The 144179-nt window shown below is 33.9% G+C and overlaps 3 protein-coding genes across 10 annotated transcripts; all 3 read left to right on the top strand.

Moving 5' to 3' along the window:
* Nucleotides 1–40643: 40643 nt before the first annotated feature.
* On the top strand, nucleotides 40644–47682 carry LOC129004096 (uncharacterized). The gene is made up of 2 exons (XM_054432490.1): nucleotides 40644–40843; nucleotides 47337–47682. The coding sequence occupies exons 1-2, from the start codon at nucleotides 40797–40799 to the stop codon at nucleotides 47617–47619; spliced, it is 330 nt and encodes a 109-aa protein (XP_054288465.1). The 5' UTR covers nucleotides 40644–40796; the 3' UTR covers nucleotides 47620–47682.
* A 5498-nt stretch (nucleotides 47683–53180) lies between these two features.
* On the top strand, nucleotides 53181–121525 carry LOC129002018 (neurabin-1). 8 transcript variants are annotated; one of them, XM_054429507.1, is made up of 31 exons: nucleotides 53181–53510; nucleotides 65714–65762; nucleotides 75166–75394; nucleotides 78699–78844; nucleotides 79160–79515; nucleotides 81687–81842; nucleotides 83364–83536; nucleotides 88113–88288; nucleotides 88675–88778; nucleotides 89658–89850; nucleotides 91100–91252; nucleotides 92021–92088; nucleotides 95041–95061; nucleotides 97135–97260; nucleotides 97712–97913; nucleotides 98599–98739; nucleotides 99317–99577; nucleotides 99803–99970; nucleotides 100842–101003; nucleotides 102167–102220; nucleotides 104477–104626; nucleotides 105693–105857; nucleotides 108231–108452; nucleotides 108890–109048; nucleotides 109998–110091; nucleotides 111385–111558; nucleotides 112298–112423; nucleotides 113513–113634; nucleotides 119378–119551; nucleotides 120216–120318; nucleotides 121014–121525. In XM_054429507.1, the coding sequence occupies exons 3-30, from the start codon at nucleotides 75169–75171 to the stop codon at nucleotides 120315–120317; spliced, it is 4374 nt and encodes a 1457-aa protein (XP_054285482.1). In that variant the 5' UTR covers nucleotides 53181–53510; nucleotides 65714–65762; nucleotides 75166–75168; the 3' UTR covers nucleotide 120318; nucleotides 121014–121525. The 8 variants fall into 8 exon arrangements, with proteins under 8 accessions (XP_054285482.1, XP_054285481.1, XP_054285480.1 ...); XM_054429506.1 differs by having other exon boundaries at nucleotides 92018–92088; nucleotides 97138–97260; XM_054429505.1 differs by having other exon boundaries at nucleotides 92018–92088.
* A 7299-nt stretch (nucleotides 121526–128824) lies between these two features.
* On the top strand, nucleotides 128825–142949 carry LOC129004153 (G patch domain-containing protein 1). Its single transcript, XM_054432595.1, has 10 exons — nucleotides 128825–128973; nucleotides 132611–132831; nucleotides 133920–134074; nucleotides 134430–134817; nucleotides 135520–135691; nucleotides 136056–136264; nucleotides 137435–137552; nucleotides 139040–139343; nucleotides 139760–140033; nucleotides 142198–142949. The coding sequence occupies exons 1-10, from the start codon at nucleotides 128907–128909 to the stop codon at nucleotides 142909–142911; spliced, it is 2622 nt and encodes an 873-aa protein (XP_054288570.1). The 5' UTR covers nucleotides 128825–128906; the 3' UTR covers nucleotides 142912–142949.
* Nucleotides 142950–144179: the final 1230 nt, after the last annotated feature.

Raw genomic sequence — 144179 nt, 5'->3', positions numbered from 1 at the left:
CTGATATTATTTTATGTGCTCTTTGAGGAATTTAATAATCAAAATATGAGTAGAGGCCTATGCCTACTTTAGTTTACAAATTTTATTTTGGAAACTCAAATCCAACCGATGGCTTGTCTGGTCTAACAATAAATGGTGTTGAAGCATTAATGAAATTCCAAAGTTTGTCGATAAATCTTTGCCACAAAAATGAAAAAGTTTCTCATTAGCTTTGACACTTCTATTATAGTTTGCTCGGAAGCCAGATATATTTGGCTCAAGAGATTTATTGAATTATGATCAAAGTATTTTCTGATAATAAAACATTGTTGATTAACTCATTATTACCTAGCATTAAAAATGTTTATTCTAGGAAAACATTTAGTAAAATACGTCTTTAATAGATACCTTTAAAGATGAGATGTTCTAAGTGATATTGTTGTGTCACTTACTTGTTTATATGAGACATGGTGTCACATAAATAATGTTGTGAAAATTTGCAGAAATAACGTGAATATGTTGCTTGTAATTCCTTTTTTTAATGTACTGTCTAAAATTAAAATAAACTGTTTACAATACAAACTACTATGATAAAATAATTACTGAAATAATGACATTTTATGGTAATACATCAAGAGACAATAATTGTATATTGAATTTATTACCTTTAGTTCAAATATTAAATTAAATGCAATTTAATTCATACGTAGTGTAGCATTAAATGGTAAAAAAACATGTTTTTGGGAGCTCTTGCAACGTTTAAATATCATTATTACCCAATAGATGTTTTTGACTTTGATTCATAGAACTAAATAAAACTAATACTTCTTTGGCCTGGTCAAGAATATATATATTAATTGTTACCTAAACAAGTAGACTGCCTAAACACACCTGTTTCATGATTATTCAGTGAAATCTTGGTTAAATCCAAAATATGGAAATCAAACCAAGTTAGCAAAGCTAGAGTCGGAAATGGTAAATATTCAGCTGCAACTGTCAGACGTGATACTCCTCAGTTGTCACTGCTCAGTTTCTTAACATGTTTTTTTTTTTTTTTTTTTTTTTTTTAGAATTTCTCATATGGACATACGCACATTCTTTCTTCACCTTCGGCAATCTAGCATTTAATAAGACACTTAAATTATAATTTAAATGACATTTAAAATAATTTAATTTTTTAATTATTATTTATCAAGTTTATTCACAAAAAAGGTGTCAAAAACTAAAAAAATATTTTAATTTGAAAGATCATTAAGAATCTTTATATTTTTATTTTGAAAGGGTTTTCATAAAAATATTTTTCAAGACACAATATTGTATGTATTTCTGTAGTAGAAGTTTGTTAATACTCTGTGACCTAACATCTCATCTATAACTTAAGAGCTCACTAGAGCCACAGTATTTTTGTTTTTAATTACATCTCTTGTCTTAATAAATTTCGTTGGATCGTACTAATGCCCTTAACATCCGCTGGTAGGAAAATAATTCTCTTAAGTTAAATTTATGACGCTTACACTATAAAATCTTAACACCCTCGGATATAACGGATAATTTGTAGCTTTATACTCTAATTATATTTCCATTATTATTTCACAAATATTTTATTTAACAGGGGTTTACATGTTCTGAATGTATTTACCTGTCATATTTAAATACACGAATAGAATACATTAACAGATTATACCAATAGAAAATATTACGCAATATCATACCCTACATAGTAAATTAAAAATGTCTAAAAAACATATATTTCTGGAACCTCATGGATATTACTTGTGCTGTGGTTTTAAAAGTGGTCAAAGTATAGAAAAATCACTGTATAAAAAATTTAGTACGAATATTTTCCATTTTATGTAGCACCAATACTTCATACAATTTCTGAATTTTTCGAAACCCAACGAATTTCTTTGGAAGTCTGTGAACCAAAGTATTTAATTCTTTTTATTATTGATCACAGTCAAACCTCATTCGAGATGTTCTCTTTTAAGGCAATAATTCCGGAAGACACAAACCTGTAACATTAGCAAACAACCCAGTCTGTGATGAGAAGCAAAAGTAACATGATATTTAACTCTGCATTTCCTTACCTTCCTTCAGAGATGGTGAAAATATCATTCTGCTGGCTCTGTATGTATTACGGAAAACAAAAAAAACTTACCAATAACTCTCTATATTTAAATGTGTATTTCCCTAGCTTCCTTCAAAGATGGTGAATATGTCCATGGACAAATATATTTAAATACTTAATTCTATTTGTCTGTGACATATCATCCTGATGGCTTTGCACATATTCTGGTAAAAACCATATAACTATATTATTACAACGTTCTGGAAACCAAAAAAATACCGATAACTCTCTTCAACTTCATATTTTTTTTTATTCCATAACAAGATTAGTTTTATTTATTTTTTCAACCATACTAAAATATACCTTTATAACATTTTTGATCCGTTATAAGGTTAGGTTTTGAGGAGCATATTGAGGGGGTTTTAAAGTTTTTAAACAACAGTCTTATAAGTCGATATTATAAGCCATATTAAACCATATTATAGGACGATATTATTGGTGAAAGATTCTTTAGAGTTATTCGTATATTATTATCCACACAATTAGTGGTATAATTCCTTCTTCTTTTTGTACTGTTATACTTTACTGTAATTTCTCCGTTCCATTTCTTCAAACCCAACGTTACATCCGACCACATCATGGTGCAATTTCCGTTACTCTGAGGGCCCCTGACAATATATGGTAGATGTCAATGATGTACAATGTTACATGGATTAAATGGGAAAACTGTAAAAAAATGTGTGTGGGTTAAAATGTTGAAAAACATTGCTAACATTCAAATGACTTAATGAAATCAATGAATTAACGTTGCCTAAAATAAATATATTATTTTGAATATCAAACGCCCAACGGTTCAAAACTGTAAATGTAGTTCTCGCATAACTCGGTTATACGTAGTTAAAAATAAACATCCCTCTCCCAAGTAAAATTATTGGAGAAAATAACACTATAAGGTACATATCGGACGCAGGTGCTTCTTCTAATCACAGATGATATTTTAATTTTCAGGCGAATCCCTCTAATCTGTTTGCATTTACTTCAACAAAGATTTTTCCATTCCTACTATTTAAAACTAAAATTGCATGTCTCAGTTATCTGCCACTTTGAGTTGAAAATTTAAACGTTTGGATGAAAAAATATCCTCCATCGGGATTAATGTGTTCCAGCGATATTTTCCAGTTAAATAAATAAATTCCTAATTTTTATAGTGAAAGTTAAAATGTGAAATCCATTACCTATCCTAGACAGTAGCCACAATAAAACTTTTGGAAATACATGATTCAGCCCCCTACTTACATGATTATTCTTATTTTTTACACTATGCTTGTTCTCTATTGTTAATTTATGGCAAATCATAATCGAAATCTTTTTTTTACAATAAACTCAAAAATATATAACTGCTTTCATAACCTGTGACCTGTCATCAATAAATACACAACTCAACTTGACTAAATGTTCGTTGAACCCAACGAGTAACGTATGCTGACAAGAGACTCATTAATGTTAATTCCGAGAAATGTTTTCAGTAAACAAATCTCCGTTTCAACTAGTTGACGGTCAATGTTTACAACAACTTCAAAGGACTGATTCGAGTCACTCTTAGATTAGTATTTTAATTACAAATACTGGAATAAAAAACTTTGCTTATATAAAGATACAGTTTGTAATTCCCTGACTCATTATGAGTTGCCAGGTCATCAGATTTGCTTACTGCTTAATAATTGCAAAATCATTTTGAATTATACTCGAATTATACAAAGTGTAGTACGTTTGGGAACAAACATAAAAATTCTCCATAATTTGTTTTATTTTCATTAAGTTTTTTATTAATTAAAGAACAATTAATTATACAATAAGTTCAAATCTTACACGAATAATTCAAACTATTTCTCCATGTTAGTTGTTATAGGTATAACTTATAAGTAGGCTAAATTGATTTAGATTCGTAGACGTATTTAAATGTGTCATAATTATTGATTAATTAATTTCTTTGACACTTTTTTGTTTAATGTGGACTTAAAATTATACATATTATTTATTTGTACAGTATTTTAAATTGTACAGTAATTTTAGTTTCTTTTTATTTGCTACTTAAATTTTTCCCAAAGCCCTTAAAACACTGTATGAAGATATAAAACAACAATAACAAAAATAACACCATAGAGGGTTTTATTTATATACAGTAGCTGACATTCTGTACATCACAAATTTGTGCGAGAGATTTCACCAAACAGTCGAAGTTGTATTGTTTTGACAAAGTAAAAACCTATAAATTGTTGTGCTTAAGCTATTAAGATTTCGAATTAAATAAATAACTGTAATGTCTACGCCCTTTAGCTCTGTTGTATGTAATTAAGAGTCGAAGTTTAATTATAGTTATGAAAACATCATTTAGAGCAAACATCTTGTTGCAAACAGTATTGCAGAAATTACTTGTTTACAACCCGTGGGATTCCTTCTTTTCTTACTTTAATTACAACTAAGATCCTACCTGCTCTTGTTCAAAGGTTATTTCCAAATTACTTATGCTATACTGTGTCTACCATGTTTTAATTTCAATATGAACTTTCATTTATTTATAATGGATTCATATCAAGATCGAGATGGTCAAAATATATGTTTATCTTTTCTGATAGCAGTTCAAAATATTATTTATGATATTTTAAATACTAATTATTATTATTAAGTATTATTATTTAAAAAAATACTTAACTTACTATTTTATCTAGCTGCAGCTGCAGGTATCGAATATTTCAATTTCAAGTAAAATGAGTTAATCTGAATTAATAGCCCCCTTATTTGCACTTAAAATGAACATCTAATATATATTTTTTTGTGGTCTGCGAGAATACATACTGATCAAATCATCTAAACAATATTATAAAGGTAATGAGAAACACGTACTTTTGAGTAAACCGTAAATCGCACACATATCAACGACCTACTTGAATGAAACGTCTTGATGAGAAACTCTTCTGGAAAAATATATTTTATACCTGGAAAATATTTTTTTTATAAATATTATTATAAGAATGCCATAGTTTAATGATGGTATTTAATCGATTTTAAAATATTAAATATGTGTCATATTTAAAGTCTTATTTTTATTTTTGTCAATTTTTTATTTACTTGGTTTTAGTTTAGCCCTTTTGTTGAATTTTATGGAAGATTTTCTATATTTCCATTTTAATTAAGTTTTATGTACTAATTATTCCCAAGAGCTGATTTTAAAGACATAACGCAAAGTGGTCATCATTGAAATAAGAAATAAGTACAAATAAGCTTTGCCTCCATAATCAATGGTGGGCATTTTACAGTAGATTTGAAGAACCACATTATTCTCTTATTATAGTCCCGTCGTGAAGCATCTAGTTCAAAGCAAATTCTAAAAGCGTATGTCTCGTTACTAGACAACAAAAATATTGAAATGGATGCGTGTAAAAATATCATTTATACTTTTAGAGTATGTAGTCGTGATATTTTGCTGATAGACTTCCAAAAATTGTATTTAATTTAATAGATATATTACATGAAATTTGAATAAAGTAGCATACAGGTCTGTTAGCTATTTAAAGACAAAGATGTATATACTATGAGCAACATTGAAAAATAATCCACTTAGAAAACCCCCATGGGTAACGTAAAGCGAATTCATGGCAGTTTAAAAGAGCCATAACGTTATGCATTTACACTACATACAGTATGACTCTTCCATTATTGTAATCTTTCGCATAAATATTTTTACTACAAATACAGACTTCAAACAGAGAAAGTATATTACTGTATTTAGTTTGAATAATTTTTTTTATTTTACCAGTGTGTTTTAGAGCTCAACAACAATTATATTACTTCAACAACATGACATAAGACTTTAGGTGCAAAATTGAAGGTGTTTGTTTCAAAACAGTCAATAAGTAATTTTTCAAGGAGTTATGTATCTTAACATTCAACAAAATTATATTTGTTCTGCACAATATACAATAAGCATTATATAATTTGAAATAAATATGTGAAAGTATACTATCACAGAACTAATTTGTGTTTAAGTATTGCATCTTTAAATTGTTACAAACAATCTTGCATATACCTCTGATGGGTAATCTAGACGAAAATACGATATAAAAGGATCCAATTGAATTAACATGCTCAATTTACACTGTTACTAGTTTAAATCTAATTTTGTTGTAGGTATTTAAATTTGCATTACAGAAGATTAGTAAAAAGTTGGCTTTTGTAGCTGAACAAGCCTTGCTAATTAAAAAATATGTTACTTAAGTAAATTGTAAAATCCACTAAATCTTCTACTCTTTATAGAGTACGATTATCTGATTTATTTATAATTCATTATCTAATTTAACTATTCACATAACATTTACCATACAATATTAGAATACACACTACCAACCTCACAATGATAATGTCACGTAGCAGTCACTGCATAGGGATGACAATTACTGGTTTTCTCTCCAATTTACTTATTTGTGCGTAGCCTAGACCTACTACTGCGTTTAAAACATTTTATGAACACTAAAACATTTAGTCTGGCTGGGTACCTGAGTGAATATAATGCTTGTCTAGTAATCAAAAGGTGACCAGGGTCCGATCCTGAGAAAAGTCAGAAGCTTTTTGATGGTTCAACATTGGACCTAGCTGTTCTAGATCAAGGTTGATGAAACAGCTGATCTTAGTCAGTAAAAAAGCAATGCAGATAATCTCACAACATTCTGTGATTCTACACTCAGCCTTGACTCATATTTGGTTTAAAATACGCACATAGATGGTATCCTTATTTCAGTGGTAATTGAGAGTTGATATGTAAACTGAAATCACAAACTCTTCACAGTTTCGTAATCTGATTTACGTATCAATATTGTCAGTGGTATTTTGTATTGTATGTAATGTATTGTTTCGTATTGATCTGTATCGTATACTACATATATTGGATTGTAGGAACGTAGCATGTGTACGATTAACATTAGGACCGACATGTACATGACTAGAATACATTGTTTCCTGTTGTAATGGAGTAGAGTTGCCCGTCTTATTAAATTGGATTTACAAAATATAAGCAACACCATGTAATTGGATATTTTGTCAGGCGTAATCATCAAAAAGACATTTTTAGGACAGAAAAAAGTGAAAACTGATTAGTATTGGTTGAATGAGAATAATAATTATTTTTTTGCAGAAAATATTTTTTTCTTCGGACATATCAAATCCAACAACACAGCTGGTCTTGTAAGCAGCGTAAGACTTATAACTCCCTAGGGACTGTTTGATCTAGTTCAGCCCAAGGACAACATCCTCAAGCAATCTAAGTTAATGTCAATGCAATATCTGTTTATACACTTTTACGTAACTTATATACAAGTATAAATACAAGTATAAACTGTATTCTTAGAAAAGTTTTGAATTTTTATAGCATTGAGTAAGCTAGAATTGTATCTATTGCTGGATATATTAGATGGTAAACGGGGTTTATCTGGTGTACTATTTGCTGATAAATAACATTACAGTGGATATTTGTTTTAGTTGCTGCAGCAGTTTGGAATCCACCCAACTTTTTTAGACATTTTCACATATCACATTATTGTTGTCATTTGACTTACATTTTGAACGTTATACTATTCGTATTAGAGCACACTTATAAGCAAGATAATAATTAAATTAGTGCCTAAAAATGTTTTCTTACTTAGAGTTTAAAATAATTAAAATAATTTACTAGACGATTTTGAGGGAATAACAAACTCTCCAAGGAATTTTCATCTTATTTGGTAAATGCAAACAAAACAAAAAAGCTACTATGTAACGTCTCCTCTATATACCAATGTGTCTTAATTATTTCAAAACCAAAAGGTTTCTAGAGGTTAAGTACGGTATATTATTTACACTAGCGATAACTAGTCAGCAATAAAATTTCTAATCATAAATTATGAATTTGATTTTGGCTTGACTTGGATTAAGTTTTTTTTTCAATTATCAAATAAAATCCTTTTGCTAATCACGAAAGATGTAAACGAAATTTAAGTATTGATAATGAAAATACTAATAACTTGTATCCGTTATTTAATAACTATATAACGATAGGTATAAATGTGAAATACTTTCAGGAGAGTCAATGTTCACTGTATAATCACTATAAACACAGCTCCACCAATCGACAAACCATGAATATTGCAGCAACTTTTGCATACAGATGAAGATTACAGTTGTGCGTTTCCAGTATTTTCTAGCTCTGTTTTCACTAAATTCAACTCTTTTACCCTTGTGTCGTCAATATTGAACGAATTTTTGTCGCATTAAAAAAACTAGTTATTGTACCCGTGCTTCGCAACGGGAAGATGTACTATACCTCCTAATCTAAACACTTAATAAGTAGTTCGAATTTAAAAACAAAAAGCCACCAAATTTATACAAAAATGTATAACCTACATTAGTTTAAAGCTAAACATTTCTGAATAGTGAGGTAAACCCTAAAATTATGTAAATTAATTATATATTTTTCAGGTGAATTCTTGATTAAGATGTTTTTAAATTCAAACGATACATAACTATTTGAGTTGGTTATAATCATAGTTTTTTTAATGATATTTTTACTTTCTTCCCTGATACAGTTGAGTTTTTAATCTTATACGTATATTGTTTTGAAGGTAAAACTCTTATATCAACCAAAAAACAACTGAAAAATCTTATTAAAATATTGTATGTTAAGGTATTTTTAACAAAAAATCACACCCACAATGCTGTAAAAACTACTGCTTGATTTTATGTTGTGACTTTTGTTCAAAATTTAATTGTTAAGAGAGATTCAACTATAGACTTATAGCAATTTAACATGCAGATGGAAACATAATAGTTTCTTGCTACTTTAGATTATAAACTTATAAATTAGTATAATTTATTTTATTTAATATCTCTACGCTAATATCGTTAATATTAAGAGTTCCATCATTTAAAATCTATTTTTCACAAACCCTAAATAACTATTCCTCTTATAGCTTTTGTATTTACGATTTAAATCCCAAAAGGTAACTGGATTGTAATTAATCCTACAGCAGCAACATGAATCTCAAACTCACAAAAGGATATTTCGTTTGTCCCACAACAAGAATTTCATAAGCTGAAACTAATTAAAGTTCTCCCATTGTGATCTTGTTACATTAATTTAATATTACACTTACACGTTGTGTTGAAAGCTCTCGCGGATGTTTACTCTTGTTTACACAATATCGAAATTAATTAATAAATGTATATTCTAAGATATTCTGAAGTACTCTGAAAATATTAAATTATTAATCTTTCGAAGCTTTACGTGAAATTATAGATTACAATAATCCCAGATTCTGTGAAACCATCAAAACGCATCTTTGCATTAAATAAGTATAAAGTCTAAATCTTAAAGCGGATATACAGAGAATATCTTAGTTATATCCGGATTTAGAGCTTCTGAAACGCTCATTTCCAGTTTGCATTACAATGACAAACAATATCTGCTAGCTTTATACAAAAATTACCGAACAGAAAATGTTGTTTACACAACAGTTAGTTAGTAATTAAATTAAAAAGTCTCTATTTTTGTATCATAAATGTATTAACATTTTTATTGTCATCCAAGCAATCTTTTGAAACCATTTGCCATGATTTGCAACCCCAAATATTTTACAACACATAAGCTCAATTTCCTGTTTAAATGTGATAAAGTATAAATCTAAATGTGTAAACACAAAAAAATTTGTTTTATTGATAATCCTTGTCCATTTTCCTATTTTAAAACACTTTTTTATCCCCTATTAGTGACTATTCCTAATATTCTCTTCTATATTAATGACCTTTGCATAAACCGCAGTTTTAACTGTGGTTAAAGCATTGTACTTACAGTTGAATAGCCTTTGAACCAAACCCTTAAACACTTTCAATTAGAACCCTGGTATCAAAGCCTTTGTATCGATAGCAGAATATTGAATTCACCTTTGTCAATTATCTTTGGCCAGAACGGATACGAGGGAAGAGCTCACACTAACCACGTACAAGTATGCATTCCACGTGTGGATACATATTACACTTGCCTTTGTACCTTACCTACTAATACAACCTGTATCTTTGTGTGTGTATGTAAAGTGTGTATTAGTTCCGTTGTGCAATGTTAAAATTTACAATTATTGGCACATATTTAACAGTCGAAAATGTTATTATTTGGAAAGAAAACACAAACAATTGTGAAATGTAAATACTATTACCAATGACCCTGTTACATTACGCTGTTGGGTATAATCATACAAAGGTCCCAAACCAGTTGTGCACAGCAGCACAGCCCAAACAAAGCTCCAGACGTGCTCCACGTGTGATGAGTTAAACTTTCTAACATTGTTGGAGCCTGCAGCTAAAATACAACAAAGCAAAATAAATAGATTAGGTAAAGAGGGGGTTTATGATACTTATAACGTTACAAGTTAGTTAAATTCTTGATAATTTATTACTAAACCTTATATTTTACGTCACTTTTTACACTTAATTCGTATACACATTTATTAAACTATCGACCCATTTTGTACTTCAATTGAGAATATAATCGTTCATTACAGTATTTAAATCTGTTTATGTTTTTGTAATTGTGGTGTTTTTACTTATGTTTACAGTACTTCGTAGTTAAAATATTCATTACACCAGTAATAACAAATAATATTCTATAGATAAAAATAAAAATACAATGTAAATAGAGAATTGTTGTACAATCCTATATATTAATAGGCAAGCATGTTTCTTGAAAACCTTTTTTTAGCTTATGTGCATCGCAGGGAAAATCTACGCATACTGTTAAGAAGATATTTTTCTGAAGAAGTGCGAAATCCCTTTATAAACTACAATATACTAAAAAATAACCGCAAAAAATTAATTTAAAATAAAAAATTACCTTAGCCTTAGCGGTTGCCGTGCTGGTGACGAGATAACAACAAAATAAAAACAGAAAATCAAAACAAATAGAATAAACTCCAATCGTGCGTTTCATTTACAGAATAGGGTGATAGTAAAAAATTCTGAACATTACATATTTGTCGGTCAAGTTTTTGACCACTGGACCACCTCTAGTGATTATAATTAGGTAAGAAGGATTGTAGTGAATACAAAAAGATAAGTTTTTATGTTGTTGGAAAATTAACTAAGAAACAGTTATTTATGTTTTTATAGTTAATAAATATTGATTGGTTTAGTTGGACCACTGGACACTCCAGGTTCAGTCCGTGGAACATGGGATCTTCTTGAAAGCCCAGTCAAATCCCAAATATTATCAACGGCTATTAGCTATTTGGTAATACCATGATTAATTATTTACAACCCATCTATAAACCGTGGGATTACCCATCTGATAAACAAAGAGGGGTAGTTTGATCAGAACTGTCTCTACTTTTAAAATCCCCCTTCTAACAGTCACCAAATGCTAAAAGATTATAATTTTGGATGGAAATACATTGGTGTGTGATCTAAGTATGACATTAAAATGGTAGTAATAAATATTTTAAAGTTAAAAAAAATCAGTGTTTAATTTTTTTCCAAGTGTTCTTCGTGGATTTATTGAGCGTTGCGAAATATCCTCCAATCAAAACAAATCGACGCTTTTTGATCGTCAATCAGTTTATCAACTTGAGTTTTTGCTGTTTATTTGTTAGTCGACTAATCAAAGCTCCTCTCCCTAATTATACTCGTGCAAACAACTTTAATCCACAGTACCAGGGGACCGAGCATTGCTCGTGGTGTTTTATTTGTAGGAGAGATTGTTAAGACTGTTCAGTTATTCTATGTTGGAATAAATGATAATTTGTAATGTTATAGTAAAAAAATCGAATGCGATAAATATATAATCGTAAAACTTATTGACATCTTTTTCATCATGCAATCTTCAATATCATACGTTTCAAATGTTTGAACAATAATCACATACAGTTTGACCATCTCAATGATATTTTTATGTGTCATGAATTAATGACTATGTAACTAAATACATTTTTTGATTCTTTAGAGTTTGGTGGCCTCTTTTAACAATACCTTTGCCCCCTTGCGTTTTCCCGTCCACATAGACCTAGAGCCTGTGCGTGGAACGTATCCAGCAAAGCAAAAGCGGGTCGAGGTGAAACAATCGGAGATTAACAGTCCTGATAATATAGTGGTGTGTACCTGGATCAGAACTCACGACATTACTACCATTGATATGAAGTCTGTCGTGCTTCCGGCTGAGCCCTCGACTCAATAAATACATAACATCGTTTTAAAAATTAGACATACGTCCTACTCACCCTACATTAGCCTACTCTATCCATACTCAGGCATAATGCTCAACTATAAGAGCTAAAAAAAAGGGATTTGGATTATAACCTCATAGCCGTATAAACGAAGATACATCACCATTACTTATAAAGCATTCTAGTATGTACACAATGTCTGTGTAGGCCTACTCAATATTATAACATACTTGAACAAAACAATACATTCCTCAGACCGCAAGGCCTTTGAGAGGAGCTACAAATTAAATCATCCTTTGTCTGAGCTACCCAGCTTCATACGTGTGAGTTGTGCCTACAGCATATTGTTGGTAAATTAAAGGAAATACTAACTATGCAAAAACCTCTCTAAGTACAGTGGCCCTTTATATGATATTTATAAACCAGTATGATAGCTTATTGACAGTACATAGAAGTTGTATTATGATTAGAAAGTTTATATTATAAACACACCACATGTCCTTTGGAATTTTTATTTTAAACAGAGCAGACATCAAAATGCATTATGTAGATAGGTATGTAATAACTATTATACATATTATAATATACAAAAACGTCAAGCAATAATTGAAGGTAGGGTAAACCACGAAGCTAATAATTTGTACAAAATAATTACTAGAGGGGTACAAAATAATATATATAGGGGCTATAGCCTCTTAAAGCCACTAGTAGAATAAGTAAACAGCTAAAATCCGAGTAATAGTTATATGGGACAAAATGGAGACAAATATGGATTATTGTTTCATAAAATCAGCTGTTGTTTAATAATTTAAGTTATACAAATTAAAATGACCACCATGTTTTAAATATTATATTGGACCAACTTATTTTCATAGCAAGCTCCATAAAAACTGGTTGGAAAAACGCAATGATATAAATTACTGTGATAATAATAGGTCTGAAATCTGGCTAACGAAACATTTCTTTATACTTTGGTTTTATTTTTTTTTCACTCATAGAATTATTTTCTGTAGTTAAGCTGTTTGCTTACTTACACCCTGTTAGATCATAGAGAACTAAGAAGCTGCAATACAATTTGAGTCTTACAATATTACAAACCCTCTTATACTACTAATTTGTAATGTATTTTTCGCTACATTGCTGTGAAATAACCTGTTATCGTTACATTTTTATCCCCTTCGAAAATTCATCATTACATTGCTTACTACGGCAAAAGAATGTTTACTATATTTTTTTAGATTTTGCCGACGCAAACAGTTAAGATTTGTAATTCTTTTGTCAACTGTTTCAATTTTCAACAACTAAAACTGTACAACCAATGTAAATATTAACTTAAAATATAAGACTTAATCTAAAAATTCTAAGTAATTAACTGTAATGAAGAAATATCCAATGTCTGCTTTTTTCTACTCTTGTTATGAAATATACTATTCATAAAAGAAACTCCTTTACTAAATGCGTTAATTTTGTATTGGAAATCTATAGAAATATACATTTTTAAATTACAGCCTTTAAATTTGTCTTCTTCAATTTCTTTATATCCTGCCATACAAATCAATCGTATTTTACTATCTTTAGTATAATCATACATTAATATTTAAAGATACAAAATAAAAGTATGTGTAAAGTATTATGTAATTTATAATCATCATACCATTTAACGGATTATTGAAAATTTATAATATATTAAAGTAATCAGATTTGTAGGAGAAGTACAAAGAATGAGGTTAAAGATTCAATTAATTACTTTCAGTGTTTTCTTTTTAGGAGGAGAGGCATAAAGCCTTTAGTACTATTGATAAAATCAATAGAGATTGTTATCAGATAACAGTTTTGTTCACAATGGTTTGTAACAATAAAATCCTTAATAGGTACTTAAACGTCTTTTCAATCTGTTCATTATTCCATTGAAGTAATAGGCCTTGTTATTGTTTAAAGTAAACTTATAGAAAATTAACAGATATTTTGAATGTAATTATTATTTTTTTATCATACCACAAGTACCATTTATATATTTTACTAATGAAACTCTTTTATCAAATTGTTGTGGACAAAGGAGTACACATATTTTAGATAAAATTAAACAATTTGTTTAACGGAAGCTTCAATAATAGTTTATGTTTAAATTTATCGTATTTGATACTAAAACTAAATATTAGCTATGTTTTCGTACTATTCATCTGTTTAGGTTCTCATTAAAACGTTTGAGCCAACTTTTACGTCTTAGACCTACAGATATCTTGAAATCGCACAACTCTTTCAAATTTCGATTGCACACTGTTTTTAGAGGGAAAAGTGAAGTACAAACAGACGCGTTGAATAGCCCTCTCCTCATAAATATTTGGAAGTTCACTCCTAGATCTTAAACCCTAAGTAACCCCCAACAATAGTACAACAGTGTTCGTTAAAGAACCTCTCCAATGAATCCGATGATTTTAAATGTAATATAAATTCTATTAAAAAAACACCAGAGGAGGGACTTTATAATCATGGTACATGGCTCGTATGTAATGTGCCCAAATGCGTGCCAGTTATGTAAATATAAATTGATAGAATTCTGTTTATTAATTCAATCCAACTAACTTCTAAGCTCCCTCTGTTTCCAACAGCATAACTGTGTACAAGCGTAAATACTGCGGCGGTTTGGACTATTTCCAAAACAGTTTTACTGTTTCCACGGACTGTGAACGACAATATAAACTATCTAAACAAATGTCATTGCAAATCCAGTGTTTTGATTATCAGGCGATCGTCTTTGACAATATAATTATTACTATTAATTGGGAGCTCGCTACTTTGCAAGTTATAATGTTTCTTCGTGTATAGCATGGCTTTGTAATGGTTAGTTAATATTGTCAACTATTTAAAACTCAACTCAAATAGAAATAGCAGTTGATCAATACCAGGCCTGTTTAAACACATTACATTGACCCGCCAGTTGTATTTTACTTTAAATGTGTTTTCCTTTTTATCATACGATGATGTTATGTAAGTTTATGTGTACAATTTTCAATTTTTTTCCAATTTCACAAGTTTTTTCCTACAGTTACCTAACAATGTACATGTTCTCTCACTGATTTGAGAAAGCAAAGTGGCCAATTCGCTCATCAGTGAGACAATGTTAACATTGTCTCACTCTTAATTACTTTGTCTCACTCCAGATTTGCAACGTGAAGGCACGAAATAGTGAGCGCGTAACAAGCAAGCAACGTCGTATGCGCGCGAAATACGTTGGCAGCACTGGCTGTAAATCAGCTGGTCAGCTGTTGTACTGTTGTATTTGTCACTTCACGTTAAATGTTTTATTAAAAGTTCACTTCTGTGTAAAAAAAGGTTATGTTTCTTCACCAATTTATTTGTTTTGTGGTAACTGTAGGAAAAGTATAATGTGCAACTCGAGTTTAAAGTACAATTGCCTCACTCGAGAAACCATTCCTCACTCGCCTACGGCTCGTGAATAAGAATTTCTCTCGAGTGAGTCAATTGCTCACTTTTCTCACTAGTTGCACAAATAACTATTTCTGGCTTTTTTCACGATTTTTGTAGCTTTGGATTTTTTTTTATTTTTTCGCCCATTTAGCTGTTCGTAAAGTGTCAGTATTAACCTAATCAAGTAAACTTTCAAACAATGGAAAAATTGTGTAGGAATATTACAATGGTGCATGGTAGGCCCAACGTTTTAATCAACCAATCCAACTGAAGCACATGATAACATCAGCTCTGACTTAGGACTTATCACTGATGAGCTAAATTATTGAATTATGGAAGCATTATGTCAGATTTTGATATTAAGTGATCACAAGTGAAAGATACTCAAAATTGTATTTTGAATACTCCATTTTTTTACTCTATTTTCTCATATGTTTCAGAACTAATGGTTAACTGGAAGGCGGGATATGACTACATTTCGCTGAACCAGTAGCAGCTGCAATATGGCAGATAACTGCCTTGCTGCATTGCTGATTGTATTGAACTGGCATTGTCAGCGTTTTGCCTCCACATATTGTCTTTTGTATCTAAACTAGCTCTAAATGCGATAAGTGTTAAGTATGCAAGCAAAACAAATAGTGAGAAGAAAGTTTAATTATACTGTACACATGTTATGTAGAAACTAAGAAAGTCCACCATTTTACTTGTATAGTAGGAAACAAACATTGACTTTGGATGAACCTTGACATTCTACTGTATCGTCAAACAAGCAGTTTTACGCACTTCCGGTTACTTTTATGTGTTATAATCCCAACCAAATATTTTAGTACTCTTATTCTATTTTACTACTTCATTTCTAAGATTATATACAGGAAGATAAGCAATACTTTCCAAATAGACGTTTTATTTTATTAAAAAGGGTTACTAGTCAACAAGTTAATCCAGCAAAAAGTAGTGAAAATCATATGAACCTGATGGAAACAAACCATCTAATCGTTGCCAGCTTATTCACCAGGCTATGAAACCTATAATGGAGTATGTTTAGTTTGTGTTACTAATTGGAGATTACCTAACCTTCGCTCAATTAAGATCTCAGCTTTCGCTCATCCAAGAGAGCTTAGCAGAACTTAAATGGACAGTAATATTTCTCCGCTATGCTTTTCATTTGTATCATTTCCCTGTTATACTTCGTCACACAATATATAAATAAGCTTAGTCGTACATTTGTCAGATTAAATAGTGGTTTTGATATTCGATAATGGTGATTAGCAAAATGTAACACCTTTAAATGAAATTTGGAGGATTTAGAAAAGTTCGTTTCTCTATTAGTTATTAAGAAGAAAATTTATGATTCCCACTTTTAAAAACAATTTGCAAAGATTTGTATTAATTGCTGAGCATGTTTTTTACCACTAAAGTAGCATTGGCTCTAACAATAAAATGTAACTCGTTTCAAAAGCAAATATACCGCAATATTCTCTTTACTAAAAGTTCTTCCTTAAAAATATGTTCATAAACCTATAAAACATTCAACTATATCATTGTAAAACAAAGTAGATCAATAATTGAGGGGCAGCAAAGATTCTACAAAAATCCAAATAAAATGTATGTGGAAACAATAATTAATCAATAAGTATGAGTTTAAAGAGAGTTAAACTAGTTGTTAAATAATAAATAGTTGTTAAATGAATCAGTTGAATTGTTGTAATAATCATAACCTAGGTAGTAATATAACGTAATGTGGCATAAAGATCCTACAAATTTTCAAAAAGCATGCCTAGAAGAGTTGTTAAATTATGCAGTAATTAGATTATGGAAACACACAACATAAGCATATTAATACTTAAGCAACACTTTTCATGTTGTCAAACCCGCATGGATTAAATCATTGTTTTGCTTAGGAGTTTAGGCTGAGCTTGGATTGAAAGCAAACATTCGCTATTTTCGTTGATTAAAAAGTAATTTCTCAATTATCAATCACGAACACCAGAAGATGAAATCTCTTATTTGTATAGCGAACGTTTCAATACACTTTACATTTGCTTATCTTGCTTATAATAATTGGCTTGGTTGGCAGCATGCCTCACAACTATCAACTGATATAATACTGCAACAATGTTTATGCAACTAAACAACTAAAGATTATTTGGCAAGCAGCATTTGTAAAAGTTTACGGGAAATTATATAGTAAATATTGTACGGGTCAATTTAGTTACGGAAAAATTTTCTTAAATGATACAGTCAAGCAAATAGGGTAAAACCTATTTAAACAAACAAGTGATAAGATTTTAGTCATAACCACAAAACGTAAAAGATGCCGGATTGGAGATGCAAAAATTTAATAGTTAAAATACTTTTGAGAGAAACTCTCTTTTTACGATTTGAATACTGATGGATAACAACATGATTTAAACCAGAGAAAACCTCAGCTTATGAAACAGTTAGAACCAATAATTAAACACCCGCAGAAATTTGGTTAATACGTCAGTTGCTATTAAATTCAGGCTTAAATTAATTTGTTCCGGTTTTCCTGCATCAATCGTTACCACAAACTTGAAAATCTGACTCTTGAAAAAGACAAAATATGCAATACTACTTCGGTTGTGTTAAATCTTGACTTAATCAGTAGCTTAGAAAAATGCTGCTATATTTTTAACAATTGAAGTTATAATAATGATTGGAATCACCTACTTTGGAATAATAGGAATGGTTAGAAATACTCCATAAGTTCATTTTCAGCCCTAAGGACTAAGAGCACACTAGTTTTTTTGTAGTTTGTTGATATTCTATGAGAAAGGCAATGCCACTTATCTAATTTCTCATTTAAATACTTAAAAATAAACAACAGCGATAAAAAGTTGGTTAACACAGTAATAATTACATCAAACAATCTAAAACATTTGAAAATGTTGCTAATCCTCCAAGGAGGAAAATGTGTCTTGCCTGTCTTACCTGACAGTAAAGGCAAGGACTAAGGATTCGAAACATATAGAAGAACTTGAAATATTTTCCTATTCTATGGTAACATATTTTTTAATGATTTAGATCATGATATTTTATGGATCATTGCCATTTTGATCCACGACAATCTGAAAGTCCATAATGTACTGATACTGACTTTTTCAAAACCTTTTAATGCAGCAATATATATAAGCGACTTATTTTTGTTAACAAGTTGAAATAAATAGATTTGTGTCGGTTCACTTAACACTTTAATTTTCAACTTGAGACAAATACCGAAATAATTGTTTCAATTAACATTTTCTGGCTTGAGTTAACTTAATTTTTATTAGTCTTTTTTGATTGCTTATTTGATAGTATTTTTTTGTTCTCGTATTTCCTTTTTAAGTTTACATAATGCCCATCCCATATCCTAATCGGGTACAGAAATGAATTTATGAATCAATAAAAGTTAAAAGTAAGTTTCCTAACAGTTATACTACTAATGAGGCAAAATCCAAGTAATACAACTAATTAGAACAATCTCAGCTACGTATGTAAACCTCTGTGATTTATGCAGATTTGATTTACACCGTTCCTCCCCAACTAATGACATACAAGCTAATTTTGCATGGATATGAAACAAAATCCGGGTATTAATTTGCTTGATTAGTTTCAGTTTCATTTTCAATTCTGTAGCTATTGAATTTTTAGTATTTATATATGGCGTTTATGTTGAGCACCCCTGCATTAGCAGGTAAATATATTTATAGCTGTGATAGAAATGTGATGTATAAATATGCTACTTTTCAGTAAAAAAATACAAATTTTTTAAGAGCATTAAAGGAGTTTAAATATTGGTTTTTATGAATATATAAAGTTGTTCTTAACACTGCCACCACATGTGTTGAAGAAGGCTATACAATACAATAATTTATAAAAGAAAGTAATTATTTTCAAACAAATATTCAAAAACGTAAGCAAAACGTAAACACTCAAGTGTGGAGAGAAAAATGTGTATTAAAAAATGTATTCAATTATTTAAAGTGAAATTAACAAACATACCAAATTTTTGTAAGAATTGTATGGTAAAGAGTAATGTACACAATAAATGCCTGGTCAATTACTTTGTTTGTCCCTTTATTTGTATGGATTTCTAATCAAAACACAATTATTTCACTCATCTTATATATTTTGATAATTACCCACATTCTCAAATACCTTTGTTTTTGTAATTGCTTGAAACACTCTCAACAATAAATGAATAACATTATTATATAGGTTTCCTCAAAACGCATAATTAAATATAAGTTGTGCTTATGTTTTAGACATTCCATCCCCATGTTAAATTTGTCACCAGATTTCTTATCAAAATCGTCGTAGTTAATGTGAACCTCCAACAGATTGCGCTGGTCTAAATTCCGTTGAATACACAAATTGTTTACAAAGCAAAACTTATGGAATGACCGATGGTGAGCTATAGCAACTGTTATGACTCATCAGCTTGATCAGCAACAAAAGATAAGGTATCAAATAGAAGTTTAAACACAAGCTCATTTTGTGACTGATTCACAAACTACGTTCTTTTTTAATAAACAAAATTGACAACAGATGGTCTGTTTGTTTAGATGAAATATTTACTTCAGTATCCAAAAAATACTCGAAGCTTTAGCTATCCCATCAATAGGCAAATTTGTCTGTTTCATTAAAAAAATGCTACTTACTTCACCTCACAAAAAAACATCTTAATTCAAGAAGACCAACAAGTAGTTTAGGCTATAATAATAATAATAACAAATAAAAATAAGTTTTGGGGATTTACGTTTAGTCTCCATTATTTAAGTATTTTTGAATTACGAACTAAGTTGACAACGAAAGAATCTCATAAAATTCTCAACAACAGTTTTCAGGGAGAACACAGTTGTAACTAAATATTCAACGAATCTTTGCCTCTGTTTCCATTTGTCCTTCAAGTCCGTCTTTATTTTTACACATTCTTTCCTCGCCTCTCATCTAACAAAAATTTGATTTTTCTATTCGTGAATCACAACAAAATTGGTTTTATATAATATTATATAAAAAGTCATATACACTTATGAGTTATCTAAGTATAACCGTTTTATAAAATACTTGACTACTACTGACACTTCTGAGATTTGTATAATAGATTTGCCAATAAAAAAATTCTTATTTACTTGAGAAATCAACGTCCAAATTACAATTTGCCTTTCATTGAGATTGCATTTACATTTTTAAATTAATAAAATCAAGCAGATGTGAACTTTCTATTGATTTTGCCAAAACGTTTTTAAAAACCCCCTTCTATACGATGATCAATTAATTCTTTTAAAGTTATCGAATCAGACAACTTCAACCTTTATATTCTTACAAAATTATATGCAGTCAAAATGTGAAATCGTAAATGAAAATGCTTAGAGCTCGTGAATATGAAATGATAGCTAAAACTTTCATCCAATAAAAGACAAAACATAAGTTTCTGTTCGTCTGATTGTTCTGTTCAACTTCAACCTGATAAGACTTCTCTTGGCAAGTTAAAATCATTTTCCGTTAAATACATCTGTGCCAGAACAAATTAAGCTTGTTTCAAACTTGTATTAAATTAACTATTACGTTATATCGATAACTTATTTTTTATTGTAAAACGCTTAAGTAATTCTTCCTAATGTAATAAGCTTTGTAAACTTAATGTATAACTATTGGATTGTTTTGCCTAGAACGCTTGTTCCTAGCCTGGAATCGTTTTTCCAAATCACTTCGGAATAGGCCTAGGGGTTACGACAATATCACTTAGGTAAAATCCATTGGCGATTCACGGGATTTGATCCCTCGGCCTCAGGGCCGAAGTCCCAAGCTCCACCACTAGACCAGGTAACTACCCCGTTGTACTAACAGATTAAATTAAGTACAATAGTTTACCAAGACGAAATATAATAGTACAAAAGCCTTATCAAACTACCGTAGTTTTAAACTAGGATTTTTCAAATATTTTTGCAATGAGGTTCCAATTGCGTTTCGATCCGTTTAAAACCTGCAAATAGGTAATTATTTAACAGATAAAATACTTAATGTCGTAAATTGGTTTGTGATTAATTTTTAATACATCTTCTAGACTAAAATTTGTTTGTAACTTTGCAGTCTATGTATGCCATCATTTTGAGTCGAGCACTTTGAGCATTTTGGACGAGTCATTCATATCATATAAACCGATTGACACCGCAATAAATAATAGTTTGGCGAAACGATTGATCTATTCGAACCCATAATTTGACACTTGATATATGGGCACGCTCATAGCAAATCCAGAGCATCTTTGTGCCAGATCAGTTTAGCAGAATCTATTCTCAACCTAATTTTACGATCAAGAGTATTTTGAGTTCTAATCAAATTTATCAAACGTTTTCTTTGAGATCGATCCAACGATGTGTGGGTAAGTGATATGGCTTTGTTTGATAATAAGGTCATGTGTTAAATAATTTGCCAAATTGTGTCAAATAAAAACAGAGGCTATTTTCCGATCGGCCCTTTAATGAATTACTTTCTAAAATATTATCACTATAATTTTCAGTAGCATTTTATTAAGTATGTTTGTGACAACATTTAGTTACCGGTACCGGTGTCTGAAAATTTGTGTTATAACCTTGTATTAAAAAGGACCTTTAGGGATTGGCCTCCCAAATGTAAAATTATTTCTAGAGTTAATTTGTACGGATTTCAACTTTCTTTGTATTGTAATTCATCAGCTGTTATTCATTTGAGTGTTTCAGATTGTAAATGAGGGACTAAACAGTTTATGAAAATTAATTTTAAATAGGCTACTTTTTGACAACTGAGACATCATTGAGGTGATATAGGTAAATAACTTTATACTGTAAATCTATAATCAACAAATTTATTTTTAATTAATCGTGATATTACCTTGGATATTATTTTTATCATCCCTGTTTTTACTAGCATATAAACTTTTTTCCCGTTAGTAAACAAATTTTTTTATTATGGTTTAAAATAAAAATAAAATAATTTACTTAATCGTATATTAAACCACTTATATCTAATTGCTCAAAAGATCGAAGTATGTACGATCGAACATCAAACAAGTCGGATATAAGAGGAACTTAATGTTAATTCAAACATTTCTACGAAGATTAAAGTTTCTTTTAATTACTTTACGTTCCCAAGTGTGAAATTCACCTGAAATAAGGTATATCTAAGCGATTTGTTGGTCTCTTACAGATGCAATTATAGCTTATTTTGTTACATTTATTAGTTTAAACACGTAAAATTCTAATAAAAAATGTAGTGATTATTAACAGTAGGTAAATTAAAACAACTGAGGTGTATATTAGGAACTGAGATATGAACGGAAATAGTTACAAGCTTTTTAAAGGGCATAGGAAAGCATTAAACACATTAATTACAGGTACGATGTTATTTACATATATTTTACATGTTTTGAGTTGTTGAATAGTGTTTGTATCGCCACGCCAGAGAAATATTCCCACCATCGGTTAATTCCTTTGTTTATATTTTTAAAAATCAATTAAAAGCCAAGTTTTTCCCCACCCAAAGGAGATTCCTATTTTCTAACTTTAATTAAAACTAAAGAACTTACCTGCAAGGACAGTCCCGAATGTCTCAAGACAATGTTTCAAGTTAATTTAAACTTTCAGTTATCAAGTTGGCTTTGTCCAGACCACATTTTAGAACAAACTAATTTCAGAATTTTATTTTAATTTGAGGACGAAATAGTTTCAAAAATATTGTTTTGACAAGCCGTTAGCTAAACAGTTCGGATTCCGCATAAATCAAATGAATTTAAAGCTGACATAATTTTAAATATTTAAGAAATTAAACTTGTTTCACTCTTATAAATTATGCCATAACAGGACTTATTTTGAGCATGACATAGTATCAATACTGGCTATTTGAAACGTATAAAGTAAATAGTGTGAGGTGTTTATAGAGCAAAGTTCAAAACAAGCATACAATCCGCTTCTATCTAGGTTTATATTTGTGGGACAGATATATGTCTGTACAAGTAATTGCAATGCAGTAATACAACCAAACTTATAGCAGTAATTAAAAAACATACATGCTTAAATAGAGCATACAATCAAAACTGGCATCTCATAATTGACACTAAGCCTTCGGAGCGTCGGTCTAGTGGGTTTCCTGCCTAGAACTTTGATTAGTCGTTATTAGTTTAAGCTTATCGCTACTCCATGAATATTTGATCTTTGAATTTGAATACTACTAAACAGCAATACTGTTGGCCTAACCAGGTGAATTCCAATTTGTTGAGCTATTGGATCCAATGGATCCTACGCCGAATCAAAACGGCTTTGGATTGTTTTCATACTAAAAGCACCGTAGCGTTAATGAATCTAACCAAATGTTAGAAAGATATTTACAAACTTGTAAACCAGGCCTGAGTTGAAATTAACTGCTTACAAATTCTTTTCGAATTATTTTATTACATTATTCTAACTGCCACAGACGATTTCCACACTCAACACTGCTCGCCTTTACCACTTCCTTCACCACTTCCTATGACGTGGACATGGGTCCCTTCTTCCCAATAGCATTCTAGTATTGCAGATACATTCATCTAACTGCTACAAACTGTTCCCACCCTCAGAACTACTCGCTTTAGTCACTGTCTTCACCACTTCCTACGACGTTTTTCCCTCCCAGCTTTTTAGTATTGCAGATACATTAATCTAACTGCCACAAACGGTTCCGACACTCCGCACTTTTTTGATTTTACCACTTCCTTCACCTACGACATGGACATGTTTCCCTTCCTTCGCAAAGCATTTTAGTATTACAGATACATTTATTAAACTGCCACAAAGGGTTCCCACACTCCGCACTGCTTGTCTTTAACCACTTCCTTCACCACTACATACGACGTGAACCTGTTTCCCTCCCTTCCCATAGCATTTTAGTATAAAAATAGACTAACACTAAATTGAACAATGTAAAAAGTTGCTTAATAGTAAATATATACTTATATGTGATGTAAAGGTCAGTTTTACTCCCCTAAGGGAGTACGCTTAATCTATGATATAACTGCCAAGTAATTGTAAAGTGCAATTTATTATTCTGGAAATAGTATAGTTATAATGTCATGTGTTCATGGACGTCATACTGTTTACTCCATGAATGAAAATGTTTGGAGATAAAGTAGTTCTCTTTGTAAATATACAACAAAATTGTTGGTCGCAAAGTGTTAAGAAAAATACCCCCGCCGCAGCAAACCTGCCGACTAAGCGAATTTCCATTTGTCTGAATTGATTTTCAATTAAATATATTTTAATAACATTAGGTTTGACGAGTACCTAGGTTTGCTGCTACAAGAAACCTAATAAAGTGTGTTTTTGAGTAAAATATTGATAGCTTAGTACAAAATAAATAAATTTGCCAAGTTTGATCAAAATATATCCATAAACAAGCAAATTACAACATTTGACAATATTCTCCATAAGAATAACATGGGAATTTTAAATTTACAATTTTTTTAATTTTCTCCGTTACTAATAATCGAACAAAAATACTTTTATATACTAAATTATTTGTTTTTTTAAGGTCTTTAAAAAGGTCTAAAAAGAAATTGGGAAATTTTGTGTTTTGAGGGTCAAAAGTGAGAAAAACCAATTTTTACCTCATAAAACCCCCCCTGAAGCCCCGTTCCCATGGTCCGATCATGCTGGTTCGCGAACTCATTCAAGTTTATCTCGCTTTACACCTTTAAACCAAATTTCATCAAAATCGGACCAAAATTACTCAAGTTATCGCGTTCACGGACGTATATATATATATATATATATATACTAGCTGACCCGGCGAACTTCGTATCGCCTAAGTTATAGGTTTCCCCTAAGACAGACCGATGGAAAGAAAGTACCGTTACGTTTAATTTTCAAGATGATCTCGTTCGCATCGCTCAATCACGTCCTGGTTGAAGTTCGTTCGCTACGCTCACTCACCTTTGGGTTGGAGCTCGTTCGCTACGCTCACTCACCTTTAGGTTGGAGCTCGTTCGCTGCGCTCACTTGCCTTCAGGTTAGCTCGTTCGCTACCGCTACGCTAACTCGCCTCCAGGTTGAAGTTCGTTCGCTACGCTCACTCACCTTTTGGTTGCAAATTAGCTGTTGTCATAAATGTAAAAGAAATAATAGTGCTGCACCCTGTTGGTAATCCTTGTAACTTTAATGCTATTGAACATCATAGAACAGAACCAACTTGTTTAATTGAAACAGCTGTTAAGATTTATTAATTCCATTTCTCATAAGGTTAACATGGGAAACTCCAGAGCCACTGGGGCGGAGCCCTTTTAAGAATTTCGAAACGGGAAATAGTTTACGTCCGATTCGCATACCTACAGAATTTACACACCAAATTTCATAACGATCGGTGAAGTCGTTCCGGAGGAGTTTGCAGACAAACACTGTGACACGAGAATTTTATATATATATATATATACATACATACCAGAGTAAACATACATACATATATAAAAATTTGAACGAATGGTGTTTTTGGCCTCTGGGGACATCAAAATGAAAAAATAAATCGGTCCCAGGTCTAGGTCTTACCGTGCCACCTACGGTAATAGCTACTTCCCTATAGGGAAATTCGCTAAAATAAAAAGAAGAAGTTAGCTTCTAATGTTAATCTTATGAAACAAATTTAAAAATGTATTTTTAGAGTTTTATAATAACTACTGAATGAAATCGTCTAGAATTTAATGGTATCTTCCCAGTGGTGTCATAATTTTTTGTGTAAAATTTGAACGCTATTAGTGCAACGGTTCTTCATTTTTTTACCCGAACACACATAAGCACAAAATAACATGCGGACAAGGGACAACTAACTAATCTCCGACTCCGCTATGGTATAGCCATACACGATCATGATACATAGAGGAGTATTTAACACATCGTTAACAATGAGATTGACAAACATTTGTTTGTAACACACTCGCCATATGTGTCTATCATTCCACCATGTGTCTATATATTTTTTGTCCACACTAGGGGTATATTCCTAGGAAGGCTAATTTAAGAAGGATGTGGTCTAATTTAATACCCGCCGTGTCTGACGAGTGAGCATTCCTCTATAGAATAAAAAGTAAAGCCCTCACTGACTGACTGACTGACTCACTCATCACTAATTCTCCCACTTCCCATTTACCTAGGAGGCTGAAATTTGGTACACTGATTCTTTAGGCATTAAATAGGAAAACTAAGTGGTTTTTATTCTGATCGGACTCTCGGGCTCCGCCCCAGTGGCTCTGGAGTTTCCCATGTTAACCTAATGAGTACTCATATTTAAATGGAATAAATGGATCTTAACAGCTGTTTCAATTAAACAAGTTGGTTCTGTTCTATGATGTTCAATAGCATTAAAGTTACAAGGATTACCAACAGAGTGCAGCACTATTATTTTTTTTAAATATTTGACAACAGCTAATTTTAAACCAAAAGGTGAGTGAGCAAAGCGAACGAACTTCAATCCGGAAGCGAGTTTGCGTAGCGAACGAGCTAACCTGAAGGCAAGTGAGCGCAGCGAACGAGCTCCAACTTAAAGGTGAGTGAGCGTAGCGAACAAACTTCAACCAGGACGTGATTGAGCCATGCGAACGAGCCCACATATGAAGTTAAACGGGGCAAAGCCCGCGGGTACAGCTAGTTCCTCTATACACTAAAGACAGGTAGACCCATTGTAACATTTGAAGCTTGTTTTTCGTATCTAGTTCTTGTTAGTAGATATAATAGGACAATATGACCCCACTTTCGGCGTTTTAGAGGCACTTTTAGGGCACTTTTTATAGGGGAAAAATGAGAAAAAAATGGAAGAGCTTTTTTTGGCCACTTTTTTTAAAGACCCAGCTCTCGACCTATACACCCCTATATAAATTTTCTACTTTTGTTAATACTAAAAATCACGTCTGGAATATGGCTCATTTTTTGGCCACTTTTTTAAAAGACCTGGATCTCGTCCAATACAAGCCTATATAAATGTTCAAACTCTATTAAAATTTCAAATCCACATCCATTCCCATGTATATTTTCAAAATCATGTGAGGTTTGTGCGTGAACTCGGGCATGCTCCCGGCTTATGACGTGCTCCCTTGGACATCCTTAGTGGAAATCCATGAGTTCTGGCTACTTGGGAACCCAAGCCATTTGACATACAACGAATCACCTTTTTTCCTAATTATCTTCTCTACCAAATACATGTCCTTATACTTGGTCTTTAACAACTCCTCTGTATAGAAGCCTCCCCTGATTATATTGCCATTTTCATCTTTCAAGATATAAGTCACAGGCTTTGTATTCTTAACTTCTGCTATTGTAAATAGTTCCCCTGTCCAATTTGGAGTATAACCTTTACTAAAAACATGTTTATACTTGGAAATCCTTACGCTATCACCTACCTTATATCTTGGCTTTTTAACTTGCTCTACTTTAGAAGTCAACCTCTCATGTACATATTTACTATTCTTAACATTTACTTGGTTAGGCTTCATTCCTATAGATCTATGTACTTTATTATTATATTTTCGAATTAACTTTGGAAGTAAATCCAACCATTTATAACTCCCCTGAGCACTAAATTCCCTATATAACCAATTCTTTAAAGTTCTCTGAAACCTCTCCACAATTGCAGCCTTAGTTGTAGAAAATGTGTGATAGTGATTAATATTTAATTTTTTCATTAGTTTGCTAAAATATTGATTAAAAAATTCTTTTCCATTGTCAGATTGAATGTTTTTAACCCCCTTTGGTAGAATGGTTTTAATGGCTTCTGTAACCACTAACCCTGTCTTATTCTTTAGTGGAGCAGCATAAGCTTTTTTAGAAAATGTATCTATTAAAGTTAAAATATATTTATTGCCAGAATTTTCTCTAGCATAGTTTTGCATATCAATTAAATCTATTTGTACGGTTTCATTTATACCTAATACTTTGAAAGACCTTCTAATGAAATTCTTTCTTGCAGGTTTATGAAGTTCGAATGCAATTTCATTCATTTTTTATAACATCATCCTTTCCTGTAACTCTAAATACATCACCATTAGCCCCAATCAATAGATTATCTTCCATTCTTTTAAATACATAGTTTTCTGGTATATATGGTCTATTATCTATATACTTAAATCCACTCAAAGATGTGGGGTCAGCAACTAATAAATCAGGATTATATTCCATCAAATTAAATTTTTTTTCTCCATATACAAATTTTGATCCATCATAATGCATAGATTGTGACATTAGACAAATATCATCCAAATGTTCCCCCTCTGGTAGATTTCTTATGAATTGTTTTTTGGCATCCCAACATTTTTCTTTTTTATCAAAAGTTATAGTCTGTTCTTTTATAACACAGTCAGTGTCATCAATGGCAGGTTTAACACGTACTAACCTTTTACTATTAAAACTCCAATAGCCTGCTTCCATTTTTGGAACTTGTGAAACATTCACAGCATCTTTACTATCTGTACCTTCCATCAAATTACTAATTTTCTGTTTCTTCGCATTCCAAACACCATTCTCTGATTCTAAAAATTCATAATTATTATTGTCTTGTACAAATTTACCATCTTCTTTTCGTATTAAAGTCTGTTGTAAAGTGGGTACATCATCTAAACTTTCACCCTTTTCCACATTAGTAATTTTCCGTTTCTTAGCATTCCAAATACCATTCTCTGATTCTAAAAATTCATAATTATTATTGTCTTGTACAAATGTACCATCTTTTCGTATTAAAGTCTGTTGTAAAGTGGGCACATCATCTAAACTTTCACCCTTTTCCACATTAGTAATTTTCCGTTTTTTAGCATTCCAATTTTTATTCTTGGATTCTAAAAACTCATATTTAGTTTTACCTTGTAAGAAGACATCACCTTTTCTAGTTAATGTCTGTCCCAAAGTTGATACATCATCTACAAACTCCCCATCTTTAACATTACCAAGTTTACGGTTTAAACCATTCCAACTATCGTCTTGTAAATTTAAAGTAGGTTCACTACTAGCCCTGGGTTCTGCAGGCTTATTATATGGATTATATAAACGATAAAATTTATCTATAAACATATTTTTATTTAATAAATAATTCCACTTTCTCTCAATTCCTCAATAATGGAATCTATTTCATTATCCACTCCTGAGTTACCGGCTTGGCGACTTAGCCAAAGAAGTCTTAACCTATCTACAAGCTCATTAGGATCATCCCAATAAATATAGTCTATTTTCTTACCAGTCACTTGTCTCAAACCTTCACCAACAGATTTAAAAAGAGGTTTAATTATATTAAGATATTTAGTATGTCTATTACTTGAAATTGGTGCACCATCTTTGTAACTCTTTAAATGTCCATTTGTAGCTTCCAAAATTTCTTTATAATTTTGCAAATCAGCCAGAGTATAATCCTCAGGTTCTTTTAAAGTTAACAATTGCCACAAACCTTTTGTCCCCTTGTAGGTTTTATTTGCAATTGTAACATCATCATTGGCAATATCAACTTCCTTATTTCCAATAAAAAATTTATTTGCTTCTCGTCTAATACCATATGTAGTGTCTGTCATACTACTTTTACTGAGGTAATTTCCTAAATAGTCTGATGCTAAAAGACCAAAATCTAATTTCTGTGGAGTAGATTGTTGTAATGGTTGTAATCTTGGTATTATTGGTATTCTAGATGGAGTCATTGGGAGAATCTCCATTCGAGGCCTCTCTGTTTTGGCGATTTTTTTTAATTCTTGTAATGGCTCTATTAAAGGTTGGAATGTTTGGAACCTCTCTTCAGCCTCTAGAAACTTGCCACGTTTTAAAGCTCTATATTTCTCTCGTATTTGATTTGCAGAGTCAACCAATTCTTGTTGAATGTTTTTCATCTTTTATTTACATTTTATTTATCTCATTTGACAAAGGATTGTACTCAAACACTTTATCATGTATTATCAAACAATATGCAGATGTATTTGCTGGCACATTTTCTGCAGTTTCAATCTCTAATTTAATATCAACAATTCCTTCCTTCACTGTTTCGTTCTGTCTAGAACAGTCTATTACAATTAGTGGATATTTCTTCATAAACTCAGCCCTACTAATCATAGGATCTGGGATAGTATTATAGTAAGTCTCTCTAAACCTCATAAACATCTCATAAGCTTTAGAGACATCTCCATTTTCAAAGTCGAGATTTAAATCACTATAAGGATAATATTCAGAGTTTAGAAATACTTTGAGATTTTTTAACTTACAGTGATCAAATTCATCAGTTCTTTTTCGTGCACTATTATCCCTAGCTGTTTGGAAGCCAAATATAATATACCTAGGCTTCTCCAAACTTGAAGATGTCTTTACTGACCATGTATGTCTTGTAGTATTGGGATATGATGGAAGTTCATGCAACTCTAAGCTTCTAAATGCAATTTGCAAATTTTTATTTTGCAGTAACATCTTTTGTAATTGTAACTTCTCCCCATCTGATGGTATTACATGTGGCATCACCCATTGAATTGAGTTAAGTGTAATTTTAGGAATCATATCAGCAGTACCACTGGCTGGAGCACTAGTGGTTGTTAATATACAATTCAAATCATTTTTGGATCTTTTTAACACCAATTCTTGTTTGACATTTACTAATACTTTATTAAAATCCTCAAATACACCCATTAACAGTTCTAATGGCAAACAAGTACTAAACTTGCCACTTTTATGGAACTCTTTTAAATTCGTGTCAGAATCAAATGCCACATTTGACAATTTAGTAGTTTTATTGTAAGAGCTCAATATTTTCATAAGACTAGAAATTCCTGGGTTTCTTACAATGTCTATTTCTTTACCTGCGACTTCATATCTAATTTCATCAAATAAGAATGCAAATGCATTATTTATAAAATGACCTTTATCATGATTTTCAATTTCTCCCTTAATATACAGATAACTCCTACACGGGAGAGTTAGCAAATCTTGATTATTAATACATATTCGAATTTCATCGGAATTATTTATTGCCAAAGTGTTGTGGGGATCATAGGAGTGATTTGTAATTTTAACCACACTATCGTCGAATTGGGATTTCCCTGTAACGTCTAGAAAATCTTCCATTTTTATTAATAGAAAATTTTAACTTTAGTCCTATTGATCGTAGGAACCTAGCATTTTGTACACTTATAGATAAATTCTTATAAATTCTCATATCTTTTTATATGACAAGTAATTGTAGTTTCTTCTCCATTAAAGTCAATTGCCTTGTCATGCTGATCGGCAAATGTAATACTGACAACATCTAAACTTCTCTTATTTACAGGAAAATATATAATATTTCTTGGAACTTCAATAATTTTGTAGCCAGGAGGAGCTTCTGGATAAAAGCTATGTATGGTGTGTGATTTGTTTCCGTTTAAATAGGACCCGTTTGCAATATTACATTTTACTCTAATCACATTTACATTATTAATGTTTATTTTATTTGTAGATTCAAACTGAACACCAGGAGTAGAAACACCTTTAAATCCCAATAAAACAGACCCTAAACATAGTTTTGTAAAATCAAACACGTGGCTAGAAAGTAATGTCGCTTTCATAGTTTTATTATTAGCTGTAAGGAAAAAGTCTGGGATTTGCTTTTGAATTTCCTTTGCAAGCTCAACCACCTCATATGTTCCTTCAGAAATTTCTATTGTAACTGGAGCTTTGTGGTCATAATAGAAAACATCATCACCTTCTTCAATGGTTAATTTGTTGCCTTTAAGTTGATTTAATTTTGGAATAAGCCCTTTGAATAAAAGTTTGACTTTAGTATTAATTAATGCTTCTCCATTCTTATGTATTATAACTTTAAGTTTACCATCTAATAACTGGTTTAAATCATCAACTAAGATCTCTCCCTTTGGTAATGTTTTTTTCTCTACTTTGTAATATGTTAAAGTATTAAGTGGTTTTTTTACATTAAATATAGAATTATAACTTTGAAAATCTACTAATCCAATTACATAATCATCATTTAATTCTATGGGAGGAAAGAACACTGACTTTAGCTCTGGCTCTGTACCCGAAAATGTTATAGTAAATGAATCCATTTTTATAAACAAAAATTTTTTATGAATGATAAACATAAAATTCCACAAATAGAACTATTTAAATCTTGTATTTGATCGGTTGTATAGAATATTTTATGTCCCTCAAAATATTTAATTACTTCTTTTGGAGGTTGGATTCCAAATGGGTCAAAATAAATTACAATATCTTTATTTTTACGATATGCTGTCCAATGTGTGCCAGATGAACTGTCTAAATTAACTATTCCGCACTCTTTTACTTTTGGTGTTAGATTTTTTAGCTCGTTTTTTAGGTACACCCCCCGGAAGTGAGGCACGTCTTTTGCGGCCTCTAACAGCTGGTAGTTGTCCATCTTTTTTATTAAATTTTAATCCCATTCCCATTTTTGCTTTTGCCTTCATCAAATTTGTCACCGCATAAGCTGCAGCTCTTTCAGCAAGATTTGCGTCATTTGCCGTTACTCTAGTCCAAGCTAAGTCTGCTAATCTCATGTCTGCTTTTTTCCGAGCAGCGGTATCGGGATTATTCATGTAGAATATGTCATGCTCTTTACAATAAGAGTCTAGCTTATTTTTTGGAGGTACATTTTTGGCTAAATTTTGACGTATATTCGTTCCAGGTCCACAGTACCGATATGATGGTATGTGAAGTGGAAATGGAAGATTATTTATAAGAGTATTCAATAACCCTCGACCCCTGTAAGGCTTTAAGAATAAACCTTTGCCCTTTTTACATGTTTTCTTATTATTTTTCACCATTTTTATTATATAAAAAATGTCTTTTATTCAACAAAAACATAAATTTAAAATAGTACATACTAAGGAAAATATACCAAAGAAGTTGGGTCTATTTCCTACCAATATTCGATGTGTTATTTGTGGTCCAAGTGGAAGTGGGAAGACGGTTGTAATTTACAATTTAATTGTGAAAAAGGAAGGATTAAAATTTACAAACTTATATTTAATATCTAAATCTTTAGAACAAGAAAAATATAAAAAAATAATTGAAATATTTAGTTTGTGTGACGAAATGAAATTACACACGTTTACTGACTGTGAAATCACACCAAATGATGTAAAATCACAGTCAGTTGTTGTATTTGATGACATAAATAGTCAAAATATTACACAATTTTTTTCAATGGGTCGACATAAAAATATTAACTGTTTTTACTTGTGTCAATCTTACAGCAAAGTACATAAACATTTACGTGATAATGTAAATTTCCTAATATTATTTAAACAAGATGATTTAAATTTAAAACATGTATATAACAATCATGTTGGTAATGACTTTTCATTTAACCAATTTAGAAATCTCTGTCATCAATGTTGGGATAAAACTAAATATGGCTTTTTTGTAATAGACAAAGAAAGGTCAAAGAATAATGGCAAATATAGATTTATGTTTGATCAATTTTATAATGACCAAGCGCAAGAGTATTGATGCCATCTTCCAGAATAAACCTCTTGTCATCGTCAAACGATAGTACTTTCTTATTCATAGTTAAGGTTTGAAGATGATGATTTGTAGATTTAATTCTTGTCACATTCTCATAATAATCTTGCCCAGTTGCAAGACAGTTTAAATAATGTTGATGTCTAAGGAGATGTTTAACTGTAGCACCATCAGCTCCTTTAGCTTTCTTCACCTCTAAAGCTTGCTTGTCTTCTTCATATAACCATTTTAGAGGAATATAAGAATATAACTTTGGTCTTAAACCACAATATTCATACATAATATGACCATCTAATTCGTCTTTAAACTTGCCAGTGACTTTTTTATTTTTATCAGAGTATAAGAAATGGTCTTTACTATATCCAGAGGTATCAAAAAAGTGCAAGTCACATTCTATTTCCTTGTAAAAGTCCTCTGTAACTATAGAATACATTAAAGAATCTGTATCTGTCATAAGAAATCTTTTGTTCTTAAATTTTGACATATAATTATAGTGGAAATCATACATTATTACTTTACTGATATCTAAAATGGTCATTCCTAAATATATCGGCTTATTAAACTTTACAACTAATTTATTTAAATGTATAGCATGTAAATTGTTATCGAACTTTTTGCTACAGTCGAACCTTGGATTAGTGACATATTTAGTTAATAGTGACTCATCCTTGAGATATATATCACGAAACTTGCGTTGGTTCATAATTGTTCGACCAAAGAGACTATTATTTAACAATTTGTAAAAGTCTTTTTCAAAATCATTTTTAGCACATTTGCGTTTTTCAATATTAAAATTAATATAGGGCGCAAGCCATTTAGACTGTCTAAATTTTAAAATTCTATGGTATTTTGTAACAATCAAACCCAATTCTTCATATTTTTGTAATGCTTTATAATGTAAAATATATTTAGTTTTGTCATTTAAATTAGGTATTAATTTGCCATTCATTTTCTCAGGTGCTAATGGATAGTCATTATGTAAATCATGTAAGCTTTTATCATATTTTAAATCAACTTCTAAAATGTATCCAAACTCATCATTTTGATTGTTTTTGTATATTTTGTAGTCTATCTCATTCGTCCAACGAAATCCATCCACGGGTAGTGTCTCACACATAGCTGTGGAGTATAGCGAGTTACAATCTAAATATACTAAATACACACTCTCTTGTTTGGGGTCATAATGTTCACCCATATATCTATTATTGGCTTTAGCGTAACGTGTGGAAATCATACTGACTCCTCCTCTGATTGCACTTTCTATGAACAAATGCATGTCAATATCTTGAAATAATTGTAATTTTATGCCAGTCATTCTAAGACAGGCTTCCCATGTTAGTCCTGGAAGTGAATACATGTGTACGGGGTCAAGTTTGTAATCCTTTAAACACAGGTCTCTAAATGTCTCAAACACATCAGCCAGTAGCAATACATCTGTTTTAAGATATAAATCATGATATTCTTGTAAATTATGTATATTAAAATGGGTCCAGATATGTTTTGCATGTTCATATTCGATGGGAGAGATATGTTCTTTAGTTAAAGTACTGTAAAATTTTTCAATTGGAGGTAGAGACTCTGCAAACTTATCTGGTCCTGTCATATATTCATAGGGAAATACGCCTTTGCGTTGTAGTAGTGGATTGTCTATAAATCTAAATGTATTTAAATTGGAAGCTAATTTGTATAATGGAAGGGACAGAAAGTTATAGGAATCTAAAAATACTAAATCATCAACAGAGAATGAAATGTACTTTTCCATATCTTTGGCTATGCAATTTAATTTACGATTATATTTTCCCAAGTGTTGCATTATTAAATGTCCATCGTAATTTTTCAAGTTATGGAAGAATACTGGTATTTTCTTTGTTACTTTATAGTTTAAATTACAATCATTGTGGGCAGCTCCACGGTATTGACCATTTGAATGACAATGTTCTCGTACCCTATCAAAATATAGAGGCTTTTCACAAATATGACAATGTGTTGAGTTTTGGAAAGATGCCTCTTGCTCAGGAGTCATTACAAGGGGAATATATATCGCCATTTGACTTTTAATAAAATCATAAGTCTCAAATAATCTTTCAAAAAACACATCCATAACATTTGCACCACTATATAACTCTTCAGAAATAATCTTAGAATCTTTTACTACGACAAATGCAAATCCCGATGGAATATGTATATTGGAGTTTATAAAGCACTCAAAATCAGCATAAATCACAAATGGGGCTTTAAGTTGATATTTATAATTTTTAAATTGTAATGTATCTTGTTTAGACATTTCCACTCTTTGTGCATCAAAGTTCTTACAATATGTTATATGACATTCTAATTTATCTTTGGTGTAAAAATGTTGTAAACAAAACTTGCAAAAATACTTCTTGTGGTCTTGTTTCGTAGACCGTAGCATTAACCTATCAAAATCACGAATTAAACAGTAATGTGATTTACGACCTTGTAGTAATAATAATAGATCTATGTGAGCATTACTATTCAGTTTGGTTCTTCTTAATGGATATATAAATTTTTGGTCTTCAACTCCAAATACATTAACACTTATATTATTTTGTCTTTCAAATTTATCTATATCAGATATTTTAACAGGATACTTTATGTTTGTCATATTTAACTGATTTTCATAGGGTGCATATTTCGATACCCTTTCAGCATGTTTAGCATTCCTTGGATGTAAAGCTGCTAAAATTGACCAAAGGAAGCATTTATTATCAGCATTCTTTATATTTAAAACTGCTTTTGTCAATTTAATACTTTTTGGTGTGGGGATATATGACTTTGGAGTTAGGGGCTTATACTTGTAAACGTGCAACTGCCAATATTTAGTATGGTCATAAATCCATCCACTGCCTTCGGCTTGATATTTGTGTATGGAAGCATCAATCTTTAAAAGAGCATTTTCAATTTGAGGCTTTAAATCTCTCTTCTCAATGGTTAAGGTAGTAAGGCTTCTAAAATCTGCAATACATTCTTTCTCATTAACTAATTTTCCATTTTGATCTATTGTATATTTTATAAATTTGATTCTCCTTACTAAAGTCCATTTTATCGGTAGAGGACAAGACTGAAGAGTACTTTTAAGTTCAGTTTTAATCGATTCACCAACAAATTTAATCATTGTATATGGACATTTGTTACAAGAATTGATGTGTCTTTTAAAATGACCAACAACATTTCTTTTACAGAAATTACAAGTCTTATGAGTTTGTAATATATGAGATTTTAGAGCCATGTTATTATCACAGATTATATCACAAACTTTGCACAGTTTCACCTTCATTTTATGTATTACCTTGTAGTGGCGAATCAGGTTGCTTTTTTTGGAGAGCGATGCAAAACAATGTTGACATGTAGTCTTCATTTTTATATATGTAATTAAAAAATAGGTTGGCATCTTCTATATAGTAGAAATTCCATTTTGACAATTTCAATTAATGAGAAATAATAATTTGAATTAGAATTTTATATTTTAATATTCAAAACAATTTCATACAATAAGATTTGGCAATTGTAATTTTCTAAATCAAAACTAAATCCAAAATCTTAAATAAAAAATACTTTTTAGCAATTCAGATTGCTGAGTCTACATATATACAGAGTGAGTGTTACCTATTTTAAAGGGGACTTGACAAAATTATATAGTATAATTCAGCTAAGTTTTTAAATAATAACTTGTACACACTTTAGACTCAAAGTCCCCCGGTGCATAAAATTTGGCTATGTTTTTAAATAATAACTTGTGCACACTTTTGACTCAAAGTTCCCCCCGTGAGTAAATTTGGCTAAGTTTTAAAAAAATAACGTGTACAAACTTTTGACTCAAAGTTCCCCCGTGAGTGAATTTGGCTAAGTTTTAAAAAATAACTTGTATATATTTTTGACTCACTTAAAAATAGTAATAACAAAATAAGTTACTTTTTTGGATAGAGAAGCAGCACACAGTTGACATGTAACTAAAAAAACTAAGTTAGCATGTTCTATATGGTGGAAATTACATTTTAGACAATTTCAATTAATGGGAAATAATAATTTAAATCAAAATTTTAAATTTTAATATTCAAAACAATTTAATACAATAAGATTTGGCAATTGTAATTTTCTAAATCAAAACTAAATCCAAAATCTTAAATAAAAATACTTTTTAGCAATTCAGAATACTGAGTCTACATATATACAGAGTGAGTGTTAGTTATAGAGAAGACTATGTTACCTATGTTAAAAGGGACTTGACAAAATTATATAGTGAGTATAATTCGGCTAAGTTTTTTAATAATAACTTGTACACATTTTGACTCAAAGTTCCCCAGTGCGTGAAGTTTGGCTAAGTTTTTAAATAATAACTTGTGCAAACTTTTGACTCAAAGTCCCCCTCATGAGTGAATTTGGCTAAGTTTTTTAAAATAGACTTATATACATTTTAAGTTCCTTAGTGACTGTTCAAAATACTCTAAGTGTTTAAAAATAGATTTATATACATTTTTATAAGTTCCTTAGTGACTCAATTCGGCTAAGTTTTTAAAAATGGACTCGGGAAATTAGCTACACTCCTAAGTTAAAAGAAATACAGAGTATGAGTAGCCTACAAGCATCAATTACATCACCAATTGATCCCATGACCCGACACGCGACAACATATTACATTAGTCTAGCTTAGATGTCAAAGACTTACCATAACAAGAAGATCCAGGTGGAAGAGTTAGTGATGATTCCGTAGAATGCCCCCCTTATATACCACAAAATTGTCTAAATTAATTTAGAACTTAACAATGGAAATTGAACAAACTGAAATTGAACAATTGAATAATTGAGGTCAATCAATCAAACATATTTGGCAATTGTCTAAACCTGCCCCAGACAGACTGGCGCCAGACAGGCAGAGAATGTTGACAATTGGTTTTGATTGGGGTCATTAGGTTACACTCACAGTCATTCATTTGAGTCAGGCATAGTTTACGCATAGCCATAAGCATGCCCGAGTTCACGCACAAACCTCACATGATTTTGAAAATATACATGGGAATGGATGTGGATTTGAAATTTTAATAGAGTTTGAACATTTATATAGGCTTGTATTGGACGAGATCCAGGTCTTTTAAAAAAGTGGCCAAAAAATGAGCCATATTCCAGACGTGATTTTTAGTATTAACAAAAGTAGAAAATTTATATAGGGGTGTATAGGTCGAGAGCTGGGTCTTTAAAAAAAGTGGCCAAAAAAAGCTCTTCCATTTTTTTCTCATTTTTCCCCTATAAAAAGTGCCCTAAAAGTGCCTCTAAAACGCCGAAAGTGGGGTCATATTGTCCTATTATATCTACTCTTGTTGGTGACTCTAGGCGCTAGTGACGGCCAGGGTTAATTTAATGATATGCGCTTTACTGTATGACTATATAACTAGAGGACGATGAGTATTGTTTATGATTAGATGTATTTATTTGGCTAAACTTTAAATAGCTAAAAAAATGTAAAAACAAGAAACAAATTTCTAAATCGCCAAAAAACTGATTATGTTTTTAAGTCTCTTCCAGTCCTTCACTTGGGAACCTTAACGTTTTGTAAAATGTAGTATTGCTTTCACTGGTTAACTGGTTGAAGCCCCTAAAAGCAAAGGGGTATAAGTGACAAAAATTAAGTTTTAAGTAAATTGAGTTCAAAGTTGAGCCTTCATTGTAATTGCAATGATATTTTCACATCTATTATCATTGGCAGATTGTTTACTCGTTGCAGGAAAAAAATATTCAAAATTATTGAAAATATCTATATATTGTTATCTATACCAAAGTTTATCTGACACACTTGGACCCCTTTACTTCTAAAAAGTATGACAGATAGAAAGGGAAAATACTTACACAGTAGAGTTGGGGTACAAGTATGCTTGGATTTATTTTCAACCAAACATTATATTTGTCATGTTTCGCTTGGGGGTTATGTATTTTGCCACTAGAAAGCAGCACTGGATGGCTTAGCACCCATCACTACTAAATAGAATGATACATTTCCAGTTCAACCATGCAGTTATCTAATTTTTTTACAAAATATCACTTATTCCCTATTGCTTTAGGGGCCTCTTATGTTGTTGTGTTTCAACTACTGTACTGATAATAATTTAAGATTTGTTTCCAAAAATGACTCCGGGCGCAGAGCTATACAATCTTCAGGTTGCCGAATTAGTTGGGGGTTTCAATTTATACACAATTGGTTTATTTTTAGTATATTTGTTTGCAGTTTAATATATTAGTTTTGCTGCAGAGGTGGCATTTAACATGCAAAAAAAGTTACATGTCAATTTGGACTTATAACCAATGGCTCATGTCTGCGATTCTTCTAAATTGAAAGCGGCTTGTAAACAATTAAAGCCAGCTTCTATCTAGCAAACCTAACCTAAGAAAAAAAAACAGATTCTGATTCTGATAAATTAAATTCCTGATTCTGACTTCTGAGTATGTTGATCAAATATTATTTTGTTGTCTAAAATTTAGCTTTATTGACTCAATCACCACCTCTTTATGCTATATGCTTGTGTAAGTTAATTCAATTTAAAAAAACCAACATAATTGTTCTGCTTTGAACCACTTGGAAAAATGTCTCTTCCATTTATAAGAAGTTTCGTTGTGAAGAACATTTTGAGGTTAGTTATTTTAGTAAATACCTTTGATACTAACTAAAAAAAATCATTTTCTTGGACTAAGGGCCTAGGGTACAGTATCTGGCTGCACTTTAGTTTACGTCATACACTCATTCGAATGAATATAACTTATAGATTAGGCCTACCGTTATTTCATTCGATATATTAAGTTTGGTTAAGTTGGTCAAGTTCCAAATGAAATAATCGATATATCGAATAATCTATGTAACGATATTTTCCATTCGATTGAGTGTAGGACGTAAACTGAAGTGCAGCCCAGTATCTAAACTGGGCTACCCTAATTTTGATTAACTTAATAATCTACTCTTTCTTAGCTTTCACATCTAACATTCTAGACACTATCGTATGGTAAATATCTTCTTGATCAGCAGTGTACATGTCATTTAATTTACCGTACTAAAATTAAATAAAAGAAATGTCTTATAGGCTAACACTTAAAACATATCTATCTTAGCCTAGGCCTAGGCCTATTTACGCTTACACTGTTACTCACAAGAAGGTAAATATAGGCCTAGGTTACATAAAATATACCTACATAAACAGTGGTAAGTGGACAAAATGATATGCATGATTGATATATAAAGAACGGGAAAATGTAGACATGAAGATGAGTGCTAAATCATAATTTTTGTTATCTAGCCTAAGTATACACTTAACTTATATAAGTACATTAATAACTTCTTAACACAAAATACAATGGTTATAGCCTAGACACCATAATTAGTAATCCTAGACAAAGCATTCCTTTAGTATTTTTCGGTACTCAAAAGCATAATAGGTAGTGGCATAAAGTATCTTAGCACCCGGGGCAGATATTATTTTTCACCCTTTGGCGAGGGCTCTGTTGTTTTTCACATCATATAAATTTTTTATGGCGAACTTAGATGCTATAAACATGATCGCGACACCGATGCAAAAACAAAAGCTCAGCTCCACCTAATTGGCTTGGTGCTTGATATGTACACTTATCAATGAACTTCAACCTTTACCAATTTTTTCTCTCCCCACCCTTCATGCATGTCATCTAGATAGGCCAACAATTACATGTGGGCTAGCAATAACCTAATGAAGAGAACTTGTTAAAATAGATTCTTGACTTTAGGAGAGTTTTGATAGGAATATATATATAGGTACCGGTAATAATAATATATTGCTTAGATACAACAAGTCTGTAAATTAACCTTTCAGAGGGCGCATTAGTTTTTAAAACGGAAGAGGGCGCACCCGGAGGTTACTTCCGGGTCAATAAAAACAAACATTTATGAAGTAAAATTTTATTTTAGCACACAAATTAAGTTTTATTTTTAATTTTAAACATCAAAAATACGTTTAGTGAACTCTTAATTGTACAATAATTTAATTTAGATTTTATAAATATAAAATTAAACTATTATTCTATCAAATTTTCTAACATAAAAGTATATGAAGAAATCTTTTACAAGAATATATTCAAGAAGTTAATTTAAATTTTACCACAATGTCCTATAATGTGGTTTTAATTGATAACACTCTCAATACACGATGTTTTAAGTAATTTAAGATAATGGGTATCTTAATACTAAATGGCTCTGTACATACGTCGTTCGTGAATTCTCCCTTTCAGCATGGCTAAGAGTGTTGCAATTCGAAATTTAACTTCTTCTGTAATCTTGTAAAAACTATATATTTACTAAATAATGACATGAATCGTAAAAAAATAATTATTTACAGTAATAGTTTACACGCAATAATCAACGAACACACTAAACTAGAGGTCGCATCACGGAAGTTGCCTCCAGGCTGTACGAGAATCGGCAGAGCGCACACGGAAGTTACTTCCAGCCTCTTACAAAACTGAACAAAACTAACAAATATAAAATAGTAGGGGTGAGTTTTGACCTTCACTCTATTCCAGGAATGAGGCGCGTGAGGTACAGTGACACTCACACTGCCGACACCACTCAAAATAATATAATCGCGAAAAATAAAACATTCATGGAGGTTACTTCCGTGATGTGACCTCTGGAAGGTTAAAGTCTCCACAGTGCTCCAGGTACAAAGACAAGCGAACCAGTTCAAATTTGATGCCAGTCGTGTACCGTAGGCCTTCTTCCCCCACGACTATGATTAAATGAGTTGGTACTTCCCGCACCTATGTGATTATTAGTAGTAGTTTACCTTCTTGTGAGTTATTAGTAGTTGTGGTTGATAAACAATGTAGGGGAAAATTGACGCTCTTGAAAAGTTTGAATAGAATTCCATGATTAGGTAGTTTTCTATGGGATAGAGTCAATCACAATTTAACTCTATTTGCTAGTTGACAGTTGTGTTTGCTAAAACTAAGGGGTTCGACTTAAAAGAGATCACAGAAGGACATACGCATTGTTTTCAAACAAGGTGGCAGGGAGCATCAATAAATTTGAACTAAGGCCAGGGACACACTTACCGGAACCGCCGGAGGTTGAGGGTCAGAATACACTTGTCCCGGCAAAAACTATTTTGCCGGAGCCGGCGACATTAATAGAGTGCAATGAACTCTGAATCAGTTGTGTCTTAGAAATGGTGCTGTCAAGACCTCAAAACTTGGCCGTGCTGTGTTTGATCTACCACAGAGGGAAGAGAAAACACCGCCGAAGAATTTGGGTTCATCCGATTCTGGAGAACACAGGACTACAAATGAACAGACAGCTCCATGGAGCATTTTATACTCTATTTTTACTGTTGAGGAATGGCCAAAATAAGTTCTTAATTATTTTTGAATGTCTGTCCCCTCATTCGTCGAGCTATTATCGAAGATTAAAGTGCAAATACAAGAGTACGTAATAAAGAGTATGTGAGAGAAGGCCAAACATGAGACGATAAATAAAAGCGAGTGGTATCAAATAAACTAAACCCCGACATCAGAATATGGCGAATATAAATTACTACCGGTACCGTACTATTATCTTCACCAGAATCAGGCACCTGTATACGCTTCCCAGATTCGTTTTGTTTTTGTCATTGTAAATTTCCAAAGATCTATCCCAAAGTTCTGGTTTCTCATGAACCAAACTAATAAGTAAATCCATATCTATATCGACCATGATGATATAGAAAACTAAACAGACTAAAAAAAAGTAAATTAACTAAATAACAAAACAAAACTTAATACACCACTTAGACACTGCGCTAAAATAAAAAAAACAACCACCACCCTTAAAGGGTTGAACCACGACTGAAGAGTGGGGATAGGGGCAGGTCCGGCTGTATGTGTGTTCATCATCTCCATAACACAATGCCCCGCTACCCGCTGGGCCGGCGAAACCGCCGATCTGGCAGTCCGGCGAAGTAGAGAATATCCGGCGGTTTTGCCGGAGCATTTTCCTGCTGGACCAGCGGTTTTGCCGAACCGGAGAAGTGTGGCTTTCCCCATGCCTTCCTGTGTATCTCAACTTTCTCCGGCTCCGCAAGATCCGGTGTCCGGCAGTTTCGCTGGTAAGTGTGTCCCTGGCCTAAGATAGTGATTTCAATCGTCAAAACTTTTCATGTGCCTTGGTTTGTTCGAGACCACCAGGATTTACCACTGTCCTTCCTAGTGTTAGCTCGGCAATATTTCCTGCAATCACTATGTGAACCTCATACAAAAATTCCCTTAAATTTTGTTCACCGCATTAAACAAAACTGATCAATGACCTGTCAGCATAAATCATGCAAATGTTTATATGACTGTCTCTAAACTTCCACTACCCATCACACATTATATGTTCAGCTATTTTTTGTTCACATCAGTTGGATGATGATGGACAGTAACAAAGGTTGATCACTCATAATACTGAAAAGTCTAATTACAGAAAACGATTCATACTTAGCAGTCTGAGTGTTGATTTTCCATCATATCCTAAACATATAAGCTGTGACCAGCAATGAGAGTCCAAGTAAAGCCCAGGGTGCTGGTGTCAGATTCGAACAAGCTTGCTTGGGTAAGACTGGACCTTTCAAAATAAAAGATCAGCTGGTAGCCTACTTAACACGTTCGCTCCGATGAGGCCACCGGTCGTGCACAAATGAGAATTTAGTCTAAAGTAAATTTGTGTACAAATTACCATAGACTTAAAACAACCAAAGTGGGTTTTTAGGAATAATTAGATACAATTAATTATTTATCAACTGTAACACTACTTGTGCAGGTTCAGTAACAAAACCAGATAACAATTAATTATGCTAATTAAAACGTGTACCACCCATGGTACACGTTGACCTGTCATCATGTTGAAAACAAGTAGGCCTACAATCCATTAACTTTGAAAAAACAGACTTTAAGTAGTAAAAATGACTTTTTAGTTACCGGTAATTTTTTATATTAAAAAAAAGTTATTTTGTTGAAATAAATAAACCAATTTTTTTGTAACTTGGTGTTTTATTATTAATGTAACCTGAATTTGGTTTATATATTCCCGTGGATACGTTTCATGTAGCTTCTACAAACAAGACATAGTAAAAACACTCACAAAGACTCTGTAATTTTGTTGCGTACAATCACCATAGTAACCGTGACCACCCGTGGCGCACGTCAAAGTTTTGGGGATCACTGCATGTACCACCAGTAGTACACGTCAGATTTTTCCAAAACTTAATAAATTGGAATAAGTTTTCAAATGTAGGAATGACAGACTGTATATTATTAAAGATGTTAAAGAAATTTGATTGCTGGCTAATGTCATTAGCAAGGAAGAATTGGGTCCGGGCCCAAGAGAGTTTTTAGGTTTGTCTGGGGCGCAACCCCCACAAGGTAGGTAGAGAGGGACGCAAAAATCTCTCGGGGCCCATAGCATATCACAATCAAACCACGGACATACAGGGTGAATAAAAAGTCAAGACCCCCCCCTTTAATATTTTTCCCATTAAATATACAGAGATATCCTTTTGGTGGTTGTTCAATCTTAGCAGGAAGTTTCATTTTATGATTTTGAAATTTTTAAGTGTCCCCCCAAAAGGGGGGATTTGGGGGGTAACTCAAATATTTTAAATGTTAACCCCCTTCAAGTGACACCTCATTTTGAAGTGTTTATAAAAACTTAAAGAATGGTGAAAACTAGAGGTCGCTATCTCTTTTCTATCCAAAATGGTAGCCCGTCAAATGTTGTAGAAAATCAATGGTAAAATTGGTTCGTAATAGTAATATTGGCTACCATTTTGGTTAGAAAAGAGATAGCGACCTCTAGTTTTCACAATTTTTTAAGTTTTTGTAAACACTTCAAAACAAAGTATCAAAAAATGGGGGTTTACATTTAAAATTTTGGAGTGTCCCCCCAAAAGGGGGGATTTTGGGGGCAACTAAAATGTTTTCAATGTAAACCCCCATCAAGTGACACCTCATTTTGAAGAGGTTACAAATTATTATATTGGCTACCATTTTGGTTAGAAAAGAGATAGCGACCTCTAGTTTTCACCATTTTTTAAGTTTTTGTAAACACTTCAAAACAAAGTATCAAAAAATGGGGGTTTACATTTAAAATTTTGGAGTGTCCCCCCAAAAGGGGGGATTTTGGGGGCAACTAAAATGTTTTCAATGTAAACCCCCATCAAGTTACACCTCATTTTGAAGAGGTTACAAAAACTTAAAGAATAGTGAAAAACAGAGTTCGCTATCTCTTCTCTATCCAAAATGGTAGCCAATATTACCATTACGAACCAATTTTACCATTGATTTTCTACAACATTTGACGGGCTACCATTTTGGATAGAGAACAGATAGCGACCTCTAGTTTTCACCATTATAAGTTTTTGTAAACACTTCAAAATGAGGTGTCACTTGAAGGGGGTTTACATTTAAAATATTTGAGTTACCCCCCAAATAACCCCTTTTGGGGGGACTCTCACAAATTTCAAAATCATCAAATGAAACTTCCTGCTAAGCTTGCACGACCACCAAAAGGATATCTCTGTATATTTACTTGGAAAAATATTAGAGGGGGGGGTCTTGACTTTTATTCACCCTGTATAGCAAGGTAGATTTTAACCAGTGGTGTAGGCTAGTCCTAAATTTTCCAGTGCGAGAATGCTTACCATTGTATCGGATAAAACACGAGCCGCCTAAAATATATATAGTTAGATTTTTAACCCTATGATTCCCAAAAATTATATGTTTTATTTTTATATTTAATCGGCCCTAGTTATATTGTTGAAGGTTGTTTTGTTTTACTGTTTAATTTAGAACAAACAGTTTCTTGTAGCAAACATCACAGAGAGCAACTGTGATGTATTCTATTAGTTTTATAGTTGAGCTAGGCTGTTTGTTTTTTAGACAGTAAGGAATTGTTTCACACATCTTGCAAAGTAAGTGGTCTGTATTATTTCCAAAAATATTGTAATAAACTGTAGGGTAAGCTTTGTATTGGAAATCAAATGATTTATCCTTATTAGATTTATTTTGAGAAAAAAACAATACCGTGATTTAAACAATTCTACATCACTAATTTAAGCCCAATAACTAAGAAACTTTGGAACTATGTTTCAGGGCTCAATACTTTGTTGGATCGCCATGTGGTCAGAACAGTTTCCACTCCGTTACAAGCCCAGGTACAACATCCATCGTACCTAGTGCCAGTAATATTGCATCTTCTGCTTGGTCTCTTACGTTCATCCGCACATGCCTACACAAAAAGATTAGAAACAACTGGCCTCGACCTAGCGAGAAAAAAAGGCAAAAGATGAACTTTTGGAACAGAATGAAAACTCCTGCTGGTAGAGCGATAATTATGCGAAGATATTTGAAAGGAAGACATGTTTTGGCCCATTAACATTAATTAACTACTTTTGTGAATATTGTGTAATTAGTAAATATATTTGAGTTTGTAACAGCATTTTTGGTTTTTCCCTTTAGAATAGTCTATTATTTGTAATGTTTTGAAACCCATCTAATTATTTTAAACAAATGTTATTGATTAAGCCTACCTAAAATCAATATTTCAGCTAAAGTGAATTTTGTGTAGCAGGACCAAAAAAAAATGGTTTATATTGGCATTTTAGCAGATATTACTTGAGTGAAAATTTAAAAACGTACGTTTTCATGTCCCTGGCCTTTTACTTCGTAGACACTGGATTTGTAGTTTATTATTATGTGTTTTAATATTTTTTGGGACGGGGGTAGCATGTTACACACATTTATTTAGTTTTAAATAGGTTCTAGGTATTTTTTTCGTATTTTTAAAGTCTCGAAATTCACGACCATGACGTGTCCCTAGGGTACATTTTCCAACTTTCACGCTGTTTTTAGACTAATTATTCATGCCGAAATATATAAAGCCATATTTTTATGTCATCAATGGTTATTAAACTTACAAAAAAGGAGTATATTATAATTTTATTGTCATTGCAGACTGACTACCATGACAAAATAAGTCTGTCCCTCGATTTGGCGTCACGACCATTTGGGAAAAATTTTCAACTTTGGAGCACGACAGTGGCAAGCCTGGCGTCGATGGAGTCAGTTGGTTTTAGACACTAGTTTGGGGTGTACGTCAGGATTGTAGTGCCGGTCGTTTTGAGTTGAAAGGAGGCATTACAAGATTAATAAAGGAAAGATTGTGTTTTTTGTAATTTTGGTGTGTCCATGACCGTATATAGTCATTCGATGAAGTAGACATGGTGTTAATTTTTGTTTATAAGATATTTCAATTGCTAGATCAACCTAGAAGTCCACTTTGTATCCTCGAACATGAGGTGCAGGGCTACCACCAGAACAGAGCCAAATAACACGTAATTTCACGACCAAAGTTTCACGACCATCGCGGTTTTTTTCACGACCAATCCAGCCTTATGGATTATAGTGTGTTTGGTCGTGACAATAACTTTAATATAATTGTAAATTGAACAGTTTAGTTCAATTGAAACACATAGTTTTATTATAACTAACAGTATAATTGAAGGATTGTTTGGAAAGATTTAGATTATTCCAGACAATTCACGACCGTACCGCTTGTCCCTGACCATCACGTTTATGATTTCTATCATAAAATTTCAAAAATTAAAATATCGTCATATTTTAATGTTTTATACACAAAAGAAGCACACCTCTATACAAACATAACGATTTTTCGGGTCTCAGGTAAGTTTTTTCGGAGTTATACAAACTTAAAAAGATTTTATTGGCTTTTTTCTATTTTTTGAGTTTTTTAAATTTTTTTCTAGAAAGACCAAATATACCAAAAGCTCAGTGACCTTTTTATTGTATAATGGTCATAAAAGTAAATTAGTTTATAGCAAAACATAGTTATAAAAATAATATTAACTATTTTTAATATTCATTTAAACGTCCGTTATGGTCGTGACAGGATTTTGTGTTTTTCTACTAAAGATGCTCTTTAAAAAGAAAACTACCAAAGATATTGCGTTACCATGGACATTTTATGAAACTTAAAATGTTAATGAAATAAAAATAATAATAAAAGTTTTGAAAAAAGGGGAAAAAAATTTGCAAAGTGCTTTTCCTGAAAACGTACGTTTTTAAATTTTCACTCACTTAAAAATTAATTAAGTCTATACCGTACTACTCAATCTTGTTAAGAACAATAGCAGTTTAAAAAGAATAGTACATAACTGCTTTTATTTAAAGCAATATACAGAATGAAAATGTTCTATTTCTTATTTAGACAAAAAGTACCTGGGGACCGAGCATAGCTCGGTGTAGTTTATTTTGAATGTAAAAGCAATATAAAGGAGGAAACTCACGTTTATTTACCAACTAATTTTGGCTTTTAGCGAATTTCCTATATAGGGAATAAGCTATTACCGTAGGGTCTCATGGTAAGACCTAGACCCAGGACCGATTTACTTTTTCGTTTTTAAGGTCCCCACAGACCAAAAACACCATCCGTTCAAATTCATATATAGGATATATATATGTGTGTGTGTGTGTGTGTCCGCTAGTGCGATAACTCGAGCAAAAATGATCCGATTTTGATGAAATATGGTACAAACATGTAAATTTACATTTATTAGAACAAGTTCGTGAACCAGCATAAGCGGACCATTTGGAATGGGGTTTTATGGGGTGAAAATGGATTTCTCCCCTTTTTTACGCTAAAAACACAAAATTTCATAATTTCTCTTTAAACCATTTTGGTAGAGCTTAAAAAAAGAAATAAGTTTGTACATTAAAGCGTTTATGTATGCCCAACGGTTGCAGAGATAATTTGAAAAATTGTAAATTTAAAATTCCCATATTATTCTTATGGAGAACTAGCAGAGTACCCGGGGTTGACAAATTAGTATAAAATGCTTATTGCAGTTATGGGAGAGGACATGGTTTTTCAAAATTTGGTTCTTTTAATTTATACGTATCACGTATGCTATAGTTTAGCACATCTACCATAGCTATACTGCTCTACCACCGCACCTGAACCATAGAAAAAAATAAAGTTCTCATTTTGTGTACCACAGCTTTTTGTTGCTATTTGGTTCAAACTAGGTGTTGTGATAAATGCAAAAAATAATAGTTCTGCACCCCGTTGGTATGCCTTAAAACTTTTTAATGCTATTTAATACCATAGAACTAACTTGTGCAGTTGAAACGTTGAAACAATTGACAAAATCCTTCAATTCCTTTTAAATATGAATACTCATAAGGGAGAAACCCCAGAGCCACTGGGGCGGAGCCTGAAAGGATTTTTGAGGTAAGAATATGCCTATATGTTAATTGGGAATGTCAGCTATCATCATACCAAATTTCAACCTTGTCGGTTTAGTATTTTTCGCATTTACTTGTATCCATACATACATACAGCCAAACTCACTCATAATATTTAGGATAAGTAAGCTGTTGTAATTTGCTTGTTTATGGATATATTTTTATCAAACTTGGCAGATTAATTCATTTTTTACTGTTAGCTAATAAAATTTTCCTAAAAACGCACTTTGTTACCCTCCCTGTTGCAACAAACCTAGGTGCTCGTTAAACCTAATGTTATTGAATTAAATGCAATTAAAAATAAAGTCACACTAATGGAAATTTGCTTAGTCTGTAGGTTTGATGCAGTGGGGTCATTATGGAATTAATTGATGTAGAAAGAAGACTTTGTGGTAGTATATGATTAACTCTAAGTTATATAAGATACTAAATAAATCAATCCTGTAGGTCACAATTACTACCAATTCATTCAGTTTACAGAGAATTCACAACTGTCATTTTTAAAGGTCAGTTGTAAGGTTTTGAAGGTGTTATCAATAATAAAAATGTCACTTCATGCTATCTTGACAAAAATTTAAAAAAGGACTTTAACTTAATAGTTTGTGGAGACTATTTTTAATAAATTGACCAAATTGCCTTTTGGGCACATAGGTGATTATCACATGCTATCCTTACAACTGGGCCTAAGTGACTTCACTCTCAATGGGACCCATGGTTAAAGGCTTTATTTGATAAACATTGGTCAACACCTTTAAGATTTCTTTCAATATTAGGAGTAAATTTCCTAATTATGTCACTGGAGACAGTGGAAATTAAACTGTTAATACATCCCAAAATGGTTTCTAAGAGAGAGGATTCAACAGCAAAGCCAGTACCTAACTATTTATTGAGCTCCTAGATGAAGGGTGATCAATAACCATATTTTCAGTTACCCATCTATGATATCCAGTAAATACCCCGATGGTACCACATAGAGGTCAATTTTTTCTATTTATTATTGGGAGGGGGTCCCCCCCTAAATGCGTACCGGTATGTATAACCCAAATATGAGTGAAGAATAAGTGTAGTAGAATAATGGTTGTGTGTAGCGTTACTGTTACCGAATAAGAGAAGATCAGTCAGCTCCAGCTGTTTCGATCAGGAAACAGCTGGGTCCAGTTTCTAACCATCAAAAAGCTACTGACTTTTCTCAGGATCGAACCGGCAACCTTTTTATTACGGTAATAGGTGAGCACTTAACTCCCCTTGGCTTCCGGCTTCCCAGCCGATAATTAATGGTACGTACAAACAGTCTAAACTGGGTCATAACTCAAAGGTGGCCGTGATAAAACTGATGATATCCTTATGGATCAGCTGAAGACAAAATTGTATTGTTGGTTGGTTCCGCCCCTGCACTATGTAGGCGTGTTTTGTTTACAATTGGTTCCTTAATTATTATATTGTTTACAGTCATTTAAACCCGCATTTAACCAAATACAGTAATCTAATCAGTAATCATTAACAATAACTCGTCATCTAGTTATACTGTATAAACCATAAACAGTAAAGCACAAATCATAAAATTAACCCTAAAATAATAGGAACAAAATTACGTCGACACTTGACACTATAGTGATCAGTGTCACCAGACATGAACAGACACGAAAATTGAGCCTCAAAATTTACAATAGGAGAAGAAGTCACCTCGTGTTGGTAAGTCCGGATGCATCTACTAAAAGGGAGAGTGTGCTTTCTATATTCTTTACGTAACAAAAATCAGGCATTTTTTTCGTATTTACTGTGGCATATTCCTTCAACAAAACATTTAGATTAAAGTGTTGGAGTGTTGTACGCACGGCCGCCTTTAACTCCTGGCCGCGGCGTTCGAAGTGGGGCCGTTGCAATTAGGGTTGTAACAGCTGTTTGAAATCAGCTAATGGAATTGTGCATTTACGAAAGATTGGTTACTGGACTATGACAATATTGACTCCGCTTAAAATGTACAGATATAGATTTTTAATCCATATTGTTTCGGTTTTCAATTCTGTATGTTTTATTTTCAATATTTTAATAAGTTTATGTTCATAAATTTAAATCAATAAAGTGCGAATTAATGAGCTGATGTAACCTGTCTGCCATGTTATCTTATGGGACGTCTGTCACTAAACAACACCACTTGTGACGTTGCCAATTCTACCAGGCCGCGACCTGTAGCACAGATAATATAACGTGCCTGTAGTTAAAGGTGGCTGTGCCTGTAGTTAAAGATGGCCGTGCCAGTAGTTAGAGGTGGCCGTGCGTACAACACTCTAAATACGACACTACGACAGCATTTATATTCTATTTGGTGCATACTAACAAAACTTTGCGCAATAATAATACAAGAATTTAATAGCTTTAACAATTGACTAAGTAGTAAGATAACACTTTTGATTACCTTTAGAGCTTAATAGGAGATAGTTCATATATTTTAATACAGTAAAACATTATCTCTGCTCCTGTGGTTGACAGTGGAATCCCACTATTCTTAAATGAATGCAGAATCTGATGTATAATATTATACTGTAATTATAAATATATATATTCTTTGGTTACATGTTGTATATGATTGTTCTAGTACGTCTACCTCTTTGTCCAATCGCGATGTGAATGCCACCTGGCGAGTGCAAAACCGGTGAGTTTCGTTTCGGGTTGTTGACTGCTGTTGTTTTGTGTGTAGAGTAAAAATTATCTTAAAATAAATAACACTCCTATGTGTTGGTTTTGTAATATATCTTTTGTTAAAAGTTGAATAAAACACTCGGGCGTTTATCATATTATGTTGATTTTTGTACTTATTTAAGCGTTTTGTCCCTGTGATATAAGAAGTTCATCTCGGCTTTGTTGAAAGTGTACCGAAGTGACAAGTGCCAGCTAGGATATAGGCCCTAGGTGATAATATCAAAAGTTGTTTCATTGTTGGATTAGTGATTCCAGAATAAAGTTGTGACTCTTCGTAATTAATTCATTCTAGTCATATGTTCTGTAAGTATATAAATTGATCTATTTAGGCTATATAACTTTTAAGTTATATGTTTATTTGTAGTCCTTTTAGACCTAACTTAGGTTCTAGCACTCCTAGCCCAAATTTTGGCAAAATCACAACATTACAATACAGTACCGCCTGCTCATCTATTAAACTAACCTATTTTTATAAATATATTCAATTTCAGAATGAAAGTACTGTAGCCTAGACCTAGGCACTTGCTGCATAATGTCGATTAACTTAAAGGTTAAACTGCAGTTAACTTATCCCCAAGTAGAGTTCCGCATAAGGTTCTACGATAAATAGGTAGCCTATTAACTTATCGGACGAAATATTAGTTTCTAAAACTAAAGTTAAGTTAGGCCTTTTCAATTAAAGTTAGTAAAATCAGTTTAAATAACTTAATGATTTTCTGCTTAAGTTACAGGGCTTTTGAAGTAGCCTAGGGTAAGTTTAGGCCTAGGCCTAAGTTAAAATGTCACACGCCACTCTTAGGAACAAACAAATCATGTAATTTTTGCAATTTTTTTTAGTACTCTAACCTAGTTTTAGTTTATTTGACTTTTTCCATACATGTATCATGTTCACGGAAATCAAACATTTCATTTCATTTCAAAGCATTTCATTTCGTTTCATTTCATTTCTTAGGCCTATGCCTACAATGTGTAGCGGCATTTAACTCAGGTTAGTTAAGTTTATGAAGCTTAAATGATAGGCCTAGACACAGAGTATGCATCCGGTAATCGAATGTGGATTAGGCATCCAGCATTGAAGTCTCGGGGTTGTGGGGGCCCGGAACACCATTTTCACAACGATACAATGTAACTTACAGCCATCGGTGTTCGTGGTGTAGTGGATAGAGTACTCGGCTAATGTGCAAAAATTAGCGTAGCCTAACTTAACTTATCTAGGCCTAACTTAAATCAAATCCCATCAGTGCCACTAACTTTTTGTCAAAGATTTTGCTTAGAATGCCATTTCTTCTTAACTGTACGTCTTTTGTTAACGTTTGAGGGTTTCATAATTTTATTTTATAAACAGAATTAAAACCTTCATTTGATTTTTTCATTATGTATCAGCAAGTTTGGTTACTTAACTTAGGTTAGGTTTATGACAGTGCCTAACTGCCGGACACCTAATTCAAGTCCGGTTACCGGACACGTATATCCTCTACGGGTACACTTCCATATCTGTTGGCACAAACAACCTAATGAGTAGGCTAATATTGATTACGGTAGGCCTATTCGATTCTTTAATTCGATATATCATGGATAGGTTAGGTTAACCTTACCTAAGTTAACTATCCAAACGATATATCGAATAGGTAATCGATATATTGATAGATATTTTCATTCCGTTGTTTGTGCCAACAGATATGGAAGTGTACCCTCCTCTGCCTATGAATAAAGGATACAAATATGTAGTACCTATAGTTGCTGATGTTGTATGTTGAGCTGCATTTTTTCTGTCCAAGAAAAGCTAACAAATGACAAAATAACTGCTAGGCCTTACTTTCGTATTGTACGGAGCCCACCTTTATACAGCGCGCTGTGGCCGTTAAGTTAGGTTTCTAAGTTATCATAATTTTTATGACTCGAATCTGGTATCGTTTGATTCATACCAAAACGAGGCAAGTCTTACAAACATATTCATTATAGCCCAACCTAGAACATAACCGCTGCAGCGTGCTGTAAAATATCTAAAGTTTTATAGGTAATCTTAGTCATACATTTTTATAAGTTTTATAAGTCGGTTTTCGATATCTATAAATCCCGGGATTAGCGTCCTGCAGTGAGAAGGATGAGTGTAGAATGGTGAGAGATGATCTGTTTCTAGCTTTGTTTCTGTCTAAGATTATTTAGCCGTTTCATTAGTAGCAGTATCATTTATTTAAAGCCCAATGATGAGGAACCTCATCAATGAATGATCAAGGAATGATGAGGGTCCAGTTTTGAAACATCAACAAGCTACCTAGGCCAAAAAAATAGCCTAGGCATAACTGTTATTTTTTATGAATTGTACAGAGACAATTATAGGCTAATAAATAAAGTTCTATCTGGAAGTGGTGTAGCCTATTAAGTTTTAAAATAACCAAACTATAGTTCGGCCGCTTAGACAACGACCTGCGCGCTAATGGTAAACCAATGCTGGAGGAGGTCGTTTTCTAAGCGGCCGACCTATAAAATTAATTTTCAAATTTTGCTTTTGCAAATTTTTGATACCTGATCTGAAACGGCAAATTGCACACAAGATTTCCTTAAATTCAAATATGAGATTTTCCCTCAACTATCCTACAGTCTGAACCTTCCTTTGAGTGACTTTAATTTTAATGTGCATAAAGAAGAGTCGCACATTATGAACACAACTGTATTGACAGCTTAATTTTCATTATTTTTGGCTATCTGTAGCTTTTACTAATGTAAAATGGTGTTTGCCGTTGGTGTTCAACAGATAAATATATACATAAATAACTAAGACTTGATTAACAGCATTACCAAACTTTGATGACGATGAGGAGATCCAGTTTCATGTCACAGAGTAGGTCTAACACATTGGTAAAATTCTACGACAATATTATTTTCATTACATCTATATATATCAAGCCAAAAGTACAGTACCCATGAACTTTTGAGAAAACTACAAGTCACATCCCCATAAACCATATAGGCCTAGGCCCTACCGGTACTTAAAATGTTCGTCATGATGAGAAACCTTGCGAAAAACTATCCATTATTTCATAAATTGCCCTTTAAGGTCGTAATTCCTTTCTAAAGGGAACTTTCCATATACCCAATGTTAAAAATACCTCAGCTGTACTTATTTGTTTGTTATTCTTTAAATTTATTAGGTAGGCCTACCTTATTAAAATCAGGTGTGATTATTTGTTTGTTTCACTTCATTTTGTTAATTTCAGGTTAACTTAACCAATCAATAGTTTTATTAATACTTATAAAGTCAAACGGGGTGAAGCCCGTGGGTAACAGCTAGTTGCAGTTAATTCAACAATGAAAACAGCTGATTTAAATTATGAAAATAAAAGGTTAAAAATCACTTGCGTAGTGGGTAAATTGAGATCTATGTTTTTTCTTTGCTCTAAATTAAAGCTTGGGAAACAATTATTTTCATTGATGTCAGCTGTCATAAAAAATAGTTACTAGGCCTACTTTTTTATCAGGAGTTAGGAAAAGGAACTTCAGATATCGTCCATTGCTATGACGTGCTTCAATTTGTTTGGTTGACTATGTAGAAAAGTAGTATTTTCAAGATAGGCTACTGTATTACTCAATCAAAAATCATAAATTTAATTATTTCTCGGATAAGATTTTCAACGCAATATTTAATATTTCAATACTTAATTCAGTATGGGTTCCCTAGTTTTAGTTTTTTTTTTATCCTTCTTAAGATGGAACAATTAATTGTGAAAAAATTCAGTAGGCCTAGGCCCTAACACTTTTTAGAAAACACTAGCCTGCTAATTTAGTTTCATTCCATTTTACGGCAAATTTAAGTTAGCGTTGTCAGTAGTTATTTGTCAGTTTAGGCCTAATTTGTATATAATCAATATTAGTTGGGTAAACCTACTACTTATATACAAGACCTCAAACTGTTCAGATGAGAAAGAGTTTTCTGAAAATAACTAGAATCTGTGCAGCCATGTTTGTTTTGTAGCAACTGATAACCAGCATTTGCCAGGTAGATTGATTTGATAAGACGACAACCAGTGAGAGACTGTGAGAGCCAAGTGGGGTGAAAGTGGATTGTCCATCTATGGTCTGTCTGATACAACCAAGTACTTTTCTTTATGTGGATAACCCAACTAGGATCTCGTTATCAAGTTGTACCTTTTGTGTCTTTCGAAACCAATTTACAGATTGTATTTGTTTTTATAGTATTAATTCTTAGAACTTATAACTTGTCTCTCATGCATTCTGCGATTTGCCAGGGTGATTTTCATCATCTATTTAATTTTTTACCTTAGATTGGATAAAGAAGTTAATTTTAACGAGGAATAGATTTTATTCTAATTTTTAGCTTTTGGCTATTTACCTAGGCCCTCATAAATTAATTTGGATACATAAGAATACCTGAGATAATGAGAATAAATGAAGATAGAATGTCTTCAAAGTCAAATAAAATTTTGGTGTAATTTAAGTCAATTAATATAAGATCAGAGATGAGAGTATAAAAGATGCCTTAGACAGCTTTGTTCCTGACCAGCAACAACTATTAATTGTACAATTACTTAAAGCCTGATATAAAAGCCAATTGAATAAGTAGGTAGGCCTACTTTATTCCCTTGTCTAGTTGCTGATAAAGGGGTAATTTTGATATTTGACTTTTGTTAAGGGTTTTGACCTTTAAAAAGTAGAATTATATATTAAATTGTGTCATAAATGTTAATTAATTACGTGCTTTGGGCTGCAATTAATGCTCTCGAGAGTATGTCGGTAAAAATGCACACAAGGCATCTAACAACCAAACAATTTGTTCATAAGCCCTACTTAGTCAAAGCTGTGCTATGTAGACTATTTCAGCTTCCTTCTACGAGACCTTCCCTGTTTTCTCAGTAAAAGTTGGTTGAGTTACAGAAAGTAGTCAGAATGCAGACCTGCATGTGTCATAACTTTCACTTGCCTTTTGCCAACTGCATCTTCACACCGCTCAGTCTAGACACACATATATGTTTTTTGTTTCAGCAGATTTTTGAGTTAGAAATAGTTAGGAATAATTCATTAGTTAAAATTCTTAATGACCTTGGTTATGATATGTTACTATTATTTAATTAGGCTTTTCCAACGTGTCTTGTATTTAAAACTGCATAACGTTTCCGGAGGTGGATCAACTCCTCCCGTCGAGGATTTATGTAAAACGCTCTAAGACTCTAAGGGTTATGTCTGGTAAGGTGTACGAGGTCGATGCGTTTGTTGACAAAGTTCGGTTTAAGAAAAAGATGGCAAAAATTTGTCCATATCAATAATCAAAAGGTGTTTTGTGGTAGACACTTAACCAATGCATAGTTATGATATATCCTGCCATAGCATATGTGCATTTAATCTAGGGGATACGCCATGTATGTTGTGTTGGAATTTTTGTAGCCTTCAACCAGGTGCTTTTTAGTTTACAAAATGTTTAAAAATGTGACAGCAAAAAAGAGGCTGTGGTTTATTAAACCATTTTATGAAGCAATGTTAAACTAATGCATTTGTAGTTGTATTACAAAAGTTGTTTATTTAATTTATTGTCGTTTGGCTTGTTTGATGTTGTCTCCAGTGTTAATTTGTTATTATTTACCTTCAAATACTTAGAACAATAGCTTTTTTTAAGGGTTGATCACACTGATTGAAAAAGTCATGTAATTTGCCGATTAAACTAAATTTCATTTGAAAGGCTTTTTCTTATTGGCAGCAACTCATTAGTTTTACTACTGTTCCTATTTGAATACTTAAGGATTGTATAAAAAAGTGATAGGGTTGGATAACATTGTTAAAGGGTCAAAAGGGATGAATCGTTGTTTTAGGACTGGATCACTAAGATAGACCTTCAGAGTTTTTTGGATCTGTTGCTTTCGGACCACAACAGATGGTTTTATAGGAAGGGAGTACGAAACTATAAAGTTGGATAATAGAGAATTGACGCATATTGTCAAGGAACAAATCACATAGTTTCACTAAGTTGACCAATTACAATGTTAAGAGTTAAGGCCAACATCGTTTTTGAAACAGATCACAAAGTTCCTTAGATCATAACAATTATTAGGATCTGACAAGAGTATTGGAACAAATCATATTGTTTCAGGATGGGGTCACTGAAATATTGGGTTGTTGTTTTAACAGATCATATAGTTTTGGAACAAATCTTATCGTTTCGCCATAATATTCCGATATTTATAGACGCATTTTTTACTTATCTAATCACATTATGAAGGGGTGAGTCACATTGTTTTAGGAGTTAGCGTTATTTCTGCTAGAATCGTTGATTTGAGCCAGTCACGGTGGTCACGTGTTCACGCACTACATTTCACCTTGCTACGCATCTCATTCGCACGCTCTGCTTACACCTACACTTCCGCCACACCCCGGCAATAGCCGATATAAACAAACACCGAAACAAATACTGTAATCTTATCGATTGTGTTCGCTGACGGCCAATTCGGTAGGTATTTTCAGTATTACCATGTCATTGCATTTTATCATTGACTATTGGATGCTGAAGTTGTACTAATAGTCAAAGGTTTTATCTTACCTTGGCCGTGTTTAAATTTAAGCGTGAAACAGAATACAATACAGTATTTCGTTATTGCAAAGCAACGCCAATTTTAGGTACCATATGCTAACTTTATCTGATGATGAAAGCATGCCAAAAAAGCTTTTGACAGATTTAGATTTTCAAGAGGTGCATCAGCGGGGTCTCTCTAGTTTCAAGAAGTGGTTAACACAACAATAATGAAGAAGCTCTGACCGTGGCAGAACCGCTTCCGGTCCAGCTGTTCCTTATTGTTGGCGCCAACTGCTCGTACTTCCGGTATACTTACACCTGCCGCTGGATTAGGAACGGTCTGATAGCACATCACTAGGTTGTGTTCTTGCCGCTATCGCTATCATTCGCGCGTCCGCCATATGTAGAGCGAGGCGACAGTTCGGTGTTCTAGGCATTAGCATAAAGGATTTATTTAGGAAAACTTTGTTGACCTTCATATTTAGACTACGCAACGTTGACGTGTAAGAATTAACATGATCGAAAAAGTCGTGATATGCCAGTTTTACTCGTCAGACAAATTAAATAGATTCATCCACTCCCCTGTGCCATTACAGAAACAGGTACTTTCGTATGCGGAGGCCACCAAAATACAGCGCGCTACTATAGGTTAGGTGGGGTTATCATAATTGTTTTATGACAACTGGTATCGTTCGATACATAACGAAACTAAGTCCTACAAACATAACCCAACCTAACCTAACAGCCGCAGCGCGCTGTAAACAATTATACTGTGTTCAATATTACAAAAAAAAAACCAAATACAAATTCTGAACGAATAGTTAAGCAAGTAATTTTTTTGTGTCAAAAACCATATTTTCTAGTTCCACTCTTAATTTAAGAAATTCCTTTTAATGGAAAATGTAGACTCCTTATTTTGGAAAACAAAATATTTTACTGCACGAACTACAAACACTAATCTGTGTTCTATTTAATTACTGACGACTATCGATATGATGCTGACGACTTGCCATTTTGTAGTCCCATTATAGTGGAATATTTCATTATGCTTCAAAATTTATTCGTAAGTTCGTTGTTAAAAACTAAAATTCGTTTACACATGGCTGGTTTACGTTGTCGTTTGTGGCTGGGTCATGGCTGGGCATCACAAGTGACATTTCCCGTTCACACGTCCAAGTGATGAGGTCAGATCGTCGGGGACGTGTCTTATATTCATCTTGGAGTCATAACTCCCTTGATAATGCTGTTGTAGGGGGGGGGGGGGTGACAGGGGGGTCGCTAATTGTGTCCACTCCCACACGCGCACGCCCGCACCTCATTCACCGGACCACTTCACTACTTCAGTACACGATCACCGAGTTGATGATTTGTTTTTGCTCTGCCCTTCTCTGATTCTGTTCCAAATTTATGTTTTCGTGTACGAGGACAGATTTGGCTTCATTTGCCGTAATCACAGTTAATTCTCATATTACTGCTCTAGATCCTTTTATACAAAATACCCCTGCCACAGCAAACCTGCAGACTAGGCGAATTTCATTTTTTTCTGATTGGAATTTTACTAAAATATTTCCAAAAACAAGACATTATTCCTCATTTGAATAGCATTCGATTTAACGAGTGCGATTTTAGATTTAAGTGTTTGTGTTCACCCAATGTTAATAGTGTATGATTAAATAAATAAATTTGCCAAATTTTATCAACATGCATCCATAAACAAGCAAACACGACGGTTTAATTTCCTCGATAAAAATAAATGAGAATCTAGTGTACAGTGTTTGGAAATTTAGGTACTGTATCCTTATAAAATGGAACAAATACTGGGGTTTCTGTTTTATAATTGTTCTAGTTAAAAGTTTCTATCTTGTTCATCGTCAATTCATTAACTAAATCTAACATAATTTCCTTGTAGAATTAAATATGTAACTAAGAAAAGTATATACCGGTACTGTACTTTTAATATAGGCTATGCTATGCCAAACAACAGACGATCCAAAAGACTACTGTATTGTTAAGTGCTATGCCAATTTTAATTGCTATAATAGTGCGATTAAGTTATTTTATATTATATTGGAAGAATTTGATCATTTAATCAAATTTTAGTTGAACGATGTAATTTTTCATTTTTTTATTTCGGATAAAAATGTAATTAAGGTACCTACAGTAAATGATTATTTGGTATTGTAAAGGACGTTAAAATCATCGAACGTTTTAAAATGCGTTTTGTAACATTTTTGAGACAGCTACAGAAAATTGCACACAGTTCGGCAAAGAGAGCAACTTAGTACCAACATGTATGGTTGGAAGTATTGTTGTTTTCGTCTCAACATAATAGCGGCTCAGAATCCGATATTACATCTTCCAACTTTCATCGCATTTCCTTTCACCGTGAGGTTTCTATCAAAATGATCCCCGGGATTCTAATTTCCGTCAGCCACTTTCTGTTTGCATCATTTACAGATGAGAATCGATCGGTAATCACGTAATGTTTTTGTTAAGAATGGTTTAACTTATGTTCAACTTTTTTGTAATATTATAGTGCCTTTATAAATGTTTCTCCATCTAATCGAAACATTCGCAAAATCGCAATTTTAATAAAAAGGTTACTCTGGGGAATTTAAAGCTGACAACGTAATGGGGATGAGATAGAAATGTGGGGTGGCAACCACGCCCTAGGAAAAGTAACCTTACGCACCCTGCATCTGTGTGACAAAAGTGTATGGAAGGGGTTAAAAAGGGTAAACTTGGAGTCGGAAACGGATTGGCCGAGCTGTAAAACGGACAGGTGCATTATTTACATGTCATGCATGCAGATGAGTAAAGCCAACGCTTTCTGGTGCTTGCTTCACAGAGAGCTGTAGAGATGTTTGCAGGAGGGGGCGGGAAGGGGTGGAAAGGGATGAAATGTGCGTGCTACGCACCCCACGCTCTCAGAGCTGTATCCACGGGTCTTTGTCGTTTACTCATTTCGTCTCCTAATGTTTTAAATGGATTTGGTAACCATTTAATGTTTCGTTAATTTGTCTGACTGGCTGATTTGTAAACTCACGTGCAACTAGAGGAGTTAAATTTCTGTATGAGAGCTTGTGAATACACAAGTAAACAAACTTTTCGCCATTGACGGTTATAAAAGTGTTTCTTTCCCGGTTTTATCGATTCTATTCGACCAAATTGTAGGACAAAACCATATAGAGAAATTCACAATGCATCATTTGTTTGGCAACCTTACAGACTGTATATTGTATGCCAATGATGAAAGATTGAAGCGAATTAAATTTATTATGACGTACAGAAAAAGAATATACGACTTTATTAGGCCTATACCTAGATAAAACATAGGCCTACTGCTTTTAGCGAATTTCCCTATAGGGAAGTAGCTATTACCGTAGGTCTCATGGTAAGACTTAGGCCCGGGACCGATTTACTTTTGCATTTTGATGTCCCCAGAGGCCAAAAACACCATTCGTTCAAATTTTTATATATGTATATATATATATATAGATTTATATATATATATATATATATATGTCCGTGAACACGATAACTTGAGTAATTTTTATCCGATTTTGATTAAATTTGGTTTGAAGGTGTAAGGCGAGATAAACTTGAATGAGTTCGCGATCCAGCATGATCGGACCATGGGAACAGGGTTTTATGGGGTAAAAATTGGTTTTTCTCACTTTTGACCCTCAAAACACAAAATTTCCCAATTTTTCTCTAAACCTTCTTAAAGAGCTTAAAAAACAAACAATTCAGTATATCAAAGTGTTTTTGTACGGTTATTGGTTACGGAGAAAACTAAAAAAATGGTAAATTTAAAATTCCCATGTTATTCTTATGGAGAAAAATGTTGTACTTTGCTTGTTTATTGATATATTTTGATCAAACTTGGCAAATTTATTTATTTTATAGTAAGCTATCAATATTTTACTAAAACACACTTTATTAGTTTCCTTGTAGCAGCAAACCTAGGTACTTGTTAAACCTAATGTTATTTAAATAGATCAATTAACACGTTCGATACTGAGCGTCGCATATATGCGACGCCGCGGTCATTGCCACAGACCGAGGTATACATTTGAATCTTACACATAGACCGGCTGTCACTTGGATAACAGTACACACGGACCACGGGCGAAAACCTGTAAAACAGTGATAATTTACATTGTAATACGCTACAATCGTGTTTGTAAATAAATTATTCTTATTTTTTTTGTATTTTTTATAACCTTTTGTAATGTCGCATATTTGCGACGCCCTGTCTACAGCGAAGACAATAGTGAAAATTATCATAGTTTTATTAAAATAGACCAAACGTCGCATATATGCGACTTCATTTTTTGTGTTTTAAAGTGAAAGTAAGTAAAAAATAAACAGATTATTCAAGAACAGTTTATAACTGAACAAATATAAAAGCTACACAGGATAATGCAGCATACATACTGCATAAATACATACAGTGATGCAGAGAAGTAAATACCAGTTTTTCCAACTATTATATGACGTCACCAATCATCATATCCACAGACCAAGCGACGCAGTTGTGCGTCAGACATCTCTGTAGACCACTGCTGGGAATTCAGTGCCTTCAAATAGACCACTACAAAGATATAAGCATTTTAATAACATTAGAACCCCGACGCAAATATGCGTCGGCAGTCTGTTTTAATGTGACTAGCCGACGCATATATGCGACGGCAGTCTATGGGTGGAAACCGGCCGTCGCATATGTGCGTCGCTGGTCCATGTGAATGGAAAATTTCGTACTATTGCAGTAGCGAACGTGTTAATTGAAAGTCAATTCAGCCAAATGGAAATTCGCTTAGACGGCAGGTTTGCTGCGGCGGGGGGTATTATGTTATAGAATGATTGAATATAATCCATTACAAATTTTGCAGTATTAATGTACTTCTGGGTTACAAAGAATGCATGATGTCACAGACTATAAAGTAAACCAATACTCTATACTCTGTGATGCTGTTCTAAGTATCTTTAGCAGAGGTGTTATTGGTTCTTACTCCCTTTTTCAAAACTATTTTCATTCTTGAGAATGAGCTGATTTATTAAACTTCTTGTCCAAACAAGTTTATTGAGCGTTACTAAAGGACACCGGACACGAATTTTTTATAATCCGTAGTTTTTTGTTTACTGTACGATTTCCTTCCTCATACAAGCTCGAATGAAATAATATTTTCATTTGCTGTTTGAAGTGCCAAATTATGCGGAAACATAACAGACATATGAAACCTAAAATGAGGGAAAATCTAACACACAAAATCACTATTAACAAAATTTTCTCATATTGGACTACACAGCCAAAGAACGACACATCAAATTATGTTTGACTATTATGTCTCTAGGGTAGCGTGATCGTTAATCGGTTTACTGTTTGAGTAGTATTTTTCTGTATATTATGCAGGATGGCTGAAAAGTAACTTGAACCCCCCCCCCCTTAACCTTTGAACCTTTTGATATATTTGAAATTGGTTAGCTGCAAATTTCTTAGAAATGAAAAGCTACAATAATGATGGTTAATTTTGAAAATTTTGCTCTTAGTAGTGGGTAGGGGGTAGCTGAAAATTTTAAAATGGCAAGTATAGGTAGTCGAGTTTGGTATCATTTTACAGGTCTTGGCAAAAGTGGCCCGATTTGAGTTTTCTTCATGTAAATTGTTTAGTTTCGTCAAGACCTGTTAAATTATACCAAACTCGACTATACTTGCTATTAGAAAGTTTTGAGCTGCCCCCTACCCCCGCTGATAAGGGCAAAATTTTCAAAATTTACGATAATTCTTTTAGCTCTTCATATCTAAAAAGGTTTCCACAAACCGATAGCAAATATATCAAAAGGTTCAAAGGTTAAGGGAGGTGCAAGTTACTTTTCAGCCACCCTGTAGTTAGGTTACACGTATAAAGTATTTAACCTTAAATAATGTGGTTATTGCTTATTCAATGTATTCCTGTGTTATTGATTTTATGATATTTTCCAGGGAGGGAGAAAGATGTGAACTGCACCCGCCCAGCGGCGCTCTGAAAGAGGTAAATACTGTAACAATGGACAACTTCAATCGGTCACTTTCATTCGATATCGAGCAATCTGTTATTTTCTCTCAATAACTCGTGCTATATACATCGTTTCTTTAAAAATTGGTCTTATTACTTAATTCTTAAAATTAATGTAAGGTATTTTGAAAAGTGTGATTTTCAGTCTACCATGCACAATAAAGAAAGTATCTTTATTTGAGATAACAATTAATTATTTTACTTTGTCCATGACAATGTGTCTGTTGGTAGTCTAGATAGTGTGTAGATTTGACGGTTTGCTGGGGACAATGGTCGTTTAGTGTTTCGGTCGTGACCTTGACAATAATTGACCCTGACAACCGCCCTGTCAGTGACTGACCTGATGTTTAGATATGGGAAAAGTTCCACTTGCGCCGTGCGCATTGTGCACTACTTACAGCACACTATTTTTGGTCTAATCGGATTACGCCATTTGGCGATTTCAGTTGTACGATTGCAGTTTTCATCATTTCTGTTGAAGACATAGTAAGAATAATAAGAGTACCAATGTGCAAGTAAGGAAAATGTTAAGAATGTGGATACGTGTGATTTTGAAAGAGATTTAAAAATTGTACTAAAAAAAAAAATATTGGACGGAAAGTACGTTATGGTGTCCTGCAAGATACCTATTCTTGCCTAGGTCAATTTAAAGTTGTATAAACGATTTTTAAAAGCACCTTTCAAATACGTCTACTCGCTTGTACAAAGTTTGTCAAATTAACTATAGTTAATATGCATAATCTTTATTTTTATCGCACACGACTGTGTTTACACCTTTTACTGAATCTCTCGAATTTGTATTTTTTGTATTGTTAATTATAGTCAGCCTCAACCTAAACTCCCTATTTAAACTCGGTTTCCCATTAGTGAACAGGAGTCACGGACCTGTAATCTAATCTGAGGTGCGGCGTGTTGAAAGCAACGCCTAATCACGGCGATAACGTGGGTTTGGAAACTCACTTGTAGCTAAGTCGAAACAATGACTCATATTTCGTTTATACTCAGCTATCAGTTTGATAAAACTGTTTTTAGATTTTTAATCACATTGCTATAAACTAACTACCTACGTCTACAGTTCCTCGTTATGAATTGGGAATTTGAAACTTATTACTGTTGAAACATTTTTCAAGATATTGCTCTCAGTTCGTAATGGTAGGGGAATATACATATTGGCGAGAAAATACATCTGCAACTGCAGATGCTGGGGCGTAAGCACATAAGACAGTTTATTTTTGCCATTAGGTCCTGAAAGACCTTTATTGCTGGGCACATGGTTTTTCCATAACATCTTAAAAGTGCATCTTTACAAAGAATTATACGAGGAAAAGAGTGTCACAACAATAGGATTTGAGTTGGACATCTAAGCACCACTAGAACCTCAAGCTGTATTGAGCAGTGAAATGGAAATAAAATACTACTAAACCCGACGTTTAACATGGACAGTTCGGGGAATGTACGCTTAGAAGGCTCTTTAATATTACACTATCACGTTTTACGAAAAAATGGAGAACAAAGTTTACATGTATGGTACACGCGTCGTTTTGATTCTAACGCTATATTTTTCAGTTTTAAAATCGACTATACCTGGCGATAAATTGCTGGGACGAAAAATCCATAAATTGACATAATTAATTGGGAATCATTTGGTTAAAATTCATTGGTTAAAATACGCATTGTTTTTTTTTTATTTATAAAGTCTTCACACTATCGTCTTCCGTAGAGATATCGTAAATGTTTTGCTGTTGACGGTGCCAGGTCCGATATAGTAAGCAACCTGGGGTGTCGGGTGGCGTCGAATATTATTTACTAATCTTTACTTTATTTGTCCGTCGCGTCGTGAGACATAGTAAAGACTAGATAGAGAGCCAGAGCCAGACGTCAAACAGCCGAGTCAAAGGCTCGGTGTGTAAACGTTTCCTTCCCCTCCCGTTTACCATCTTGAGTCCCTTCAATAGCCTCCTCCCCACCCCTCACTCCTCTTCCCCCCAATACCTCTTGTATCCCTCTCATGATTGTCAACCCTCACACTTGACGGAGTTGACAAAATACTCATTCATTCGAAAGTCTTCTGTCTTTGTCTCGGGTATTCTATGTTGAGATGCGTCTTTGGCAGTTCTTCGTAGGGGTTGGTAATTTTTATTGTGGTAGTGTAATGCTAATCGATTTTAAAAAAAGTATTTAAAAAGTGTTTTTACTGAATTAAATAGGTTTACTTTTAAATCTACTCTTATGGAATGTTTGACTATTGCTAAATCCCTTGGATTTTCAACCAAATTTAAGGTTTTGCTGTGTCCTAGGACAATCGTATCGACAATGTTAGCCAAACGGTAACGTCTTAAGTTGACTACATTACATTGGACTTGCACATTACTTGGGGTAAAATACGAAATGACATTGATTGTAAATACAGACTAGGAGGGATATTAGATATGCGACGTAATTTGATATAAACACGATTAAAAAGTATTCTTAATTTAGGAATTGATTTATAACCTTTAACGAACATACGTTCATGTTCGGCACAACGACGACCTGTCACAAGGGAAGGGTGCCAATAGTGCAAATATGGTGAGGCGATTCGCGGATTGCGACCGTGGGGAAACTGGGCGTGTCCGTTTGACATTGACCTCATCAGCTGTTCCCCCTTCCCCTCACAGTTGCATCTAGTCTCAACAGCTGGGCAACAATAACAAAGATCGAACGTTGACCGCTACCTGCGATATAAACAAAATAGCGCCGATGCTGGTATGAACCATAACCCAGACTCAGTCTTTTTCAGGAATATGGTTCAAAGAAGTGGTTTATTTTATGTTTGTACAAATTATATAGGTAGTTGTATCCAAACAAAACATCATGTCAGTATTAATAGCCACCTTTCAAAGGCCATAAAACATTTGACGGGGAAACAAATATTAAACAAAGTTTGTTGATTATTAGAGGCTTAGATCGTCTTAATGCTTCTATTTAAGCTGTTAAAATTTAAGTCAAGATCTTCCGATGAAAATGTAGGGTTTTTAACTACAAAAATAATCACCTTGTGGCTTTTTTGTTATGAAGCAAATACGTAGGCTCATTTATTCCCATATTTAAAACAATTATACTATATGAGGTTTGAAAGTGTGAGCGTTAATTTAGCCACTCTTACATATCAAGATTAATTTTCTCTTATATTAATACATGAGGGCTGTTTTTTGTGAACAAAACTCCTCCGTTATTTCTGGACCGATTTTATGTTTGAGGTGTCAAATAATTCGTCTCAAATCGTAGTTTTGCCTAAAGGTTTTAGAATTAAAAAATCTCTTACCTTTAAGGGCACGAGACGCTCTCAAAGGTCGCATTTTCCCCATGAGAATTACATTGAAAACAAATTTAAAAACAAAAACAGCTGCATATAATAAAAATAAACTCATCAGCTTTTTGGGAGTAAATATTGACGTTTGTAATATTTCGGAGGTTATAAACAAATCTAAACAGTTAATCAGTTATGTTGGATTTCTTGAATTTAAAGTAGAAATATTGAAAACAGTAGGAGGAGACAATTAATAAGAAATCTTATACTTATGAGAAGAGTAGAGGAGAGAGAGGCCTGGTCTCACAGTAAGGAATCCAGGTACACAATCTCGGAAGTAAAAAAAAAACTATGAAGAATATACACATCATGTTGTCACAGTGGTAAAGTAAACCTACCTAAAGTCAGATCACATAAATACATGCAAGAAATGTTAACTGGCAGCTTTAAGTCGGGAAACATTTGTAGAAAACACTAAGAAATAAGGCCGGGTCCAAAAAATACTAAAATAGTTTTAAAAGAAGCGTTTATTATTTCAAAGCGTTATTAAATAGCGTGAGTATTTCAATTACTTACATAAGCATTTAGTCGGAACTTTTAAACTCATCGAAAATTATGACTGTTACTGTAGTTTGAAAATAACCTCTGTATAATGCCGGTACTTGACAATTGCCCGATTTCGAGCAACAGGTACACTAGTACTTTTTATTTTACTAGCACAGGCCAGAGGAGAGAAGTAAGTACCAACTTTGACTAGCATCTCTTGAAATGGCCTCCAAATCCATTGTGAAAACTCACAGAATGTTTTCATACAACTTGGAGAGCAAATCATACAGTTTGTTACTGCATTGCTTCCTCACTAGCCTATTGAATTATAAATTTAGGCAAATAGCCTAAGTAGGCTACATGGATTATAGACATTTACAGTAGGAAACGAACTGAGATATCGAGGTCCCTGTTAACACTATTATTGATTCACAGATCCCTGACATTTTACACACGGCTATTAGGCGGAAAAGGGTAAAAACTGCATTGGGAATTCCTCTTCCTATGATAGTAACTGTTGACCTTTATGTTATACAGGACCAATTCTGAAGTATTATGATTGTTTGTTAGACGTTTAATGTTTTTGGTTATTCCAACATTTTATGTCCTTATTTCATAGGTGGTTTTTTATGTACGGTATCCGATTTAATTTTGTTTTCGCAATGAGGAAGAAAATAGGCCTACTTGTTTTGAGTTGTTAAAATTATTTAAGTATTTAGGCGTTTCGAGTTTGAAATAAAACAAATCTAACAATCAACAACATCTTATCATGTTTATTTTTTATAAATAAGAGGAACACCCCATTTTGAAGAAAAAACTTAAAAATTATTCTTGAAAATGCAACTACTGTACTTGTATAACGGATTAAACTGTGCAATTACAATCTTCATTTTTACAAAGCTTGGCTTCCTTGCCTTCTGGAGTCATCTGGACTTAAGCCAGAGAGGTAGTGGAATGTGAAGACAATGTCAGGAATTGATAACAAGTTGTGTGTTGGTAGCTGAACAACTGGTATGCAGTGGTATTGAACTTGGGATTTCTGACAGCTCATTGATATCAAATTATTGATGGTTGAACTTGAGGTTTATGACAGCTCGTTGATAACAAAATATGAACGTTTATATGACTTTATGTAGGCGGGAATTGAAAAATAACATCCTCTTGTAAACATCTTAACCTCTGGCTGAGGAAATTAAAATTAACTATAGATTTCAACAACAAATACTTTTTGAACTCTACGAGTAATGTTTATTGGTATCAAACTTAGTTTTGATTTTTACAATCAACAACTTTTGTTAAATAGCTACATTTTCTTTTTTTTAAATTGACATCATATGAAGACTTGTGTAGAAATGAATATGTTACCTAAAACACTAGAGAATCTATAAAACAATTTTTAGTAAAGCCTACTACTGGACATATTTTTATTTCAACTAGAGGTCTATCGGGTTGGTGTGTTTTTAAGCTGAGAAATTGTTTGTATCCCTTCTGTAGTCTATGTATTTCCAAACATAGATTGTCACCCAACCCTTTTACTATTACAATATTTCTGAGAGGTTTTTGTACAACTTAGGCACTTTATATTTACTCTTGGAATTAGTTGTGTTTCCTTCTTGTAGTGTTTGATGTATACATCGGATTAAGGTGTTGAGTTAGGTTCCCATATAAGTTGTGTTTCAGTAGATAGATTGTGTGCTTTTTGACGATTCATTGAGATTTGAATGTACAAGATATCTGATTTTTTCAGAGATGTACATGTTATTAATAGCACTCCCATATTACTTATTCTAGATGATACTTCAAGCGATTACACAATATTTATCGGTACAGTTAAAACCAATAAATAGACCTAACGGGCTTACATAATTTTTCTAAAAATGCATTTGAATAAGTAGGCCCTATCTATACAGTAGGCCTAAAGCTACCGTTTAAATTACCTTCCTTCAGACAAATAATGAGGTAAAAAGTAATATTTTTATTAGGTACTTTATAACCTTATTAATATTTCATTAAACCGATATGTAAAAACTGAAATCCGTTAATTTTAAATTTAAAAGTGGCTATACCTACATTTTAAAACAGATTTTTTTCCCTTCAAACTATATTTTTTAGTTCATTAATCTCAATTAAGGCCAATAGACAAACTGTACTAATAAATTGTTACACATAGGCCTAGATGCAGTTTTCACCAGGTACCTAAATCTATTAAATTTGAAGTGTCACAATCATTAAAATGATGTTTAGTTGAAGTTTGGTCGAAGCCCCCCTCCTCCCATCCATTGGTGATCCGGTTACACCTAAGTGTTACACGGTTACATCGCTCAGTTGGGGCTTCCTGCTAATGAATCGTGGGTCCACCACTAAACCGGCAAATCCAATTTGTCACTCACTACTTGCCAATGAATTCTATGTAACCTTGTGTTTGGTTGCCAAAGAGTCGATGTAATTCAAATTCAAATTAAAAATCTGACGGAAAGTAATTGAAAATGCATCTGCACTTGAACATAAATATGCTTACAATAAAACTGTTTGTTCACAAGTTTCAATATGCCTACATATAAAATATTGTAAGCAAAGATCGATTTACTTGGGACCCTCCAATTTAAAAAATCGATTACCACTTAACATATTTCACCACAGCAATAAATACAGCTGATGTTGAACTTATAAAGTTGATAAAAATTTTGCTCTTCAATTTTCAGTGATTATTAGTGAATAATTTTTAAATTAGCTTTCAAACAGTGTTTCAAAAAGATCTTTAAGAAGACAGGTTTTCTACAAATAAGTATTTTATACATTATACCTCTATATTATTAATAACTCTCACAACTTACGATATCCGATGTTTTTCAAGTTTTAAAAAATAAGCATCCACGTCAAATGGTTCCGAATGACAATACATTTCTAGCTGATGAGAACTTACCATTGATGGTAGATCATGTAGATATATCCAGTGACCACATAGAGAAGATGGCTAGACGTTTGCATGGAAGTGCTGGCCCTAGCGGAACAAATGCTGATCAATGGAAGAATATGTTGCTGCGCTATGGAGCACATAGCACTCGTTTAAGGGAAGCAGTTGCATCGTTAACTCGATGGATGGCAAACGGGATAGTAAACTGGAACTCGATCAGAGCTCTGTTAGCTAGAAGAGGATTAGCACTGAACAAATACCCTGGTATTCGCCCAATAGGAGTTGGAGAAGTTTTGCAGAGACTATGTGCAAAAACCATGGCTTTTGTAACAGGTGACGATGTTCAAGAAATATGTGGATCTGACCAATTCTGCGCCGGAACGAAAGCTGGAATAGAAGGTGCTATACATGCTATGACGGACCTATTCAATGAAAATAACCAAAATTGTATTTTACTTGTAGATGCTTCAAATGCGTTCAACGCCTTGAGCAGGCCTTTAACTCTGTGGAATGCTAGGGTGCTTTGGCCTCGTTGCGCTCGTTTCCTATTCAATACATACCAAGGCTATGCAACCATTATGTTTAGAGGAAGCAATAAAATCATCCTTAGTCAAGAAGGAACCACTCAGGGAGACCCTTTAGGCATGCTAATGTATGCAATTGGCATATTACCTTTGGTAAAAAAACTAAAAAGCCTAAATTGGAAGCAAAACTGGTACGCTGATGATTCTGCATGTTTCGGTGAAATACTTAAAGTTAGAGAATGGTTTAATGCTTTACGTGTTGAAGGGCCAAAATGGGGGTATTACCCAGAACCCAAGAAAAGTGTATTGATAGTAAAACCTGAATATAAAGAAAAAGCAGAAGAAATTGTCAGAGACCTACAAGTGAAAATTGTAACATCGTACAGGTTTTTAGGGGGTATTATTGGTAGCTCAGAAGAAAAGAAGGAATTCGTGAAAGAAAAAGTAAAAAAATGGGTTGATTGTATAAAGAAATTTGGCTGTATAAAGAAATTTGGCATAGCTGCACATAAAAGTCCTCAAGCAGCGTATACTGCCTTTACTAAGTCATTACAAAATGAATGGGCATTTCTCCAAAGAGTAACAGAGGGATTTAGTGAAGAATACGAAGACTTAAAAACTGCCATACATCGCCATTTCACTCCCAACCTTTTCGAACAAGAGATTTCTGAACTTGAACATGACTTGTTCTCTCTCCCTACTCGTTTTGGAGGCTTAAATATTCAGGACCCGACAAAGAACGATGGTATTTCATTTAAAACATCAAAACAATGCACAGAAAAATTAATATTAGCCATTAAAAATGGACAACCATTAAAGATTAATGATCATGTATCAACACTACAAGATGTAAAAAAGAAGAGAAAACTAGAAAAAGACACGTTGGCTAAAGCAAATAATGAACGAATTATGGAATTACTTCCTGAAACTCAAAAGAAGCCAATAATTAGAATTGTAGCAGGGAATACTAGCCAATGGTTAACTGTGACACCATGTGCATCTGATCATACGGATTTGTCCCCGGATCAATTCAGAGATGCTTTGTCAATTCGCTATGGCCGCACACTAAGAAATTTACCAGTACGATGTGATGGTTGTGATCAACCTATGAATCTCACACATGCTTTAAATTGTAAAAAAGGAGGATTGATCAAACATGGGCATGATCAACATCAAGACCACTGTGCTGCGATAGCAAATATGGCCTGGAAAGGGGTTGAAGTCGAGCCTATTATGAGAGAAGCTGACCCTGCAAACAATGTGCCTGCTTTAAAAGCTGATTTTAAAGTTAATGGTATTTGGGAGGCTGAGAGAGTAGCGTTTTTTGATAATCGCATTGTTAATGCTGACGTTCCCTCTTACGCCAACCAAGAATGGGGAACAATATCTCGAAACCATGCTGTTCAGAAACACAATAAATACGACAAAGCAGCCGAAGACATCAGAGGAAGCTTCACACCATTAATATGTTCCACGGAAGGAGTCCCCCACAAAGAATATGAAGCGTTTCAGAGGAGAACAAGCGAAGCCCTGGCTGTAAAATGGAGAAAACCATACTCCCAAATTATCGGATGGTTGAGGATCCAAAGCCAGCTTTCCATCATTCGAGCGGTTTCGCTTAGGCTACGGGGAACTAGATGAAAAATTTGAAGTATTCAATTTGAAGATGGTTCCGCAATTCCCCCATTGCTCTATTGAGCTTTCATTTTATTTTTTAAACATTTATATTTGATTGAAAATCATAGTCATATGTTGAATTGTTTGAAATGTATAAATAAAGTTTTGTTGTTTGTGAAAAAAAAAATAAATGTTAACTTACAAGTGTTATTAGACAAATTTGTATTTACTTTCATAAATTTGATAACTGGCATTATGCTAATACAGAAGTTATTCAAATACCTCACCCAATAATAATTGTGTATGACAGTTCAATTCTTTATCTGAAATTTAGCCTACTATCTTAAATCCAAAATGTGGAAACATTTGTGAAAGTCCCATCTTAAAACAAGTAAGCACATGTAGACTAGAGATAGTTCTAAAATGTAGCCTATAACAAAAGTTTTGCGAGTTCTTCCCTATACACCCCTTTACCTTGTTTGTTTGCAGTGCATGATGGAAGAGAAGAAAAACTCAGGCAGCGGCGGCGGCCGAATGGTTGGTTCTAAGGTTTCCCAGATAGCAAACATCTTCCAGGCTATGGCACCATCCCCAGGTGATGTGCTTGGTAGTCCGGGAGACGTACCTAAACACGTCGGGGACACCACGGTAACTGTTGTGCGCACGGAGAGCCACGTCGCACGCTTCAACAACGCACGAGCACTCTTTGAGAAACTAGGTGAGTAGATAGGAGACATACCTCTAGACTTGTAATAATTAGTTTGAATGTTTGAGGAGTTTAAAACACAAATAATTTGTGTACCTTTGGAGTTTCCCTTGTATCCTTGGTAGTTTTGTATTTTCTCAGCTTAAACTACAGGAAGGAGGGGGTGTTAGGATTTTAAAAGTTTTTTGTCCCACCTTCACATTGTAGGATTTTATGTATTAGTCCGGAAAACACATTACTTCTACAAATCCCTGAGGATCCTAACATTATCACGTCGATATATGTTGGTGATTGGCAGGATTCGAACGTTAACCTCAGAGACCAAAGTCATGCACTCTACCACTACCAGCTCGCCCCAGGATTTAAACACAGTTCAACATTTATATAAACTAGAGGCCGTCCAGTGGTCCTAAACTCGACCTAAAATACGTTTAATGACCTTCTCTATTTTCACCCCACGCTGTAAATAAAACATGTGATTGGATTTTCTTTCATTTGTTTTGATTTTTGGTTTATATTTTGTTTTCGTAGTTATTTCGTCACCAGCATGGCAACCCATAAGACCCATATTAATTTTTTCAAATTTAAAATTCATTTTTTGTGCTTATTTTTGAGCCTATTTCAATTGATAAACAGATTCTACACATCTACAGGAAAATATCTTTCTAACAGTATGCGTAGATTTTCCCTGCGATGCACACGAGCATAAAAAAATTTATTAAAGAAACATGCTTGTCTATTAATATATAATTAGTGATAGTTAATTATCAATATTTTTTAGATGATTTGAGCATTGAAGTTCTTTTTAAATAAGCTGTTAAGTGTTTGGTTTATTTTAAAATGGCATGGTAAATAAAATACAAAAATGTGTTTGTTACGGAATAGGCCTATGGTTCATAAGATCTAATACGATACAGCGTAGGTATATTTTTGAACAGCGGACAAGTCACGATTACTATGTAAGGACGTAAGTGACATTAGGTCACCCCCAAGTCTATCACAATACTGTAAGAATCAGAATCAGAATCATCATTTATTGTCTTTCAGCATTACATACATGCAATAGACAGTGTCATTTTACATGCAAAATAAATAAAAAATACATAACATACAATTTGTAACAGATAGGCTTATAACTATAATACTGATTTAAAAATTAACAGAATGCTCTTTATAAAATTCGTCTAGGCTGTAAAAAGGATTTTGGATCAGCCAGTCATACAACCTTTTTTTAAACACTTTAAGCTCCAGAAATTTACAGCTATCACTTAACTTATTAGCCTAAATAATTTCAAACTAACTATATTAAAACTATCTTGACATTTACTTAACCTAGTATATGGCAGGTCTAGCATAGATTGGTTTCTTGTATTATGGCTATGGATATCTGATCTTAAAACTAATAAACCTAAATTAAAATCTTTTTTCACCTTCACCAAGCAAACAAATATATACAAATTTATCACAGTTTGAATTTTACATTTTTTAAACAAAGGTTTATGCCTAAGCTCTCCATTTATGAGTCTCAAGACTTTTTGCATATAATCTTGATAAGCTTGGCAGCTAAAAAGTATAACAGATACAAAATTAATGACACTGTCAGAGTTGTAACAGCAAAGAAAAGCTTTCTCATTTTAATATGCAATATCCACTATCCTTGATACAATTTCTGCTTCAGCGATCGATAATGTCAAACAGTTTCAATAGCTCAGTTCTGGTTGAATTCTTCAGTTTTGTGCTCAGAACTATAATAACGGTTTTATTTGATGATGGAATAGTACATTCAAGCTTTGTTTGGGGTCCCTATATTTTAGTTGCATGAACTGGTATAGGTTTTCAACTGGTTGTTAGTAAATAAACAAATCAATGAAGTTTGAATGGTTTGACCTATTAATTTCAGGAATAATTCCATAGTCCGAATCTCACCATTTCAACTGTTATGCGAGTCATTTAAACTTCTGATTCTCCTTCAATTATGTTAAGGTTTGAGGCCTTGACAGAGCAAACTAAAAATGTATGTTATCTTAAGTGTTTAAAAGATATATTACAACAATTTAACATTTAAGATCCAAAGATAAACCTTTCATGCAAATGTTGACCGGGACAGCATCTGCTGTTAACACTTTTTCTGTTATCGAGTCTAATACGGAATGTGTTTAGAAGCTGTACACAGGGCCGTTTTGATAAATTAGCCTGATGAAAGAGGTTTTAGGTTTGTTTCATTACATTTCATTTAAACACCATTTTTACAATGAAAAATAACTACTTTTTTTTGGGGGGGCGCAAGGAAGAGAACAATTTTGAGAGGGCTCAATTAGGTCTATATTTTTTTCAAAAGAGGTTGGTGGCCTCTTTAACATTGCATTTGGCTGTCCACATGGACGGCAGAGGCCTTTACGTAGAACGTATCCAGCAAAGCAAGGGTTGAGCCGATACAGTACAAGAGTGAACTGCACTGGTAAAAAATAGAGGTCGGTACCAGGACCCGAACCCACGGCATCCCTGCCTTGGGCCCCAAGTCTGTAACGCTACCAATTCTTTTGGGCCCCTAGCAAGTTAGATGCAAACCGCGGGCCTGTTTGTACAAATTAACAATCAGTAAAATTGTAGCTTCGTTCTTTGTAACTTGTTCTTTATATGTTAACCATCTTAGTGCTACAATGTAGCTCACAGGGATGATGTCGTTATCAGCTCCAGTGCAAGCAATCGCTGAGAACAACACTTCATACGTCATATAGTACCCAACAATTCCAAAGACATTTTGGGTTGTTGATGTTTATTCAGTTCAAAAGCTTCAAATTATTGGTAGCAGTTCCATTTTGTTCCGTCAATGTCGCCAGGGCCATCTGTTTAAAGTTTTATTCTTTATTTACATTTTTAGTTACAACGAGATTGAACCAAAACAGTGACATTTGTGATTTGCATTGTTGTTCGTTAAGAAGAAATGTTAGTTCAAATATAATTTTTGAGAGTGTATTGCAATTGTAAGTGGTTACCGTTGAAGAATTTTAGTATCCATAGATTGCCAATATGAATATGGTCAGTTTAGTAGTAACATTTCCAACAGTGCAAAAGACAATTTCATAGTAAACCTAAATCCAAGTAACAGTAATATAATAATTTTAGTTCTAGAATTCAAGGAGAGAAAAATATCTTTAAAATATATTGAGAAATAAAGGAGATATACTTTTTCTCTAGACCTTGGCAATGCTGGTTCGTATCGCCAAGCTGGCCATACTTTTCAGTACGGCATTGCATAAAGTGCCATAGCACTAAGAGGGTTAAAACGACACGATTTATTATTTTAAAATTGCAGGTTCCGGGGACGAGGCGAAGGTAAAGAAGCCAGATCTGAGGTCGAGGTCCAGCTCAACAGCGTCGTCTGTTGGAGGTGACTCACCTAACAGAGCTACTCGGGACCCCTCACCCAACCTCATACCCTCACCTACCATCCCTACACAGGTAATACAAACATGACGTACTATACAGAAACTTTTTGTACCTGGTTGCCAAATTAATCCTTGTTCATCTGAATGGCAACCGGTTCCAACACAAGTTTTATCGTCAATTATTAAGACTCTAAGTTATCCCTTTCTGACAACCTCCTTTCTTCAACAAAAGGGAATGAAATTGAAATTGAGAAATGAAATTCCAATTCTCTAGAGGCTTAAGCTCATATTTAGGGCAGAGTTGGATTATGAGTGTTAGTTATAACATCACATTTTATACCAAAGTAATATCTTGTTCATTACCCAACCATTTATCATTTCATTGCAGGTAACAAGAACAACAAACGGTGTAACCGGTAAAGTAACTACAAATGGAACCCATGATATCAACCCAGTGAACAACGAAACTCCCTATGGGTTTGTGAAACCTTCGGCTGTGAAAAGTAAAGAAAGTGTTCTGATGACATCAAAGATTGTGTCTGTGAAACCGGTGAGTTCGGAAAACAGTGCAGTGAAAAGTGTTTCTAGGACGGTTGCTAACGGAGTGATGGTTGGCGAGAAACTGGCAAAACCGGAAAAACCGGAGAAACCCGAGAAACCAGAGAGGCGACTGAACAGTCGAGAACTGATAGAGAAACAGAAGAATTGGACGGCACATTTCTCTAAAGCACGAACAAGTCCTAGGTGAGTACGATTAACTGGTTGAGAAAAACTTTTTAGAATTATTTATATTTAACAGGCACTACATGAGGAAAATTAAGGTTTGAATTCCCTTGCCTATCAGCCTATATAAAAGGTATATAGCTTTGTTAGGTAAGCCTGTTGCTTGAAGTGGGTTCCAAACAGTACACCTTTGCAGTAACATTTTATTTAAATCCCACCGTATGATCGATCTCACTACTAAACCACCAAATTGTGTAAGGTATGAATTAGTTTTGCTACACAATGATGCAAATTTAGGCCAACCTTGCCTACCCCAGTATCAATAAATTGAATAGAGTTGAGCTGAGCTAGTTTTGCTTTAAGAATAAACAGTTTTATAATGACATCAAATATCATAGATATAGAAACATACTCTCTTAAACTTTACTTGATAAGGAAGCTTAGCTTGGGAGATTTACCTCTACTTTTTTCTGTTGAATACTTTTTCTACACTTTTGAATACTGTCTAGTCTTAATTACTCCCAGGGCCATGCATATTTAGGGGGATATTTGGTCTCACCAACAAGGCCCCTCCTCTCACTCGATCTTCTGCATCTTCCTCTGTTGCTCCTATCCGCTCTACATCTCCCTTCACTTTTTTCCACCATTTTTGTCGTGGCCTTCCTCTTGGTCTTCTTCCTTCAGGGTTCCTCATTACTTATTGTTTGATTCAAATTTAGCCTATATCTTCCCCTCTCCTTAAACGAGCCCAACCAATCTAATGCAATGCTATAAGAAAATATGTACATATTATTTTAAGATAATTAAAAGTTGACACCATTTAGTGTACAAAACTGTACCTTATGAATAGATTTGATTTGATCAAACAAGCCTCTTGTTACAATTAGTTGTTCTCAATTTATTTGGAATAGAACTTGTTCCGGAGGAATAGGCCTAGTGATTTTATCTCTTGTAGGATTATTGTTTCTTTATCAAGTTGTTGTATTTTAGGAAAGTTCCAACCATTAATACCATTGAGGAATGTCCCTACATTCATGTTTATAAATCTTTCTATCAGTAAGTATTTTTTGTTTTGGTTTCTCAGTGGGCTGAATTGATGAATTAATCCTTATAACTGTGCACGATTTTGGGTTATTGCTATCCGCTTCAACAAATTTTTTTTCTGACTAACAAAATACAAAACTACGGTAGGCTACTATCTATGTATTGGTATTTCTTTTCAAAGGTTTGATTTATTTTATGCAATGAGTCAGTTGCATAATACAGTTTATATGTAATACACAGTGTTTGCCATGCGTACTAAGACGTCCACAAATTCCAATTCACCGCCCCATGGGAGGTGTGTGTCCCGGTTTTGCTCAGTTAAATTATGTGTTTAATAGACAAAAGTATCACTTTTAACCAAACATTATGGTTACCCAGTAAATTAATAATAAACTTGAATGTGTGTGTACGGTATTTGTTATGAAGTGTGTATTAATCTTAAACCTATGTTGTGTTTATTTCTATTCTAACATAACTTTAAACAAATATATTACATGGTTTTAATTAAAACTAGCAGCTATCGTGCCTTGCAATGGGTTCAAGGAGACATTGTCTGTTCTTTGAAAATGGCTTAAAACCTGAAGGCAAGTGAGCGCAGCGAACAAGCTCCAACCTAAAGGTGAGTGAGCGGAGCGAACAAACTTCAACCAGGATGTGATTGATCCATGCGAACGAGCTCATCTTGAAAATGAACGAGCATTTGACATCAAACCACATTAGGACAGGACAAAGTCTGTCGGGCCAGCTAGTATAACATAAATAAATACACACATATAGGACACACACTTAAACCCGTTAAACAATTGGAACATTTCAACACACTTGCCCAGCCAAAAAATAATAATTTCTGTACGGCCTACAGAAGTGTCACGGCCCCCTTGGATATTTCTAGGTTGAATATAGTGTAATGAATTGTCACAATGTTAACCTTAATCCTTAGTTTGAGTTGATTATTATTGAAGTTTGACTGTTCTATATGGTTAGCTGTACATGATAATAACAAGTGTTCATCAGAATAGGAAGACGGATGATGTGACAATGAGGCGGCTTGAACTATATTCATTTGTAAAAATACTAGGTTTGGCTCACTACGGTTTAATGTTACTAAATATCTTGTACTGTACTAACTTGAGTGTTTATCTCTGTAGGTACAACAGTGATCCCAGCACCAAACCTGTAGAGCCACCTGCAGTATCTGTCAATAAGTCTGCTTCATTCAACTTGCCTAGGACAGCCAGGTCGCCGCCTCCACCTCACCCCACCACACCACCTCCCCCACCACCAACACCACCAACTATCATTGCGTAAGTGACCACTCTGAGTAACAAACTATTCCATACCGAATACAAGGGTTTTCCACAAGGTCTCCATTGAGACATTGTTAAAGCCAAGCAAGCTCGTGTTCCTTACTTAATCCACTACTATTCTAGCTGGTTCCCAGTCCTTTGGTACAATTAGTTTAATCTTTTTTAAAGAGGGCCAGGCTTATAAGTAGACCATGGGATTGCAAGTCTCATCTTAGTATTAAACAAGTTGTGGAAGACAATTGACGCTCCCGCTAAGTGTGAATTGCGTTCTCTGTTTAGGTTTTTGTTGGAAGGAAATCAACCTGTGTTGGTTACTCTTTCATTAGCTATAGGCTAACTATAGACTGGGACGGGTGGCGTTGTCCTGTAATCCATCCAGCTACTAGAAGGTCACAAATTGTGGATATTTATAGGCATGCACTGTGGATGCGATACTCCCCAGTGTGGATTAACGTCCGCACGGGTGAGTACTACGACTATCCGCAGTACTATCCCGATAATTAGACCAATAAACCAATTAGACCGATAAATTACCAAGGCAAAATTGTGGTTCGGATTCCACTATAAACTGTAGGTCCCTTAGTTGCCATTAGCTGTATGGGCTATTAATTAACAGCTGTGTCTAAGAAATGTTGGCCTTTGTCACTAACAAGACTACAAGATCACGCCACTCATCCTACACTCATCTCCATTCATACTTGGCTTAAAATACCTACTTTGTATGGTCGCCATGTCATAGAACAGTATTAACAGTATAGTTTAATACTAATTAATCATTTCCCCAAACGAAAGAAAAATCCCAACTAACTATTTATTTAACCAACTTATTAAAATATGATGAATAGAGACAGTTTGTGATGCACACACCTCAACTGACTGCAAATGCATTTTTTAACTCTTAGTGTTAGAGGTAAAATCATAATTGGAACACAAATGTTGCTTGATATTATTTGGATGGTAACTTCAGTTACTAAATGTCACTTTATTTGAAGTTAACAGAAAGCAAAGACCAATTTCAATTTAGCAAGAAACGTAATTTCAGATTCACTGGTGATGCGGTGAGTTGTTGTAATGCTCCATTCACTCCATCCAGATACAAAGACAAGTCAACTTGTTAAACCGCAAACTCATACGGAGTATGCTGAACTCATATGAACTTAAGAAATCAGCTTACTTAACTCCCAAAAGTGAAACGTCATTGGCTGATAGTCAGTCTGACTCACGATAGCACGAAAGCGCCATTGGCCAAAAACGAGTCAGACTCACAAATCTAACTTGCCATTGGCCGAAAGTGAGGCAATCAATTAATTATGTTAGAGTTGAGTCTGATTCATCTCGCACCTCTTTATACCACAAACCCAAACAGAGAAACCACAAACTCAGAAACCACAATCATCAAGTTAGATCTACTTGTAACTCGAGTCTATGGCAGCTTACGGGTAGAGTCAATTGAGTTAGAAAAGTACTTGACTCGTCACCTCATTAAGATTCACTAACCTTAATTTGGTGTGTTACCAGGAGAAGTCCGTCACCAACGTCTGCCACACCTTCATCACCTTCACTACCTGCTACACCCACCCCTGCTACACCCATTCCTACTACACCCACTCCTGCTACACCCACCAGCTGCACCACTACTACCACCAACGAGCTCAACTCTACAACATCTCCTGTTAGCCCTGTCTCTCCAGGTATGTCCATAACTACTTTACAATTAGATTATAAACTTTCCAAGTAATTTATATTCGTGGTATTTCAGCCTTGTTTTACAATGATGAAGCAACACGCGTTAAGATGCACAATAAGCTTCGGTTGACGTGCTTGGACCATGAGTCCACCCTCTTACAATCAACACGCGTTAAGACCAAGAGTTTGATCTCTACATTTTTTTTCTTTTTTGCAATATCTGTATTAGATTAGAAGAAATCGTGCTACAACCAGTCTTATCTCTTTCCTAAGGATAATTACAGAAAAATCAATAGTAAAAAATGAGTAGGCCTACCTATATAACTATCATTTTTTTTACATTTAAAAACCCTTTGACAGTGTACGATTATAGTAAATAATGGTAGTTTGTTGTGTTCAATAGGACATTTTAGTGATCCTTATCCAAGAAAAAAAATGTTTTATGAATAATGCAAAAGCTTTGTGTCAAGGGTACGTCCAGGGTGCACGTCGATTTACATTCAGATGTTCGGCAGGTGGTTAATCTGAGTCAGATATTTTGTTGGTGGTCACAGTGGAAGCAGGAAATACGCCTCCGGTACTGACTCAGTTAGCAAAGAAGCAAGTCAGTCGTTGTTATGGAATTGTCAGACGAGGAATTAATGTGAAAAATGATAAAGTCTGAAACTGTTATGAAGTTACAGCCGGTGAAAATGGTGTTCATGATTTATATATCTTTTTTCCCATAGCTATAAATGATAAAGCTTCTTTCCATATTGCATTGAATGGAGACTGAAACCACTGAAACTTATTATTAAAATTGGACATCCTATTGTAAGGTGTGACCTACACAAACAAAACAATTTTCCTCGAGAGCGTTTAGTGGTAACCCTAAAAGTAATGAAAAAAAAAAATTAAATATTTTACTACAAAAACAAAATTTATTTAATTATATAGTATGCGTACGAGTAAAATCTTAATCGGAATCTGAAACCAGAATGAAGAATTCATTCCGGTAAGCAGGTGCCTGCAGGCGGGGTTGGAAACCAGCAGCCACTACGGCCACTTCCATTTGAATGCAATTGCCATTCCTTCCGCTGAAAATCTGAATCTGCTTGCACTCTGGACGTACCGTAACACATTGTCTTTGTTTGAATTAAAATAGGAGTCCAGCAGAAAAGTGTGCTTATCTCCATTCCCATTTTTTCCTATAGTTATGACAAAAAAAAAAATAAAGCAGAAATGAAAACATACTTTAATGCCCAGCAAACACGTTGACAATGGAGTGGTTTTGGGTCTTACTGAACAAGAAGTACTTGACAAGTTGATCATTTGGTATGACAAAGAGATTGAAGTTTTCCATTCTTATCAACCACTAGATACATATTACTAGGCAGTTAGCTGCACTTAGTTTTAATTAAACTTCAGTGTAGTGAAGTAATGAATAAGTCAAGTCAAAAAGCTGATGCTATTAGTGATACAAAAAATGTATCTTCAAAACACTAATTATAAATTAAAATTTATCTCTCCTTGATGATGCTTTGACTTTTATACATGGTGTCTTTTATAAAACGTGACCTAAATTACATGGAGTCAATGTTTAGAGACAAAACATGCTCATAAGTTGGTAGCGCTGCTTCCTTTACTTCATTACCAATCAGATGACATGCATTTTTGCATTGTTGTGTATGGTTTAGTGTTATAAGGAATGTATTTTAAATAAGACACAACCTTGTATCTTTGCAAGCTTAAAGATTAGGTATTGTAGGAGAACAAATTAAAAGTAAATTATTTGTTTTATGATAAGAAAAGATTGCAGTTTTAAGTGTCCAGGTGAGACCCTGGTAACTAATAAATAATCTACAGGTTATTAAATATGTAAATATGAATAATACAATACTTGTTATTCAATAGGTGTGTATTAATAAATCTTAAACATTGTGTTTTTGAGAAAAGAAGTTGAGTCTTATTCACAATAAAAATAAATTCCCAGTAACAAGCCGTGTAGACAACAATGCATATCAGCTGATCGGTTATGAAGTAAAGGAAGCAGGGCTGCCAACTTATAAGCTTTTTTCATCCCTTAGTAATAGCTCTCTGTATGTAATTTGGGTTGCATTTTATAAAAACACCCAGTATAATTGTTTGATGAGCGAGTGTGATAGTACATCATGGTGAGCGTGACAGCTAGGATGAGCGTTTGGACACAGTGGAGCTATTATCGGTCTGGTGAGTTGCCAGTTTGTGCCAACCATGTGGCCCCTGGTTGTCTGATGCGTTTAGTCTGGTAGATTCACGTTCTGATAGCGACGTGTGTTTGTGAAACAGTGGTATCTGTTATCGGTTTATATTGTCAGTGCAATAATAGTTATCACCAGTGCATGACTGAAATTCTTTGTTAACATTGATGTTTAAAGTTGTTTCATTAGAAAAGGTTTACTTGCAAGAGTTTTTAATTATAATTTTTCTATAATTTTTTTTAATTGGTAGTTTTTAGGCAATAAATATTGTTTTAAGACTTTTTTATAAATTACTTATTTATAAATTGTTTTTTATTCAAAATTTCTTCGAATAGGTACCGGTAACACCAAAGAAATAATGTATACGTTAAAAAAATTAAGTGGAAGGAAAATTCTTACTTTTTGAAAAAAACTAGTAAATATTAAAAAGTCTTATATAAGGTTGTATCAATTCTTGAACTAGGCGTCCTTTTTTAATGGTTAGTTAATACAGTTTTACTTATTGAAACATGTATGTTGATAAATATGAAATTGTCAGCTGGAAAACGTTTTATCGTTTTATGTTATCTTAACTTCTTCCAGAACTTAGAATTTTTCAATAATCACCATAACGAGTTAATTTTAATTCCTTTAGATAAAATGTATAAATCTGGATTGAAGAAATAAGAAAGAAAGTTACACCATTGTGTTTGAATTGATTTCCATACAAGCAATCGGTCAGTGTGTACCATAGTTAAAAATCAGACCACATCTGACCAAGGCCGAGACCACAGTGTAATGCTAATGTTAACTGATGATCTACTCAAGTTGGTGTTCATCATGCTAATAGTGCTACAGTGTTATTGATGCTGAAGACTCTCAGTACCTGAAACTATGTGTCTCAGAATTATTTGTTGTACCTCGTTTGGTAAGACCATTTATATATGAATTTATTTATACAGGTACAAAGTTGTTTTGCGATCGCATCATTTCAAAAAACAAATGTTTGCAGTTACCAACCTTAATTCAAATGGATTTAAGAGTGTTGTTTGATTGTTATTTAAAATGTGTTTTGTTTCAACCATCTCATAGTGTTGTAGGATTTTTAAAGATAGCCTATGTTCATTTATTACCTGCCCGGTATTTTTATGAACGTTCTAAATCATTATAATTTTAGGATTTATTTATGGTTCTTTAATAGAAACAGCATTAACCTCTACAGTTTTTTTTTTCCATTTTTAAGCACTTGACTACTATATTGTAACATCGAACAATAATTTAAACGGTGTTATTATTGTTTCTCAATGCCAAGTTAGCTTCCAAAAATGTTTGTTGAGCTGTACCTTTTTAACCGCAGACTAGAGTATTGGGTTGGAAATAAAAATCTGAAATAATTGTTTTCTTATCTAATTGTCTATCAACTGTAAAGGCCCAGACATTTTTTAAAAAGAGACCTAAACCAAGTTTTATTTTAATAAGAAAAAATATAATTTACTGATGTAAGTTTACTTTGAAGTACTGTATGTTTATTTTACATTTGAATTATATTTGCAATGTTTTATTTATGTATTCTATTTGTTTGCTTATTAAACCAAGTAACATAAAACAAACCCATTACTACTCAGGATGTAACAAATAACACAAACAAATACATTCCAGAAGTCTGTCTTCTTGCTCAAAATAGCTACGCAACTTGCACTACTAATAATGGTTGAACTACTCTTGTGTCTAATGTTTCAATTGAGTACTAACATTTTTTTAACAGAAATAAGATTTCTGTCCATTATTGTCTGTTTCTTAATTATTTATCTTCTGAACTTAATTTAGTTAAATGACCGCAGAAAAATTGTTTAATTTATTTACCGTAATTTAAATAGAAATTCTTTTTTCAACAAAGTAAAAGTTTTATGGAACTAAATAATAACTCATAAAAGAATCATTCTGTGACAGGGTTAAAAATAATTTACTAGGGTATACCTACACCTATTAAATATTTAGATTTTGATGTAACATTTTACACTTATTTATATCAAAAGGAAACTTGTTCTGTCGATTCTAGGATAAATTTCTAAAATTGTGATACAGATTGTATTACTAAACAGGAATATTGCTTGTATTGTTTAAAGCCACTTATCATTGTAGAGAAGGAACACTTTGTCGAATAGAATTTATTATGACCTTTGTACTCTAGCGAGCTGGTCTAGCGGTGAATTTCCCGAGGTCTCGGGTTCAAATCCCGCCAGTTACCAATGGTTTTGATCTAAGTGATCATGACACAATCCTCTTGGTCTTACCTGACGTAATTTGTAAAACGGTTCTGGGCTAGATCATACATCTCAGAATGTGATGGTGGGACAGAAAAAAATCTATATTTTTGTTGTAGGCCGAGGGGTAGATGACAAGCGTAGGAGAGAAGAAGACGTTAGTGATGGACTCGTGGAAGGTGAAAACAATGATCTCAAGAGACATAAGGTGGAGCTGTCGGCTTCTGTGGCTGAACTGCTTGAGGCCGAGAGACATCACACCACGACTGTCATGGCAGCTTCGCCTTCAGAGCCGGTCAGTACCACAATAGTTAACATTTTGTGCATATCCAGCCCTATGGCGATAACAAAGGATGTTAACATGTTATCATCAAGACTTTGTTTCATATTATTTTGACATTTAATGTTAACATAGAATTGCCTATTCCTCCAGGTGCTATGGGTCTACAAGTACTTGATATTTCCGGGTTGGGTCGAGCCAAAAGTTAGCCCAAGAGATTGGACAGTTCAAGCCGGGCCTACTTTTTTGTATACGCAGAAATTGTCTGAAATGATGCACGATAAAAAATTTATGATTTTGTTGGGTCGCGTACTCAGTTAGGTGTTAAACAATGTTTAGTGAATGGCTGGTGAACTTATTATAACTCTTTACTGTGTTAACTATAATGTTTTGATTGACAGAGCTACAAATTCTCGTCGGAAGCCAACGAAGGTGTCTACCATTTCCAACCAGCCACAGTGACACCAGCCTCATTGGCTCTGGACAGACTTGAACAACAACTCAGGTGAGTGATGCAAGTTAGAGATCTAACTGGCAGTGACAAGTATTCAAAATAATACCACATTGTTTGCTCAAAATATAACGTACCGAGTGTGGTAACAGAAGAAAGGAGGGAGAATCAGGTTCGGAATATGATTGATAATTTACCCAGTAAAACTTCTAAGATGCCTTTATTTATATCATGTCAACAGTTAGTGTTAAAACTTGTTACATACAACAAATGAAATACAGTAGCAGTGTACTCTGGTACATATTGCCAACTAATACATTACAGAAGTAAGTTTCTCTAACTTGTCGAGAAAAACAAATTCTGTAAAAGTATTTGTTGATTTTCATTTCGACTAAATTTAGCCTTAACAGAGATTGTTTAAATGTTCTGTAGTAGAATCATAGTAATTATAAAACAAACATGATTTGGTTCTACCATTGACTATTGGATGCTGAATTAGACATCCTATTTATATGGACCAACTATTGCAAATTTTTTATTGAAAAAGAACATAGTGTTTGTGAGCCAGTTACAGAATGTGCTAGTATCTAAATTTCTATTTTCTACCTTATTTTTTGTTGCTGGCCAAGTTTATGGATTGTAAGATTTTCTATAGCTCACAATAAGTCATCCCATTAGTTTGACTTGGTAAAACGATTCATGTATTCGACAGAAATTTGTAATTGAGATCAGCACAATCTGTCAGTGGCTCACACCAACTACGATGATTTGATTTTAAACCTGGCGACAATTTTAGCATTAGGATGGAATGTCTAGTTGTATCAATAGTCAAAGATTCTACCTATGGGAGCTAGATGGTTATGTTGTTACGTACCTAAATATTAGATTGACATTGAAAATGTCTTTTAACAGTTTTTTTATGTTTGTTCCCAGCCCGCCGGAGAGCGAGGAGGATTTGTTGTTGAAGAAACTGGACGACATACAGTTATCCAAGGAAACATTGGCTCCTAGATTCAACCTGTCCGACCCCAACAGCAACATCAACAACAACAACAACAACATGTGCAGCAGCTCTGTTAGTGAAGAGGACTCAGGCTTTTTATCTTCAGAGACTCCAATCACTAAGGTAAAAATATTGCTCACATTATAAGTTTTACATTTTCTTTGAATTTATTTTTACAACACAATCAGTTAACCCATTTCCAGAATATTATAAAACCGTTTTCAGTTGGTTCATTTTACTGTTTAACAATTACATTTTTTTCATAGTTCTGCTTTTGTAAGTTATTGTCTGCAGATTCTTCTAGTAGAAAAATAATATATTTACCTTAAGTCGTTAGTTTTTTATAAACCCCTTATGACGGTAAATGATATACAGTAATTAAGAGATATTCTGTCACCAATTTGAGGTAACAGTTAAGATTACTTGACTTGACCTTGGTGATTAGCAAGTTATGTCAGGCAAAGTTTCCTTACCCACTGATATTATTGTAGTTGAGTATTTGTGTCTATAATTTACTTCTATGTGCTGTTATTTGAGAATACAAGTTTATGTAAGTTATAGGATATGTAAGTGTGGATTTTAAGTGGCCTTTAATATTTTTAAGCTACGTTCTTTTCTAATTGGCGATTGGACTTATAATCATAGCTGAGTACCCAATGGATGAGGTATTTTTTTTACTTAAATTTTCAACTTAACTACACTACCTATTTGATATTTTTTATTTTTTTTTAGATATAAACTTAAAATTTTCTAGGGCAAGTCAAGAATACAGTATGGCCTACGTTTTGAATAAATTATTACAATAATGTTTTCCTCAAAGCAGAATTTGAAAAAAATTATGTAGGCCCTACTTAATACAAATTTCCTAATCTAGTATGAAACTTTTATAGGCTAGTAGTTTGTTATTAATAACCCAGATATGTGTCGGTTGTAATTTTTACCAGTTGGTTTTTGCTTATTTTCAGTTTAAAATTTTAAACCAAACATTTACCACCAACTTATATTTTAGCCTTTTGACTTACCGGTAGGCCTACTTAAATAAAAGTTTGTGTGTGTAAGGTTTGCTGATAATGATAGTAAATTTATGTTGTTACAGGAATTATTGTTGGTAAAACTTAAGTTTCACTAAAATCTAATGGGAAATGTATGCTATAACCCTTGAAAAAAACAATTAAATTAGTTACTATTTATTTCAAAACTATCATGACTAAGTAATGTTTCAATGCATGTCTTACATGGTAGGCCTAGTTAATAGAGAAGCATTTTTATGTTTTGGTATCCTTTAATTAGCTGTAGCAAATTCCCAAACATCTCCTGCGGTTCTGAATGTGCAGTACGCTGAGATAGTAAAGCTAATTGTAATGTTGTCCAGGAGTTGGATGGTCTGACAGACAGTGTGGCTGGACTATCAGACAGCTGTGCTGGACTGCTGGACTCTCGTCTGTTGGACGGAGGACTGCTGGATGTCCCGGACGTGCAGTACGCTGATGAAGACTCTAGTGAGGAGGACCAGTACAAGCCTAAGGTATGACTACCCTGAGTTACAAGCTTCTACAGAAATTGTATTTTAATTCAAAGAACTAAGGGATTTCGGGCAAGACCTCATTACTTCAAGTCAGGTCTGGTCAGACAAAATCGGGTTGCATTATATTGGTTTTAAAATATTAATTGTAAAAATATGATCAGTTTATACATAATTTTGTACATGATCTTCCAATATTGCGGTGAATTTCTTAAAATTATTTTACACAGTCACAGTAATATCGTTAACCTCTCCCGAGGTTTCAGCAAAATCTAGAACTACTTCCTCAGTCTGAGGGAAATTTTGAACATTCCCAAGGTTAAGGTTCAATCTAGAACATCTGTTTTCAAAATTTTAATGTTTTCCACAGTCACGGCAAAATCAAGAACTTGTTTCATGGTCATGGCAAAACGATGAACATCTTCTGCTACGGTGAAATCGTCACTTTCTTAGGCCTTTTATTGTGAAATCTTTAATTTCTTCCACAGTCATGGCGACATCTTATTTATCTCCAAAACTATTTCTGGACCGAAACGATCCCTTAGCCAGCTGTTGGCTGGTCCTGAAAACATTGTGGACCCACAGACTTTCAGTGCTTAATTTCAACAATGACACATGTGCAGTTAACACTACTACTGTTTATTTTTGTACCACTACTAAAATAATTGATGTTTTGAGTAATGAAGCACCTAAAATAGTAACTTCTTAAGTTACATTAGTTGTTCGCCTAAGAGTAAAATTGAATTTATTTTACTTTGTTGTTAACAGCAGCAGACTGACCCTGCGCCTGTCATTGAAACAATGACTCCTGATGAAGCTGACAACCTGCTGAGCTCCAGGTAATAATTTCCTACAAACTAACCTGATTGCTTGGCTAGCATTACCTATTTTCCATTTTAATGTGTTACAAACTCTTAACTTTCATCTGAAAGGGAGCTGCTTCGTAATTATAGGAAATAACAAACCAAAAAATGTATGTTCTTCAATATTTACCCTCCATCGTATTTTTTACATTACTGTTGGCATGGTTTGTAACCATAGCATGTATATTGCATTGAATCATTGTATGTAATAATATGGAATGAAATTTATAATGGATGAATGCTGTTTAGCCTTTAACCATCTAAAACTATTTTACTTTTTCCGCTTAAAACTCCTCTATATGTTTAAATGGATCACCATAACGCTTCATATCCTGTATAGTTTGGTATTATTGTCATGAATGATTTATTCTCTACTTACTGCATTTGAACAGTCTTTTGTTGAATAAAAACTATTATGAGTACTCCATTGACATCAATCACTAAAAATATTTATTACCGTTCTTATAAAAATGTTAGTTAGCACATCCTGATTATACCATTTAGATTCAAGTTAACATATTTAACTTGAAATGTTTATCCAAACCACAATAGTCAAAACTTTCCTTGTTTCAATTGTTCTTTTGCTTAGAAAACTCACCTTCCGTGTCTATTTAATTTTTAGTAGTTATCTTGATTACTGTCATAAGCATGTATCTATTAATTTAGCATGATAGTTTTGTGCATTATTTTACTTTATTTATCATTACATTGGTACTCCTTCTTTCAATGGCATACTCTACAGAATTTCCTGACGGTTAAATATTATAGGTAGGCCAGATGTTGGTTTTTTAGAGTCAACAGAGGTAATATGGGTTCAACAGAACAATAAACAGAACAATAATTTGTCATTTACTGCACTTTAATCAGTAAAGTCCAACATAGAATTCCAGTCTATGTATAATTGTATTCCTCAAAGTAGCTATCAGTGATGAAGCGACAGTTATAGTGTTTTATTGATTAGTGATGAGCGGATCCAAGAAAATGTCGGTTCCGGATCCGGATCTTGAAAAATTCGGATCCGGATTTTCGGATCTGGATCCAGATACACATTGTCATAAGGGCTTGTTAAAAAAACGTAATTAACAGAATGCCAATTTAAATCATATTGTTTAAAATTAAATTATAATGTTTAAAGGTTAATATATCTTATTTATAGAGTAATCTCCAGTTGAGCCCATAATCCCTCATTTTTTGGGGACACTTAACTTTTCCAAATCTTAAAATGAAACTATTAGTTGATCATATTAGTTGGGCAATGTCACAGTACTGTATATTACGACGTCAATAACCTCTATGGTTAGGCAATGTCACAGTACTGTATATAACGACGTCAATAACCTCTATGGTTAGGCAATGTCACAGTACTGTATATTACGACGTCAATAACCTGTATGGTTGGGCAATGTCACAGTACTGTATATTACGACGCCAATAACCTCTATGGTAGGGCAATGTCACAGTACTGTATATTACGACGTCAATAACCTGTATGGTTGGGCAATGTCACAGTACTGTATATTACGACGTCAATAACTTCTATGGTTGGGCAATGTCACAGTACTGTATATTACGACGTCAATAACTTATATGGTGAGTCAATGTCACAGTATATGCCTCATAATTATATTCTAACAAAATATATATTCTCGAATCCCGGTCTTTTCTTAAGATTCGGTGGATTCGAGATCCGGATTCGACACATCGCTAGCCGTATCCGACATTGCCTATGACATTGACTGTGACATTGCCCAGCCATACAGGTTATTGATGTTGTAATATACAGTACTGTGACATTACACAACCATAGAGGTTATTGGCGTCGTAATATACAGTATTGTGACATTGCACAACCATAGAGGTTATTGGCGTCGTAATATACAGTATTGTGACATTGCCTAACTATAGAGGTTATTGACGTCGTAAAATACAGCACTGTGACATTAAGTAAAAAATCGGTCTTTTACATGGATACAGACAGCTTTGTGTTAGTAAAAAAAAATCGGTGGACCGATATCCGGATCCGACCATCACTATTACCACATTAATTTTCATTATTTCATTATTTCTTATTATTTCATTAATTTTGCACAAACACGATCAATTAGAACATCCTTGAGGTAAATAGAGTATTATTGCCTAACTATTCAAAATTTTCCGTGTACTTAGAAGTACTAAACTCACTGCCCGTCCAACAAAACAGAATCTAATTACGTAAGCCAATTCTTTGTGTCAAAATTGTGGGCGACTGGGAAGTCGTAGGACGACGGGAGAGGGCTCAAATTAAAGGTGTCGATCCCGTGATGGCGGGGAAAATATTGAAATTCCTCAAATTTTAACACAAAATTAAATATAACGTAAAATTTTCCCCTTATGAATAACATTGGAACCAGGGATAACGTTTTCTGTTATTGAGACTTTTTGAAAACCAAAAACCAAACCAAAGATTTTCGTGTCAACTGTCAATATTGGCTTCGACAAATTTAAATGGAACCCTGAAACCATTAAATAATACTCAATGTGCCTAATAAAACTGTTAATTTTTTATGGTACTTATTTTCTTCCCTAAAGTTGCATCACGAATCACGATCGGATGATCATTTAGTAACGCATAAAGGACAAACATTGGATGTCATATATAGGCCTACCGTATTGAGAACAACAACCAAAGCAAACAGAGCGACTTTTTTAGACAAAGATATGGTGTAAAGGCATATCCATCTTGACAAATAAATAATTTGATCCTTATTTTGATTGAATATTAAAATCTAAAATGAGTGTTTTTATAATTTGAGCTTTTTAGGGACTTATGTCCCTACATGCCCCTAGTGTTGTACAAGTTGTAGAAGGAGTGCCAATGTTGATTGCATTGCTTGTACTAACTGAACTGTTATGTTCCTGTAAACCTGCTTGTGCCTGCTGAAACAACAGGATCCTGGAGAAACGATCTCGGTAAGTCTCTAACATGTCCAAACACGCACAAACATCACAGATACCTGCAACGGTAGTTAGAGAATATTCACAGTTTTTTCTAGCTGATTAACTATAATCACACATTATAAAAGTTCTACTTATTATATACGCAACACATTCCAAAAGGATGTAGTAACTCAAATAACATTTTTACCACATTGCACAAAAAATAGTTGATTTCCGCACATGCTTTGCAGTTTTAAAGTAGTTCATTCTGTTTGTACGCAAAACAAAACTGAAGCAATTTCGAGAGCTCACTTATAAAAATAATTAACTATTGTTAATTTATGAATTAGTAAACCTAAAAATAGTGCAGAAAGACAACAAATTTTGTTCATCGAAAGGATCAAAAGTGTATTCGACCCGCTCATTCTACAACCAGGGTTTAGCCTTTGTTAAACTTTATTTAATTTTGGAATGTGTCCGATTTAGGCCCTAGCCAGGATTTCTACTTTCATCTAAAATTCACATTATTTGAATCTTTGTTTAGAAACTTAGAATTACAATTTAATGGTAACTATTATGATACCCTTAGCCTTGGTTCTTGCAGATGTGAATTTAGATTCCTATAATATATTTCGCAACAGTGTGTTGCATCCTCAGGGAGACGGGAAGTTCGATACATAATATAACACAGCACAACTCGTGCTCGCGTTAGTGAAAATGCCACGACATAAACTTAACCGAGTTAAGGAAAGTTGGAAGTTGGAGGAATCTAAATTCACATCTGCAAGAACAAAGGCTAAAGGTAATAGTTCAATCATAATAATTTAATATTCTAGTTCTTGCCACTGGGAAAATACATAAAATCATTCCAAAGATATTCTATGAATGTTGTTTCATTCTTGTATCACCACGGTTTGTTTAGATGGAATGCATTGTTTGGAGCTTGTTGGATCTTGTTTAAGTCTGACAGTGCATTTTGAATATTTGCACGTTTTTAATTTGGTAATACAAGTTACAGTTAGCGTCTTCCTAGTCTGTCTTTTCCTCTGCTATTTTTTTAGAACAAAAAGGCATTTTGCATGTTAATTTTATGATTAAGCATAATTATTCTTGAAAAATCAGATTAGCATAATAATATGTAAACCTCTGGACAAAGGATAATAGTTTATTTATCTGCACTAAACTTTGTCCACAGCAATTTTATTCATTAGTCTTATTGTTTCTCTGATAAGCACTAAGAGGAAAACGTCCTAACAATCTTCAGATAACAATTAAAAGTTAAAATTACTGTGGTTTTAATGAAACACTAATGTTTCAGAAAAATGTCAATAATTAATTGTTATATGCTAAATTAAAACATTACTATATTATAAAAAGGTGCTTATTATTGTCATATCTGGGAATAATTACGAGTACAACCTTCACATTTTAATATTGACTCTTGAGTACTAAAGTAACATCCCATCTATATGGACCAGCTGTCCCCAATTTTTATTCAAGAACATAGATGAATGAGATACTTATGCAATAGTAAAAAAAGCATTTCCTCCTTTAGTTTTTGTTGCTGAGATAGTTGATTTAAAAAAGGTATTCTATAGCCTATGGCAAGTCGACCAACCTGTAAGGGTTGGTTAAAAAGTTGACAGTCATTTAGCACACAGTAGCGGTAGCTCACTTAGATTACTGGACTATCCAAATCAGTTCGGGGGTTAGATTTTCAACTAAATTGAAGATTTTGCAATGGAAAAATGTACGCTTTTGCCATCGGAAAATGTTTGCTTTTGCCATGTTTGCGGGGGACGATGATAATGTTATTGTAACTGCAAGAGATAAAATTTGTTTGACTATGGGAGACGATGATGTCTTTAATATCGCAAAGATATTGAAGTTTTTGCCGCAATTCCAGCGTCTGCTTTCTTATCATAGTTCTTATTTCTTAAGTCTCAGATTTTTAAAATTATTTCTATAAGGGATTAGAATGGTTTGCAATTTGAATAGTTGGAGGACAGATAATTGTAGTTTCCCTATACGTTTATTTTGATTAAAAAATGGTGGCAACTCTAACATGGGGATAGAACGTCTAGTTGTATGTTGTATGTTTTACAGCAGCCACGAGGCACTACTGTCAGATGAGGAGGCTCAGGAGGTGGTGAGACTGTTGTCTCCTGACAAAGACAAACAGACGGAGCCTGAGTGGCTTCAAGATGTTCTATCTGCATCCATGGACAACAGGTCAGTCAACAAGTCTGGAACATAACAAAACTATTTATTCCAAAGTGATTTTGCCTAGTTGTGACAGTAGATGATGAAGCCTCCACGATCACAGGAGATATCGCCGGTATGACGGGTGATGATGATGTCCGCAACTCAGGAGATGATGGCGATGTCACCATAATCGTGGAAGATCTTCACAATGGCGCCAACATGTTTAATATGTTTTAATGATGGTGTTGTGATTGCGGGAGATGTTTACGCAAGATTTTGTTTTTACCCCACTAAAAATGAACTTTAAATAAAAAACAACCTAACACCTTGCCTGTTTGGACCTGAATATGGCATACTCAATCAGAAATGTACATGGAACAACTGTTATACTTGAAGCTTAACTACTATTTTAGTATTTTACCAAGTTTTAATTAGTTAGTGGTTGTTTCTTGCTGTTTTAATGTTGTGTTGTCCACAGACTAGCGAGTTCTACTAGACAAGAGGACTCCCTGCTAGGGTCCACTGCTACTATAGACTCCTCAGTGGCTGATGCTAGTAGTCATCTCGGCTCTCAGTCAGATCTATTATCTGTTAACAGCCTTGATGACCTGGACATATCAAGAGACAATGAGGATGAAGACGACCCTTACCATGGATTTGTACCTGAGCCTAATAGAGAGGTGAGATGCCATAGCAGCTGTAGCCAATTATTCTTATTTACATAGAACTTAATCAAATGAGCCTCTGCTACTGTTAAAGTTCCATTTTATCAATCAATATAATGTTGCATTACAACTTTTTTAAGAATGCTCAATAATTCTAATATTTGACTTTGCTAAATGCTGAATTTACTAACTACTAATTATCAACAACAAAAAATTGATTATTTATGTTTTACTTTGAACCAAAATGTTTTAAAATTTTATGTGTTTTGTTTTTTTTATTAGTTGGAATATGATTGAATACTAGGGGTGGAAGACTTCTTTATTTCAGATCTGTTAATACATTTTTTAGGTAAAAAAAACCATCAGGCATCAGGTCAAAAATCAAGGTACTTTGAAAATTTGTAATATGAAAAATCGTAAAAATATTCTGCGGTCACAGAGTAAACCTGAATGTCTTCTTAGTTCACAGTGACATCATTGTCCTTTGTGTCCTCTCTTATTTACATTTAAATTTTATACATTTTTGATCACACATGTTCGCAGTTGCTTTTTGCCATTGCCAAAATAAAAGCTTGGATTGGCCCGATCCCAGCTTGGCTCAAATTCTTTTTGGCATGTTTAACGGTTCGGGCCAATGGTTTACCTAACCCAAAATTATCATAGACACACAGACCTCTGTTGATTACCTTGTTTGTTGAAGGTGTACGAGGAAAAGGGCATCCACTACTATGAGGACGGCCACTTCTGGATGGAGATGCCGGGATTGCAGGAGGCGGAGGATGAACCGAACATCCCTGTCAAACAAAACACCAAGGTCACCTTCAGCCAAGGACCTATTAAGGTAAACACTCAGACATATCAGGACATCTTCAGCTGGGAAAAGACTTTATTAAAGAATGAACACCAACGAAAACCAGAGGTCTCTATCTCAACTTGGTACAAAATGTATATTGTTAGTAGTCTAAAAGGCCCCTTGTAAATGTATTTTTCTTGAATTTTCAAATGATCGCCATCTTTTACTGGGTTAAAATAAAGACCTCTAGTTTGCGCAAATTTACTAATTTTATAAAGTTTTTACGTTTAAAAATTTTGAGCTGCCCTCAAAATACCCAATTTTGGGCTTACAGAAATACTATTCTGAAGACTGATTTGTTGTTCCCTTCGAATATAATATTTATTAAAAAATCTATGCCCCAAAAAATTAAGCCAGATTATTTAAAGTTTGGCAATATTTTGAAATGCTTTAATTGAGAATCCTTTGTATTCTCTGGATGGATTTAATTTATTTAATTTAAAGGAATAGTTTTAGAAAAAATATTACTGTTACTATTTGTGTCATTGATATTAACAGGATAAATAAAGATGTTTTGATTTGATTTGAAAATGACACTGATAGCTTTGTTTGTGTCGCACCGCAGGTGTACAGTACATTCTCTATGTCCGAGTATGACAGACGTAACGACGACGTAGACCCGGTGGCAGCTTCGGCTGAGTACGAGTTGGAGAAGAGAGTTGAGAAGTTGGAGCTACTGGAGGTTGAGTTGCTGAAGGGGCCAGAGGGGCTGGGGCTGAGTATCATAGGTATGGGGGTAGGAGCTGATGCGGGGCTGGAGAAACTGGGCATTTTCGTGAAGACCATAACAGAGAATGGAGCAGCTGCCAAGGATGGGAGAATACAGGTGAGACCTTCAATTTTACAAATAGTTTGTTTATTTGTTTATCATATTTGTTAGAATCCTAAAAAAAGAGCTTCCCTAATTGTTTCTTAGTTCATCAACTGGGGTGTTTATATCAATGTATAAAATCGTACTTATCATTTGTGGACCCTGTATGTTACCTATTCCACTCAATTACCCTCGCTCTCTCATACTTGACTAACTGTCTTGATGGTTGTGGTGTTTAAGGTGAATGACCAGATCATAGAGGTGGACGGCAAGTCTCTGGTCGGAGTGACACAAGCTTACGCAGCCTCTGTGTTGCGCAACACTTGCGGACCCGTCAAGTTTGTCATCGGACGAGAGAAAGATCCTCACAACAGCGAAGTGGCGCAACTCATCAGGCAATCTCTGCAGGTTTGTCACTCTTAAGTCATACCTAGTAGCCTGCCCCTGCCAAGATATTATTCAAATACAATAAAAATCAACCCTAACTTAAAACGGTGGGTGGCTAACAATAAATTATGATTCGTTTGCTAGAAAAATGTGTTCATTTTATTTCTGTTTGCCCCATATTTAAAGACTATAAGTTTTATTTTGGCTGTCCAATTCTGAGAAGGGAGCAATAAATAGTAATTTTGAATGGGAATGACATGCGCAAGTTATTTAAAAGATGCTTTGTCAAAAAGATGGGACTTAATTCAAAAATTTAATTTGTTAAAATTAATCACTTTACAGATTTTATTGGAGGAAAATTTATTATAATTTAAGTTAATATTATTATTGAATTTATGTTGAGTGCTGACCAAGTAAGCTAGCCGCAAAGACATTTCCATTGACATATTTAGTGATAAGTAAAACCAATTGTAAATTGTATATATCTTGGGTGAAATATAATCACTTAATCATTTCGATTTTATTTCAATCGAAATGATGCATGGAAATGGCACAGTCTTTTTCTAGAAATTTAGATGAATTATTCAGCTGTAATGTATACCCAATTTGGGATTTACTTGTTTCCACTCTCTATACATTAAACCATAGACAAAAAGAATTAAATATAGACTGTCAGTCGTGCTGCGGTTACCATGGTTACCATAGGTTCTGGCGCAGACTGCTGGAAGCGCCGTGTAGTTACGTAGCGCGTATGCCGTAACCACATGGCGCTCCCAGCGGTGTGCGCCAGAACCTATGGTAACCGCAGCGCAGCTGACAGCCTATATTTAATTATTTTTGTCTATGATTAAACTGAGTTTTGGTTTTGCATTATCATATGATGTTTGGCCAGGCTGACAGAGAGAGAGAAGAGCACAGGCGGCAGATGGAACGGCAACGCAACCAACTGTTGGATCAAGAGAACAACCAGTTGGCATCAACCAACGAACATGACAACGACCAACGGACAAACGAGGACATCAGCTTGGAGGGCCTCAAACTGTTGTTGCAAGAGGTAACTGGACTTCATAACATGTGCTGTACTTATAATATGATGACTTGGTTGTAAGAAATTTAAAATTAAGTTGCATTCATGTATTAGGTCTTGAAATATATTGAAAAATGCACAATAGAGTACAATTTTGCATCAGATCAGTGAAAAATAAATCTTACAGAATGTGGAATCAGATTTCTGCTTCTTTCTACAGTTGGAACTAAGTTGAAACACTGTCTTAACAGGGTATGTTTGATTATGAATATAATATAACCAGACAACAACTGATTTATAGAAATACATATTCAACATTTGTTAAACCAGAATTTAACTATAGTTTATTAGAAATTAGAAATAAAGAACCTTATTATGATTGTTGACTTGTGTTGTAAATAGTAGTATTTATAAAAAAATTTAAAAAGGTTGAGATAAAGTTATCAATTACGACAAAAATAAATTGAGAATGAAAATAATGATTATCAGGTTTCAGATCCATTAATTTTAGGTAAGGCATGTTTCCGAAGAAACTTTGGTATTTAGCTCTACTTAATGTTATAAATTACTGAAAATTATTGTATCATGTAGTAATCCTTTTTAGCTACTTGTGGTAAAAGCTAGAAATTTACTGAAGTTTCACATTGTTTTTACTTCTAAATCTGTCCATTATGTGTACATCTGTGAATATGTTATTTGAGTTGGTATTTAAGTGTACTTTCTTATTTACGTAATGTTTCTTTCTTTCCATTTCAAAAAGCCATACATCAGATTTACATTTGTTATTGTTATCTTCTTACAACTGTCTCTTTCCTTCAACCTTATAATGCACGATTACGGTATGTTCCATGTTTTTCTTGCCAGGTTAAGTAGGGGCTATGTTTTTAACTGTGAAAAACAGAAATTGGTTTAAAACCAGTATTAAATTATTTCTTTTTGTAAGTTAAAAATACCGCTGTTGTAAAACCAGAGAAGTTCGGGCCAAGACCCGGAGGCACCCAAAGTAAAAAAGTGCAGCCTACAGCCTTGTAGTTATCAGGCCAATAGTTTTATCAACTGTCCCCAAGATTAAGTATTTTTTGGGAAATCATCATTATTAAAACATAAACTATTTACAATGCCAACATAACCTCCTCCACTGGGGTCATGAGCTGGGATAAGTGTTGTGGCATGACTGTGGCATGTTTCAGAGCCGACTGCGTACTGCAGTTGCGGATGCCGAAGTAGCCACTTTAAAGGCTCGGGTGAGAGTTTGTTGCATGGTTCGCTGTTTTCTAACATTGAGTTTCTTCTACTAATGCGGTGTTGGCTTTGAAAAGTTTGTTGGCGGTTTATAATTTAAATTGACTAAACCTCGGTTCATCTACTTGTTCAAAGTTTTTTTAGTGCAATGTGCAAGAATATTCAAAAGATTGGTTTGTGTGTATTTGATTCATGATTTCCATTAATTACTACAAACTTGGTCCTCAGGGTTCGATCATGTATCAGATAACTAAAGTTGACGTTTCGGCCTTGTCTTAGATAGCCAAACACTTGCATCGATGATGGCTTTCTGTAACGAGGCCAAAACGTCAGCTCCTAGTTATCAGTTTATGTCTTTGACACCGTCGAATCTTGAAGACCAAGTTCAACTGACTCAAAAGTCAAAAGGTAATGGTGGCTAGGGCTCCTATATAATGGAGCTACTAAAAAAAAAAACCTAAGTCTTCCTTTTAACTTATAGCAATGCTAAACATGGCCAGATTAACCGACGTTTACTGTTTAAGTGATTTTTCACTTTCTTGTGATATTTACTATGGTTTCTTTGCTTGTTTTGTTAAAATTATGCTTTGGCGATTTGCTGGGAAATAACTTTGTTTTAGGCTTTGAAATTAACAAATCACGTAGTAATTTGATGGAATACTAAAAATGTATTGTAATTGAGCATCCTCAAGGTGTAATCTCACCTCAGATTGTTACTAGTCTGTAACAGATCAATGGTTTTGCATTCTGTTATAATGAGTTACACTTTGTAGTTTAAATTCTTTAAAATATCTTGCAGTAAAAGAAAATGACAATTTGTTGGGCTAAAATTGGATATTTTAAGGGATTATTCTTTTCCGGGGTTAATGGAAGATTCAATTTTAAAACATTATGTCTTCTAATGTTTGATGATTGTTTTAAGAATATTGTTACTATTCATATTTAAAGAGTTTTCATGAAATTATATTAATTTAGCAATATTAACCTTTGTCTATTAGTAACCACCCTTGCAAAAGTTAAATTTTGAACATTCTAATGTCTTAACTAAAATAAAAGTATAACATTTTTTTCCTCGTGAGAGTTAAGTGGTAAGTTTTGGCTCCATAGATAGTTGTCCAATTTACTTAACCATCGATTTTAAGCATGGGAATGGGACTAATGCGTAGCTGAATTTTTTTAAGGTATGCAACTAAATCCTTTGGTCAGCTTAGAAGTAATGGTTTGCAGCTAATTTAATAGAACTATCTAGTCTAAGCTAACATTAAATAAATGATTATCTTATGTTGATTTCTGTTTTTGCTGCCTTCAGTTTATTAGGTGAAAGTAATAAATTCTAGCTGTGTACTCACAGTACAATTCAAACTGATTTGCCTTGTCACCAAGTGTATTAGTTAGTCCACTTTTCATCTTAACGTCACTCTCAACAGTATCTCTACTTGATATCTGCACTGAAATTCACCAAGAATACACCACAAGTGTATGTGTGCGTGAGTTAGAACTGCAGAAGTGCAATGATCCCTTTAATTGGCTTACAGCTAAAGGCGGGTTTACCTAGCTGCCTAATACGGCTGAGGGACTGTGAATGTTGTGCAGTTTTTTTAGCGCTTGCGTTTTTCAGCTATGGCATTTTCCTAGAGCTGCAATATTCAATTGCAGAGTTGGTTTATGCATCAGTTTTTAGTAGTGTCCACAGTTTGTCTCTTTTTAAGACGTTCTTGATATCTGGATGTGCGTTCTAGATAAACTTGTGTTCCACGACTAGTTCTATTCAATTGTTTATCCTCAGACTAAAAATTTTAGTCCAGTATGATATTGGTAAATGAAAAGAATAAACATTTTAACTAAATTAATGATTGTAGTTTAAAGCTAAATTGTCGCATTTCACCCTTCAGAATTTAAAGTAACGGGAACTAAATAATTAACCGATTAAATTTGTTAACAAGACGACACTGTCACGACTGAGAACCGTTACAATTCACTACCGCTTGATGAACTATACTAGAAATAGTCCAAGAGCACATATATGTCATGCAGGGTGTGGAACTGATTGCTCATGGAACAGTCGCCTGTCTCGCAGCCTGCCGTGGGATACAGTCCCTGCTGAATTCACCAGCTAGGGAAATGCCTGCACCAGACCCTTGTGTGTTGATTTGGTGTCGAAAAACGCAGCCATAATTGGTAACCGAATTAGGCAGTTAGGAAAACTCCCTTAAATGTGTGTTGCTGTTGTTGGAGTGATGGTTGTGATTGTATGACAGGTGGAGGAGTTGGAAGAGACCGGAGCCAGCAGGGAGGAGACTATGGAGAGGTTACGACAGGCAAGTTTACGTGTCAGAGAGGTTGAGCGCAGTCTGGCCTCGGCTAGGAAGGATGTGTCAACGTATCAAGACATGCTAGAACAGTCTCAGGTCAGTTGTCAGACTTGGAATTTGCTTACTCTGGAAGCTGCTAAACCCCTGTCTGGTAGCAGAAATTGCTAACTCTTAGTCATAACACATTTGGCCGGCCAATTAATCAAAGATTCCAGACTCCGTAGGTGCTGACGCAGCGCACATACTGATAAGACTCACTGACTGACTAATCCCCAATATATTATGGGATCAATACCATGATACCATCAGAAGTACAATTTTGGCAACACTATTCAATACTCTTTGTGCTTAGCTCCCATTGAGCGGGGCTAGGCTTCACATTGGTAGTTAGGGAGTCCGCCAAGGGACCAAGTTAGCCAGTTCATACTCGGTCGTAGCTCACTAATCCTGGCTTTAGCACGTTTTAGTGAGTTTCGGAGTTAGCCAATTTTGAGATCAAACAAGTTAGTGGGTACCGCACAACAACCGTATTTGAAGATAGGGAATTTTAACATAGGATTATCAAACTTAAGAGATAGTCAATTCTTCATACCCATTTTTGAAGGTAGCATTTCAAGAATCAGCTGTGTCCACTGTCCAGTGTATATGTTTTGATTTATTATATCTATATCATATCTGCCCTCCTGTCCTCTCTGTTTGTAATCAGAGATCTCTTTCAGAGTGTGTAAATAGAAATTCATAATGTCACTCAATGTTAAGGCTACAAAATATTCACTGGCCTAGTGATTCTTTTTGTATTTTTATTGATGAGACAAATTGGCGTATTAACTGTTTAATCTGCACTCTAATATGTTTGACTAGTCAGTTAGGCTTGTAACTTGCATCATTATCAAACTTTGACTGTGGTATCCTGTAATCAATAAATGGAATGGACTATTTAAAACTTTATCAGAAGAGTGACAAAGCACCTGTACTTAAAGTTAACTTTGTACAGTTAACATCGTAGTTAACTTTGTATTATTAACATTGTTTTTCTTGTTTCAATTTACCCATCAGGCTTGGTAGACTTATCGATATTATTAAAATAAGGTTTGTGATCTGATTACCATTGCAAGGTATTCAGTAAATGTTTCACTGACAGCACTTGATGATTTGTTGGCAGGGTCAGTACATTGTGCTGGAGAAGAAATATTACAAGGCCAAGAGGTTGCTGAGGGAGTTTCTGCAAAGAGAAACAGACCTGTTGCACAGAGAGGAGTTCTACATTCAACTACTTCAAGAGAAGGACACTGAGTACAACGCATTGGTCAAGGCACTCAAAGACAGGGTGAGTCAACCTAGACGGAGAAAATCAATGAGTTGTCAGTGGTGCAAGTTACACTTTATGTGGTTAGTCGTTGGGGAGGTATACATAGTCCAAAAGCCCAAAGTAGAAATACCCTATGTTACCTTTTTTTGTGGTCACCTGTTAAAAAAAATCATTTAAATATAGATGCCACACAGTATAATTTATTTCTAAAATCCTACACTCATATCCCTTCATACTTGTCTAAAAATGCCTACCTTCGTATAGTCGCCATTTCAGACTTAAGTATTAAAGAAATATTTTGTTACCTCGCTCTTTCATTAAAAGAATTTATGTTCTGTTTGAGGTTGACAGAAAAACTTAATTAGAGGTATCTGTTGACGTATGTGATAAAGACATCAAACCTAATGTGTATTGCCCACCACTTTGGAAAGTTTTTTACCCTATAGAGAAGTAGTTTATTACCATAATCTTGATTTATTGTAACACCTAATTAGTCTGGGGCCATTTTGAGGTTCCCAGAAGCCAAAACACCACACTTCATTTAGATCATCATATTTAGGCACGATAATTCTGTAAAGATTCTCAGATTTTCATCTCAATTTAAATTCAAAAGTTTTTTTTATATTTTTTAAAAATACCTTTGTGTTTCCAGGACATTCCTCTTCCTGTACCTCCCTTCACTGAAAAACCTGATGATTTGCAGAAACCACCAAAAACTCATGTGTTTCCCAATCCTTCTCCTTCAAGCAAAAACACTGAAGCTTGTAAAATTGTTCAAGCACTTTTTTCTGAAAAAAGCTCTAGCAGAAATACTGCAAGGGAAACAAAGGTTGAAAATCCTATGAAAAATGTCACTTTTAGGAAAAAATCGCCAGGCGATAGACGCAATTCGGGTTCTGGCGGCTTCAAAGATATTGTGTGGGAAGAAAATAATAGTAACGGGAGAACTGAATGTTCTGAAAACCAGGAAGATTGCAGTGGGGGACAAGTCCTTTCATTATCTAAAGCCTTTGAACGACTAAGTTTTAGTGATGGCAAAAACTTGCAAAAGAAAAGTATGCAAAGATTTGAATTGCCTCGTCCATACACACCTGTCAAATGTAGTGCTAAACCTTGGCCTCCCAGCCCTCACTTGTATACTGATGATATTTAAACATTAATAACTCAAAACTTTAAACATAATAAATGTTTCGATTTTTATATTACTAGAACTGTTTTTATATTTTGTTATCGATATAACGTTATTACAGTATTCTGGACTCAAAACTTTGACATGCTTAATCAACTATTGCTGTTTGATGTTGAAATAAAGTTGTTTTGTTACTGAATTGTTATGAACATAGATAGGAGTTTTATTTTAAAGGTTCGTTATTTATATTCTTGTAAAATGCAGTTTTGAACTGTTCAATGTTTGAAATAAAGTTTATTTGAATTTGAAACTTTGTGATACTTTGTGTGAACTTTTTGTGAAGATTTGAAACATTAGATTTGGTATAGTTAAACACAGATTATTTGTTCTCAAATTCTGCTACTTGTAAAAGCAAGTTAGTTCTTTCTAACTAATTTAGTTTGCAGCTTATGCGATTCAATGTACAGGTTCTCATGATCAAGGTTATTTTATGCCATTTGACTTTGACATGAATAAATAAAATTAAACTTGCCTAGCTTAACTCTTTTTGTTCAAGAGAAAAAGCAGGGACAAAAAACCTGGATACGCTATCAAATAATACAGCAAAAAATGTGTCAAGCACAATTTTGAGCTTAGTTTCCTTCCACAATGCTACACTTTACAGTTATTGTCAATATTCTATTCAATTTAATCAAATCCAAGACGAAACCCAATACACTAAATTTTGATCAGTCCCCACCACCAATGAATTTGTCAGATCTGAAAACAAACTATACCGGATCGAAGTATAAAACTAACACAACAAGCGGCAAGTGAAACAACGTTCCCTGTGCGGGGCTAAGCTCACACTGGATCAATACTTTAGAGTTAGGAATGCTAGTGCTACGTAGTCCGCCGCGCATGCCAGTCCCGCACTACGTTAAATAACGTAGGCCGCCGCGTTAGTTATCAGATTTTTTGTAAATTTTTTGGTCCCAATTAGTGTCTTTTAATACCATATATGTATTTTAAATTATTTTTAATGGTAACCACTTGAATCCTGGTCTTGTTACTAGCAAACTGTTATATATCACTGAGAATAAATAACAATACCAACTAACCCGGTCAAATTTAAAAATGCTTAGTCTGCAGATTTGCTGCAATCGGGGGTATTTTACAGATATATTTTTAAGTGTAAAGCAAATGATGGGTTATTTTAAAACTCCAATCTGTGCCTATTTAGCAGCAACATTCATTGTATCTGTACTAAATTACTTTTAAAGATCATCCAAGTAGAGGCAGAGCTGGTGGAGACTCAGAGGGTGGCAGGGTTGCCTGTAGGATTACCAGGAGGTCCAGCTGTTGCCCCTCGCTTGTCTACGCCTCCGGCCACACGACGACCGTCCGCTCCCCCTCCACCACTACTGCAGCAACTGGGGGCCGAGCTCAGTGAAACTGAGGACAGCGCTGACGAGCAAGACAGGACAGCCACTGTGGAGAGAAAGGTGATGTAAAATATCCCTTAAAATCAGCTGTATAAATTGGTGTATGTACCTGTATTAATGTGAGTCAGAACGTTGCAGTAGAGCAACCATTTTAAACTCAGATTGGAGTTATTATCAGGCAAGTTCTAGATCTTGACGCTTTATTTGAAGTTTGTCAACATTAATAATGAACAGAACATATACACATGCACGCTAAGATAAAATCTTGAACATTTTAGTGAAAATGAGGGTTCCTACCTCATCTGTGAAAGACCATAAGGTAAAAAGCTTAGTTATCTTTTGTAAGCAAGTTGAAGAAAAAAAGAGGTTAAGGTTAGTAGCTAGTTAGGTGTATTGTTACAGATTAAGAATGACAGGTTTTTCTTGGAGTTATTATATAGGAGGATTTACTTTCTTTTGAGTAAGTCACAAGCTTAATACTAATATGTTGGTCATAGGTGCCAGCCAAAGAAGAGTTTGATAAGGCTGTTCCCCAACATGAGCTGCTGGACAGTTCGGCTCACAAGAGCAAAGCAGAGTTGGCTATGAGAGGAGGGCTGGCAAACAGACAAGCTCCAACAGGCAAACGATCTGGCGGACTTAGCAACAGCAGCTCCGTGAGTAGACATACATGTTATTGAATATGATCTCAGATAGCTCTTACACAAGAAGAAAGGTTGAAGGGAGCAAGCTGGTCTAGTGGTTGAGCGTGTTACCTCAGTCCGTAAAGTCCCAGGTTCAGACCCTGCTAATCACCATTGGATTTCATCTAAGTGATAGTGCCGCAACTCTCGGTCTAGCCTGAAGTAATGTGTAAAACGGTTCCGGGCTAACGCCTAGCATACTAGGAAGAAAGGCTTTTACAGTCATTAACACCATAAACCAGTATTTCTATAGACATCCCAAGAACAAAACAACCTGAGCAGAAACTTAAGATAACAAGATTCGCGCCGGTAGGTGTGGCGTACCCTTCAAACTTGCGCGGCTCAAATGGCCCAAGGTTCTTTTGTTTCTGGGATGTCTATCTTGTGACAGACAGAAACTCATTTTTAAGTTCTGAGCTGACGTTTCGGCCTTGTTTCCAGTTCACTAGTACTAGAAGATGATAGTACCTTTCACTTGTTCCGGCGAACTGTTCTGGAGATGGTTTTCTACAATAAGGCCAAAACCTCAGCACTTAATACCTACATTTAGTCCGTAATTTAGTCATACTCCCAAAAAAAAAAAAACTAATTTAAAATGTTATGTAAAGTAGCAAAGTAGATTTTGTGGGAATGGTAAGCTAAACAAAAAGAAGTACTTTTACCTCATTTAGAAGAGTTGGATTTTTTATACTACTCGTAGGTACAAAACAAAGTATGTATGTAATAAAATTATACAGTTGTTGTGGGTGGAGCAAAATGTTAAGGAGTTTTGATCGGCTATATTGAAATGTCGTTTCAGAGTTTAAAATAATTAAAGAATATAGATTTGGATAGCTGCTGTTGTTTCAGCTAAACATTTTTTTTAACTGTTAGCAAAGCTATTTGAACCTGTATAAATTTTGTTTCTCTATTGATATTGCAGGACTATGGCCTAGATGAAAGCAATGATGGATCTGATGATGAGGACAGAAGAAGAGCTTTTGCACAACAGTATGGAGATCAAGTTTGGCATTCAGGTACATTCAATTTAAAATCAACTTGTGCATTATGTACGAGGGTTGTTTTTTTTCAACCTCCGATAGGCTATGAACAAAAGACAAGTTCATATAAAACATTAAATTTATTACCAAAAGTTTGGTTCATTTATGGTTACTTTTTGACATAATCACCAAAGAGATTGAGACATTTGCTATATCTGTGCACCAGTTTTTTAATACCCTCTTCAAGAAAAGTGGCCGCCAGTACATTCCAAAAAACAAAAAAAATCAAAAAACTAAAAAATGTCAAAAAATTAAAAAATCTAGAAAAAATAAAAAAAGGACTTTAAAATGTCTAGAAATTCAGTAAACAAATCAATAATGGCGAATCTGTGGTTTATTTAACCATTCTGCCAACTTGTTGAACCAGCTCATTACTGTCGTTTCAGATGACTTGGTTCAACAGTTTGACAGGATGGTTAAATAAACCACAGATTCACCATTATTGCTTTGTTTACTGAATTTCTAGACATTTTAAAGTCCTTTTTTTTTATTTTTTCTTGATTTTTTTATTTTTTTTTACATTTTTTGTGTTTTGAATTTTTTTGTTTTTTGAATGTACTGGCGGCCACTTTTCTTGAAGAGGGTATTAAAAAGCTGGTGCACAGATATAGCAAATGTCTCAATCTCTTTGGTGATTATGTCAAAAAGTAACCATAAATGGACCAAACTTTTGGTAATAAATTTAATGTTTTATATGAACTTGTCTTTTGTTCATAGCCTATCGGAGGTTGAAAAAAAAACAACCCTCGTACAATGGCCCAAGTCAAAAATAGATGTAGAAATTGCTGTATCTACATTACACTATCAGGCCTTCAATGTTTCTTATCTTATTGTCGGGTGTATAATAATGTATTTGTTAACACTTCCTTGAAGATAAACCTCTCATGAATTGTGAACAGTTGTGTAGGTTCTATCAACAATTGCAACAGTAGACTCCTCAAACCTTTTACAGTAACAGTTTTATGTCCTTTGGTCAAACAGTATGGACACTGAAATCCTTGCTTTGCACCCTTTTTTGACTATCTCATTAAGCTATGGCATCCTTCTAATTGAATAGCTAGTTTGGTTGAATTCTTGGAGTGCAGATTCTTAATGCTCGCTATTTACAAAAACCTGGGCTTTTGCTTTTACTGTGCTAAGGTTGTGAATGGGTATAAGGTTTTAAAACATTTTTCCTCAAGTGTGGATCATTCCTACCTTTCCTATATTTGTATTGTTATTTTCTATTTATTGTACAATACAGTGCTGGAACTTATGATACGTTTACAGGACAGTTAGCTGGACCTCCTCCCTCACTGGCTGAGCAACTGAAGCAAGTGTTAGCTGAGAGAGAACGTAGAGCTCAACACGGAGAGATGAACACTTCTACTACATCTACATCGTCAGCTCCTACATCACTGGAGGAGGAATTCAGCATGGCTGTTAACCAAGCTAATGCTAAAAGTGAGCAACATTTCTAACGTTGATAGGAGTCTGAGGGCCAAGCTTTTTCATTTCAGGTCAGGTCGGGTGAAAATTTTGGCCATAGAGTCTCAAGCCAAATTCGGGTCTGACCAAAATCCGGTTGCTTTGGAAAGATTTCTAAGATTAATTAATTTACCCCTCTCAGCAGAAAGAATATTATACATGACCTATGTATGAACATCTTCCACAATCACAGCAAAAACTAGAACGCCTGCCACAGTTACGGTGAAATCGAAACCATCAGCGGTCATGGTGATATTGTGTACATCTTCTTTTATCACATTATCATCATCATAACCGTTTCCCACGGGTGCAGCGAAACCGTTTAACATAATCTGCAATTGTGGGAAATCTTCAATTTCCGTTTGCGCATCTACACAGATGCTTTCTGCAATTGCAAAAATAAAAGCTCGGATTGGCTTAACCCAGCCCAATTTTGTGCCTAAAATTATCTTGGCCCAATACGACCCTTAAAGCTAACTGTTGGCTTGACCCAAACCAAAAATATTGGGGACCCGCAGACCCTTACAAATAAAGTATTGCTGCTGCTTTTCCAAATGGCAGATGTTTCCCATTTGTAGCCCAGAAAGTAAATACATCCTACCTTGAAAACAAACACTTCATAGTCCTTACTAAAAAGTCTTTTATATGAGTGGCTTATATTTGCATTAGTTGACAATACTTTATCCTCTCTTAACAATCAATGTTTGTGTGACAGTCAAGAAAGGCCTGATCCCCGGCACCCTACAGTACCCTTGGCAGCAGAGTTCTCCCTCTTCATCAGGCAGTGTATCTCCGGGAGTATTAACAGCTGATCCTAGCCCTTCCAAACTAGGGTCTACAGGTCAGTTTTGCTTAAGTGTTTTCCTGCCCCATGTGAGGAAATGTTGAATAAAAATATAATTTATGTTGTTTCCAAACAAATATTTTATATTCACTTTTGAAAAGAATTGTGATTAATCTATGTCAGCTAATTTTATCCTCGGGACAGCCACAGTTTTGAAAGACTGTTTCATTCATCAATTCAAATTCAAAAAGGTTTTTTGTCTTATCTTTTTAAAACAAAAAAATCTAATATATCTTGTTTTACAAACTATACCAAGATCGCCTGATAAAAATTAAAAACTGTCTAGGATTGCTGCGTAAACCAATATAAAATTTTAATTACTGGTGAATCATTATTTTATATATGATTTCCAAATTATGTCAAAAACAAGGCAAGAACGTGTATCCTCTTATCTATTATATTATTAAAGTGATACAATCAAATTTTATGTAAACGGTTAAGGTCATTTACCAAATAAAAATATTGGCATATGGCACATCAAAATTAAGCTTATAGAGTGTGTAGATTTGCCAAAAAGTATTGATATGGACGAATTTCCTAAGGGCTTTGCCCCACAGGCTGATTTCCAAAGGGCTACGCCTGGCATGCTTCCAACGTTTACATGATTAAATTTAATTTATGAAGATTGAATAGGGTTATGTTTGGTTTTAAGTGAGGTTGAATACGTTTTGTAAAGTATTGCTCAAAGTTTCATTTTTTTTATTTATATAGTAATCTACATGTGAATAGGCTTGACTAAAATTGAAGAAAATGGTAAAACATGTCATTCATAAAGCATCAATATGAAGCAATAATTTATGCTATTGCTACACTAAGGTATGTTATAATATTCTTAGGGATCTATTAACATCAAAAGTAGGGGTTTGAAAGTAAGCAGGTTTACGCTTTTAAATCAGTTTATATTTTCAAACTAAATCATGGAGTTGCTGTATTTTAAAACACACATCAGCACCACTTTAATAGCTCTCTAGGTCACATTTTCTTCCCGTTGCAAAGCACGGGTATAGCAGCTTGTATTATTTTATTTATCTGCTACGAACATATGATATTCCTTATAACAACATGTTTGTAACTGTTACATTGCAGACTCCAGTGATGTGTGGAGTCCGCCCCAGCCGTCAGATCTCAACTCGTCCACCTCTAGTGAGAGGAAGTCTTCCACCCATATTTGGCACTCGGCTCCAGTCAGTGACTGGTCGAAAGAACAGGTACGATGCAGATATGTCTTAGATTTAGGTGTGCATGTTACATTCTAAAATAAACGAATATCTATCTATGTGGATGTCATCTTTGACTATTGATAGAACTAGAGATTCCATATCCATGATAAAGCTGTAGCCAGTTTTTTTTTACAAAATGGACACAGTTAAATTGAGCCCTCAACAGATTCACTGATGTAGATTGCTGATTTCGTCGCATACGTAGACGTTTCAACCAAGTCAAATTGATAGGATGAATTGTAAGCTAAAGCATCTGTTATGTCTTGAAAACTATCTCAGTTACAAATAAACGGTATCAGCAATCTGACACATACTTTCTCCCATTAGCTTGTCAACAACCTTTATCATGAGCGATGAGAGTAACTAACTATGATATTTACTTACTTACTGCTGTGGCCACTGGTACCCTAGGTGGTACTTGGCCTCCCCAACACACTGCCTCCATAGGTCTCTGCTTCTTCCATCTTTCTTCCTTCTCCCTAGCTTCCTCAGGTCTTTCTCCACTTGGTCGAACCATCTAAGTTTCGGTCTTCCAAGGGGTCTTCTACCTTCTGGGTTATTCCTCAAGATGTTCTTTGATAGGGAGTTGTCATCTTTTCTTAGAATATGCCCTGCCCATCTCAGTCTTCTGCTCTGTACCTCAGCGACAATATCTGGATCCTTAAATAATTCTCTTAGTTCCCAATTATGTCTCGATCTCCATTGTCCATCCTCAAAAATCGGTCCGTACACTTTCCTCAAAATCTTGTTCAACTATGATATTTAATGGGTAAATCACAATGTTTCATTTTATTAGCTTTTTGAACAGTAATTTTATAGGAATGGGGGTTGCACTATTTTTTTTTTTAATTTTAGGACCATAACAGATGAATTAAAATCAAAATCTTGTTTTTTTAATCCTTTTTTCTGTTTTTTTTTATGGGAAAAATAACATAAAGCTACAAAAACTTTAGAACCGTAATTTTTACAGAAATGGGAGTTGTGCCATTTTGTTCAAAATTTAAAGGGATACAACATACCTACTAAATTTTTATAAAAATTGTTCCGGCCATTTTTTATAAAATCTGATTTTTCCGTTATTTTATGGGTTTTATGGGAAAATCAACATTAAAAATCAAAATGAAAAAAAATTAAAAACGCCTGGAGATATTATGGATTAGTACCTACATACCAAATTTCATCACAAACAGACCACAGGTGTAGTCTTTAGCTATGTAAACATCCCAACACACAGACACACACACACACAGATAAAAAATAAGGTAAAAAATTAAATTTTAGACTGGCGCATTCAACTAGGGTCTTTTTCTAACTGAAATTGGTGACAGGTAATCCATTAAGATGGGATGTCTACTTCAGTATCCAAAAATCAATACTGTCATTGTTGTAGCTTTACTCAACCATGTATAAAGAGTACTATTGAAACCACTTCCGATTTGTCATACAGTAGACCCCCTCTTAACCGACCTCGTATTAACCGATAATCGGATTATCCGCCTTCGATCGTAAAATAATACAGTTTGTTTTAACCGACCTTGATTTGAGAGCAGCTCGGTTTAACCGCCGCTTTCTAGGAATCTCGGCATTTCCGCTCCCACGCTGGGCGATGAGAACTGAACCATACGCTTATCTCCACAGGATATGACTAACAATAAGTTATTTTGTGTTGATCACAAAAAATATTGCATAGCCTATTGTCAGTTTGTCATCATCGTTCGTAGCTCGAGCACATCTGATCTGATTTGTTATCTGTGCGGCAAATTTATAACATCATAAAGTGCGTTACGATTTTAAGAACTGGTTATCTTATCGCCGGAGTAAACAAACAACGCAACTTGTAAGGAAGGCAGGGAAAGGGGGTTAACAACTCCAAGGTCAAGATAGTTTTTGTGCCTGGAGCCTCCAGTGAGAGGCTATAAATAAACGTCCTGTTTTGTAACAAAATGGTCGCTTGTATCTTTAATGTCGACAAAAGGTTCTGTACTTTATTACGATGTATTTGGAAAGCATCAATTAATACATTACAGTATTAAAGTTATTAAAATATGAATTTTATTGACTCTTGCCTAGTATTATAATAATATATTCCACTGAAAGTAGGCCTATTTTACTTAACTGTGTTTTGTGTTTATTTGTGACTTTTCTATCAATATGAAAAAGGAGATAAGAGTAGTTTATTTTATAAATAATGCAAGTATGACTTCAAAATAATGATTATATAATTCCAAATGAATAGCACTTCATTATGTTTTGATTTTAGGGATTGCCCGTTTTATCCGACCTTTTGAGTTATCCGACCTAGGTCCGGTCCCATTAGGGTCGGTTAACACTTTTAACCCTGAGCGCAAAATGCCCTTAGTATGGGCGTTACTGGGCAATTTTAGGGTATTATTAAAAATTTGTAGCTTGGTAAAAAAAAACTTTTTTTCTGGTGAATAATATATCAAATTAAAGAGAAAATAATAAGCTTTTAAATGACATATATTTTATTACATTACCGTAGGCTATAAATTACAGGGTTTCAGTTTGAAATAACAAAAAAAATTGAGAAAAACAAAAATTGCAACCGCAAGTACTAACCTAATTAAAAAAGTATTTAATATTTACTTTAGCATAATTATGGCATTTATATCATGTGAAATTGAAGAGAACAACATGCCCTTTCAGGAAATATATACATGTATATAGTTATATTGCTTACCTTACATATTATAACACGAGAAATTGAAATGTCGTTGTCGTATCAGTTCCCAAGCACATCTAGCCTAGGCTTTACTATAGTCTGCTTTGGTATGATACAGTCTAAAACATTCAGGCACACACAATGGTGTTTGGCACTCTGGACACCACCAAGAAGTTTCTTTTCTTCCAGATTTTCCTGTAGAAACTTTGTTTTTTTCCGAACACACTTTGCAAATTCTTGTAGGATTTTTTTTCTTGTCCGTAGAGGGGATTTTGTCAGGGAAATGACGTCCAATAAGTCGATCAGATTTTGTGGCTCTTGCAGTTTCCTCTTCTTGTAATAAAGTCCCTGCTTTTTCGCTCAATGATTTTCCAATTGCTATTATAAATTTTTCAAGGTGACAGAGGGGTCTCAGGTTTGCAGGTCTGGTTTTTCGATATAAGATAAATGCGTTGACAATTGACATCATAAACAAGTGGAAGAACATTTTTTTCCACCATTTCATCTGTTTCCTCTTGAAAGGGTAATAGGAAATAAACTGGTCATTTCTGTCCACACCTGTTTTTTTATTGTTGTAATCCAAAATCAGATCTGGTTTGTGTTTTTGCAACATCCCTTGTTTTGTACGCACCGTAACTTCTGATGTAGTCATTTTATGAGCTGTTGATAGAGCTAAGACATCTCTAGTATCTTTCCATTTTATGCAGAGTAAATGGTTTCTTCTCATGAAAACAGTTTCATTTTTTTGTAGCTTTTTAGTGGTGACAGTCTTGGGCAACTCGGTCCTATTGCTCATGCAGGTACCGACTGCTTTAGTATTTTTCTCCCAGAGAAAGTCAAAAAGCTTTGGTGAAGAGTAAAATCTATCATTATAAATAGTATGTCCTTTATTGAGGTAATCTGCCAACAATCTCTCATATAGAGCTACAACTGTATTACTGGAGTCAGACTTACCGGTGTAGGCTTCAAATTTTAGAACATATCCTGTAGATGCATCACACAAAACATATAATTTCACCCCGTACTTGTCAGGCTTACTTTTATTATAAACTCTAAACCGAACTCTACCCCTGAATCCGCAAGTTCCTTCGTCTATGGTCAAATCTTCGTACGGTGAAAAACACATTGGGAAAGAAGTCAGCAAAAGATCTATATATGGTCTTAGTTTATGTAACGGATCGTGGCCTGGAGTGTTGAATGGGATGTATGTTGAATTATCATTGATGTGAAAATTTGCCAAAATTGCTAGGAACCTATCCCTGGCCATGACTGATGGAGCATACATAGATTTTATAAAATTGTCTGTTGACCAATAGTCACTAAGTTTAGGTTTTTTCACAACACACATGTGCAATACAATCGAGAAAAAATGGTAAATTTCATAAAGCTTTACGGTTGTCCATTTTGACCAGACACTATTTTTCTTCAATTTGTTTGATCTTCTTAGTTTATCGGTTATAGATTTGGCATATTTATTTGTCTCTGACTTCAATGATTTGATAAAAAATTCAGGAAAAAATATAGAAAACACATCAAATGGAGTTGAGTTCTCATCAATAGCAGCCGTAACACCAGCGCCTAACTCGTCAAATGCTGGTAGTGGCGGTGGGTTGTCCTCCAACCGCCATCCAAGTTCCTCATCAGTGGGTTTTTTTTTCTTCTTTTTCCTTGGTTGAGTCTGCTCCGGTTCATGTTCAAAGTTTTCATTTGGCACAGGTAAATTTGCATTATCCGGTAAGTTTTCATTTGGCGATATAGATCGATGTCTTTTGGTTTTACGATTATAATTAGTACTATTTGACCGGCGTTTTACTTGGTTGGTTACTTTATTAGGCCTAAGAGAACCTAAACAAGAAGTAGCTGAAGGCTGTAAGACATTATCTTCACGATCACTAGGTAGAAAATCAGGATCTTTGTCAACATTGTCGAAATCAGGATCACACAGTTCGTCATCCGAAGAAACTATCGAACTATTAGGCCTAAGTAATTTTCTGTTTTTGCAGATTTTATGATTAGGCTGATTGGGTGGTTGTTCATGACTAATTTCAAGAGGGTTAGGCCTAAATGGTATACCATCTGTAGGCCTAGTAGTGTCTAGAACTGTTTCTGGTTCATCACAGTTTTCTTCATCAGAGTAAATTGTAGGGTTATATTTACATCTAATTGGGCCTAAGTTTCTACTTTCATCTTCTTCAACTACTGAAATTGATTCATTTTTACAGTCATCATTGTCTATGTCACTTGGTAGTAAATCATAAAACACCAACTCATCAGGATCATTTTCATCAACCATGTATGTAACTGCACTAACCTCATTTTGAAAAGCATCTAAATTACTTACAACAAACTCACCTTCCGAACCAGAATCATAAATAGGATCATTCAAGTTTTCATTTACTGATATTGTAGTAGAACTAGGTCCTGAACATAAGTAATTATTTTCACTAAAAGATTGATTTTCTTCATCACTATGGTCTGATTCTGACAAGAGTTCACGAATATGACTCAACGTTTTTTTATCAAATATATCGCTCATATTTGACACTAAACACAATAAAAATTATCCACAACAAGGTATTGCTCATAACAAGAACTATTACGCAATCATAATACTTGTAAAAAACATAAAACATTCACTTTATTGAACACATAAACGATTGTAAACAAAGACAGCCATTAGCGCAGACAACAACAACAAAGCGTCGTCGTCGTCATCACTAAGCAATACGATGCAAGGCTGCAGACAGCTGGATCTTTTTTTTGTGTTACCAAACAGCTGCTTTTTTTTAGGTTGTGGGGTATTACAATCGAAGCCAGATGACCAAGGAATGGTTACGTAATAACAAAAATAGCAAATGTGACGTCATTACGTTGCTATGGAATTTAATATTGAAGCCCGACCTATACTCGGGGTTAGTTCAGTGTGTCTTACGTCATACCCCGACCTATACTCGGGCTTAGGGTTCAATGTGTTAAGAGGGGGTCTACTGTAATCCTTTACCAAAGTTATATTGTAGCCTGGCCCTGATGATCTGGTTGTTGGTGCAGGTGTGTCAGTGGCTGATGGTGCTAGGTCTGGAGCAACACATCCCCAGGTTCCTGGAGCACCAAGTGACAGGCACCAGTCTCCTAGCACTAGAGTCTCGTGATCTCAAGAGTCTGGGACTGCTAGGAGACGACAAGACTCGGCTCAAGCGAAAACTCAAGGAGCTTAGAGTGCAGGTTAGTGTCTCGCTATCGTTGACTAAAGTGGATACCCTAATGCATTTTGGTGATTCTGCCTTGACACTGTGTAGGTCTATAGTGTTGAGATGGTAAGACCGTCCTATACTAAAAGGTCTTCTTAAGTCTTAATGAGTGTGACAGTACTATAGGTCTATCGTAGTATGACTAAACTGTACGAAGTCTATAGTGACAAGACAGTATTATACTAAAAATGTATAGTAATGAGAGTGAGACAAATGTCTATAGAAACGAGGCGATAGGCCTGTACACCCTCATGTCAGATTGTTTGATCCTAACTTAGCTATAAAGCTTAGAAAAACTCATATGGTAGTAAATTAAATATTATATTGCTGGCAATTTAAGGAAATTGTTTTAATTATTTGTATTCTTCATTGTCTATATGAGTTTATTGAATAATATAGAACAAGTAAGTATTCACACTCATGTCAGAACGAGAACAGTTGGTCCTAACTTATCTATTTGGATCAAAACCATCATATAAATAATAGAAAATCACCTACTACATTGTACTGTGAATAAGTATTATGAAATTCTTGGTAAAATAAGATTAAGCATCTTATCCACGTATTAAAGAAGTAGGTATTGTATATATAACCAAAAAACGTTTCTTGTAAATTGTAAAATGATTTGTTGGTTGCAGGTGGAGAAGGAGCGAAGGCAGCATGACAAAGAACGCAAGGAGAAAGAGAGACTGCTCAAAAAGGCAGAGAAACTAGCAGAGAAGGCCAGCCGCAGAAAATAGAGTAAGGACTTGTGTTAATGCACCATGAGTGGCTTTATTGGTTAACTTTTGATTTGTGAGTTTAGTTACCATACCAATGCTAGGACTGAATTGGTATATCTTACCCCTTATTTTTTATACCCAAATCTATGGAAAACCTTTTGCTTAAATTTACTAGGCCTACACAAATCTTTATCTGAGTTTGACAAAAAAAATTAAAGCATGCTTCATTTATAGGAAAATTTAAATTTTCTGTGTTAGATGAAAGTTTTAATCTATTAAAAAACTATTTGAATCCAATCCTTGTGTGTTCACTCTAATATGCTATTTCTCCTCCTTGAATTTAAATTTTAAAAGAAACAAGATTAAAAAATAACATGTTTAATAAAAATTTAAATAATAGGTCAGCATTATGTTGTACTACTTGTCCTATACCGTAATTAACACCGTAATATTTCTAGGATGCCATGCACTTGATTACCTGAAAGATATTTTTACCACACCGACACAACAAGATGTGTTTGAACATAATTGTTCATGATTTTTCTTTCTAGATAAAAGATTCCCTAGAGAATTTTTTTCATCCTAATTGGTTTTAATTATGTTAATGATTCTCATGCCTGGCTCTAATATTGTGACTCTGATAGTAACCTATTCAAATGAAATATTTACTTTAAACTCTAGATTGTACAATAACTTGACCTTAATGTTTTCCAGATGATCAGTGATCCATTATCACCTGAACTTCTCACAGACCCTTGCTCGCCGATCATATCATGGTTTTTATAATCGTTTAAGCAGAAGTGTAGTATAGTTAGAACAAATAATGAGGTAGAGGACAACTTAGCAGCCTGTAAAATAAGTGTTCATCAATAGGTGTTAACTCTGTTTGTTAACGTCGTAAGTTCGATCGCAGTGGCTTGCATCGTCGTCTAATGATACTGCCATCGAATTGTCAAGTGCAATGTTTCTTGGGTGCAATTTTCTTTTTCTTGGAATTGTGCTTCGCGGTACAGCGAGAATGGTTGGAAATTATTTATATATTTTATATTAGTTCCTATCGATATTTTTATTTATTTATTTGTGGAAAAGTGAGGATTGAAATCAAAAGTGTTTGATGTCGCTTAAAATGTTGGTTCAATGAGTGTTATGAACTAAGCTGTAATTTAATACTGAAGGGAAACACTTTGAAATATAGTTTACTGAATATTCAGTTCAGTAGTAAAATATGTAATGAGAATATGAGATACCCTGAGAAAAAAATTTGAATTGTTTGTTTTAACAAAATCTTCTATAAGAAATGGAGGTACTTTTTGTGTCAACTGTATTAGTTTGGACAAAATTTCCTTAAACTCGTGTAAGTAAAAGTAACCGATTTTACTTGAATACTTACAAAATCTTTTCAATGCCGGCTTTTTTGAAAAAGGTTGGAAATAATACTAGATAACCTCACTTTTTTTTATTTACATATTTTACAAGTTGGTAAAGTACAAAAGAGCCATCGAAGAAAAATATTTATACTTTTGAGACTTAACCTCAAACACCCTTTGCTCTTAAAGCAACTTCCCATAGATTTACTATACGTTTTTGAAAACTGATATGTAGTTAATTCTTTTTTTAAATAGTAAAGGCCTAGTAATATCTTATTATGATTTTATAAGCTTTAAGGTTAATTTTGCATAAGGCTCATTAAAGTTAGAAGAGTTGGTTCAAAATTGTTCCCTTTTTCAATGTAGGTATTTAAGATTATTAAGATTGCATGTATATTGAAGGAAACGTGTTCTCTATTGGCCAGAAAAATAATGAATTTCTGGATAGCCTGGAAATATATACATTTCAGTATTTATTTGTACAGTATTGTTAAGACATTTTACCTTCACACCTTCGGGAGTTTTAAAAGAAATTATGAGTGATAACTTCAACTTTATGTTTCTGAAAGTATGTAGTATTTTAAATATCTACTCCCACCCCCAGATTGAAATAACTAGTAATTTGAAAGATGTAAATTAGAGGGAACAGAAACACATTGGATTCATCATGATTTTTGTCAAAATATCTGGGGCATATCCGTTAGATTGGGAGAAACATTAGGAATTAAAACAGTTTTTACACACCTGGCTTAAACATATTGTGTTTGTTAAGATTTTCCCACTGCCTACATCTATTTTTTTGCATTATTTCGTATATATAATTTTTTTTGTAAATTCAGTTTTTAATTCTTTTTTTTTTATAAGTAAATAAATACCATATCTTAATTCAACTAAATATCAATAGAAAAACATACTATGAAATAAGAATCATCTTTTCATTGCCCTTTGTTTTCCCAACTTCCCAAGGAATAATAAATGTTTATGAAAAAAAATTGTATGTTACATTTAAACTTCCCCCATCAAAATCTTCTGTTCAGGTTTGAACTCAAATAGACCGATTTTATCATTTTATTGAATGCCGTACAAATAATTTGTTTTAAAGTAGTTTTAAAATATATGAAATTGTACTGGTTGATTTGATATAGTATAGTATTTGTTTACCCTAACTAAAGTATATTCTTAGACTCTCGAGAACTACCTTCACTATTGAATTACAACTCAATACCCTCTTCCTATTTTTGCTCTTCCCAAATTTTGAACCATGACATTATTTTGAAGGTAGTTTTAAACATTCCGTTTTGCTCAAGCCGGCAATATTTGATTCCATTTAGTTGGGACCAACCCCACTCCCCTCACATTGATCAACAGAATACATGTTTCAATTGTACATAAGCTTGACTGCATTGTGATATTTTCATAGTATTAAGTTTTCCTGTGTTAAGTCCTTGCTGAAATATGCACATTTAAGCAGTTTGAATTTTTTTCAAATATTTAAGCATATAGTGATAGTTTTGAGATTTACTCTTACAATGAATGTTTTGTGATGTGTACCGTATCTTATTGTTTTGCTTATTTTGTGAAATTTGTTGCTGCTCAATTGTATACGATATTATTAGCATAAAGTTTAATATTATTGCGATTTAGTAGGTTTTATAGTATACAATCTCATGGCATCCATCACTATTTGTAGATTTACAGGAATAGTTGTTGGTAGTATCTAATTTTTATATAAATATTACAATATTGTGATAAATTATTAATGTCTGTATTGTGGATATGTGGATACTAAAAATCATACTCATTTGAAGATTTGCTTTCACTTTAGTCATGGGTGTTGCTCACAGTCTTAAAAGGATCGATATAACCATTCATGCATTGTCTTGTCAAATAATCATGAAACCCTTACTCTTATTTCTTTTGAATTTTAAAAATCCGTTTGATGGATTAATCTGGTGTTATTACTTGTGAGGTAGCAATGTTGTTAAAATATTTTCAAACAATTATGTTGTTATATCTTTTAGTTTTGCGTGTCAATATGTGTATAGGTATTGAAGCCTGCTGGAAGATAAGTTGTTCTTATCGAATTTCCCATATAGGGAATAAACTATTGCCGAAGGTCTCATGGTAAGACCTGGACCCAGGACCAGGGTTTTTTTTTTGCTGTATGCACCCTGAAATAAAAAACACCATTAGTTCAAATCATATATTGGTATGAGTGTGTCTCTTTGCACGATAACTCGAGTAAAAATTATCCGATATAAATTATTTACCTATTAAAAATATTTGATACAAGCGTCTAAACATAGGAATATTTGATCGAGTTCATGAACTAGCATGATCAGACTATGAGAACGAGATTTATAGGGTAAAATAGTAGTTTTTCCATTTTTGCCCCTTAAAACATAAACTTCGGCAATTTATTTCCAAACAATTGCGTAGACCTTACAAAAACAAATAATTGAGTGTATTGAAGCATTGTTGTAGGCTTAATGGTTACTGAGAAAGTGTTAAAAAAAACTAAATTTAAAATCCTCGTGTTATTTTTGTGTAGAATAAGTAAATTGTTGTAGTTTCCTAGTTTATATTTAAATTTGGCAAATTTATTGATTTTATAGTAGTATATTAACATTTCACTAAAATTACTTTTATATCCCTGTAGCAGCAAACCCAAGTAAGTACCCATTAAACCTCATGTTATTTAAATAGTGCAAAAATTTGATATTTTTAAGTAAGTATTTTAATAGAAATCCAATCAGCAAACATAAATTTGCCAGGTTTGCTGTGGTGGGGGTATTTTTCGACATTTTATAATTAGAGTGGTTTTATTTCCAATTATCTTTTTCAGCCTTCAATACCCTTTCAAATAAAATAGCTTGTCCCTAAAATTTCTCAAAGGAATGTGATTTTGTATAATGGATGATTTTAAACGTTGAATTGGCAGTTATTGTTTGTTGTGTTAAAATGTTTTGTTTTGATATATCAAAGGCTCAATCGCCAATCTATTGTATTTTTACATGGATGTATGCCGTACAGCTTTTACAAAAGCTCTACATAAATGTGTATTTTTCAGCAGGGATTATGTAGGCCTAACCTTTTTTGTAATCAAAATATTGTCAATTTGTATTATTATAGCATTAACAAGTTAATTATTTAAAATTTTGTATATTATTAATATAAGTTGTAACAATTTTGTTAGGTTATGTTGTCTGTTGACCCAGTGTGTATGTGTGTTTTTATATATTGTATTGTACTTAGCATTTATCATGTATTATTTCTGAACTTTACATAACATAAATTATTAAAGAATTTTACAAATATTTATGTTGTTTGGTTGCCTTTACATTTCTTGAGTAATTTTGAAGGAGGTAGGTTACAGTTTAGCTGGACCTGAAAAATGTCTTACTCTCTCCAGGAAGATAAATCCACATACTGCCAAACAACACAATTGACAGTGTAGCATATAAGATCTCAAACCATTATACTTACAAATCATTATATATACTAACAGTATGTGTGCTGGTACATCCAGAAATTCTGTTGATCATATTCTTATCTCTCATATTCAGTACCTTAAACTCAGTTGGCCAGAATGTGAGCAAACTGGACAAGGAAAGATTTTTCGAACAGCTCAAAGTCCCAAGGCCAATCTAATGGTGGATTAAATCAAATAAGTTATCTATAAAGTAGTGATGGTCAAAACCAGAAATTTCGAATCTCAAAACCGAAACCGAAACTTTAAAAATCGAATCCCGAATCTCGAATCTCAAAACCTAAACGCGAAACTTTTTTACTTAGCTGGTTACAAAGGTCAAGGTAACAAAAAATACACATAATCATAAAATGTTAAGTATGCAATCAAAACTGAAGGAGATCGACTCCTGACCGTGACATAACATTAACATAATTATGTGAATGTGACTGATAATCTTAAAACCCAATACAACATAATTTTTCATAAACAACCAACAAAAAAAATTAATTAAACTTCTAACACCAACATAAACATGAATATTAGATTAATTAGAACATTTAGTGGTCAATATATTTCTTTGTGTTTAGTAAAGTTGATGTGAAAGTGAAACTGAATTGTACCAGTTATAGTATTTAAGATACCTTTTGAAGTTCAGGATAAAATTTACTTGTTTCATTACTGTTAATGGTGATGTCTGCTCTGTTGCTACCAGCTTCTTTGGAAACAGTGTTAAAAACAATAACAATGGCACAAAAAAAATGTCAGCAGTTTCAAAAATAAAACTGCCAAAATCTTCAATTTCGAAACTTTTGAATCTCGAAACTTGGTGATCGAATCTCGAAACAGAAACTTTTCCTAAGTTTTGATGGTTTTGAGATTTGAGATTCGGTTTTGACACATCACTACTATAAAGTGAGATGGACTGATGCAATCACGTACACAGCATAGCGGCAAGCAGATCAATGTCTTAAATTTGTTTGTTTTAAAATCAGCAGCCAATATTGTTTAAAAATAGAGTTAGGTGTTTCTATGTAGTTTAGAAGGTTGTTGGCATTTAAGAAATATTTTGGTTTAGTGACCAGTCCATACACAGCAGTCAGCAACACCATTGGAAGAATTCTGACGTGTTAAATTCTTATCGCAGTAGTCAGTTAACGTGGATTTACCAAATCTCAAATCTCTTTGCAAAAACTTCAGCCAATCCTTCACTCATGTGTTTAGGAGTTTGGAAATAAGCTGAGATGCAGTGAGCGAAAGCGACATCGGATATGTTACCATCATAAATCTCTAGAGATCGATGGTTACAATACTCAGTGATGACATCATCCATTTCAGCTACTTTGTGACATTTTTAGGAAAAAAAGTAGACAGAGTTTTCATGGTAGTTCTAATTTCTTTAAGCACTAGGTCTGCTATTCTTCAGTGTACAAAAATTCTACAGTAAACAAAATTCTGTGTACAATATATATTATTTTCCCTTTTTTTTAGCCTAAATTTATTGTTTTATTGTGCGGATGATGGACTCAATCCCCAACCACAGGCATTAGCCCATTTGGGGATTACATTTCAGTAATTGTTGTTTGTACCATTGTAAATGATGTACTGTAATGAAATAAAAAGGATTCATTCATTCATTCATTCAGGAGCAAATCTCTAGGGATCAGGTCAAGAACTTCCTGGCCTTCACCCTGCAACTTACCTAGCATGCTTGTTACCTCTAAATGTCTATGCCTCATAAAGTGTATTGGTAAGACATACAAAATTACAGAGCTCAGGAGGAAAGCCCTGATGGAGAGTGCAGGGAGCTCAAATCCAACAATAAGCCGGCCAGGTTGTCAGAGTAGTAAAGCAGTAAAAGAAATCAGACATGTGATTTTCGCCTGAATAATGCTCACAGGTAGATACAGAGGATACATGCTTACAGGAAAACCCTTTGCTTTTAGCTCTGGTATGTTAAGGCAGAAATTTACTAGTATCGAAAAAGGTATGAGTCAGAACAGTGATTGCTACATAGCATATTTTTACAGCAGTTGTAGCGCAGGGTCATCCTACCAAGGAAAAATGTCGGCCTTAGTCACTACAAGATCGTGCCACTCATCTCCATTCATGCTTGGCTGAAAATACCTAGACATTAGTATGGTCCCATTTCAGATTAAAGTAAGAGTGAGTGCTGTGAAAGTGTGTTCAGTGGGGAAAGGAGAGTGGAAGGGGATGAGGAAAAAAATTGGTGCTAGACACCACTTAAGTGTACCATTCAATGTATCTTCTGTTTCTTACATCTTTGTACAGCTAGATAAGGATGTCAGGATGGCATTGCTCCCCCGGGTGAAGGGTATAAGTTTGTTAGCAGAAGCTTTGAGGGAAAAAGGGACTAACATAGCTATTGTGCCAGCTAAATCTGATTCTTCCAGGCTCTTTTTTTCAAATTGTTGAGTGCGAAAAAGAGACTGGAGTAGTTGGGCCACTACCTTTGATTGATTATAAGGAGTAGGAATTTGTTTTCATTTCCTATTAGTTTAATTTTTGAATAACAGCATAAAACACTTCATTTTTGACAAAAGTCCATATTGCCAGAGGAAAAATCAATAACTTACAAATAGTTTATTATATTTTGTTCCATTTATTTTGAACTAATAAAATGAAATAAAACTGAATATAGTAAATATCTAATAAACATTATGAAAGAAACTATGATAATATGAACAGTATATTTTTATTATGTTATTGAATTCCCAATAACTACATAGGGTACTTCATAGTCAATGTTAGGACATCTCTAATTCTTAAGTAATATATTTTTGAAACTGCACGATGTTCGCCTGTCTCAGTCTTTTGCTTATAGGATAAAAATAGCCTCATGTTGTCTGGGTTATAACGTGGTTGTGCATACCCCATAATCCTTATCAACTGTCTTTTTCATGGCAAAATCTAGTTTTTAATTTATTGTAAATGCGGAAGGTAGCTATGTCGAATGTCGAGAAAGAACAACTTCTAAAAGGAAACATCTGTTATCCTTGAGAAGTGAAATACTCAAAATTTAGGCAGTTTGATGAGGGTCACCCCACTACCATTATGCTTACCTAACGTATGTTGCAGCTGATTGACGTGTTGCTAAACCTTAGCTGTTGTTGAGCTATTGTTTTAAAGGTAGGATTAATTGGAGGGGATAGATTTCTTCCCCTAAAACCACCTAAATTTTGTGAAGAAATTACTTATATTACTTATTACTTACTCCCTCGACGTCTTTGACCAGCTCGTGGCTCTTGCTGGGTAGACCGAGAAAAAAAAACTAGATTTATATACATATTTACAAGTTGGTAGCAAGAGTACAATGTAGTCCCGATGTATAAACCCACTTGATAGCCATTTAAAAAAAGTTCTATATCATATCCATCTAACAATGGAATTAAAAAACATATTTTTATATTATTTCAGCTAAAATTAGCTATTTAGCTAAAATGGTGTGTAATTGGAAAAATTTACTCTGGAGCTGCATGGTACAAAAAACGCCAATTCCCTCCCTAAGTATAACAGATAAGGAGGAGAAAAAATGTTAAACAGATAAACATAACCTCAACTTTTTTGTAGACAATAATAATAATAGCACTTACTACTAGGCCTATACCAAAAGCAAAGTAATGTAAACAGTGACTTTAGACAAGTTGTTTGTTTGTAAAACTATTTACCTAAACTAAATCAGACTAAACGAATGGTTTAATAGCCTATTGTAAAACAAATTGATTTAGGTTCTTCTGATTTAATTGTGAAATGTCATCTGAAAGTGAAGAGGAAGACTATGTTTCTTATGGGACACCACTAGAAGAACTTGACGAAGGCAAGGATTAATTAATAATTCATTATTCTAGCAATTATAAAAATAAGTACTGACTGTAACAATATGCACAGTTACGTTTTAAATACCCTACCTAGGCTTATTTAGGATTTAGAATCTCTTTAAGTTAGGTCTACACTCTTTTTTGACTGACAACCCATTTTATATTTTTGTGTTCTACGTTCAACTAAAAAAAAGAAAAATACCTAAGTTAATTGTTGGGTCAAATCATCATTTATTTTTATTGTCATTGAAATTTAGGCCTAGGCCTAGTCCCAACATCCTTTCATCCCTAGTCTCAGCTGCTTCCTTCTTGCAAAAAATGACCGTGCATAATTTAAAAGCAACCATGTCATGTCGGCAGTGTGAGTGTCACTGTACCTTACTGTACCTCATTCCTAGAATCAGGTGAAGGTCAAAACTCACCCCTACTAACTTAACTTATTTATATTTGTTAAGTTCTGTTCAGTTTTGTATGAGGCTGGAAGTAGCTTCCGTGTGCGCTTTTTATTTATTTATTTATTGCCAACGGATTTCACCAATTTACAATAAGAATTACAATATAGTGAGGTACTCATGACTAAATACTACAACTAAGTAACAATGCAAAACTGATGGACCTAAGTTACTTACTGGACTTTTATTTGGCGTATTCTGGGGCTGGGCTAGGATCTGTCATGTTCCTTCTGCAGGAAACCACTCTCCATCATAGAGGAGTGTGAAGAAGATTGAAAAACAAACTGTAAATAAGTATATGTGAGTGAAAATTTAAAAACGTACGTTTTCAGGAAAAGCACTTTGCAAAATTTTTTCCCCTTTTTTCAAAACTTTTATTAGTTTTTTATTTCATTAACATTTGAAGTTTCATAAAATGTCCATGGTAACGCAATATCTTTGGTAGTTTTTTTTTTTAAAGAGCATCTTTAGTGGAAAAACACAAAATCCTGTCACGACCATAACGGACGTTTAAATGAATATTAAAAATAGTTAATATTATTTTTATAACTATGTTTTGCTATAAACTAATTTACTTTTATGACCATTATACAATAAAAAGGTCACTGAGCTTTTGGTATATTTGGTCTTTCTAGAAAAAAATAAAAAAACTCAAAAAATTGAAAAAAGCCAATAAAATCGTTTTAAGTTTGTATAACTCCGGAAAAACTTACCTGAGACCCGAAAAATCGTTATGTTTGTATATAGGTGTGCTTCTTTTGTGTATAAAACATTGAAATATGACGATATTTTAATTTTTGAAATTTTTATGATAGGAATCATAAACGTGATGGTCAGGGACAAGCGGTACGGTCGTGAATTGTCTGAAATAATCTAAATCTTTCTAAACAATCCTCTAATTATACTGTTAGTTATAATAAAAATATGTGTTTCAATTGAACTAAACTGTTCAATTTACAATTATATTAAAGTTATTGTCACGACCAAACACACTATAATCCATAAGGCTGGATTGGTCGTGAAAAAACCCGCGATGGTCGTGAAACTTTGGTCGTGAAATTACGTGTTATTTGGCTCTGTTCTGGCGGTAGCCCTGCACCTCATGTTCGAGGATACAAAGTGGACTTCTAGGTTATTCTAGCAATTGAAATATCTTATGAACAAAAATTAACACCATGTCTACTTCATCGAATGACTACGTACGGTCATGGACACACCAAAATTACAAAAAACACAATCTTTCCTTTATTAATCTTGTAATTCCTCCTTTCAACTCGAAACGACCGGCACTACAATCCTGACGTACACCCAGAACTAGTCTCTAAAACCAACTGACTCCATCGACGCCAGGCTTGCCACTGTCGTGCTCCAAAGTTGAAAATTTTTCCCAATGGTCGTGACGCCAAATCGAGGGACAGACTTATTTTGTCATGGTAGTCAGTTTGCAATGACAATAAAATTATAATATGCTCCTTTTTTGTAAGTTTAATAACCATTGATGACATAAAAATATGGCTTTATATATTTCGGCATGAATAATTAGTCTAAAAACAGCGTGAAAGTTGGAAAATGTACCCTAGGGACACGTCATGGTCGTGAATTTCGAGACTTTAAAAATACGAAAAAAATACCTAGAACCTACCTTTTTAAAACTAAATAAATGTGTGTAACATGTTGCCCCCGTCCCAAAAAATATAAAAACACATAATAATAAACTACAAATCCAGTATCTACGAAGTAAAAGGCCAGGGACATGAAAACGTACGTTTTTAAATTTTCACTCATGTACTATTTTCTGAAATACATGGTACCGTCTAGGGCCTACATCAAACATCACTACAGTCTACAGGAATTTGTCTTCTTCTCCTTCGGTAGGCCTAAGGTGTTATTTTACAGTTTTATTATTAGTGTTGCATAAAAATACTAAAAAATACTAAGCTTTGCAGTGGCGGTCCCAGGATTTCATTCGGGGGGAGAATGACCACCGGGGGTCTGGGGGGTATGGAATATCTTAAATTAACTAGGTACTAGGCTACTTCATTAATTTGAATTTTAAGCCTAAAAACATATTTTTATACGTTTTGGGCTCTAATATATGCTCAAGCTAGTAGTAAGTTATGTATGCTAGCTTATAAAATATTTCTGTGGAGGATATATACCTCCCCCCCCTGGGACCGCCACTGGCGCTTTGTCGATTCTTGTGACGGCCTGGAGGCAGCTTCTGTGTGTGTTGATTATAGAGTGTAAATGATTACTGTACCTAAATAATTATCTTTATTCGATTCATGACATTATACAGCCTAGTAAATATATAGTTTTAACAAGATGAGTGGAGAAGATAAAGTTTGAATTGTAACACTCTTAGTCAGTGTTGAAAGGGAGATTCACGAAAATCATATGTACGTACAGGACCATTTAGTAAACCGATTGAGAGTTTCATAATCTAGAATCACATTAGGCCTATAGTACATTGTGGTACAATTTAAATTAACCTCATGATGTATTTTATAATTAGGAGTTCACTAAACACATTTTTGATGTTTAAAATAAAAAATAAAACCTACCGGTACTAGTTTGTGCACTAAAATACAAATATTACTTGATAAATGTTTGTGTTTTGTTTTTATTTACCTGGAAGTAACCTCCAGGTGTGCCCTCTCCCGTTTCAGAAACCTATGCGCCCTCTGAAAGGTTAAATTGTGTTGTCAAAGTCGAGTAACCTCTAAATCCTTTTCGTCTGATGATCCTAAGTCAAACAGAGCGTAAAAGACCAAAGCACAATATGAACTATAACTAAAGCTCAACGACAATTTTTACTCATTATTTTCAACCCTGTTGTTCCTCCCACCAGAGCTTACAATATAAAAATATATGCCTAATAACTCATAATTGGGTTTAGGCTATTTGTTCATGAATGTTTAATAGAATGTAATCTGGCATCCCATTCTTGAACATCTTAAGATAAGATTGTCAAAATATTGGTTGAGATAAAATCAGTGTCTGTGTGTACGTAAAGTGTAGTATCATCATATTAAGTTAGTGTGAGAGCTGTCTGCTAATGATAAGTTACTGGTAAGCTATCCCAGTGGTAGTGTATGACACTGCAATATCCTCTAAGTAGGCCAAGTAAGTTATACTATAAATGTAGCCTAAATAATATTTACCTATACAAGTTTTGTTACAGATACTATCCCAAAGAAAAGACCAGTGACAGTAGAAGATCAGGTTGCCAAAGACAAACATGGACGACGAAGATTTCATGGGGCCTTCACCGGAGGGTTCTCAGCCGGATTTTTTAACACTGTTGGTTCTTTGGAAGGTTGGAAACCATCTCAGTTCAAGTCATCACGTTCATCAAAATCAAAGGCACAGTTTCAAAAACCTGAAGATTTTATGGATGATGAGGTCAGTACAGTTTTTTTTTTTATTTGCGGTAGACTATTCTGCTCACAAATTTCATTGTAGGCTAAGGCCCAGCGCTCACGGTGTGACTGTTTTGCAACTTTCGTTGCAAACCACTGTTTTGAGACCTCGGCAATGTATTGCAGTGGGGACGTGCACACGACGCAACTGGTTGTATGCGATTTCAAAAAAAGTTTGAAACCAGTCACATACAACCGTGGGCCCGACGTTGTAGTTGCGTTGCAGACTTCAGTTGCACGAGACCACGGGTGTTTTTGTGGTGTTTGGTGGTATTTTGGTGGAATTTTTACGGCCGAATAGTGTTTTAGTGTTTACAATTTCCTATCCGAATAGCTCTAGCTGCTACAAACAGCCTAGTACTAACATCCTTGCTCAAATAAGGTTGAACCCAATGCTCTCTCAGTACCCTTCGCTGTCTTCGGTATTGATAATAGCTAATAACGTCTTCTTCGTCTGAGTCCGACGTAGTAAGCACACTTAAGGCCTTAAAACAACTTAACTGCACTAAATTTGCACTCCACTGATTGCACAATAGACGCAACTGTAGTTGTAAAGCAGTCACACCGTGTGCGGACAAAAGTTTTGTTTCAGTTGCAAACCTGGTTCCAGACGCAACTGGTTTGCAACAGTTGTTGTAAAACAGTCACACTGTGTGCGCTGGGCCTAATGTTAAACCTAAAATTTTGGTTTCGAGCATCTATAGGCGTACTTAACATCTAGGCCATCATTAATTAGAGGTCCTTGTTTTGAAGATGCATGAAGTGTTCCCTGCATATTTAGTTCAAACGTCTGATGATTCAAAAACTTATCTAAATTAATGTTTTATCAGCTCTTAGAACCCTAAACGTAAGTGCTTAAAAAATGTAAGTATAACAACTAACGTACGGTATATGTTTTGTAAACTCAATGCGCTAAAAAATCCTTTTTTTCACTCAAGTTTAATGTAGCTTAAGATTATCATATCCACACAGTACAACAAAACTAGGGTAGGCCGAATTATTTTTTTATCAAGGGTACTCAGTGTTGAGTGTTCCATTTTGTAGTTTATTGTAGTGTGTATTTTTTTGCAGGACATGGATGAGTTTGGTATTGCCCCAAAAGTGTTGCGTCCAAAGGGAGACTACAGCGAGGATCAAGGTCCAAGTAGGAAACGTCATTTTCCACAGGTCTCGGACGGTCCTATTCCTGGCACTCCGGTCCTCAGCACCCTCATTGAACCTGTCAGGTAGCCTACTTGAATACATTTGCTTCACAATAGGTTAAGTCTTGAATGCAATTTAGATTTTTTTACTAATTTTGTCTTGTTTTTTTTTTTTAGAAATTGATTTTATTGTTTTAACATAATGTCCAAGCCCTCACTGTGGGGGGGGGGGGGGAGATGTTCACGATGGCGACGTGACTGCGAGACAAGTTATGGCCCACGATCTCAGGCCATGTTTACAATGGCACCGTGGAAGGATTTTTAAAAACAAATCCTTTTTTGCATGGAGAAAATATTCTCACCCAGTGAAAATCAAAACATATCTAGCCTATATACGTATCTCATAATAATTCTGTACTTAATTTTCCTTTTCCCTCAGGGAAACAATTGGAATTCGTTTGCTGAAAAAGATGGGCTGGAAACCAGGACAAGGTGTTGGTCCGAGGCTTTCCAAGTCTGAAAAAATAGTTTCAAGAAAGTCTCGAAATGAAGTAAAAGTTTATGGCTGTGCTCTGCCAAACCAGGAATCAACACTGAGAGGAACATCAGACGAGTCCGAGGAGGATGATGATATTGACCCTGATGTGACATTTGCTCCGGATGATTTTGATGCATGGACTGTCAAGCCTAAGGATGACTGTTTTGGCCTCGGTTATTCAGGCCTTGACAGAAGGCCTGTTCTATCTTCCCACATAGATTTATTTGGTCCGGCTACGTCTTCTCTGATTATGAGTGAAAAAAAGAAAAAAGTCAATATTCGAGGTCAGGTAAGGTTAAGAAGTTTGTTTATACCTATCAAATTTAAGCTGCTTTGAAGTTTGATCTTATTTTTAAATTTAGTGTTTTAGTGATAAATTATTTCAATAGAAAGGGGTTTAAACCTAATAGGTCTATGGGTCCAAGTCTGGGAACAGATTTTTTTTAATTGCAGATGGTGCAACAAAGCTTTACTGACAAGTAGGCCTACTGTAACTAAAAATCTATTTTGAAAAAATATCAATTCTCTTGTCCTGGGGACAATCCACAAGGAGTCAGGAAGAAAATCTTTAATAAGAGCATAGGTTGAGTAGTAGGCTACCTTAAATTAAATTAGAAGAGCACATTGCTGCAAATCTGAAAAACGGTTCATCCCAGGCAAAACAGCAGTGGATTAAATTACAAACTCCAGCTTTTTGGAAAGAGTTTTTAGTTGTCATTCTTTGTCCCCTCAAAGTTGAAACTTTTATTGGGATGGAAATGTCTGCAATAATGTATCAGATACCAAAACTTGGCTTCAATAAGTCCAAGTTCATAATTCTTCACCACTGTTGTTTTGGCTAGGATGAACCTTTCCAGGTCTGGTTTTGGCTCTGTGTTTTCCTCATTTTATGTTGATTTAAAAATTTATTTTTAAGAAAAACATCAGCCAACAAAGTAGCACCACATACATCATGTAGGCTATGTTTACTTTGATACCATTTTTCAATCAGGCCTTTGGAGTTGGCGCTTTTGAAAGAGAAGACCAAGACATTTATGCTGCAGATGATATGAGTCAGTATGACTTTGCTCTCGACACACCACAAATGTTGGCTGAGAAACGTCAGCAGGAACGCAACAAAAAGCAAATGTCTAAAACTCAGACTTCCGCAGATGTTTTAGAAGGTATGGAATTTTGTTCTGTAGATGTGACCGTTAAATATTACTTGAATGTGAATAAATTAAACAATTAAACATGTACAGTACTGGTAATTAATTGTTAAAATCTAATACAGTAGGATGTACTGTTTACATTGTACTGTAAACAAAAGTACCACACATCCAAAAGTATCCACAGTAATTCATTAATATACTGTAGTAGTAATTTTACTGTAGTGTTTGATTGGATAGTACAGTACTTCTTAAAGAGTATCTTGATTATCATGTTTTGGTAAATGCATGAAGTACATTTCCTAGATTAATCCATATGATCCGATTTCATACTTTCAAACAGAAATTTTAAAAGTTTATCACTTAATTGACTTTTCAGGTTTTGAGCTGTCGTCAAAAACCTTAGTTAGGAAGACTTATCCTCCTCCACCTCTTCCTGCTGGTTTCACCCCTCAACATGAGGTCAAACAAAGCAGGTTCAGTGCTCCCAAGGTCACTGATATACTCAAGGTCACTGATAAGAGACTAACTGCTGCTGAAAGGGCTGTGATAGTCAATGAACCTGAATTGTCATCCACTAAAATACTGGTGTGTAAATTTTTAAAAATATTTTCATTAAATTTGTGTTAAAAACAAATACCCTCCCCAAAAGTAAAATTTTCAGAAATAATTTGAGTTTAGAAAAGAAAGGAGGTCATGTTCTTAGTCTCCGCCGGTATTTATTTTAAACTTTTTTGCCCCATTTACTGTGTGTGTATCTAGTGAAAGTTTTTAAGTCTAGATGTTTGACTAGTTTTATAATATTTTGGATTAGCTATAATTTAGTGTTATCGGGATGACATTGTTGATTGCCCTGGATAAATTTGTCAAAATCACTGGTAACCCTTAATGCCAGTTTGGAAATATAAAAGCAATACAATGTTAAAACTTTAAACTGAATAAATACATTTTCACAACGTGTTATGAAGGACTCTTTATATTATGTGTTATATTAATTAACAGGTCTTTATTGAAGGATAACATTTGTTTGGCCTGTCTTGATGAGCCCCTTACAATTCCATGATTCATAATCGATTAATCTTGCTCTGTGGAGCGAGCTGGTCTGTGCTGGTGGTTTAGCACAGAACTTTCGGTCCAGGATTAAAATCCCACCAAATCAGCAGTGGAGTTTATCTGTGAGTGATAATGCAGCATACCAATAGGTCTAGCCTGAAGTAATGTGATAAACAGTCATGGAAAACGCTTAATAATCGTTGTGAATTCAAATGATATTTTTGATGATTCAAAGTTTCTACTTAGAAAAAGACAATAAAAAAACAAACCGAGCAAGGAATTCCCTAAAAACAACTTTGAATAATTGTCCTGCGACCCCTCTCCCAGCCCTTTAGAGAAGTGGTGCAAGTCTAATGTAGTTTCAAGGTCTAACCTAAGTAATATGAAAAACTATCCTGGGCTAGTGCCCCAGGAGTAAAGTAATGTCCTAGGACAAAAAAATCATAATCGATTAAAATTAAAATTAGGCGTTTTATACTGCTATTTGAATTCATAAATTTTTAGTATCCCGAATTATCTTTAGAGCAAATCTTGCTGTGCGTAGTCTTTTCGATATGTTTTTACCATTATATTTGTGAATCAATATAGATTCCAATCATCTAATACAAATTAGCATTACAAATAACAATTATGACAACATTTTTCTTGCCATAAACAAAACCATGTACACAGTGATCTTTATTGAAAATTATAATTATTCCACAGCCCAAGGCAGCACCAGAAATAGAAAGGACTACAACTTCATTCCGCCCATTTGTGGCTGATCCTGAAAAACAGGAACGATACGAGAAATTTCTGACTCTTTCAAAACAGGGACGAGAAGGTTAGCTATTGACACCATACAAATATAAGTACACAAGGGGGCCATGGGCAAATTGTAAATTTTACTATTATAAATCTGTAGAGTAGGTAGACAGGAAAAATTTGATTTTATATAAAAAAAATTATTTCTTAAATTAGGCTACTGTATATAGATAGATGAGTCCTACCTTGCACAAGCTTATATTGATCTACATATTAGACGATGATATTTATTATTAAACTATGACGTCAGTTCTGATGACTAAAATAGAAATTGTCTAGACAGTGTAAAATGTTCTAAGATTTTGTCTATGAATCAACAAAATATTAAAGGGTCTGACTTAGGGGAGGTACGAATGAGGCATTTAGTTCAATATTCCTCCGCGAACAGCGCTGTAGTAGAGAGCACTTTGGCAATGAAGGTTTACTAATCGCAAAAATAGTTCTGTTCATAAAATAAAATTATAAATGCCTCAAATTCAATTTTATTATTTTTTAATTATAAAATTAAACTATCATAACCTAACCGAACTAACCAAACTTGCTGATAAAGAAATAATATAACAAAAGTTTAGTAATCGGAAAAATAATTCTGTAAATAAAACTAGAAATTGCTCAATTAAAATTTTATAATGACTTAATAATAAAATTAAACTGTAATAACCGAACCAAACCAACCAAACTTGCTGATAATAAAAAAATCTTGGACAAAAAGTTAACGCTACCAGCGGGATTTGAACCCGGGACCTACAGTATATCAGCCCAGCATGCTAACCATTAGACCACCGAGGCCGATGTCTATTGTCCGTTTTGTTACGGTAATGGCGTTCCCTCAGCTAATAAGAAGCCCACAGCTGTCATCGTAGCCTCTTCTATACCTCCCCTGAGTAAATACCAATATTAAAGGGTCTAAACAAAAATACAGCCATGTCTTTCAGTAGAACTAGAGCACTGTTTTTTCTGTTTTTCTGTTTGTGTTGATATTTTTATTGTTACTAGTTACTACTTCCAGTATATTGACAGTGTGCAAGTCTGATACAAACAGTTACCAAGCATTATTCAACCATATGTCAATTCGGTATTTTAAAGTAATGCCATTTGAAATTATACAATAAGCCAAAATAACTGGAACCCTAACAAAAATACTTTGTTCTCTAATTAAATATTACATTTTTAATCTATGGAGGATGTATTGAAGCTCAAATTATAACTAGTCATTTCATAAAAGTCTTAAGTTCAAAATATTTAAATCAATTCTTAGACACAGCAACAACAAACATGAATGCTGATTGAAAATATTATGGAGTCAGATTATCTGTGTATCTTTGTTACCGACTGAGGTCATCTGGTTATTAAGTTTTAAATCATTCATTAGAAGCACAATGATTAAGGACAGCTGGGACCCAGTTTCAAGCCATCACTAGGCTACTCACTTTTCTCACATTTTTAAAAATAGAAGTGTTGGAATACGGTAGAGAATAATTTATTTATATATTTTTTTCAAACCAGAAACATTGAAGGAACTGCAGCCATTTTCAATGACGGAGTGGGAAAGAGAGAGGGAGAGAGTGGAATTTGAGCAAGCAGCTAGGTTGTATCGGCCGCTCAGTGCTGCGTTCAGTGACCGCTTTGTACAAGCTAGTGCTGCAGACGACGCTACAGATCCCCTGGTGCCTGTGGCGAGATCTACGGACCTCGATCAGGATGTGAAGAGTGCAGCAAAGATGAAGATGTTTGGCAAACTTACACGGAGAGTCAGTGAATGGACGCCCCACAACACACTGTGCAAGAGGTTCAACATTCCCCCACCAAGGTTAGTTCTTGGCCTGGTAAATTTTATTCGAGATGGAATTCAGGTTTATAGTAACCTCTACCATAAATTGTATGGTCTTGCACTTGATTAATCTGTTTGTGAGGTAGCTTGGAACCAATTTTTTAGCTAACTGTTCCCGTTCACAAGTAATTCTTACACGTACTTGAATAGAAATAACTACATTTAGAGACGAAATATTATATTTCTACACCAATCAACATTTTAGTTTACTGTAGTTGTATATTTAAGGCTATGCTGACAAATATTAAGGGATTGCAACGTTTAGAACCTGATTCAGAATTGTTTATCACTTTTTGTTTGACTGGGGTTGTATAGGAAGTAAATAAGTGGTGCAATCATGGTTTAAGATACCTAGTTAAATAAGTAAAAAGAATAATCTTGATTTTGTTTCACAGGGGTAGTGGTCCTTCCGTTCAAACAAAAACATCTCGACCTAAGTTTTCAGTTTTCAACTTTCTGGATGCTGCACCATTCAACAAAACAACTTCAGATGTAAATGACAGTCAACCGGAAATTTTAATGGAAACTTCTACTAAAAGCTGTACTTTGAAAACCCCTATGGAGACCCTCAGCTCTGATTTCACTTCAAAGCAAACATGTTCATCTCAAGAAGCTATTCAGCCAGTAGAAGATAAAGAAACACCAACCAGATCCAAGGATGAAGATTTGGTAAGTGGTTAAGTTAAATTTTGCTGGTTTGGTGAAAAAATACTATTACACCAAGATTTAAACTATCAAGAAGCAAATAAATAAGGTGTTTGTGTAAAATTTTTGCCAATTTTTTTAAGTAGATGTGGGAAAATGTTGGTTCTTAAGAAGATCTATATACTTATTTAATACGCAAGCAGGATTTTTGTGACAATTACTCCTCCGAAACTACTGAACCGATTGACATGTTTTTGGTGTCATTGGAAAGAGCGTAACGTGAAGTTGTGCAGGAAACTTTCTTTTTTTTAGGTAAATAATTAGAGAGTGAGGCCCTGGGGCCATTTAACGTTTTGCATTTCTCCTTATGATTAACATGGGAAACAAACATTGTTATGAAAGTCCAGATGTTGTCAGAAATTAAAAGTGAGAAGAAGAACATATGTTACAGTAATTGTAAACAGGCAATAAGTTTGCTAATTTAACAGTATGATATTAACATTTACTGACTTGGTCGAAATGAAATATTTACTATTTGAATTTTGGTTGGCGTAAATATTACTATGGAAAAAAGCGAGAGAGCCTAATTGATATACTAAAAAGAAAACTGAATCAACACTGTGCTGCATTTCATAGTAATCATTGAAAGAGCCGATTTATAAACTATGGAAACATAGGAAAGTCATAGAACACCACCAAGGAGAAGAAATAGAAATGATGTTTTGTTTTTAGAATTTATAATCGTTATTATGGACAACCTAATGCGGCTATGAGTAAGCCTATTTGTAGAAAACACTAAAAAACAAGATCAGTTTTAGAAAAATTATAAGATGTTTACAAGAAATGTTGATTATATCGATCTGTTATATACATCTTGAGTATTTCCATAATCCTTTAGTCGAATCTTAAAGTCATCAAACTTCAACTATGTTATTTTTTTTATAGCGCTTATAGCTTATAATAAGTATTACAGCTTAGCAATTGCTCGAATCCGAGCAACAGGGACACTAGTAATATTATATTTCGGTACTTATGTGTGTACACTTCACACCAAGTGCTACACACAATTGCAATGTCAAGCTAATGGGAGAAAGTATGTATCAGTTTGTGGGTTACTGTTTATTTATGAATAGGCCTACTGTACATTGTTACTTCTTATTCAACTCAACATGTCTCCAACTATTTCATCCCACTATATTCTCCATAAACTTGCTAGCTTTTGCAGATGACATAGTATTAATTACACATAATATAGAAGAAATGAAAGATGTAACAAAAATGCTTATTGAACATACAAGAAAAATGGGGCTATACATAAATGAAGAGAAAACCAAGTTTATGACATGTGGAAGAAAACAAGATGATGACCAACCAAGATACCAAAATAACAACTACATTGAAATTGAACAGTATAAATTTAAGATAGTAACAAATTTCAAGTATTTGGGAGTCATCCTCACTAGCGATAATGATGAAGAGCTAGAAATACAAAATAGATTAAACCTAGCACAAAAAAGTTTTTCGGCCTGTCACAAGATACTAACTTCAAAAATAATATCCCACACCACCAAACTCAGGATTTATAAGACAATCATCAGACCAGTTCTCCTGTATGGTTCAGAAAATTGGATCTTAAGCAAGAAATCAGAAAGGAAAGCTATTGTATTTGAGAACAAGATTTTGAGGAAAGTGTACGGACCGATTTTTGAGGATGGACAATGGAGATCGAGACATAATTGGGAACTAAGAGAATTATTTAAGGATCCAGATATTGTCGCTGAGGTACGGAGCAGAAGACTGAGATGGGCAGGGCATATTCTGAGAAAAGATGACAACTCCCTATCAAAGAACATCTTGAGGAATAACCCAGAAGGTAGAAGACCCCTTGGAAGACCGAAACTTAGATGGTTCGACCAAGTGGAGAAAGACCTGAGGAAGCTAGGGAGAAGGAAGGAAGATGCAAGAAGCAGAGACCTATGGAGGCAGTGTGTTGGGGAGGCCAAGTACCATCTAGGGTACCAGTGGCCACAGCAGTAAGTAAGTAAGTATATTCTCCATGCTAATAAAATGATAATACTCGTATTATAAAATACAATTCCTATAAAAAATATCTCAACCTCAGTAGTACTTTGGTTGAGTTATGTCTTGTAGATTGTAATAATAAGAGTGTTATGTGTGTTTTTTTTAGGAACAATTAGCAGACTCAACAAGTAAAATGGACCTTTACAAAGCGATCTTTCTCAGCAGCAGTGATGAAAGTGATAATGAAAATGAAACCAAAACTTCAACTTCTCAGCAACAGAAAATCGTGACAGCAACAGAACAAAATATTCTGAGGAATACTTCCCCCCCTCGAGGCATCTTTGCTAACCTGGACTTTGAGAAATTGAACAAACCAAAATCTGATTGCCCTAGTCCAAAACCACAAGATGTACCTAAATTAGATATTGTAAGAAATACATCCCCTCCTAGAGGAATATTTGCTAATTTGGATTTAATTTCTGAAAATAACAAAGATAAGCGTGACATATCAAGAACTTTAAACGAATCAAAAAATAAATTAGTAAACCACTCAGAAGAAAGTGAAGTGTTTGGGCCAGCCTTACCGAGAAATCAGAGGTTAGAAGTGAGTAAAACAACAAATGAAACTCCTTCTCTGCGTGATCATGATGAATCTGGACTAATATCAAGCAGGTCGGTTGATGTACAAAATAGAGTTAGTGTAGTTACCCTGGATAGCTCTAGTGATAGTGAGGACGATTGGGTGGAAAAGAATGATAAGAGTGACAGTGATGATTCTGATAAACCCTCATCAAAGAAGAAACACAAAAAAAAGTCACACAAGAAAAATAAAAAACACAAGGAAAAGAAACACAAACACAAAAAGAAGAAAAAGAAATAAAATTATCTTTTATTTGTATTTTGAGTTTTTAAATCAAAACCTTATCACACTTTATTCCCTTTTTGGTTTCAGGGAGTTGACCAGGCTTGAACAATTTTATTATTAGCTACGTATTCTATCAGTACATTCTATCAATAGTTAAAAGTGTTACTGAGATAAAATGTTAAGGGGATACGCCACTATCTCTGGGCCATATTTTTGATTTTTTTTACATTTTCCAAAAGTTGCATTTTTAGATAGGACATTTAATAGTGAACATTTACCTAAAATTGTTTGCCATTTCGACAACTCCTTCTATAATATAAAACGCCGCAACCGGCAATTTGACAAAATTTTGGAATATTTATTATTTTTTCCTGAAATTTACATTTTTAATTTTGTATCATAATTATGTATTATGAAGGTATAAAGTAGGATACATTTATTTAAAACAAAATAAGTACTTTGCTATTTTTATATATAATATAACATAATAAATTAGTGTAGTTATGGGAATTTTAGTTCTGCCAACCACCTGTTACATCACCTGCGATTATCTCAATACCGTGTTTTTTAGGTTATTATTGTACAAAAGTTAGAATAACTCCGTTAGTACTATACTTATAGTATTAAAATTTTCACCAGACCTTCTTTATATAGCAATAAGGGATTCTGTGTATAGTAAACCCTATAGCATTACATTTACCAAAAATATTTATGTTTACGCTACATTTTTTAATTTTTTTTAGCTTTTTTCCATATTTTGAATAAAAAGTGCCCTAAAAATGTTGTTTTTTTAGTTACCATAACGATTATACACAGAATTACTCATTATTTCATCCTGAATCAGAAAATAAATAGAATATGTCATTCAGTTCAGTAGTTGAAAAATTATTCTCAATACCAAATCTCTAAAAATTTGGGTGAAAAAAAATAAAAACTCATATAAATTTAGTAAATAAGTCATAGATTCTATACCGTATTTTTGGACCTAAATCTTCTAATTAGGTCGAGTATAAAAAAAATATACTAATTAGGTTGACAAAAATAAAAAATAAAAAAAAAAGTTTGAGATAGTGGCGTATCCCCTTAAGGACTTTTTAGCAGAATTAGGATTATTATGTACAAGGATAGGGATCAGCTAGTTTACCTGGTAGACAGAGTCAAAGTCAAAGATGTTTATTGTCTTTAAACACATGTGTGCGATTGACAAAGTCACAAGCATATAATGTATGTAAATAGCCTATTCTAAGTAAAAGGTACATTGCAAAATTGATAATGAAAATTGA

This window comes from Macrosteles quadrilineatus, unplaced genomic scaffold (assembly GCF_028750875.1).
Source record: "Macrosteles quadrilineatus isolate MER2022 unplaced genomic scaffold, UCM_ALF_1.0 Scaffold_9__3_contigs__length_116548681, whole genome shotgun sequence".
NCBI lineage: Eukaryota > Metazoa > Arthropoda > Insecta > Hemiptera > Cicadellidae > Macrosteles > Macrosteles quadrilineatus.
The sequence above is the reverse complement of the archived record's forward strand: the minus strand, read 5'-3'. Positions and strand labels throughout refer to the sequence as shown.

Bases quoted from the DNA above. Each gene is read 5' to 3' on its own strand.
- LOC129004096 (XM_054432490.1), top strand. From the start codon at position 40,797: ATGTCTCTTCCATTTATAAGAAGTTTCGTTGTGAAGAACATTTTGAG. The intron at 40,844-47,336 runs GTTAGTTATTTT...ACTATGTTTCAG, and splicing joins GTTGTGAAGAACATTTTGAG to GGCTCAATACTTTGTTGGAT.
- LOC129002018 (XM_054429505.1), top strand. From the start codon at position 75,169: ATGATGGAAGAGAAGAAAAACTCAGGCAGCGGCGGCGGCCGAATGGTT. The intron at 83,537-88,112 runs GTATGTCCATAA...TTTTTGTTGTAG, and splicing joins TGTTAGCCCTGTCTCTCCAG to GCCGAGGGGTAGATGACAAG. The intron at 111,559-112,297 runs GTGAGCAACATT...TTTGTGTGACAG, and splicing joins TAACCAAGCTAATGCTAAAA to TCAAGAAAGGCCTGATCCCC.
- LOC129004153 (XM_054432595.1), top strand. From the start codon at position 128,907: ATGTCATCTGAAAGTGAAGAGGAAGACTATGTTTCTTATGGGACACCA. The intron at 134,818-135,519 runs GTAAGGTTAAGA...TTTTTCAATCAG, and splicing joins AAGTCAATATTCGAGGTCAG to GCCTTTGGAGTTGGCGCTTT. The intron at 137,553-139,039 runs GTTAGCTATTGA...TTTTCAAACCAG, and splicing joins TTCAAAACAGGGACGAGAAG to AAACATTGAAGGAACTGCAG.